Below are 121896 nucleotides of genomic sequence, written 5' to 3'. Positions count from 1 at the left end.
AACACGCTAATTCATTTTAATGCTAGAGAGGAAGAACATGTATCTACATATGTGTAGATATATGCATGAACACACATCCACAGGAGCCCCAAAGTGAGGTAACTGCAATGTTGGCTGCTTGTAGACTCTACTATTAGAAGAAGAGACTTGAACACTGAAGTCAGAGGAATCGAATTTTCACTGGAAGAATCTATCCTTCTCCAACAAAGACCTCAAACATTTGCATGTATATCTGCAGAAAGTAACTTCAGTATAGGTCAGAAAGGCATATGTAAGAACTTATACTGATGGAGTCAAAATTGAAAGGAACCAATTATGGAATCACAGATGGTTGAGGTTGGAAGGCATCTCTGGAGGTCACCTGGTCCAAGCCCCCTGCTCTAGCAGGGTCACTTAGAGATGGTTGTTCAGGACCATGTCCACGCAGTTTTAAAGTACCTCGAAGGTGGGAGATTGGTGGGTGGTGCTCACACAGGTGGGTTACACTCACAGTAAAAAAGTGTTTCCCAATGTTCAGAGAGCATCTCCTGTGTTTCAGTATGTGCCTGTTGCCTGTAGGCTTGTCACCAGGCACCACCGGAAAGAACGTGGCTCTGTCCTCTTTGCACCCTTACTTCAGATAATTGTACACATTGAGGATTCCCTTCTCTAGGCTGAACAGTTCCAGACCTGCTTTAGCTGCAAGAGGCTTGTCAGCTACATTACATGCTCCCCCAGGACCTGCAGAACTGTACCGAAATATACGCTAGTTGAAGACAGGCACAATTCTAACAGGTTTGAAAGAGCGAGGAAAGCTAAAGAGAATTATACAGACACTAAGCAGCAGGGAGGTAGTCCTTGTCTTCCATAAACGTGAAAGAGGGTTGCTGACACTGGTAAGTGGCAGGGGATGAGCTCTACCCATGGAAGACAGAGGGCAACATGTAATAATGGCTACAACCTGGAGAGGGGCAGATTTAGAGTAGACATAAGGAGGAAATTCCTCACTATGGCGTGGCGAGGCACTGGCACTGGCACTGGCACTGGCACTGGCTGCCCAGGGAAGCTGTGGATGCCCCATCCCTGGTGGTGGCTAAGGCGAGGTTGGATGGGGCGTTGGGCAGCCGCCCCACCTCCGTTACCGCCCGCTAAGCCCTGACCGACAGAGGCCCCGCCCCGCGGCGATCGCGCCTGCGCAGTGCGGGAGGCTCCCTTCCCTTCCCTCCCCTCCCCTCGACGCCGCCGCGCGCCGCTTCCCGTTCCGGCCGCGCGGAGGCTCCTGTCAACATGGCAGCGGCAGGCAGGCGGCCGCGGCCGTGGCTCCTCTGGGCGGCAGGTAGCCCCTCCGGGGTGGCAGGGCAAGGGGGAAAGCGGTGGGCTTTGGAGGTGGGGGAAAGGTTGGGGCTGTGGGATGAGCAGCGGAGGCGTGAGGGAGGAGGGCGCCCTGGCGGGGGTGAGCGCCCCCGCTTCGGTGTGGAGGTCGCTCACGGTTCGCTCTCCCTTACCTCACAGTGATCGCGCAGGTGGTGGCGTCTGGTGCGGGTTTTGTGGAGGATCTGGATGAGTCGTAAGTATTGGAGTGTCTTGCCTTGTTACGTATAGATATTGCCTGTCTCTTAGCGTGGGGGAAAGGATGACTCCGGACTGACAGCTTTGCGCAGTGTGGTTGTCAAGAAAGCTACAGTACAAAAGTTTGTCTTTTTTTTAACGGGAGTGACAGAGAGATTGTGGCCCGTATTAAGTTGGTGCAATCTTAGAGCAACCTTCCAGTACCTGAAGGGGGCTTCAAGAAAGCCGGGGAGGGGCAGTTTACAAAGGCTTGCGGTGATGGGACTAGGGGCAAGGGGTATAAAGTGGAGAGGGACAGATTTAGACTAGACATAAGGAAGAATTTCCACACTGTGAGGGTGGTGAGGCACTGGAAAAGGTTGCCCGCAGAAGTTGTGGATGCCCCATCCCTAAAAGTGTTCCAGGCCAGGTTGGATGAGGCCTTGGGCAGCCTGATCTAGTGGGATGTGTCCCTGACCATGGCAGGGGGTCTGGAACTGTGTGATCTTTATGGTCCCTTCCAACCCAAACTATTTTATGACTATGAGTCAATTAATGACGCTGAGGAACACTTCAGCAATTTTGTTTTAAACCTGTCATCACAGGTGCTGTTACCAAAAGTGTTCTTAGGCTTTCTTGCCCTTTCCTTCTTTTTGGTGCAGTAAGTATATTGGTGTGTTGATGCTTCCTTCAAGTAAAAGCTGTTTGCTTTTAACCTGGTGCTGTGTTAGAGCTTGCTGCATAGCTACCACAAGGAGTTGGGAGAACAAGAAAAGGGCATTCATGCATGGCCAGAAACGCAAGAGAGAAGGCCTGTAGAACTAGTTGATGGCTGTTTGAAGTGCCAGTTATATTCCAGCTTAAAAATGTGCTTTTAACAACAGATTTAGCCCTGAAACCGTGAAGGTGTTGAAATGGGTAGTCCTGCCTTTAACTTGGTTGTGTATTGTCATTGTTGGTGTACTGCCTGGCTTTAGCAGTTTGTTGGTTACATACTTGCTTGGTTACATACTTTCCAAAAATTAAATTAAGTTTTTTGGTCATATCGGCAGGTTGATCTAAAGCACTACAAAGCAGCAGAATTATTGACAGTATAGAAAATCCTAGCTGACAGAGGAGGAGAAGGTGGCATTAGATGGCTGATTTATGACAAATTTAAGACTATCAGAGGTGGTGTTTTCATGAGAGATCAGTCCATGATAAATTGCATCATAGAGCTAAACAGTCAGAAAATATTCTTTTTTTTTTTTTTTTTTTTAACTGTGTTGCTTATTCAGCTAGAACAGTTAATCGCAGGATCAAATGAAGAACAGTGGAATTGTGGGGGCAGGAACAGGATCATACAGGAGGCCTACTGAAGAGAGATACATCAGCATCTCTGACTGCTGTTTAAAGTGTTAAGAAGTATCTGAAGGCCAAGAACTTCTTGGACTTGATTTTCAAAACTTGTTTTTGAAACATGTTTCGTCTTTTCAAAGACTGAAGATAAAGAGGTTAAGTGAATAAAATGATGTATATCTGTGCTTCTGCATCACTTTCCCATATCATGTTTCCACAGGTGTAAATTTAAATGTAATTGCTGTTTTGAAGTGAAGAAACATAATTCTGTAGCCACATAACTTTTTATAAATAGCAGATAAAAGAAAATCCTATTTTAGAACACTTGGATTTTTCAACTACAAAACTATACAGATGCCTGTATTTGCAATTGGGGTTAAGAATTAAGTGAGTTGTTCAGGGCAGATCTCAGCCTTACAGGATACAGAAAAATAAGTGGCAGAGATGAGCTAACGGAACTGGGCTGGGAAAGGGGTGCAAAGCGCTGTGGTTCCTATCAGCTTATGCTGATCTAACTGCTGTGTGCCTCAGATCAGTCAGTACTTATACTGTTATATTTTCAGAGTTGTTCCGTTGTGATAGTGAAGCAGATAAGTAACCTACCTAAAAAAGGAAGTTTTTATGTCTGTGAGGATGCATTGGTGACTGCTCAGGATCAGAAGCATCAGAAATGGTGCAAGGAGAGAGGCGGGGAGGAAGAGAAGCGCCAGTTGGGTCGGTTTAAAGCCCTTAGGATTGTGGCCTTAGTCTTCAATTTTGCTTCAGGCAGGTGCTGTTGGTGATTAAGTGGGGTGCATAGATTAAATGGAGGCTGAGGGAACATTTTTGATCACGTTGTGCCAAATGTTGGGAAGTTGTATGTATAATTTGAGAAAAATAATTTTGATTTAAGGATACACAACACTTACGTCAGCTTTCCACTAGTATGATTGTCAGCTGACAGTTTCAATTATTACCCAAACTAGAATGAGTTTAGGTAGTTGATTTTTTTGTCACATTTCAGATTTTAACTTCTATGGAAGCCGATCTTTTAATTAAATAGATGCTTGTGAATGAACAGTACAACTTGAAATTTCCTTTTTAAAAACCGTGGCCTAAGATACTATAAAAAATACCAAAGTTATTAAATTCCATTGGAATATTCTGCTTCTAGACATTTCCTTTGTTTCCCTCATTTTCTTGCTGTCTGCTGGTTTACTAAGATTTCAGTCTACCTTTTCTGGTGCTTTAATGCTTTCTGCAGTCTCCCAAAACAGTCGTACTGTGGCAGGTGGAGGAGAACATTTCCTTGTAAATTCTTTTACAAACCAGGCGTGATATTCTAAAGCATGGCCTAAGATCTGATGATTCAGTGGATGCTTTCTGCCTCTTGCATCATAACCAATTATGTATGACTTTATAATTGGAAGTTAGCTGGAGCTTCATTAGATTTCTCCAGAGGTGCTAGGCTCTAATTAGTGCTTTCATTAACTCTGTGGCACTTAGGGTAGTGAAGTGAACTTTTAGTGAGGTGGTTGACTAAGCAATTTTGTGATTTAAAAATGCTGCTTTCCTATAGCATTTTTATGTTAGTCACTGCAAATACCTTTTCTGCTTTACAAGTATTGCAACCTTGGTATGCCACCAAGAACACAAAAAAGGCTTCAATTTACCAGGGAAATGCTGCAGTTCTAAGTTTCAGACACTCGGCACTGTAGTTAGAGGAATGATTTCTGATCTATTTCTTTTGAAGCAGCAGGCCAGCTTCAGAATTAGTATTTCTTTAAGACTATTGCAGGCAGTTAGAAATCTGTTCAACTCTAAATAAAATATTATAACTGTTCTCTGATTCTGCATGCTGCCAATGAGCCATTGATAGGCATGCTGCATATTGGGAATTGATGAGTTGGGCTATAACATCTATTAATTAGATCTTAACTTAGAGTGTGGATCATGCACTTATTGGGTAATTATATACACACAGTTGTCTCCTTTCACAATAAGAGTGTGACAGTCAGAATGTTGTATAATGTATTTTATAGCATGTGACATTACTCCCAGTTGTAGTCATTTTTACAAAACCCAACTTTTGCGAAAAAAAACCCTTACCTTAAAATTCTGGGTTATTTAATTCTTAAGGTAGAAATAGTTAAGTAATGCAATGATTTCTGTGACCTTGTAGTAGTGACAACAGTTTAGTGAAAGGTGTAAGCAGTGCTTCAAGAGGTACTAAGGAACTTGCATTTATGATGTTCTATTTCTGTTTTAGAGGTTTTAATATTTATTGACAGATTTACATATAATAAAACTAGACATTAAGGTATTACTGCTGTAGCATTAAGAGTATTCAGTAGTAACCGTGTATCTGTTTTTTCTCAATAACTTGAACATTTTTACTCCAATTAGTTGGTTTCTTTTGTGCACCTTTGATGAAAACATAAACTGACACAGCTATAGTAGAATGTTGAAGGACGTTGAACTAAAATTGCTGTGCATGTTAACGTTGAGGATAATTTAGTTAATCTTAGCTCTACTGAATGTAGACTAACAGTATAAACCAGTGCTCTGAGAATGTGTTAGTTGATCTATAAAAATGCAATATTTTCTTAACAGTCAACACCAGTATTCAATATAACTAGGAGCTCTGAAAAATACTTCTTCTCCTGAAAAGACATGCCCTAATCAAAATGTTCTGGTGTGTTTTCTGATTTCTTACTATTTTTCTGTTTGTTTGTTTGTTTTTTCTCTTGGCAAATGGCTACAGAAACAAAATTGGTACAACTGTATGTAGTATTGTGTACGAGGACAATCTTAATACTGAAAGATAACTGTTTCCTCCCTTCCTGCTCCACCAAAAGAAAGAAATAAAACAGAGTTCTTGTATATATAGTTTTATACAACTTAATTATAGACTTTGTTTCACACATACACTTTACTTTTTTTTTTCCAAGTAGTTTATATATTGATATCATTTCTTTCCCTTCCTAGGTTTAAAGAAAACCGCAAAGATGATATTTGGCTTATAGATGTGAGTATATGAGGAAAATGGGAAGACCTGCTAGGAGAAGTCAAAACACAGAATGTACAATGCTAGACTCTGTAGTAAAGCTGTTTCATCATTTGGAAAATCATTTGTACACGGTGCAGAAAAATTGCATGTCAGTAATTATTCTGAGAGGGTGGATAAGCAATCTGTCTGTATTGTTCAGAATGAATCAGGAATAAAGCTAAATACTGGATGCAGACAGGCCCCATCCTATATTAAGCAGTCCTTAAAAAAGGAAGCAGATTACCTAACACTTATAGTCAGAAGGTGATAAACTCTTTTTAGAATTTTTACAATTCTGTTCTTTAATTATACCTGCTAATTTGTGTTCTAGACATTTAGGAGTACACCATTAAATATATGAGAGGCTGCTTTTACTTTCTAACATTCAGAAAGATTCGGTGCTCCTTATTTCAGAGGAAAGGAATTATTAAAAAGGTTGCGCTTTTTTGGGGAATGAGATAAAATTCTTTTCAGCTCACCCAAATATGAACAGTAATTCCCAAATCTTATAAATCAGATTTATGATTTTTGAATGGGAAAACTATATATGCTGATTCTGAATTGATCAGTAGTGTATAGAAAACCAAAATCCAGCCTTATCAAGTTGTAACCAGATCATGTTAAACCAAAACATTGATGTCTTCCCTATTTCACTGGATTGTTGCAGCAAGACATAGGTAGAAAGATGAAGTGATATCTCTCAGTGCTGCTTGGCCCTGAGGAAACAGGAACAGTTTTACAGTGTGCTTGTATAAGAGCAGTTGCTGAAGAACTGAAATCCGGAGGGCAGGTTTGGGAAGTATACATAGATATATATTGCCCTTCCTTTCAAAGAATAATGTTCCCCTGTGGGCAGGGAAATTCATATGCATGGATAGACTTATTATGTGATCTTTTAACCTTAAAAAAAAAAAGGAAAATATTCAAAAATATTTTGTTTGGTTTTTAAAATGTTACCACACAGTCTATTTTTAAATAAGAAATTTGATAATAGTACAACAATTTAATTTATTTTTTCCAAACTTGTGTGTTCATATTAAAAGTAGCACCAAATCAGAAAAGCTCTGTTTGTAACTCCAGTTTTCTAATCAACTTCCAGTTTTATTAAGACTTAAAGAGCACCAGGACTGGAAAATGAGCCTTGGATTAATGGAATTAGTTTCTGTTAATTATTTCTCTTCACTAACGTCTCTTTTTTTTGTCATTTTGTTTGTTTTGTTTTCTTTTCTTTTGGTTTGGAATTGATTTTTTTTTGTTTTTAAATAAAATGTATTTATTTCTCAGTTTTATGCACCTTGGTGTGGCCACTGCAAGAAACTGGAGCCTGTGTGGAATGAAGTGGGTATAGAAATGAAAAACATGGGCTCTCCAGTGAAAGTTGGGAAGATGGATGCAACTTCCTTTTCTAGTAAGTATCGTTTGGTTAGGGGTAATTTCATGATAGCCTCTGTTTCGAAACTGTTCTTAATTTTTTTCATTAGTCATTCTTCTGTTCTGTATGATAGCAAATAATAGGTAAAAGCTTTGCAAAGATATGCCTTTGATATGCCTGTGTAAGGAATTCTTTCTGACCAAAGGAATGTAAAAGCATTTCAAACATACGATTTTGATCTGCTGCTTAGAGTAACATTATAGACATATCTTTGTGGTGCATCTCTTGACAGCATCCAATTTTCTTTTTTCTCATATTACCATTGGACAAGTGTTTGTGTTCTTGCCGTTACTTTTTTGGGTTAATCAGTCCTTAAGATGTTACACCAAAAGCCTGCTAAAATCACTGAGATCATTGCATTGGTGTTGAGCGATTTTTTCCACGTTTCTCTGTAAATGTCTTCTCGAACAATCAATTTCAGGTATTTTTACACTTTCATTTTTGATGGTGTGTTTCATACCTAGCGACCTTCTCGGAGAAAACTGAGAACCTTAGGTATCCAGAGAAATGGTTGGGTAGACATGAGACTATTATTGCACACTTAACGCTATTTTCTTAGTTTTAGTGTGCTTTTTTATTGTCATTTCACTTAAATCTGGAGGATATTTAAGAGGGAAGACATAGGGAGCAGCGGAGCCCAAATGACATCCATATGTGATGAAACTGTTAATGTATATATAATGATTTTAGTTGATAGCTGTTAAACCTGATTATTCAGGATCGTTACGTTGACATAAAATATTATGCAGAATGCTTTTTTTTGTGATGTTCCAGTTTTTCTGTGCCTACACATAGCAGAGTTTGGTCTCCAGAGATTAGAATGATCTTGTCTTAAACACCAATTTCTTTTATGCAGCTTTTTGGTTAATCTCGAACATTCTAGTCATGTATATCAAATTCTAAGTCATATAAGTTGCATAATCTTGCTCTGAAATAATTGCATCTGTCATCCTGATACTAAATTTTTGTATTTGATACCTGGAACAGAACTGATACTTCTTTTTGTAAAATTCAGATTTGCATATTTAAAAATTACTCCAAACTACAGGAATACCTTTCTGCCCTGAAAATGTTTCTCTTCTCAGATTCGTTACCAGCTTTATGAAGAATAGAGTCCGATAAATCTTTTGAAATTGTTTCATGCTTTTATTTTGAAAATGGAAATCTTACAACCTCTGGATATGAAAAGCTCAGTCAACTCTGCTTAATGTCTTCAATCTGAAGATACTCTGAAATCAAAGGAACTGGACCTTCAGTATATCAGAAGGAAATGCAGCTGGGAATACGTGTGGCTAGGAAATTACATGAATGGTTGGCTCTGCGTGATTTGTGTTCTTAATAGGAATGTGAAGTAGTGTTGAAAAATCTGAACTCTGGGTAGTTTGTCATAGAGAGTTCAGATCATAGCTGAACACATAAAACATCCAATAAGGGTTGCCTCAGGTGGCTGTGTGAAATAAGGGTACAACAGAATAATCATCCAATGTGGTATCAGTTGAATTTTTGTGGGGATTAGATCAGAATCAAACTGATCCTAATACGCATATTTCTAGATGTTTCTTTCGATCTTCTTTGACTAAGATGCTGGTAGGCGAAGTTTTAGTTGTAGTTGTGTGTGATCAGGGTTTTGATCCAGGCAAACAATGTTAGGGTCACAATTTTTCACTGTTATTCAGAGCCCTGCACACAGGTCCACCTACATCTGCTGCACTGGCATGTGTTTGGTAGCTTCAGAATATTTATGTTAAAAGTATTGAATCTTGGTGCATTTTGAGTGCAAGGGTTGTTTCTCAGTAGGGAATTGCACAGGCATTGTCAGAATTTTAAACTCGTTTTTCCCGTTTTCTGAAGACTACTTAGTTTAACTTCTGGAAAACATTGAGTTGACTTGGATGTAGTTTAATGTGGCAGTTGCTCTGTTTACAACTGGAAGGGCGGTTGCAAATTGTACTCCTCTAGCTGATGAAAACAAGATACAAGGTTTTGAACAACCATGAGGCAGGGGGAAAAAGTTCTGCGATTGTCTTACCTGCTGCTTACTAAAGCAGTAAAACGTAAGTAACTGATTGCTTAGAAGTTGTCTATTTCTGATTACCTTTCTGACCATAGATGTCTACCTCTACAGAATATGCTTTAAAAACTTTTTTGTAACTACCACAGTGTATAGCGCACTTCAGTAATATCCATTACTGTAGTACATGAGTATTTAATTGTCTAGAAGATTAACGTAGGAGAGTAAAAAAGTCGTGGTTCACTGTGGCATTAACACCATTTCTTTCAGGTATTGCATCTGAATTTGGAGTGCGAGGCTACCCAACAATTAAGCTGTAAGTTGAAGCTTCCCATTGAGTTTTCAATGGTTATCTAACAAAAAAAAAATAGTGCTCTCTGCTTAGAAATCCCAAACAAAGAAATAACAAAGAAGTCACAAGTGCAAAACAAAAACAAGCAAATATTCCACTGTTTCATTTTGACATTATAGTTTCCTAAACCTATGTGGATTCAAGGAAAGCTTGTCAGAATCAATAACACTTGGTTGGGTATTGCTATAGTGCAAGTATCCTGTCAGCAGAGTACAGTAAACTGACTGGTGTTTATGGAAGCTTAGTTTAGTGCATAAGTTTAGAAGCTTTTGCAGGTCATTTGATGCTTTTCAATTATAAAAAGCATTAAAGAAGTTTAATTGTTTCTTTTAGAAAGACTAATGCCTAAGCAGGAAAAACTGTGAATGTTTGGAAGTGACTGCTGTGCACTAGAAAAAAATAATCGTTAAAGAACATTAACTATCTTTAAACGTCAATACATCAGATATTGTATAAGTGTTTAGTACATAATTGTGTTGCATTGCATTATTGATTTTTTTTGTTTTCCTGACTACTACTTAAATCTAGCTATTTGAAAAATTATCATGCTTATCACTTGCCAAAAGATGACTGTAATAAACATGTGAAGCTTGAGTAATTTTACATGTGCAGATATAATTTAATTGATTTCATTTCTCTTTTATTTCCCCCCCCTACTTATCTAGCTTAAAAGGTGACTTGGCGTACAACTATAGAGGACCTAGAACTAAAGATGATATAATTGAATTTGCAAATAGAGTAGCAGGGTAAGTATATTCTTCTGTGAGACTGATTTTAGTGACTTCAAAGTTCTGTAGGATTTTTAGGTGAGCCAAAAATTAAACCTAGTTAAATGAAGAGCAAGACATTGACATGAAGTTAAAAACTATGGGTACTGTACATATGTTCGCATGTAAAACTGGTGATGAGAAAGTCTGTAGAGACTGGCTAGTTATAATCCTTTCTTTACAGTGCAAGAAGTAGGAACTTTCAAGGTAGTGGGAACTCTGAACAATTGAAACTTTTCGAAGCCAGAAACAAGAATACTTACCTAAATGTTGACTGATAGATCGACATCATTACTAAGGCAGAATCTGTTTAATTCTCAAAAGTTTTCTGAAAAATATTACTTTGATGTATGCATCTGAATATATGCAACTGAAATATTATGGCCATTGCCAACATAAGGAAATTGCTTTTACAGAATTGTTTACAAGTATATCTGTTGGATTTTTCTTTCTTACCTGCAGTGGCCTGTGGCCTTCCAATGTTATAGACAGTAATCTTTGAACAGAGCAAAGGATCATATTGCTGTCCTTCATTTGTAGATATAACTAAGAAGCATTAATATGGGTACATAATATTATTGTTCAGAGTTCTGTAGTTAAGGAATATCAGTCATCTCTAATATTTACCAGAATTTCTTAAGATTATTTATTTCTGAGACCACATTTTCGAGCTGCTGTGCTTAAATTCAGAATTTGTCTTTCAAGTGACTGAGACCTTATTTTGGTCTTTCATTTTATAAAGAGGGCTTATAGGAAAGATGGACAGAGACTTTTAATCTGAGCCTGTACTGACAGAATAAGGTGCTGCGATTTTAAACTGAAAGAGGGTAGATTCAGATTGGACATAAGGAAGAATTTTTTTACTGCGAGAGTGGTGAGACGCTGTAACAGGTTGCCCAGAGAAGCTGTGGATGCCCCATACCTGGAAATGTCCGAGGTCAGGTTGGATGGAATTTTGAGCAACCTGATCTAGGGAAAGGTGTCCCTGGCCATGGCAGGAGGGTTGGACTAGAAGACAGTCTTTAAGGTCCCTTCCAACCCAACCCAGCCGTGATCCTGTGGCCAGTAAATGGTGTGCATGTTTATATCATAACAGCATTTTGTTTCTAAGATACTAATTTCAAATTTCAGTGCGCTATTTTAGCTACGTAACAGGTTTATTTCAGGAGAATTTTTAGGTTTTTTTGCTGAAACAGAAATAAATTGAAAAATTAAATTAACTTGCACTGGTGAATTTAGTTTAAAAAACCCCACCCAAACCAGACCAAAAACCTCAAAACCAAAAAAGCCAAACAACAACAAAAAAACACCTGAAAACCTTTGTAGCTTTTTCTTGGAGACTTTTATTTGTTTGAGTTTTGCAGCCTGCAGAAACTGAGATTTTTCTTTCTCTTTTTTTCTCTCCTTTCAGACCTCTTATCAGGCCGCTTCCTAGCCAACATATGTTCGATCATGTGCGAAAGAGGCATCCTGTACTTTTTGTGTATGTTGGTGGTGAATCCCCTTTAAAGGTTTGAGGCTTGATTAAATAAAGTTACTTCTTTTAAACTATATCTGCTATACGGAGGTATAGTTTAAAATGTCTTCTATAAAGTTCAATGACTGAATTGCACGATTGCAATAAAATCTTGTCTTTTTTTTGTTTATGGAAGTGTTTTTACTGTCTTGTGTCAGAACAATGTTTTCTAATTACTGTTTGAAGATAACCTATGTCATAAAACTTTTATTTGAAGCATACTAAAATTTCAGAAATCGAAAAACATTGTTTGTGTTTTTGCAGGAAAAATACATTGAAGTTGCTTCAGAACTAATAGTTTATACATACTTTTTTTCTGCCTCAGAAGATGTGCTGCCTGAGGTAAGCTGTTTTAGTTCCAGCTGTTTCCTGAGAAGTCGTGTAGTTCTACTTATAGATGCAACTTTACTGTTTTGATAGTACAGAAATGACTTTTTCTGGGTGTATTTGGCTTCAATAAAATTCACACTAATTACGCTGAAACATTTAGTTTTTTAATCTATGTAGTTAAAGAATACAAAGCAATTTTCAGTTTGTCATTGCTTTGCATTGACCAAATTACTTGTTCAGTCACATTGATAAAGTTAAAGAGAAGATATGCAGAGTGTAGCGTGAATGTATGACCTGGTCAAGAAGGCAGATGCTTTAATTTTTAGCCAATGCAAAGCTCTGATTGCTCCTGACAGCCCTTTCACCAACCACTTTTATAACTAGTTTGTGGATCTGTGTCTCGGAGTACCACTGGTACCTTAGTAATTGGAGAAGTGAAAAGGTAAGTTATTTTCACCTTGTGCAGCAGAGCTGATCAAAACATTAGACTGCCCAGGGATCAACTGATCCAGTCTACTGGCTGCAGAACTCTCATGTGGCTCTTTGGAGGATTCTGTAGTGAGGAAATAACTTAGTCACAAGGGTGGAAAAAATGCTACTGCTGTTGTTAGTCTAATCATTGTTGCTTATGTGTTGAAGGAAAATCAAAAGACATTTTCATTTTTTGTTATCTCCGGTGGTACCCAAGTATGACTCAAGCCTGATAACACATGACTTTGAAATCAGTTTGGGATTAGTAAAGTGAGAACTAGCAGAACTTATTTTTTCTAGGCACCTGAATTTTACAACATTATCAGTAGAACTGACTTCATTATAAATAGTGTATTGTTAAATTTCACAAGCTTTGTATCAAAAACTACCTCAATTTGCATATTGCTATTTGCACTTCCACTTCCACTTCATGTGAGCAAGAAAAGTACTGTTCACTCGTGCAGTGGAAAAGAGTGTAAAAAGCTGGAAATCTGGGATTGTGCCATCACAGTGATTGAAGCAGTGACTTGTTTTTTCCACCAATTGTAATTTCCCATGAATGTCATTTAAACTGAAATAGTGATGGTATGCATTATTCTATGGAGAGAAGCAAAAATGTTATGAAATCGCTGTTTACTGATTATAACGAGGCTTTGCATGACAGTATTTGCTGTTAGGCTTTGTTTTATCACCTTGGTTAATCTTATTCCAAGCTTCAAGCATCTTTTGCAAGCCATAAATTGTACATGCACTAGCATTGCCTTGTGTTGCTCCTTCATTGGGGGCTGTTAAGTTATAAACCTCTTGCTTTTACGTTTATTTCCAAGGAAGGTGATGCAGAACGATTACAGAAAGCATGTCATTTGGAAAAGCACTCATGATACTGTTCTTATGTTTCCTGAATATATCAGTAAATAAGACAATTCAGCAAACTTCATAATCAAAATTAAGCTCATAATACAGTTCTTTCTTAATCACAAATGCTGTTAGAATTTTAACTTATAATGGTAGCAAGCAGTTAAGGAGTAGATACAGTATTTCTTCTGTGACTGTTTACTGAAAGCATGAGCTGAATAATATTCTTTAAAGTTCAAAGGGAAAGGTTTCTACACCTTGTATTTTCTTTAAGTATGTTGCTGACTGTCCTAAATATCATATTTAGGAGAGTAATGCAGGCATCTATTGTTTTATTTGCCTAAATTAGGGCTATTTGCAGCCCTGTCTGCTTGAACCACAGGAAATAGCCCAGATTTAATAGTATATGTTTTCAATGTTACTGTTGTACTCTGCAATACTGACTGTCCATTTAGTAGAAGTAGTGGTATGACAGGTATAGTTACAACAGCACAAATTTGGAACAGAAAGAATGATTGATAAAACTCTAAAGTTATGATCTTCTATCTAAAGGTCATGTCCAACCAATAAAACATTCTTCATACTATTGCAAATACTAGTAAAAATCTGCTTTTATGATTTGAGACCTATATCTCAAGTATGTGTTTATGTTACTTTTTCATATACAGAAGCTGATAAATTTTTAGTAAATGTAGACAGGCAACATTTAAATGTACTCAGATGGACTATACCTTTACATTTCAAGATTTTGTTTGTTTAAAAATGTTTAGTTCTTCCCTGGATTCATTGAAAACCATCTCTCTTTCAGTATGTGACATTACCTGAATTGCCTGCTGTTGTGGTCTTTAAAGATGGAACTTACTTCGTTTATGATGGTAAGTAAAAGTGGAAATTACCATAAGACAAGATATTTGAAGTATATATGGAGAAAGTGGGACAGTTAGGATTTTTTTGAACGTTCTCTTGAGGTGCTGGGAAATTCCTCAGTTTTATGATAAACAATAACTCCTTCATGAAGAAGAGAAAAAAATACTTTGTTCTTGTGGAACAAATTGCATTTGAGGAGGAACTGGTTTTAGCAATAGTGAAGTAGAAGTAACGATGTTTGCTTTGTGTCATCAATAGGATGTAGCTTCTAACATTACTGATCTGCTAGCATTAATTCACTTAAGTTATCCCATCACCCTTCACTTAGTGTGTAAATTCATCATATGTAAAACAGAAGAAGGCTTTTGCTGGAGAGAGGTCACACATAAGATGAATTTACAGTTCCAAAAAGTTAATCAGATTTTCTCTGAGTGCTCTTCCTGACAGTCAGTTCTCTTTCTCTTGAAGATAACTTGATTTTTTTTCAGAAGTCAGCTCAAAGATTGCATAAAGGGGTCCAGTTTGAGCTTTTTGTGCCTTGGCAACACTGGCTCTGTGTTTTCTTAGTACAGCAAGTCTTCCTTCAAAAACTGTCAAGGACGAAGAAACTGATTCTGCCTTTATTCCTAGTATTAAAATTTGGAGGGCCTTAACTGATAGCTTTGGCTATATGTGACTTTAACATTTGTATCACTTGGATAATGGTAGCGGGGAAAGGTGAGGCAGCATAACCTCTCCCTATGTAACTGACAGAGTGTACCATTCTGTCTGTTTTTCTCTTCCTGAACGCATCTCTCTCAAAAAGAGGTTAAGGAGATGTGGATGGTCGTCTCTGGACCAATTGATATGCAGTTTTAGGCTGGAAAAACTACTTTGGCTTGTTTAGCGTGTAGATTGTAGAATGGCCTGAGACTAGTAATGTTTCATAATGCCACTGACAGCAGTACCCCTGCAAAGTATATATCCATATGTATGGATATTGATATGTAAGTGCTAGATTAGACTCAGACTGTACTCTAAAAAGCCCATGTTTTCTCGTCTTCAGATGTCCGCAGACATAACGAATTTGCATCACGTTGGCTAATAGATACACTGCATATTTACAAATGCATCTACTATTGATTTTTATTGGTTTAGTTGCAGGGTTTTTTTTAAGTTGAAAACATATCACAGAGAAGATTGTTCTGCTGTTTTAATTTTTGGGTATCAGTATTACCTCAGCAAATTATTCCAGATGGGCCATCAAGAACATTCTTTGTGATTTCATAGAATGGCTGTACTTAACTTTCTCTTCAGTCTGTTGCCTTACCAATAATCCTCCAGGTAAAAATTCATGCTACAGCCTCCTTGACTGGCATTCAATTTTATTTTATTTATTTTTTTTTAAATAAGCCTGGAGGAAGAAAAGTTGTCAAAGAGGAACACTTCTGCATTGCTTTTTGCTGCATGAGACACCTGCTTTTTTCACACCTTTCAATATAACACAAGCTTATAATTAAAGTCTAGGTTCTAAGTAATTTTGTAAAAATTCTACTTTTTTGTAATCTATTGGAAACATTATAGATCAAGTAAGTTATGAAGACAGGATATAAGAGACTGGATAAGGTTATGTGCGACTGCTATGATTAGGCAGAATGGTGAAGAGCTCACTATGAGAAAAAGGTTGAACAAAATCCATTTCAATGCTGTGGCCTTCTGTTATGTTCTGTTTTTTTTTTTATTACTTCCCCACATTAAGGGAGTGTGATGCAGATCTATGCAAAGCTTTATGCTTGTAATTCCTTGCTACAGTCTCACACATCATATATGTTTATTTCTATTTTTCTTTTTTTTTTTTTTACTTGTGGTTAAAAGCTAATCATAATGATGTTGCTGGTATGTTTTAGACTTTGGTTGTTGAAACATCTAGCATCTGAAACTAGCTTTCAGTATAACTGATTCTAAGTCATATGTAAATATTGTTAATTTACAGTCACAATGCTGTTAATACTACTTTTTATTGATTTCTTTCTGCTTCATTTCAGGACTCACAAATACTGCTTTGCTTATTTTTTTCTCTCTTCACTTTCTTTGAAACTTTAATACCCCCCGTTAAAAGCAGGGATTGAAACTTTTCATTTCTTCACTTGGTTATAGTTATCTTCTAGAATGGTATTGTTTATAGTTGATTTAGGAAAAAATAATCAAATCAGCTTTTCATACTTTGCTGTAATATATTCACTTCTTGTTCAGTAATTGAAATAGCTTTATGAATTTTAAAACTGAAATGTCCAGAAATGCATGAGATCTTGTCTAATAATAAAAGAAAGAACGAGGGAAAAGTGTTTGCTGAAACAAATGAAGTACTGAAACAAATAAATTGCCCAAAAGGAAAAAAAAAAGCATGATGTTTGTTTAACCTTCAGCATTCTTTTGTTGTTTGTTTGTTTCTTTTTAAAAGAGTATGAAGATGGTGGTTTGTCATCCTGGATAAACAGAGAAAGATTTCAAGGTTATCTTAATGTAGATGGCTTTACGCTGTATGAACTTGGAGATACAGGTGAGATGCTACTACCACTGAACTCTTTGGCCTCTCTTGTTCTTAACAATAAAAAAAAATAAAAAGCACTAAAAATGTGATTTTTAAACCTAAGAAATAAATTAATCTCAGAGTCAGAGTTGACAGTGCCATATTTGTTTTGATGTTGGTGAGTCCTGTTCTATTGACTAGAGGCTTCATCCAAAGCCTGCACTAATCCTTTTCTCACAACATAAAAATCAGTGTCTAATTATATAGTATTCTCAAAAAATTAGTACGACTTTTAATTTATGAGCAGCTTAGATGTTTTGCATATATTGCATCTTAACTCTAAGAACATTTAAAAGAAATTTTATGACTGGATTTAGGAGTATCAAATATAGTTGTGTTTAGGCATGTCTTGCGTAAACTGCATTAAGATATCTTTAAAGTAGATATAGTAAGGAAGAAAGAAGAGCATGTACCAAAGTGGAGTTGTTTTGGAATACTTTAGTTTTTCTGCAGTAAAATATTGTGCAAACCAGCTGAAAACTTTGCAGCCAACTGACTGCTGAAATGGGCAAATCACTTGTACTGCTCTTAAAGTATGCATACACTGAAGAAGCAGAAAAAAATACTTTAAGAGTTGATGTTTCCGGACCAGGATACCTTATAATCTACATTCCATTTTGAAAGAAAGAGGTTTATATTCAGTGTAAAATTGAGTTATTTCAAGTTTTAAAGATTATAAAGCATCTGGGATCTTAGATGTTTTTAATATTAGTTTCACAAGGTAATTTGCAGAACTGCTGTTAGAAATTGGTTACATGTAGCATATTTCTTCCTGCTGCATTTTGTAATTCTTCAAATTACAAAAAAGAAATAATGATTTCATTAATACAATGGAGAAGCCATCATTCAATTTTTAAGAGTTTTATGTATAAATACACAGTACCTGGAATTTATCTGCATCTTTTCCAGTCTAAAAAGGACTTGTCTCCTAGTGTGTTTACTAGGATAGTGTCTTAGGGTGTGGAAAGAAATGGGAAAACTGAACAGTGAGCTATGGAAGAAGCAGGAGGGGAGAAGCTATTACTGTTTCACGAGAGAGCCTGGGAATGAATCATTGTTCTTGGCCTCAAGGCTCTGCAGTATTACTTGAAGAACGAGTTTCTTTTTCTAAGGAGAATGCTTCCTGTAGGATGGTGATAGGTATGAATTGAGCAATTCATTGCCTTGGTGGGCAGATACTGGGTGAATCATGGTGTCTTGAGAATATTAAACTGTTCCTATGCACTCTAGAGGCTTTAGTTAATCCAACTCCTGACTACTCTCTTAACAAACCGATTTTCCTAACATGAAGTTGCTTGATCTGGTGAAAGTTTGGCCAGCTTTCTAAACATATTTTGATCTGGTTCACCTTAAGAGGCTTCATTGGTTTTATTAATTTTTTTTTTTTAATCATGAGAAACTTCACAAAGTAAATCCTGATAAGATCAGTATGTTCTAGTGTTTAGTCTTTAACGGTCCTTTGACTAAGGCCTGTGAACTAAGTTGTTTTTCTGCTCTAATGACTTCTAGGCTCTATCAGTAAATTTTCCAGGTTTTTTTCTTCAAAGTTACTGCTCCAAATTGTTAATAGTGTGAAAAATAGTCCATACTGAATCCATGCAATAGTGATTAAGTCACTAATAATGGCAATTACAAGCTCATTCTGTAATAATGTTTTTCATAGCCTCACTTTTAGGTATATGCTAACATGCAGCTTGAGTAGGGAATGAATTTAATCTGTGCTTTTTCCCCTTTTAACTTCTTTCTATAGATAGGGTTTTTGTAGAACACTAGTGGTGTAGTATCTTAATTTATTTTCAGTAACTTTAAGAAAACTACAGTTTGGTCAGATAAAAGAGGCTATTAGGCATCGAGGTTGGTTTATACTTAAAACTGTCCTTGTAAAGTTTCTGATCTTCTAGGTTGGAGTATTTTCCATCTGAGAATGTATGTATCTTTTTTACATGGTTTCAAGTATTTTATTCCTTATTTTAGGAAAACTTGTGGCTATTGCAGTCATTGATGATAAAAACTCTTCAGTGGAACATACCAGGTACAGAAATGAGCATTGGTGACACTATGAAAGAAATGTGCTGGTATGACATAGAGAACTTTGGAAGTTTAAGTATTTAGAAATGTTAGGTTAAATGAATGGTTTTAACCTGTGGTTGTTCTTATATAATATATGATTTCAGCCTACTGAATTTACCTAATTTATGGCTCTGTTGAAGCATGTGTGAGTTCAGTGAGGTGATGGGAATTCCTGTATCACTCTTCTACCATTTTTTAATGAGATCCCATGACCAAAAGTGATTGTATAGCTTTTTAAAGCTGTTGTGTCACCTTTTAAACATAGATGAGAGTACTTGAGTTCAGGTTGCTTTGAGATGAACTTAGTAAGTGACTGTTCTTCAGCTCGGTTGCATTAAAAATAATTTAGTGATGCTTATATATTAGTTGTCTGTGGAACTTAAATTAAGAATGGACGTTTTCAGTTGTGTTGGAGTTTGCTGAAGAGACTGAGAGGAACAAGACCTTCCCCTGTTCTGTTCTGGTTGCATAAATTAATTAGATTAAGAAAATGTTCAAGTACTGTGTATGCTGTTTTCCCAGACTTCTTTGGATTTTCTTCAGAGTCACAGTGTTGCATATTGAGAAGGCAGTAGATGGAGTGAAGCAGTGTTACTGTGTTTTTTGGTTTTTTTGGAGATGATGTGGTAGATAGCTTTTTAGCCCTTAGAAATGAAGCAAGATGAATGAGATGTGTTTTGTTAATGGAACAGGGAACCCGTATTGATGCTTGCTGGAGAAATCTCAGTGTCTGTTGTTTGTATTTCAATAGAATATATTCTGGATTATCAATGTAACTTCTTTTTTCTCCCCAGACTAAAATCTATTATTCAGGAAGTTTCTAGAGATTATCGAGATCACTTTCACAGGTAAGCCCTTGTGGTACTATGTCTTAAGTGAACTTCTGCCTCAAACTTTCTCAGACAGCAGTCATTTTTTTCTACGTGAAAAATGTTATGGTGCCTGCTTTTATGCTCATACACTGATGTTTTATAAAACCATTCCATTTGTAGAGTGTGTGTTGGGATGCTGATTGTCCTGTGGATCATCAAATTTTTGAATTATATTGCTGAGCGTGTGCTCTCATATTCAGTTATAGGTAAAATATTTAAGGAAGAACTTTTGCTGAAACCTATTCCTCTGTTTACTTTTCAATCATTTCTCTTTTCACTGCTTCTCTTACAGGGACTTCCAGTTTGGCCATATGGATGGAAACGATTACATTAATAGTTTGCTAATGGAGTAAGTTAATTCTTCTTTGACTATTCTTTTCTTTCTTGTATTTATTGCTACGCATGTTTAATTGAAAACAATCTTCTGAAGAATTCCTCCCTTGCATGGGTTAAAAAACATTTCTGTCCTCAGAATTCGGCATGTAACACAGTATCAGTTGTTTAAGTTAAACTGCATAATTTAATGTTGAAAGTTTAGCTTACTGATAATTCTGACTGACAAAGTTTTATCTTTTAGGTCTACTTTGTTTAATTATTGTATTAGAATTGTGGGGTTTTTTTTCCTTTGATAAATTAACAAAGTGCTAGACAAAAGTTATGTCACTTTGTAGCAGGAAATGTAAATAATAGTTACGCGTTATCTGTGTCTTTTATTTCTGGAGAGGCACATTTCATTCTCTATGCAATTTTAAGACTGTTGCATGGGAATATGCTTCTGCAGAGAAAGAACATAAAGTGCTTGGAAGGTGCTGTCTGTACTTGATATGTACATGGTAGATTTTGAAATGTGTGAGTCGTTTAACAAGATGCTTGACATTTGCTCATTCTATGTTACTTGTCTAAAAATGCATAATTAGGGAGTTAAGTTGCTTGACGTTTACAGGTGACTACTTGTACTCTCTGGCCTTTTTTGTGAAAGAAGGGAGAAACATGAGTCAGTATGTCACCTCTAAGTTTTCCAAACCCCTTTCTTGGGCATCGGAGCGTAAGCAAACCTTGTGTTCATGCTCCTAAATGTTCTGGGAACTTCATATTAGACATAAGGTGTGTATTTCTGTGGATGCCTGTAGATTAAGACCTGGATACAATTAATTTAAAAACATCTGTTCCTCAATTCAAGTTAGGTGGTGATTGATCTGATGCTTTATAGCTGCCAAAAGTGAGATCTTCCTCACTTCATTATTGCTTCTCCTGTCCAGGCTCTTATGTCTGACAGTCTGCTGAGCTTTTTCAGACTGTTTATCTGCCAAAAAGTGTTTCCTTTTTTGGCTACATAAGTAGGGAAGTTATTTTGCTGATCCAGCAAAACCCTTAAATATCTTAAAGAAACGGGAGAGGGAGATGAAGTCTCTGGGAGGAAGAAAATGAAGGGACAAAAGACAGAACTGGCACTTAGAGCTGTAGTGATGTGGTAGTTATGGCAATATTTGTTTGACTGTGTTATTTAACTTAAATTCGGGCTTTTTGCAAATTATAATCTTCAGTAAATGGGAAGTTGCTGTTAAAGTACTCACAGGCTTTTAATTGTTTTCTAAACACATTGCAGTGCTTTAGGTTTTCACTAGATGGCAGCAAGTGGAAGTAGAAATAGCCTCGTGAATAGTGAGAAACGTATTGCAAAATATTTTTTTAGTGTGCTAGACGTACACAGGAAAAAATTTTGTTTCTTCAAAGGACAAAATACTATATGATTCCTGGGGATAGGAATAGTACTAGTAGTCCCTCACAGAAGTACACTTACATACTTGGCTGTAACTCCATTAGTAGACGTTATAACTTATCTCTCTTCAGCAGTGGATAAACATGTTTTTGTTGGATTAAGAATTATGAAGTTAAAACTATGCACAGAAGAAGAAAAAGATATTATGTATTTTATTGAAAGCAAAAATACATCTTTGTGTAATCTAAGATATTCTCACTGGAATGTCAACTATAGGTGTATGTAAAGTATTAATTCCGTGCCTCTTGGGAGAAAAATATGAAATGTGTTTTTATGAATTTCAGTGTAGCTTATGAAGCTTGTCTTTCAGCTGCACTACAGGCAACTCCAAGAATCTCAGTTACCAGGCTCTGAGGTTCAGTGCATCCAAGTAATAAAACTCATTCTGTTTTAGCTGGGATGGGATGTTTTGGTAGAGATTGTTAACTTGTTACCAGGTGCTTGCAATAGAATCATAGAATCACCAGGTTGGAAAGGAGCCACTGGATCATTGAGTCCAACCATTCCTAACACTCCCTTAAACCATGTCCCTAAGCACTTCATCCACCCGTTCCTTAAACACCTCCAGGGAAGGCAACTCGACCACCTCCCTGGGCAGCCTGTTCCAGTGCCCGAATTTTTTTTTTTGATATCCAGCCTGAACCTCCCCTGGCAGAGCTTCAGGCCATTCCCCCTTGTCCCGTCCTGTCCTCTGTCACTCGGGAGAAGAGGCCAGCTCCCTCCTCTCCACAACCTCCTTTCAGGTAGTTGTAGAGAGTAATAAGGTCACCCCTCAGCCTCCTCGTCTCCAGGCTAAACAACGCCAGCTCTCTCAGCTGCTCCTCGTAAGACTTGTTCTCCAACAAAAGCACTTGACTTCATTTAATTGTTTCTGACCTATATTTCTTGTTTGTTCCTATTAAATTGAAAATAAAAATGTCAAGGAAAAAATTACATTTAGAGAATTTTATGTTGTGGGTTGTCACTGTGGAGAAAGTTTTATTGTCTGGTTGGTTTTTTTGAAGTTACTTTGAAAAGACAAAGCTATTTTGCTATCATTGTAGTTGGCCTTACATTTTCTGAGGTGCCACCATGATTTCAACTTGAGTACTGGGAAGGTGTTCTGCATGTTAGGTTTTAAACTCCTAAAAGGCTGAATACTTTAGAAGATTTTCATGTATAAGAATTAAACTTGTTCTTTTCTAGGCTTAGAATTGAATTTAAATTAAAAAAACCAAACAAAACATCTAAAATGTTTGAGAAAATTTAGAATAATTTCTATGATTTCAAAGTAAAGTGGGAATCTTGAGTAAAAGCTAGACTATTCTCATTAAATAGCTGATTATGGACTGATAGCTACAGTTAAGCCTGAAGTCATCATTGATATTTGAGGTGTTCAGGGTCCTGGTTTAGTGGTTGATAGGAATGGCTGCACTCAATGATCCAAGAGGTCTTTTCCAACCTAGTGATTCTATGATTCTATGATATTACACATATTACAAATATACATGGGTGGGGCAGTATTAGATGAGAGCCAAAATGTAGGAAAAAAAAAAGTTTTCATTGCTTCTGTTGTGAACCAAAGCTACCTAGTATTTAAATTCATTATTAACAGAACTGTAGAAAATTGGCAAAGAATACAGGAGATTTTTCACTTTATTTAATATATTTAAAATCTTGATTGTTGAACAGTGTACTCGTGCAATATTGAATTTTCCTAAGCCTAATATAATTTTGATTTTAGGGCTGCTTTGAACAGTTGATTATTCTGGTTTATTTCCAGTGATAATTTCTAACTTTTTTTTTCCTTTTTTCTTCTGATTCTGTGGTACTAAACAGTGCTTCTGTGTGTGAAGATCAACTACCCAGTAATAATTGTTTACTAACTCTGTAGCTCATCTGCTGTGTCTAAAATATGTAGTAGAACTTTGGTTAGTATAGTTTATTCTTTTGACTCGACAGCTAGATGTTGTTTGATACAACTGATCAGTTGAACCATGGCTATATGGAACTGGATTTTTGGATTATACTTTTGGCTTTATGCACTAAAACACTTAATGTGTTGTAGTACTTGTACATTTCAGATTCAAGGCTACTGTGTGTGTGATCTCTTACTAGTTGGAACTCACAAGGCACTTTATATGCAGTCACTATGGGTATGCAAAATGCAGTAAGCTTTAATAGTGTAGCTGATACAGATGTGAAGGAAAGAATATTAATGAGAAACATGCTTTTCTATTCAAGTGATTCTCTTCCCCCTTCCCTCTTGCCTTTAAGGAACTGCTATAAGGCACACACACAGAGGATAAATAGATAACCTTTTAAATGATGTGTTTGAAGTTGTGTTTTGCACAGTAGTTCTTTAAATGTTTAAACTATCTGTTTTATGTTTCCAGTGACTTGACAATCCCGACTATTGTTGTATTGAATACCTCAAATCAGCAGTATTTTTTGCCGGATAGGCACATTGAGAACACAGAAGACATGGTTCAGTTCATTAACAGTATCTTGGATGGTACAGCTGAAGTAAGTCTTCATTCTGACGCGGGATATGTTAGTTGGTGTTTATTTCCTCAGATGCTAAAGTAGGGAAAAAAATGGTTACTCTCATTGTTACGCTATGCATTTTATCTTCCTGATCTGTCTGTCTTCCTGTCTTGGGTGCTGTCAGTGAATATGTGATTCTGAATTCTTGAGGTATGCTGTTGCTCACTGTTTTGACTGCAGAACTTCTTGTAGAAAGTAAGCGTTTCTTTTTGTTTCTCTTGATATTCATTTTAGTGGTGTCACTGGTAAGTGGGGAGCTTTTTATTACTCTTCTGGTTTGTTTTAAATGCACTTGTTTAAAATTTCTCTTCTTTATGCATGAAGAGCATAATTAGAGCATAGTTTGGCTGTACCCTTTCTTTTGAGTCGTAAATCACTAAATCCAATAGCTGAATGAATGATAGGTTCAGATTCAAAAAACAGTGCTGAACTTGCTTTGCATATTTTAGACACAAGCTTACCCATCTCTCTCTGCTCTAAAACTGAAAATCTCCTGTCTTTTGTTATTAAAAAATTGTCCAAGCCATCAATTCCAGATGGATTTTTTTTTTTAAATGTTGGCAAAACAAACTCAGGTTTACTTATTCCCTCAATATCCTCTAGGCTGTGCAAAAGGCTATACTGTGTGAATGAGGAAAGAGAGAATGGGTCAGGGCTTTCATACAGTCGTAGAATCATAGCATAGTTTGGGTTGGAAAGGACCTTAAAGATCACTTCATTTGCACTTAAGGGACAAGGAGGCTTTGCAATGAAAGGGGCCAGTGCTAACAAATCATTTGGCTGCCACCTGGGAAAAGCCTGTGTTGCTTTAAGCTCCAATTCACTGTATATTGTATTGGTGTAGCACTTTATGGTAAACCAGCAGTTTTAGGTCATCGAGTGGTGGTGGCAGGTAATACTGTAGATCATTTCAGTTACATGGGGTACTTTGGTTTATTTAATCTGGCAAATTGATATAGCAATATAACATAGGTGGATTTGCACATCTGTTTGTTAGAATGCCAATACAAGACAGACAATACAGGATGTGGTTTCATTTCAGCTATATGGTGTCTACAAACATAAAACGGCACTATTTTGGCTATTTTCAGGCCCAAGAAATCGTGCAACTGTTGAAGAATGACAGTCTTTAAAGTATGCTTGTAAAAAAGTAACAGCATGCAGACTTTCTGAAACACAGTGAAATTTCTAAGGATTATAACATTCTCACCCTCCCTTCTTTGGGAAATACTGGATTATTTCCTTGACTTTCTTGTTATTTTTGTAAGGCCCTGTAGGTAGCCTTCTGTGAGTTTGTTTGAGGGGGTTGTAATTTGAGGGCTTTTGGTTAGGGTCAAGTGCTGATCAGTTAACTTCCAAAATGTGGATTTTCTTCCTATTTGTTTCTCTGGCAGCACAAGACAGGTTAAAACCGTTCCTGTTCAACAGACAAGTTGTATTTGGGTTCTTGTAGTTATTTTGAAGGTTGCAAAATTAAGTAGTAATGTAGGTATAGTCTGTCATTGCTTAACACAGGTTTTCTTGGTTACACATTCATATCTTCTTCTTACATAGTTCTTAAATTTTTATAACTGCTTCTCTCATAACCATAAATAGATATCAAACAGCTGCATGAAAGTTCAGATGATCTCTGCAATTGTATAATTGTTACATCAGGAAAGTTGGTAGTTCCTGTTAGTATTCCTCTATTGTAATAAAGTGGAGTGCCAGTTCAGTGTTAGTTTGCACTGATTATTTAAAACAACTGTGAGATAATTTTTTTCAGTAGACTGTTGAAATATTTATCCATGCTTGGATTATGAAACGTTGGAGTATCTGGGCATTATGAGGTGCAAGAATAATTACTTTTCATTTCCTTCTAAAGGGACTTAAGAGGTCTGAAGAATGAACTTTTGGAATCATAAGTGAAAAGTGTCAGCAGTTTTGACATGGTTCCATTTGAAATTTCAGGCACAAGGTGGTGATGGACTTCTGCAACGAGTCAAGAGAATAATCTATGATGCCAAGTCTACTGTAGTGGTAAGTTTTACATTTAGTTAAACTAGATGGTGCCTTTGTCAATTACCATGATAACATTTTTAGAAAGCTCAAAAATATTTTCATGTGAGTTTGTTTGTGTTATATATATTGTATATATATCATAGGTAAATAAATAAATGTTAGATTTAAGCCAAATTAATTTCTTGATTCAAGTTTTTAATATAAAATCACAAAGTTTGGGTTGGAAGGGACCTTAAAGATCACCGAGTTCCAACCCCCTTGCCATGGGGTGGGACATGTCCCACTAGATCAGGCTGCCCAAAGCCCCATCCTACCTGGCCTTGAACACCAGCAGGGATGGGGCAGCCACAACTTCTCTGGGCAGCCTGTTCCATTGCCTCACCACCCTCATTGTGAAGAAATTCTTATGTCTAGTGTAAATCTGCCCATCTCTGTTTATAGTCATTGCACGTAGTCCTGTCACTACAAGATGTTGTAAACAGTCCCTCTCCAGCTTTCTTGTAGGCCCCCTTCAGGTATTGAAAGGTTGCTGTAAGATCTCCTCGAAGCCTTTTCTTCTCCAGGCTGAATAACACCAAATCTCTCAGCCTGTCTTCGTGTGGGAGATGCCTCAGCCCTCTGATCATCTTTGTAGCCCTCCTCTGAACCTGTTCCAACAGCTCCCTATCCTTCTTATGTTGAGGATTCCAGAACTGGACGCAATACTGTTGAGGTCTCACAAGAGAGGAATAGAGGTGCAGAATCACCTCCCTTGACCTGCTGGCCACGCTTCTTTTGATGCAGCCCTGCATACAGTTGGCTGCCTGGGCTGCGAGCACACATTGACGGCTCATATCGAGCTTGTCATCAGTCAGCTCCCCCAAGCCCTTCTCCACAGGGCTGCTCTCAATCACATCATACCCCATCCTGTGCCGAGGTTGCGGATTGCCCCAACCCAGGTGTAGGACCTTGCACTTAGCCTTGTTGAACTTCATGAGGTTCTCAGAGGCCCACTTCTCCAGCCTGTCCAGGTCCCTCTGGGTGACATCCCATTCTTCTGGTTTAGCAACTACACCACTCAGGTTGGTGTCATCTGCAAACTTGCTGACGGTGCGCTCATTCTTGCTGTCTATATCATTGATGAAGATATTAAATAGCCGTGGTCCCAGTACGGACCCCTGAGGGACACCACTTGTCATGGATCTCCATTAATAATAATTTTGAGTGTGCTAAATATTCAATATACATTAGTTTCTTCATTTTTCACTCCTTTTTCTGTATTAATCTGACATGTATTTTAACAGGGAGAATTTGAAGTCTTTTCCTTGACTCTTTTGATGTTCTTTCACTGAAATTGACGGCACATTCCCTTTCTTAAAATTGTTATGGTTTCAGTCAAATTATTTAGAACATGAGAGGGTTAAATACTACACTTGCTGTAGTTTTAAAACAAATATTTTAATCATCTTTTTTGTAGGATAATTATGTTTAATAGAATTTTGTTGGGAAGGTGTATGCAAACCCATTTCTTCACTTGTCCTTCACAAGCAAACAAAACCTGTGCTGTGAATTTAAATTGGTACACACATTTCTCTATGAGTGCCTTCCAGATATCTGTGAGTGTGCAAAATGTAGTCATCAGTTTCAGAAACTAAAAGTCCTTCCTCCTGTGCCATTAAAGTATTTTTCAGTAGAAAACTGTCTAATAACAGAATGTCTCTGCAGACTCCTTATTACTAAAACTAATTTTTGAAAATGAGACATGTATAAGATATGAATCTGGTTGCTTCAAAGTGTTATTTAATACCGATAGAACAGTTGTTTCTTAAGCTTTAAACGATTAATAGGATATACATTTGGCATGTTAAAATTATCACAATGCAACACTGTAATATTTGAAGTTCTAATACTTCTTTAATGCACCTTCAGTATGAATTGTTAAAATAAGAACAGCTCCTCCTTTCTGACAAATAAGCCCCTGACTGTCATTCTGGATGTTTTTGAATACACAGGGTATTTTATTAGCAGTGTTATGGTTACGTTTGGACTTGATCTTAAAGGTCTTTTCCAACCTAAATTATTCTGTGATTCTGTAATAAGTAATGTAGCAATTTTGTATAATCACTAAAAGTGTTTTTTACTTCAAATTTGTGTTTCAACAGTCTGTGTTCAAGAGTTCACCACTTCTGGGATGCTTTGTCTTTGGGTTGCCCCTGGGTGTCATCAGCATTATGTGTTACGGAATCTGCACAGCTGATACAGATGGAGGGGTAGATGAACATGAGGGAGCTAAAAAGGAAAATGGTGATCGGGAGTTCACGGATGAAGGTAGTGAGGAAGAACAAGAGGAGGAAAAGAATCGAAAATATACAGAACTTTCAGATGGAGAGCTTACACAGAAAGACATAATGGAAAAGAAAAAAGACTAACTTTTTAGCAAAAAAAAAAAAAATCTCTAGAATTTCCAAATAGACTCCAAATAGAATTATTTATTGCAGGAAGTCATTTAGTGGTGATATTCATGAAAGAGGACCTTTTTGTTTGCTCTATGGTAGTTTTGACTTGCATGTATTCAAATTTTCTCAGAAATTGACAGAAAATAAAAATATGAATGTTCTTTTAATTGTCTTGAATAAATAAACAAAGAGCAATTTAAACTAAAGGAGTTTGCAGGTACAATTTTACACTATTTTTTTGAAAGGTTTTGAATTGTTCATTTCCAGAACAGTGAGATAAAGATATTACTTGACTTTAGTGTATGTGATCAACTACTACCTTTGTAGCCCAGCTAAAAAATCATTCATGTAAAATGAATGCTAAGGGCGATTAAGATCTGTAAAGTCTTTCAGAGCCTGATAGCTAAAGACAACTTAGAGTTTTCCAAGAAGTCATATGTTCTACCTGTTGCACAATATTTTGGAAAAAAAAGAAACCCAAACTTTTCTTAATGTTCTTAGGCATTTCTCAAGTTAAATTTGTTATGAATTAGAGCACCATTTTACCATGTAATAATGCATCTATTGGCATTCAAGAATGTTTGCTTGATATAGGATGTGGCAGTTGTATGCTAAGTTAAGTCTTTATTAGCACTTTAGCAGATAAAAAAATTGGAAAACTACATTAAACCTTTCGGAACGTGATTGCCTGTTAAATTGTTTTGTATGGATGCTTACACAAACTTATAGTGCAAATGATCTTTAAGTTATCTGAATCCACAGCACAACTTGATAAGGACATAAATATAAACACACTCTTGACTGTTTTGCATAACTGTCTATTGACAGGGGAGTCGAACAGTGTAGGTTTAGTTTACAGTGTTTAATGCGGATTGCTATATATCTTTGAATTATTTGGTGTTGATACTTATGTTTGAGACTGTTACATACGCTGAAGGAGGGAGTTAATAGAGCATAATATTAACATTCATAGGATTGTTCAGGATAACGATTTTTTTATGACCTGTTTAGTGATAAAAATCACTTTTAATACAACCCTGTGACTGAAAAGGACTAATTTGTGTCCAGGGTTAAAATCCCCAAGGATAAGCTGTAAAGCAGCCTTTGGCATCGATGTTATAGAGAGTACCACAGAAACAAAAGTTTAATTGCTCTTCCTCTTAGTATTCATGATGGGGTTTTGTTTTGTTTTGTATTTAAAGCTATATTACTGTGTAATACAGATTTTAATATCCTCCTTGTAAGGCAGCTTGATCACAAAAGAAGTTACTATGCTATAGCACTAATTTAAAGAATTTTTTTTAAAATGGGTAAGCTTAAATAGACAAGGTCCATGCTTGAGTAAACCTGATGATGATATAAATCATAACCAGGGAAAATGTGTTACATCCTTTTTCCTTGTAGGAAAGAAACTTGTTTCTTCTGTTTAAGTAGCTTGCTAACAACTGGCTTCATGTTGCAGTGCAGAGTACAGTAAGGAAATTAGGAAGTTTTTTTCAGAAAAATTCCATGTTTGGAGTCCAAGCTTTTTACTTTTGGGAGGAAAGAAAAAAAATTAGTTCATAGAATTCAGAGTAGCAGGTGTCTGGTATGGGGTTTTTCCCTTTTTGTTTTCTCTTTTTCCATTTTGCCAAATTGCCTTTTTTTCATTTTTTGTCATTATAACTAGTTGTACAGTTGCCTTTGGGGGCGGGGAGACAGAATCTTTGAGGTGTAGTTTTAGCATATATATAAAGATTGAGAAGCTTAAAAATGTGTTTAGAAATCTTTTTAGCACAGTGGAGAGTTTTTTAATTGCTTAAAAAAAAATCAGTTAATGACATACTTGTAAGTTTCTTTAGACTTTGGCACATCTCAGTGCTGACAGTTAAAAAGTAGGACTATTAAAGTAGTAATATGTTTTCCTGATTTGTCTGTTTTCTTAAGATTTAAAGTACAGATCGATTACCTATTTAATTTTTACTCAGGCTGGAAACCTGCAGCTTTTGACATAGAAACCTAAAGTGGTCTCTGGAACACTGCTGTTCCTTCTATGTTATGTAATTAAAAAAAAGAATTCTGAATGCTGCTGCACTGCTAAGAACTGTTCAACTATTAGTCTTCATTTTGGTGGTTACTTTTGTTTGTGTTTATAAACAGTAGTAGCCAAATAACTTAGTGAGAAATCTTCTGAGGTATGGGCCTGAATATGATAAATACTGTGTAATAAAGAGAACACACTGGCATCTGTTAAAACTAACGTTTAATTGCTGGTTTTAGAAAGGAAGTATGTGTGTCAATCACTTCTGAAATGTAATATCAATTAGATGTTTACTGAACTGTTCAAAGTTCAACTTGAAATGTACTGCCATTTTCACCAACTCTTCCCAGTGATATTCAACAAAACTCAAAAAGAAGAAAAGCATGTGAGTCATATGCTGGGTGTCAGAAGGGATGTGTGGTAAAGTGTTTTGCTGTGGTTGTGGAAGCAATCAAGAATGCTGTCTGAGGAGGCATTTGGCATTTTACTTTTTTCTTCAGTCTCTAAAGGTTTTTTAAAGCAACTTCACTGTAATAACTGAATTCATGAAACAATGCTGCTTTTTTAAGTCGAGTGTAAGCCTTTGTTTTTCTGTAATAAAAAATTCGAAAGAGCTTGCTTTCTCTGTTTAATTACACTGTGTTAAGCTTAGATATTACACGTTTTAATAGGAGGCTATTTTTGCTGGGACACTCACTGTAGGCGTTGAGTACCTCAACACAGCGATGCAGCTGGTAGCTTTTAAAGAGTAAAATTAGTTCATCATGTCTGGTAACGTCTCTTCAATATTTTGAAAATACTCTCTAGAAGTGGGTGTTAATATTGACTTGTCTTTTATTCAGTGACTGTTGTGGCAGTATAAAACGAATGAATTTCAGAAAAAGAAATCTTAAAACGCTGGTTTGTTCCATTACCATAGTCTGGAATTCTTACAAGAGTTTCAGTAGCAAAGGGAACATGAGGCAGACTTCTAGTTTACATCTTCTGGAAGAACTTAGTTTTGAGTAGGCTTGACACTTGGACTTTATATTATAGTCTCTCACTGCTTCGTTATTTACTTAGGCTGTTTTAACAGATACTGTCCACACTGTGGTGCTCACTGCTTAAAAGATGGAATGATTACACTAGTCGATCTGATATATTGGAAGACTGCACAGAAGTGTTTAATTTTCATGAAGTGCTTGGGTAAAAGGTATAGCTTGCTCTTTTCTTGCCCAGAACTAATTTACCTGTTACTTTTTTGTCAGTATGTTTGAAGAAGTGGTTGTACTTGGAGAGGTGGGAGGGTGGAAAGTAGGTCTGATGACATCCAAAAGCTCAAATTGGTGTAAAGGGTGCAAAACCATGCAGCCCTTAAGCTGTTAAAATCTCATGAAACTGCAGGTGTCTCGGGTTGTATTATACTGTGACAGAGTGGTTCTGACTCTCAGATCATCTCATGGAGCAAAGCAGCTTTCTACTGTTTTGTTCTCATCACTGAGTATTTTGCTAACAGGTTGAACCATATGTTGCTGTAACCAACAAAGACAATTTTGACAGTATTGTGTTGAATGCTTTGTTGAACTCAACTCACACGGATTTTGTAGTCTGCCTAAGCAGTGTAGGCATTCCTGGAACTATTCTCTTTCTGATTTCTGAAACCTTAACCATTTTAAACTGCTACTAACCTATATATCAAGGTATTGATGTAAAACCCTATTTATCAGCTGATGTGAACTCTCCTGTTGGTAGCATATTTCGTTTAGCTTATACACCAAGGAATATAGAAATGTTTGCAAGGATAAATAGTCTCCAAGCATTTTACATAGAGCGTTTTATAGTGGAGCATTGTGACTTAATAGTGAAACTTGAAGGTTCTAGAAGGTCCTTTGAAAAGAAGCAAGGAAGCTTTCAGGGTGATTAATAATGAGAGGAATGGTATTACTTTGTAGATAAGTTTCTCTACAAGTTTAGATTGGAGAAGAGAGAAAACATCATGGAATGAGTGCGATAACTTGACAGCTTATTTATACTTTTATTGCTTTTCTTGTGTGCTTCTGTCACTTCACTTGCTTTGTGTCGCTTCCAGTAGTCAGTAGCCCCTCTGGCTAGGTTGGCATAGTCTTCAACTGGGTTAATGGCTGTCCTGACCTAAAATGATGGGTGTTTTTAAGATGTCTTGAGATAAGAGCTTGAAACTTTGGTAAGTACTAAGGCTGGCACGTGAAGAGGATGAAAATGCATAGATAGGAGAAATGGGAATGGAAGGAAAGAATGGACCAGGGCCATAATTATCATATCTCTGTCTGGAGGTTTATATGGATGAGCTACATTTAGTGTACATGCATGGCTAGTGGGGTCTTTCCAAAAACCCTATTGTGTCTCTGCTTACTTTACAAAGAGCCTTTGTCTGGATAAGTTTGCCTGACATATAGTGAGTAGCATTACTACCAAATCAAGATTACTTATGGATTTTTTTGCTGTTTCTCAGCAGAAACATACACTTCAAGTCACTCACAATAACACTCTTTAATGTTCGTCATTTGTTTGAATCAAAAATGAAAAAACAACTCTCATCTTAGGTTGCTATACTGCTAGTTCAAAGGTAAGTATATTTAAATATTTGTAAACCTGTCAACTTGTAGTCTTAATGCTTGCAGGAATTAGAGATATAATCAAAACTGTAGGGTTTGTATTTTCATTTTAAAGAAGTGGATTTACAAAAAAAAGTATTAAAAAGTTGCAACAGTCCTTGCAATTTCATTCTTGTTACCTAAATAATTTTGACTCTTCACCCAAACCAGACAGTGTACTTCTCTGTGGTATTCAGTGATAGGATGCGTGGGAATGGGTCAAAGCTGCACTGGAGGAGGACTAGACAATAGGAGGCATTTCTTTACTGACAAGGTGGTCAAACACTGGTACAGGCTTTCTAGAGAGGTAGTCAATGCCCTAAGCCTGTTAGTGTTTAAGAAACATTGGACAATGTCCTTAGTATGCAGGGTATTTTTTTTATCAGCGCTGAAGTGGTCAGGCAGTTGGACTAGGTGATCGTCTAAGGTCCTTTCCAACTGAAAGTATTCTGTTTAATTTGATTTTGCTGTTTATAGATTGTACAAGCTTTAAGTGACTCAATAATAAAATAAAAGAAAAGTACTTTGGGACTTCAGTACCTAAGTTTTTAATCCCCTCTCAAAGTATTTTTTGTTTCCTTTTATGGTAGAGTCATTTTGACTGAGAACTAACTGTAATTTTTTTCAATCTTTTTTCTTAGTATGTTTCTCTAAAAGAATTTTTCCAAATATCCTGGCAGTGTGCTGTACATTAAAAACTGAAATGTAGACCGGTATTTTGGATGACCACTGGCTAATCTTGTTTATTTCCTCTTTGCTTTTGTAAATATGTCTTTTTGATCTTACTTGTGCATATCAAGACAATTGAACTGCTTCTGCTTAGCACTTCTTGCAAGACCACAGAGCTCACCCAACATAGAGTGTTGTCCTCAGGTGCATGTTAAAATTTATTAGATATCATTTTCTACAAGCAGACTCTGGAAAGTGGAGGGGGAAATAAATGGTACCTCATAGAAACTATCAAAATAGCAGTGTTTTTGTGAAACATTTCTGAAGATGCTTTCTGTCAACAAATATTTAAATCTTAGTATCAGAATAACTTGCCTGTCCCTAAACAGAACAGGTGGAATTATAATAAAGAAAAAAAAAAAAAGAAGTCGTTAATGGTAGACTGCATCTGAAGTAGGAGAAGACATGTACACAGTCTATATAGAAACTTAGTTTCTAGGAATACAATTCTCTCTTGAAGTAACAGATGTCCTATTATGTAGAGTAGAAAAGAACTAAGGCTTCATTCTCTTCAATCACTATGAAAATTAAATCGGAAGGTGCTTCCTGGTATACAGAAAATGGGAGAAATACTTGTTGGCCCAGACAAGTGCTTTACAATACATTAGTTGCTCTGCCGCTGGAGAAAGAGATTAATGGCTTTCAGCAGATTTATCATTTAATAGTTGCGTCCGAGTCTTAGTGCAGAAAATAATTATAAATTATGCTGTGCCTTCATGCAAAGTTATGCTGTATGCAGATAAAAAACACTTGGAAATTGAGTTAAACCTTGAGATGGCAATAATATGATGCGTATCTTCCCCCTTTTCTTCACCATCTTAAATGCAGAAGGAATGCACATTTTTATTCCTCATAGCTCATTTATGAAATCCCAGAATGCTTCAATCACATGTGAAATGCCATGGTTTGCAAGAGATGATGTGATATATTGTGGTGTTAACTTAAAAAAAAATATATCCATCGGATCCTACTGTGCATTAGGAAGTATTAAAAGGCTTTCAAAGTGGGTTGAAGGAAAACGGGAAGTATTTTCTGAAAGCTAGATGAAAGTGTTGTTCTGTGCTGAGTACCTTTGGCAGACAGATGTACTGCAATATGGAAAACAGTCTTTGGAAGGGATTTTTAAGTAGCTGGGAACTTTTTGTATCCCATTGTCATGATTTAAAATAGAAAGATTTCTAGCAGATTGAGGGTAAGTAATATTTGATTTTTTAGAACAGGATTTAAATGCAGATATGAATCTTCGTCTGAATTATATTTTTACACTTTGTTTTAATTTAAGTGGTGTGTCTTGGGGTGAAGAGCTAGCAGGGCATTTATGTGAATCTGTGTTGGGTTTCAGTTTCCAGAGAACACCTGGAACTCAAGACTAACGCAGCAGAAGCACAGGGTTCTTCCAGTGGGCTATAACTCCACGTCAGCTTCAGTTTTCAAAAATCGGAAAGCTGCTATGACATGCTAGACCTTGAGTTGCTCACTTAGCTTTCCAAAAGACTCAAGCCACGTATGTAAAATTAATCAAACACGGGGGTTGTGTGTTAGCTAATGGAGTATGATTATCTATGACTTAAACAATCCCAGGAAAGAAGTTGCAAGCATTATTTTAGTTTTGTAAATAATCGTTATGAGGTGGGAGTCTGCAGACCCTTGGTGTGAAATAGCAAAGATGATCTCAAACACCAATTTCTTTTCCTACATCATTTCCCTGAAGCAGAAGCTTGAGTGCACAGAATCGTGTCTCTGGTGAGCGGTGGCTCTGTTAGCCTTTGTTGCACATCTCTGCATTAGCCCCAGTGGCTTTCAGAAAAAGTTAGAAGTTGGCCACAATGAGCACGAGCCTGAAAAACAGCAGCAGCGGAGACTTCAGGAGTCTCGACTTTGACATACAGGCTGTGTGCTGCTGTGAGTAGGTTTAATGGCTGAATACACAGGGAAAAGGACTAAACACTTCAAAAAGTCATCATTGCATTTGCTGCAATGACGTATTATAAGGTAAGGAAGGATACGTGAGGTGTGGAGGTGAGCAGACAAAAAGCCTGTGGAGTATTTCCTCTGCTCAGACCTGTACAGGCTTGTTTGAAGCCAGGACAGGGCAAGTCTGTTTAGGGACAGAGAGTTCATGATCATAGATGTAGGTTGGCTTGTGCCTGTTGGTTCTTGGGCGCTGAACCTGCCCTGTCATGATTAAATTAGAGTGTAGACATGCCATGGAGCCTTAAGTTCAGTTTCTGGCAATCTTCCTTTGACGTGGAGTGCAGTTTTAGGCCATAGTTTAATTATACTGCAAGTTTAATGACTATGCCAGCTTAAGGAGTTTCTATCCTCATGCCTTTCTACGCTGCCCTTCAAATTATGGCCACACAAGTTTTTGGAAAAGCAGTACAGCAAATGGATGAATTAACTGATCCAGGTGAATGCCACTCTTTGGACAGAAGCCATGCAAGGGTGTGAGACAGTAACAAGGGTCTGCAGCAGTGCAGTGGGGAACTTTGTAAGCAGATTTAGTGATAAGCTGGGGATGCCGACTTCAGTGTTTATTTTATCCTTTGTTTGTTTCATTCAGAAAAGAAAGGTGAATTGACTCAGTCCTTACAGTAAAGAAACTGTAGGTTACCGTCCCATGATCTCACTTTCAGTAATGCTGTAATATTATTTGTAATGTACCTTGACCTCTCCTTGATAGGAGACAGTTAATGTGGAAGAGGAAAAATCTTGAGTCCTGTCATGTTATGCAAAATGCCTCTTGCACAAGATATAACTAGGTAAGAGTGGGAAGGTTGCACTTCTCAGTGTAACTGTGGGCAGTCACTGTCATAGTATGACTCACTAGGTTATACATTTGTAGATAAATTCTGCTTTACAGTTCTGCATGCACAGTGAAAACCACAGAATGCTTGAACTCTTCAGTCCAGACTCAGCAATCCTTTTCATTTGTGCATTAGTATCTATGCAAATAACCAAGAGAAATAGGAGCTACATTATAGAAAGGTAGAGAGTTTTCAGACTTGCACTTTAGAAGAGAAATTTATTTCATGTATAAAGATAACTATGTGAATTTATTGGTATTTAGCAATTGGAATTTTTTTGTGCAGTTTCCTATATCACAGTCTAAGAGCTTTGTGAGGTGGGTAGATTTGAGAGCTGTTGCAAGGGAAGGTCAAACAGAAATCTTAAATGTCTGCAATACTTTCTTTTGGAAGCACTTTTCCCAATTAGATGGGAACATTGTGGTTGTAACCTTGGGGAAACAGAGGTGACAGTACAAAATTTATTACTTTCCTAGTAACTTGACAGAACAGCAAAGGCACTTTTAACCAGCAGTGGCCAGAGATGTATGCTAATAACTTAGTGACAGCCTTGACCACTCCTCTTGGCTGAAAAGTCTGCTTTCTTCAACCAGTTGGTCACTTACCTGTTATATCTGTTAATCCATTTTGGTTTGTTTCCCCTCTTTTCTGTTTTCCTCTAACTTCTGTTTTTTCTCTTCCTTTTGTATTGTGCCATCTAACTCTTTTACTATCTCGATTTCCCCTGCTTTTTTTCCATTTTTTTTTAATTCTCTTTTCTTTTCTTCCCTGTATATTAGCAGTTAGAAATATTCAGAAAATATCAGAAAAACCTTTGTTCAGGCCACTGCTTGACCTCTCAGGCTGTTTCATAATGGCTTGTTTCCTTAGCTGCCTGACATGCTCAATGTTCGGATATCTTGCATAGGTTTGTTCATTAATTTTGATTAGCTGAGTTCAAAATTAGTAGGAGAGTTCATTGTTTAAATAAAGTGAAAATTTATTACAGATGACTTACATATTTGAGATTTAAAATATTTATATGCAGTACATAAAACAGCTTGTCTTTCAGCCTTCCTCTTGGAAGTTGTTATATTTTACTTCTGTATTTAGAAAACAGAAGAATTTTAGAATTTTCTTCCTTTAAATAATTATTACAGTTAACGAAGAATTTAAGGCTTCCTTTCAAGGAATACCGTATAGACAAGCATTTACTGATTAATTTTGTCTTGATTTAAACAATAAATATAGTCTTTAAATTTACTACTTTTTCTCTAGTCAGTTATTAATTTCTGTGATTAAAATACTGTAGATACATACCTGTCTGCTACTCCTGTTGTTCATACAGTTAGTTGTTGGGTCAGCAATTGATATTAGGTTGATTAGAACATGGATGCAGAGCATATATTTTTCATAGGGCTTTTCTTTTCTCCCAATCTGCTGGTTTTTTAGTTGAGTGAAATCAGATAATAATATGATCTAGAAGTGACTGATTTTAATGCAATGGCACAACGTATGTGGAAAACACGATGGTTACTGTCAAAGAGCAATTGATATTTTTGTTCTCTTGGCACAACTATTTTAACTGAGCATAACTAATGCCCCTTGTTTTTCCAGAATGCCATGACAGCACTTTGATTCTCATCCAGCCCAAAGTGTGTTCATGGAGACAACTTTCTTTTTGCGCTTCTTTGTTAGTGTAAATATCAACATAGAGACAAACTACTTGAACGTGTGCAACTGATGCGCTGTGTGGTAGTTCTTATAATGAAAATATCTACTTTTGCTTGCTTTAGACATGACCAATGCTTCTGCAATATTTGCAAGAATAATTCCCAATTAGTTTATGCTTGAACACAACCAGAAGATCTCTATGGATTCTTCAAAGCTTTCTACCACTGTAGCTAATTACCTTTTTGCAAGGTAATTTTTTTTGTGAATTGCTTGTTTGTCAATGGTGTTACAATAGCAAACTTCTTGTTGTGCAAGTTCTAAATTTCTGTATGGCCTACAGAACTGGAACAGGAAAAGCGATGATTCAGCAAACTCTCTCTCTTGTACGATGCAGCCACCAAGCATTACAAATTACATGTTAATTTGTCTGTGATCATTAAAGCCTAGGCCTTAAGACTACTAGTTAATGTAATGTCTAGTACCTGTGTCTACTACAATGAGCTGAAATGTTTGATTTTTATATGATGGTGTTTGGGCTATGCCACAACTCAAGTCTCCCAGAAAAAAAAAAAAAATTATTAATCTGCTCTTGAAGCACCATTGAGGTCCGGTAAACTGTAGTTCACTGGAATATTTGAACTATGGTTTCTGGAGATGAAACACTAATGTAATACTTAGCTTTAATCGAAGCCAGTCTATAGCTGTGAGCTCAGAAACATAGCTGTAAGAACTAGAATTTTAAGGTAATTTACCTCTGTCTGAGCTTTGGCGTTCCATTGACTAACAGGTTGTTCTACACCTTAATGCTGTTCTACAGTAACTTTCTGCACAATGGTAAATAATCTGAATTTATAGTTTCATGGACTCCACCTGTCTACATAGTTACTACGAAACATCTTTAAATGTGGACAGTGTGAGTATAGAAACAATTGAACTGCCTCTAAAACTAAGAATCTCAATGGAAAATTATATAAAACTTAAAAATAAACTTATCATTAATAAAATTTTCATACCTAAACCACACTGGTGTTACTAGATCATGCAGTTAACAGTGATAATATGTTTCTGTAAATTAATATTCACTTCTTTTCCGTTTCATATATTCACATGAGGGTAATATTAAAAGATTGTTTAATTATCCATTCTTTAAATCTTCTGAGATTCAGGAAAAAAATCACACTGATGAATAAAAAGGGAAAAAAAGATTATAACTGTTGATCATTTGTATAACTTAATTTTTTGACAACATGTAACTGAATTACTGGGGAGGTTAATAGAGAAAATGCAATTGTCCTCCCTGAAAAACAGACTTGGAATACCATAGATGATCTGTTACACAGAAAATTAAAAGAACATCCCTGTAGTTTTTACTATGCATTATTCAACAAAGACTAAGACAGTTCTGGACAGTTGCTTGTGAAAACAGACCATGGAATTTAGTTGGGATTTCAAGTCTTAATCTTCCAGCATCTCCTCTCTGTTGATATTGGTAATATTAGTAAATGCCAAGTCTCTGAATCTAACTTTGTGCATTAATGTGGGATCTTAATTATTGACAGACTAATCCAGTCCTCCTAGTTCAAGGCGGCTGGAAGTCTCTGAAATATAATTACATGTTTAGAAAGAATTCAGTGGAAAAAAGGATCAAGTTTTTCAAAAGAATTTTCAAAAAATATGTTTTCAAGTCTGTTCTTTTAATGCTTTCAATTTTGCAAGTGTACTAACATGTTCCCCTTGTGATCCCCACCACTCAGAAAACACTTTGTGACTCATCAGTTTCAACTGACTAACAGTACCCAGAAGTGGATTTTAATGCTTTAAATTGAAAATAATTAGTCCACACAGTTTAAAATTCTGACATATATATCTGAGGAAAAGACAAATGTAAATTAAAAAACCCTACTGAGACTACATTACTACAATGAATCACTGTTTCAGTTCAATTCTAAAATAGTTTGGTACATTCTGTGTTTTAAGGCTTTTAAGGAATTTTAAGGTTTAAGTTAAAATTGTAATATTAGGTGTAGAGCTAAGTTATCTTCTACAAATGATTTGTTTGATTTTTATTAGAAAGTTTTATAAATTGCTCTGATATTGAGTTGGTTTTTGAGTAATCCAAGAGAATACTTTGCTGTAGACAGCCAATGAGTGCATGCACCTATAATCGTGAATTTGCTTGAAAATGACTCTGCTGCGCTGTTCCAAGTGGGCTTACAGAATGTTGAGGATGATGCCATTTCTAAACTAAAAACAAGGAGCACCAAACCAACTCTATTTTTTTTTTTTTTTCTGGAGCATTTGACTACTGTAAATCAATTCATTTGGTTTTGCTCTTGTGGCCCATTCATCAATATGTTATTTTTCTCCATGCTGGGATACTCTTCAGTTGCCCATCTTTAGGGAAGAGGCAGCAAACCAAAGTGAATTATATTTAGATGTCTATTAGTTTCAGTATCTTTCTTCTCATACTGTTCTACTCATCTGTAGGTTATGAATGTATGCGTTTCTAGGATGAAGATACTCTGTCCTGTTTTAGAAATATTTCTAATGTGATCCATTATGAAGTCGTCACATAACTGAATTGATGGGCACCTTGCATCATATTTCCTGCTAAAATGAAACTTTTAGAGCTGTCTTCTATTTTTTTGTATATAAGCAATTCTTATTTATATCAATAAATGCTGAATCATAGGAAAGCATTATCTGATTTTCAGCAGATTTTAGATAATTCCAAAATAAATAAGTCTGGTTCATAACTTCATCATAACTATCATGATTTCTCTCAGATCACAGATATTAATTGATAGTGTATGAGGAGAATCATGGAAACAATTTATTTTGTTCAGGGATATAGGCAGTTTAAGGATGTGCTTGATATAATCAGTTAAGAGATCTAATAAACCTCTGGTTTTCAATATGGAAAATCTTTTGAGACTATTTTACACAAAAGGGAAAACACAGGATGGGGCTGGTAGGTATACATTCAGTTTAAAATAGTTATAAAAAAGTACTATCACAATGACAAATCAGTTCTCAAACCCAGATCTGCCCTGATATTTTCCTAGATTGGAAGCTCTTTGATGTCACGATGAAGACCGTGAAATTTCCGTACAAATGTGTAACCTCCTCTGCAGGATGGTTCGTTGATCATGGTAAATGACAAATATTAGATAGACATGCTCTTTGAGGTGCTGCTAGGCCAGTTCTTTCTGTGTGTGAGGCTTTTATAAAGGGTTCGCTATTATTTACACACAGCTAAATGGGAATATCCCTGTAATTAGTTTTGTATGTCAAACATCAAACACTTAAAAAAACATATATGTCTGGTTATTGTGTTGGGATTAAACCATGAGCTGTGTTATTAGCTTGTTGTAGTGTTATATGCAGGTTGTAACTAATGTGTTTGTAAACCTTGCATAATGCCCTAACTTTATTGTTTTAATATTGTGTCCTATCTTTTATAATAATTTACTGTTTTTTTGTCAAAATTATATTGCCGTGGAGCGTTATCAGTTTTAAAACTTTTTATATCCTGAGCATGAGTAGCAGCCATCACACCTTTGGATTTTCTTCAAAGTAAGCAATAATGCTTCAGGAAAATGTAAGAACCTGCTTCATCACAGGTTGATGAAATATAATGTGTTGTTTTGTATCTTAACATGCCTGTGGTTTGTATGTAATGTGTTGGTTAACAAATGCAAAACCTTAAACGTATTATTGCTTGGAGGAAGAAAGCCAAACACTTGAAAGGTGAATAATTTCAAATAGGTTTGCCAACATTCACTTGTTTTAAACAGGTTTGTCAAAGTATTTGAAAAAGAAGGGAGCATTTTTTTGATAAATAGTAGTCTCTCAATCCAGTCTCCTTCTTAACAATTTTTATCAAGCTTTTTTTGCTGCTGGCATATCCTGTGTTCCAAAATGTATTTTTCTGAACAAGTTCAAAATTACAGTAGATGGAAAAAAAAATTTTCTTTAGAATGTGCTCATTCATTAAGGGGAAAAATCACAGAAATTTGCTGTCCTTTAGATAAAAAGGACAAAAAAAAAAGGAGGGGGGGGAAAGGAAAACAAAAAGAAAAAAATAGGCACTTATTTAATTAACATTACGATTTTCACCTAAGTGGGGGAGAGGAGAAAACTTTGCCGTAAGGGCTTTGGGGTGAGATCACATATGATTTGGGAGATAAGAGTTAAAGTAATACCTACGCTCTTTGGTTTCCTGTCTTTCTGGAAACTGGTTCTCTGAAGTCCCAAGAAAATGTTACTGTTATTGTTGTTTTGGTCATATAACACACTGATGTGTATTGGTTGTATCAGTAATCCTCGTACAGTTAATTGAACAATAATAAAAATATAAATAAATAAATAAATAGCATGAAGAGATGGTAGTTATTACTCTGTTTAAATGTTTATCTGACATTTAGACATCAAAGGAAAGAGCTTCAGATACTTGTTTATTAGATACTTGTTACCCATGCTCACAACAGGAATGATTCCTGTTGCCAGTACAGTGGAGCAGTGATACAACCCAAGAGATCTTTTTCATTCCTCTTGTCAATCAATTCACACGAGTATGTGAGTATTAACACCTGGTCTGATCAGAACAAGGAAAGCTGGTGATGATTCTAAGATTTCAGACAGAGAGATACTCACATGCCTGAGCTCTTAGGTGTTAATCTAAATTATTATATCATAGATACATGGCTACATTTTGTTTGAGGTGGTCATTGACTCTTTGCCCCACAAAATAAGGATAATCAAATATAAAGATGTTTTCCCAGATCAATATAAAAGACAGAAACATGGGATATTTGTCTTTAAGTATTACCAATAATGAATAGCAAGATGAATTACCTGTACTTGTTTTCTTATCCAAAGAAGCACAAAGAATTTTTAACATTTGCATCATCATGCTTTCTCTTCCAATGGGAGGAGACAGAGTTTGGAGCTGGTGCACAAGGCTGATGACAGCCACTATCCACACCCTTTGCATTTTCCTTTTAATGATTTACTATTTGAATGATCATTAGCTGGAAAGAAAAAATATTTCCATAAACATACAAAACATCTAGGCTCATATCCCTAATTACTATTCTTTGGAAAGATGACAGCACATTTCACTGTAATTATTGCTCAGCTGTGTGCATGCTTATGAAAAAAGAACTCATTTCAGATTATTGTATGGGATGGTAGGATGGCACTCAGTAATGTGTGGTGTTCAAAACCAGGAAAGAATAGACTTGATATTCGTATTGATTTCTAAGCATAGCAAAGTTATTTGGAGTAGATCTTATGAATATTCAGGGTTTTTTTTTTTTTGCACAGAAAATGAAAAATTATATTAAAATAATTTTAAAACATATTTGAAAGCAGGATTAGACAAAGACACTATTGAAGACCACTACATTAGTTAAAAAGGCAGGAAACCATGGCTATGGTTACTGTAACCTCAGCATGCAGGGGAATCCATGTTTGTATGTAGTAAACTAGTCCAAAGCATTTTAATATGTCCTTAAAATATAGTCCTGCTTAAAAGCCAACCAGAAAAACTGGAAAGTGCTGCTCGAAATATGTGATACCTGGGTGTGTAGATGTCTCCCTGCTTATTTTCATGATGCAACCAAGTTGTCATTCAATTTTTTTAACTGAGTTAATGAAGTATTTTTCACTGTTCTGATAGTCAAGTGCCAAGAGAAAAAGTGTGAGCTGGATTTTCTTTCTGTGTATCAGCTGAAATTTGGAAGGTTTGTGCACTTAAAAATATATCAAAAGAACTATAAAAGTAGCTGAAAGCAGAATCTTACTCTGATTTATCTGTTGAAAATAATTCCATACAGAAAAAATTCAGCGTAACGAATTTTTGCTCAGAGGTATTTGGTGAAAAAGTTGCGTATGTATAATGGGGAACAGTACTTAGCCAATCATATCTGAATTACTGGTCATCTTGATATAAAAGGGTGCATATTCAGTCATATGCTATTTTTTTCTGTAACGTGTGAGGAATTTAATTAAGAGTTGTGAAAACAAGTTGTCCATGCCAATTTTCAGGACAAAACAAAGCATGGCTAGGTGAGACTAGCATCTTACACTTGTCTTAACTTAATTCAATAACTTATGTTAAATTCAATCCAGTGATAATAGTAACATTATATACTGCATCTGCTAAAAACACCAAACAACCAAGATAACAATCTTCTTTAAAAGACCCTAGTATCCTTTGATAGTATAAATTGGTGCTAAATCAAGAATAACTACACAATTTTTTGCCATGATGTATTGCCAAAACATTTGTACTGTGTATTACAGCTTTCATATGTGTAATGCTTACTGAATAAAAGCTGTATATTGCAGGTAAGTTACGCTAAAGTAGTTCCCTTTGTTACAATACATTTTCATTTTGAATATGGTGGCACCTTTTATAGAGCATTTTAACAGGCATTTTGCTTAGTAAAACAATAAATACAAGTGGTAGTGTTTTACTATTGTAAAAAAGATAAAATACTATGAAACGGTCTTGTTAAAAATCTGATTGTGGCCACTATATACTAAGGTGCTAAATGACACCTTTCCAAAAGGCAGAGATCTCAAAGCAAGCCAAGAATGTTTAATGAAGTAAGGAAAATCTGACTCAGGAGCTTTGAGACAAGGGCCTTCAAAGAAAGGTGTTGGCATTTGTACTTGTGTGTGTACAACTGTGTTTGTAAAGGAGTCTGAAGTATTTGCTGCATCATTTCAAGATTGTTTGTACACCATGCTTGTACAGAAGCTGGAAATATTTACTGATTCATATTGAGAGACATCAGCTGTCTCCATGCTAGTCCTGGCCTTTGTTCTGACCTTCTTTCATATGTTGCCATTAGCATTTGAGCTGAGCAGACAGTCAGTAAAGGACTAGAGATAAAAATCTGTTGAAGAAACAGAGTTGGAGTTTCTGATGAGCAGTCAGAAGTGTAATGGAGCCTATTACACATGTAAAACTAAGTCATGAAGATACTTATAACAGTATATGTTGTTTTGGCTTGCACTATCTGCCTCCGTCTAAACCAGCACATCCAGCTCCCTATCCCTCTTTAACACCTTTCATTCCGTGTCTTGTTCTGTATTTATACTGCTGAAAACAGAGCTCCATGTTTCACTAAAATCAATTGCTAATCCTCTACTATTGGAAAGGCTCTGAAAGCTGAGGCAACTACCGCTAGAACACTGTCATTGCTTGACGTTCCGGTAAATTTGTTTGTCTGCCCAGCCTGCTGTCTAATCATTCCAGAATAAGCAGAGAAATCACTAGCTATAGGTTTCGGTAATCAAAAGGAAAAAAAAAAAAAAAAAAAACCTATTGCAAATTAGTTGAAATATTTTTGGTTATTTCCCCCTGCAAAAATCTTTGTGACATTGGTGCCTACAACTAAGTTACTATGCTATTTCTTGTTGAAGAAAGAGTGTGTCTGTATATGTATTTATAAAGAATAAAAATAAAGGTTTGCATCTGCTACATGAGGTTGTCTTTACTCTTCCTAAACAATGCTAACTTCTACGTGTACCATTGTGCATATCTGTAAGATATCTACTATACAGATTGGAAACAGCCAAGAATTTTAAGAATCTGCCCCTGTTAATTTTAACCTATGATTCTTCTTCCCACAGCTGCTTAAAATCAAAACAGAACCACTTATTTTTAAAAATTCAAAATAAACAATGCACAGGAAATTTTAGAAATCATGAAAAAAGTGACATCAGGCAGGTATTGAAATCAGTTTGTCAGAACCAAATATTTCCTTGTCCCTTTTTTTAACATTATATAGTTCACAAGTAAAAGCAAGAAGTCTTTTTGTTGTAAATAGCAGTATTCAAGACACTTATTCTTTTTCTTGGTATTGTGAGTGGTATTTTAGATCTGTGCCTAAAGATGCTGAACTCTACTCTTATGTAAATAAATTTTAAGTTAGCATCAACAAAAAAGCATTAGTGGAGAAAATGAAGGTTTTTCTAAAAAAACCGAAAAGCAGGGTTCATTAAAAATTGAAGCTTTAAATTAAGGAACAGAATAGGAGCCAACTTGCACTCTTCCAGAGACCCTCAAAGCTACTGTGGTCCAACCCAGTAAATGTCACTCCTTATTTTATTGTTTCAGCTCACACAACCCACACTGAATCTTTTCCAATTAGCATTGCCTGTCCAGGTAAAAGATGCATGGTATCTACTCCGTTGCTTGTGCAGTTAGACTGGTGGGTTATAATCACAGGCCTGGCGATTTATAGATTTCTCTGTGTGGGAAAGTCACTGCTCAATGAGCTGAGGTTGGAATTTACAGTACTGCTAGCTTACTCAACTTATATTTTTAAGTACAGTTGTGAACAAGCCCATTTGAAAGTGAACTTGCAGTGCTCGTGGTAGGTTACTGGCAAATTATTCCCCTATAAATTCTAGCTTCAGTTGGAAGAAGCAGTTGTGGTTTTAATTGGGGTTTTTTTGGTACACAAATCAAATTTTTCTTTTTATTAAATCTTATTGATTGCAATTTATGCAAAGTTTGTGGTTTTATTCTATTAAGTTAACCCATTCACCATTGCTACTGTTATTAAGGTACATGAAAAAAAGGGCTAGTTTAAAAAAAAAAAAGCAACAACTATGGAGTTGCTATAAGACAAAGGTGAAGTACAGAAGTAAGGCTTGCAGTATGACTCAGGTTAGCATTTGCTGTGGTTTAACCGCAGCTAGCAGCTAAGTACCACACAGCCACTTACTCACTCCCCTTTGGTGGGATAAGGGAGAGAATCAGAAGGCTAAAATAAGAAAGCTTACAGACTGACATAAAGACAATTTAATAGGTGAAGCAAAAGCTTCTAAAACAAGGAATTCATTCCCTGCTTCCCATTGGTAGGTGGATATTCAGCCATCTCCGGGAAAGCAGGGCTCCATCAGATGTGGTGGTTACTTGTGAAGGCAAATACCATCACTTTGAACACTTCCTTCCTTCCTTCCTTCCTTCCTTCCTTCCTTCCTTCCTTCCTTCCTTCCTTCCTTCCTTCCTTCCTTCCTTCCTTCCTTCCTTCCTTCCTTCCTCCCTTCCTCCCTTCCTTCCTTTCCTTCCTTTCCTTCCTTTCCTTCCCTTCCCTTCCCCAGACCACTCGCTGATGGGGTAGTGTGAGAAACAGATAAGTCCTTAACTCTGTGTAGCTCAGCAGTAACTAAAACATCCCTGTATTATCAACAGTGTTTTCAGCACCAATCTGAAACGTAGCCCTATACTAGCTACTACGATGAAAATTAATTCCACCCCAGCCAAAACCAGCACAGTGTTTTGTCTGGATTCTGTTCTAAATATGATGACAATATGTCATAAGCACAAATAATACTGTTGCTTGCTCTTATTAGTACACATCCTATAATTGTTTGACCTTTCTCCATTTTGCATATACTGCAACATTTTATATATATATATATATATATATATATATATACGTCTCTCATCAGCACTATGGATATTGAGAAAAAAAATCCTGTTAAATGGAAAAAAAAAGTGGCTTATGCAGTTAATGCAATTGCAGTAAAAGGCTAAAATACAAGAGAGGAAGTATCTCCATCAGAATGCAAAGCGAGTCTTATGGACCAGCTTGGATAGGAGTTCCCTTTAAGTAGTTTTTGGTTTCTTTGTATGAAGACTCGTGGTTTTGTTGTGTCAGAAACCACCGCTGATTATTTAATGTTACTAATTTCCTCCAGCTTCTAGAAAGACAAAGCTGCCATGTACTTCTTAAAACAGACAGACTTCTTGTTTAAGATTTAATTTGAAGCATTTCTTTGGCCTAATTCATCTGTAAATAGGATGTTGTAATTCCTGCTTACACTCAACAGTGTAACTGCCTATGCTTTAAGGTTCTCTAATGAAAGACAACTTCATTGCAAATTGATTATGAATTTTAAGAAACTTCTGGGTGTGTATTGTGACAGAGTTCATGTTAATTCCAGCCTATTGCCCTTGTAATATGAAGCTTCTAAATATCGGATGTGGATACCTGACAAACTTGTGCTTATTTTAGAACTAACCCATGACATGCCTTTTTTTTTTCCTTCTCCCTTCCCTTTCCTCACTAGACATGAATATATTTGAATTCTTGGGATCAAACAGTGATGTCAGTTAATGACTTCAAATAACCTGACTTCACAGGAAACTTTTTACTCCATCACTCATTGCTCTTTCTACAAAACTGTAAGTTTGTTAACAAGGTGAACTCCAGGTCCAGTCATCAAAGGAGCACAATTAAGTGACCAAGTATAAAAAGTGAACTTTAGGGCTGCTTGTTGACACATGCTTGAGTTGAGTAGCTAAAATGTTTTTTAAGCATTGCAGTTACCCTAGGTTTGCACTCAATGACATTTTCACCAAATGACTTAAATTACCATTCACATATTTTCTGATTTATTTTCATTTATCTATTTTTGAGCTGTTATTTTGTGTTCCTTTTTCTTGGATGGATTCTTTAGATGCTTGATTACTGCTACTTCTCTATTGTTTGAAAATATTTGTATGTTAGTGATGCTGTCAACTGCATCAGTGCCATTCACAGGTATCCTTTCTGTGGTCGAGGTGCCTTTTTCTTCAGTCTTTTTCCTTTCCTCTTCGCAAAATGAACAATTGAAAGCTATGAAGATTTCAAGGCCTTAGCAAGCACACCACTTGACTTTGCCAATGCTCATTCGTATGTCAGTCTATTGTAATGCATGTAATGTTTCGAGCTTTTTAAAAAACAAACTGTAGTAGAAGGTGAATGTAGTCTGTGTTATTCCAGGTACCAATTACTCCAGAAATTAAAAAATCTTTCCAAAACTATTATTATATACATACTTATATAGTAAGGGCCAAAGTCAAGGTCTTCAATGAAACTTAATAACCTAAATGGCTTAAATTCTGGAATCGTGGAATCATAGGATCATTGAATAGTTTGGGTTGGAAGGGACCTTAAAGATCATCTAGTTCCAACCCCCCTGCAATGGGCAAGGACACTTCCCGCTAGATCACGCTGCCCAAGACCCCATCCAACCTGGTCTTGGAAGTACCTAAATAGTCATAAATGTGCTATCTTGGAAATTTTTCAGGCATAGATCAGGCATATCAGCTTCTTTGTAAGTTTCAGGGCTTGTTAGATGTGTAAATAAGATACTCTTGTAATTGTGGAGAAAACGGCTTGAGTGAAAAATGAGTAAAGTCTTCAGGAAAAACAGAGGCAGAGGTGAATAGTACCACGAGCTGGGACTAACAGACTATCAGCCTTAGATTGGTGTACCTTACTGTCAGGCAAGGAGGGGGATTTTTTTTCTATCCAGGAGGAGATTCCTTGGATAGAGGGCAGCAACCTGCCTTAGAGGTCAGCAATTGGGACACATCAGTTGTTTAGACAGGCCATAAGCTGAGAGGCAAAACCTTTCTTTGAACCATATCTCTATTTCCTGTTTGAGCTGAGACTCCTACGCCCATTTCTTTGTGGTGGTGGCTGTGTTGTATGGACTATCTGAGCCCAATTCATCTGATGTAGGGCTTGGAAAGCAAGAAGAGTAAGAATAGATTGATTATACCTAGAGAGTTAGCATCCTATGACTTTCTGCCTTATTAAAGATTCTTAATTTAGGTGCTTGGACTTAGGCTTGAGTGGACCAACCAGTCTGATAACTGTGAGCTGGTAACAGCATGTTGGCTTTGCAAATACTGATAGGCAGGAACTTGAGTATCTTAGAAGTTTTGCTTGGGGGCAGGGTACTTATATAGTGATCCTGGAGAGACAGATAGGCACCAAAGCAGCTTCAAGGATCTAAGCAAGCATACTTACTAAAGCCAGTGACTCATATTCAGGCAGAAAATGTTCTTCTCCTGATTCAGGACTTTATTATTTCAAACTCTTAATTAAGTGTCTTTGAACCCACAGGTGCAGCCACTCACTGACGCTTATTTGTTTTCTTTTATTTGTCACAGGCTTTCATTTACCAAAATATTTCAGGCAGGTGATTGAACCAGAGGTATTTGAGGGGATTTTAACCCATTCTTTGAAGCTGGCACCAACTTTGGTACTCTTCTGTTCTCTGCTAACTAGTATGGTTATACACTTCTAAGCAGGTCTCCGATGGGTGACTGCCAGTCTAATTTTAGAGGATAATGTAAAGTTGATTATGTGTTAGGGCTGTATTATTTTCTGGTTTTACTAAATTATTTCTTATAGAATAGCATTGGTTTTATTTTTTTAATTTTTAATTTTTTCAATGAGTTTAGGTTTTTAGTAGTCAACTGACAAATATTAACAAAATGAAAATTTTCAGATATATGAGAAAAGAATGAAATGCTTAGGTTTTGCATATATTGCCATGACTGCTTACTCACTAATCAAACATTTACAAGTTTCAAATATGAACACATTGAATATTATGTTCAATGCCATATGCATTAGGCACACAACCATTTTAACCACTTTCTTCCAAAACCACTGTTGATGTGCTGATATTTTCCTTTGCTATAATTTTTGTGAAGTTATTTCACAATACCTGAGTTGTTAAGTTATGCTTACTAAGTTATTTTGCTGTTAGTTAACCTGTTTCATTTTATGATTTCTTAAAGTACTGGAAAGTGACCAATGCAGTTATCCAAATCACTGAACTTCAGTCCTTCTGTTCTTTCTATATCAATGGATGAATTTTTTTGGTTTTGTTTGGGTTTTGATTCTGGGTTGTATTTTAGTTGTGGGATTTTTGGTTTTGGATTGTTTGGGGTTTTTTTTATCTGAAGTAGAATAAGTTTGAGGTATTCAAAGGATGTCTTACAGAGTAAAGCTTGCTGGTTTTCAGTGTAAGTATCATAGAGGCATAAGAAGGATAGGAGACAACTGTAGCAAATGTTAGTTCTGGTTCTGGTAAAGGACATTGCAATATCTCTCTCCTATTTGCAGGCTGATGTCCTCATCAGTGAGTCTGCAGAGAGAATACTTTTGTAGTTGTATTGGTTTATTTTATTGAATACACTTCAAACCAGAATAAAATAGTACTTTTTTGTGTCAAAATATTTAGATATATTCTGTTAACAGTAATTAGTTGAAAAGTCTCAAATGTTTTTCATAACTTTTGGGGAACTGAGAAGGAATAAGTTAAGAAGCTTTATAACCGGTTGTGTACTAGAACATAAATGCAGACAAATATAAATAAATTCTGTCATTTTTAGATTAAATTTTAATGTTAACTTCAAAAGCATTTAATACATCTCATTTGTTTCTGTTACAGTTTAGCTAGGAAAGTTTTTAACTGACCTCCACTTAAAGGAAGTGCTATGGAGACTTGCTGTAAGCTGGAATTTCTGCTTTTATTATAATAAAAGTGTCTACTGGTGATCATATTCAGAGAGTCTAAGTTCAGCTTAAGTCTAGTGTTCTTTATTGTTTTCCCATAGGTGAGTGAAGATGTCTAACCAGAAAGGAATATTAGATGCTGGGATCTATGAGAACTTTAAAATTGCTAAAAATAATGGCACGTGTTGAAATATGTTTAGATTCATCCTGGTCTTAAAGTATTTTTGGGACATGGTAAGCTGTGGGACACTACGAGTACTATAGGCAAGGTACAAAGACATCTCCCTTCCTTCAGCCACGGGGCTCTCCCTAATAATGCTAGGAGTTAAAATGAATCATTTATGAGCATCAGTAGACAATGGGTGGGGCCTTTTTGTAAACTGGTATTTTGTTGATGCAACAAGTGTGACAGCCTTTTAGTTCTGAATATAAATGTTACTGAGAGGAAATTAGGTTGTTTCACAGAGGAGATCAGCCAGACCTTGCAGTGCACCTTGCTGAGGAGCAGGTACCTCCACCAGTACTGTGCTTCAGATACTAGTACATGTTGAAGAAAAATGGAAGGTGAGTCTCCTGAAACTTTACTATCACTTGACTCAATATTGAAAGCAGAGATAATTAAACGTTCAGGTCAGAGGACAAAAAGAAAATAGTACATGTTGCTGTGTGAAATCAAGCTTAAGGATTACTTCTATGGTTTAGATTTTATTATTTGCTGACTTACTGAGAAAGAAAAAAAACTTTTGAAAAAAAGCCCTTTCTTTTTACAAAAGAAAGAGAACAACAGAGAAGAATGGGTGACACAACAGCCATTTCAGAGTACAAGAAAGACCGTGAAAAAGAACATATTTTATTTCCAGCATAAACTATGAAGTTCTGGTTTTCAGCATTCTCATGCTGGAAGAAATTATTTCACGGTTGATACCTGAAGTATTCTCTCTGAAATGATGACAGATTGTGAATTTATAGAGAAAACATAGTGACCAGTAATGGAGATTGGGTTTCTACCAGAGAGGGAAAAGCAGTAAGAGGTGTGAAATTTGTTAGGCTTTCATATTTTCTCTGAGCTGCCTTGCTTAAGAAGGTAATTGTTAACTTCTTTGTGATCCAGTTGTGATAATTAACTCTGATATACAAACTGTGGGCTGACTCTAGAGAACATCCCTGGGAAACCTGTAATATCTCGACTCCCTGATGTTCCAGTTCAGCTGGATTAATGAGTGGATGAAGTGTAGTTGTCTTGGTTTATAAACACCTCCAGAAGACGGGCGAGGATCTATCAGATTCTTTCAGTGTTCTTGACCACAGGAATTCATTATGTGTTCTATAAGCACTTCTAATCCTTTCTGTTCAACCAGAATATTTTGCATTATTATTGACAACTCTCATTACGATATGAGATTTTCAGTTCGATTTGGTTACTGTTTCTTGTCAACAGACATGATGCATTCATGAGTAATAAGGATGTAATACACTGCTGTATGTTTTCATTATTGATAGTGTGCATGTTTTTAACATGGGTAACGCCCAGGTCTACATTTATCTATTGATCTTTGCTGAAAAGCTGAATGACCTATTCATTACCAAGTTGAAAGTTGAGATGAAAGATGAAATTATTTTGATTCAAGGAAGCAAAACAGAAAAAGCTAGGGTTTTGAGAGGCTTGTGTTTCTTTTTTCCTATTTAATCTCTCTTTCCAATTTATTTCAGTTATGATTTACTTCAGGATGTGATACTGGGAAAGTCCACTGTTTTGTGTTAAGAGTGTCTCAGTCCCATGAGTTTAGCTATGAGTCCCCTTTTATGTGGATACACCCCTGGTTCTGGATGGGAAAAATTAATTTCCTCTAAATGGGAATGCTGTATTCAACTTAGTGCCCATATAGTTAGAGAAGTTGCATTGTTTGGTTGTTCTGCAGGCTTAGCAGGACCAAATTTAATCGTTTGGAATTTAAATAATATAGAAGTCTTTGTAGTTCAATAAACCAAATTTCCAAAACTCCTGAGAATCTGTGGCTCCTGTTGTCTTCAATTAGAGTGAAGCACTTTTGAAAATAAAAAGTTGTATGCAAATAAGTAAAAATGAATGTTGCCACCCATCCTTCTGGCACTGAGATCGTAATTACCCCTATGAAATGGCTGATCATCAGGCGGGATGCCTAAGGGGGAGATCAGCCCAGATTTTTGTCAAGCTAATCATAGCACTTGGGATAGATTGTCAGCATTTTTTTAAATGTCACAATTAGTGACTATTTCCTTCTCCATTAATGTCTGCAAACCTTATGACTTTGGGAAAGGCAGACTAAGACATTTGCATGCATATTTAACAATATTTTCCATTTTGGGAGAATATTCATTCATATCTGTTTTTTCCAGAACTCATTTGGAGAGCCACTTAAATTTTCAAACACATACATTTGTTATCAAATCTTTCATTTATTCAATTTATTATTTTGCTTCTTGTGTAAAAAAACAGCTCTCAACTGACAGCATATGCAAAACTTTTGCTGTCTAGCTGTGGTTGAAAAGTAACTGTAAACAACATGTTGTAATGTGGAGAGAGTAATTTTGACCTCTAGTCAATGAAGGAGACTCGATTATCTGTTTCTACCTTTGTGTTCCTTTCTCCATCCTGCAGTCATTGAGCTGGGAGAAATCGACTTGAACTGTCCTTCCAACTGTCAAATTCATAATACCCACTTCTTTGGCACTGACAGACAGATAATAAGGAGAGGACAAGCCTTCAGCTTTTATGCTTGTTTCCAAAATCGGGAATGGGATGACTCCGTGGACCAGGCCATTTTCACCGTGGAGACAGGTAGTCACTCCCAGACTCTGTGTAATCTTTCCCAATCCTTTTCTGGTAAGCAATTTTTCCCATAGTCTTAGGTTACAAATAGTATCTACGCATTCATCTTCTGTGCAAAGAAGCTACCTTCCCTGAACTCAGGCAGTTCTGCTAATATGTAAAGTTTTCTCACTCTGCTACAGAAGTGACAAGTGTAAAGGAAATCCACCCTTGGGACCTTTGCATTGCAGATGATGGCTAAGCAAATTACTTGCATTTTACATCTACCTCGTTTATTCTGATTGAAGTTGTATTTATTTTCCTGAAAAGGTCTCAGACCCTGTGAATCAAATGAGACAAAGTGTACCTTCCCAATGGGCAGATGTCTAGATCAAACCTGCTGGAGTGCTTCCTACAAAATTCATCAGCCAAAATGCATCAACATCAGCGTGTTTCTTCCCTCCAATGCCTGTATTGGCCGTTATATTCTCAATATGCAAATCACGTCTTGTGGTCATACATATCAGCGATGTCTTGGAGATTTTTATGTGCTTTTTAACCCTTGGTGTGCAGGTAAGAACTTCAGTGATGTTCATATTTTTTTAAGAAAATTGCTAACAGTGAGTAAAAATGTCGAACATATTTATTAGCTAGCAAGTAAGGGATGGAGTCTCAGAACCAAAGACAAACAGAGAGGGATTTTGTTTTCTTATGTTTCATTTTTTCCTGGAGGTTTAAGACTGATTCAAGCCAATGCTTTGATTTGGTTTCTTAATGGTAGTAGGGATGCAGTGTAATTTTTTCCCCTACTTTCAGAATAGCTTGACAGTGGGCACAAATTGAAACACAGGTGCTTTTGTCTGAAAATCAGGAAATGCTTTTTTAATGTGAGGGTAACTGAGCACCAACGCAGGTTGTATAAAGAGGTTATGGAGTCTCCATCCCTGGAGATATTCAGAAGCCATCTGGATATGGTCCTGAGCAACAGGTTCCTGGTATCCTTGCTTGAGCAGGATGAATTGTACCCGACTACCTCCAGAAGCCCTTTCCAATCTCGACCATCCTATGATTCTGTGAATTCTGTGTTATCACCATGAAATAATACAAGACAAATGAAAATGAAATTCTGTAAATCTGATTCTGATAGCAAGCAGTTCCAGAGGCCGTAAGACCCTGCCATATCATTACATGGCAAATATTCACACGATCTGTGGTTTTGATTTCATCAAAGTCACATACTCAACTCTAAGTGCACAGATTCTTCTAGAACAGCTTAGAGTAAATTGCAAGTTCTGTAATTCAGGTACACTACAGCAAGGAGAGACTAAATAAAGCTGTAAGTAGAAATTAATTGTCTGCGAATGTTTAAAGAGCCCACACCCTTGAACATATTGAAAAGCATAAATCAAAAATAAGTAGGGAAAGAAAGAGCATCTAGTGAAGAACATACAAAAGTGCTAGAAATGTGCATAATATCTGACCAATAGCTCTGCATCTTTTCCAGATGACCCTGTATATATGGACAATCAATCCCACAGAGAAGAATATGTTCTGAATGAACATGGCTTACTCTATGAAGGAGTTCACAAGCATATTACATCTCGACCATGGCACTTTGGACAGGTACTTTTTGAAGATGTGTTCAGAAGTGAATGTCAAGCATATACGGACAAATCCATTTTTTTTTTCAGAAATCCATGCTATGTTATGGCCTGTGAAAAGTCTTAAAGGCCAGTCCAAACAATACATTCACAAAACAAAATGCTTGAGAATCTCACTGTACCCCAAACAGTGAGAAAGTGACAGGAAGTTTTCTGTAGTAAAATTAAGGAAATTGCAGAATGTTTTTGGAAAAGGTGAAACTAAATATTGTGCTTCTGGAGGAAAATTATTCCATTGCCAAACGTTAACAATAACATGGTTTTCCCTTTTGTTTTCCTTCAGTCGGGAAGGTGAAAACCATGCAGACCTCAGAAGCTGTGCTTGATTAAAAAAAAAAAGGTGGGGGCAGGGAGGAGAGAGGGTAACACACACATGAAAAAGACTGAACTATTGACAAGAAAGGAGATTTATCAGTGTCAGAATACCATGATGCCTGTGTCAACTTCTCTTTTCTCAGTTTGAAGATGGAATTCTTGATATCTGCTTGAAGATACTAGACATGGGTGCAAGTTACCATCATGGCTCTGATCGTGACCATTGTTGGCGCAATGATCCTGTGCATGTCAGCATGGTGGTAAATCACATGGTAAGACTTCTAGTGTGACCTCTGAATAGATTGAGTCACGCTTCATTGTATTATAAAAGGATAAAATTGTGCTGTGACACAGTGTGAGTAGTGAGCAAAATCCTTTCTGTGCTCAGACTCATAAGAGAATTGAACTTGTAACAGTAATCTCTGATGATTTTGTGATATGCTTAGGATGTGACGACATGGCTAGCTCTGTGAAAAGGTTGTTTTTAATTTCTCTTTCTAGATAAGCAGCCATACCACTAACAGTATCATGAAGATTCCAGAAAACAATGATTACCTGAAAGGAACAAAACCATTTTCCTGGAATGGAAGTGTCCCTATTCTTCAGCAGTGGTACAGTGGCAGGTGCAGGCCAGTCAGATATGGGTACTGTGGGTCTCTTGCTTCAGTAATGTGCACAGGTATGATATTTCAGTCCGCCCTTATCTAGTTATCCAAAAAGGAAGAGAGAAAACCAGGATAAAAACACTTCAGACTAAAAGCTACTTAAAGTTCTTACTCATAATCATTTTACTAGAAAAGAAATTGAATGTTTTTCTTTTTATGATATGGCATGATTCCTAACATACTATTTATTATCAGTCTATTGCTTTCCTATGCATCATGAAGAGCAAGAAGTGAAGCAGTACTGTCTTTTCTGTGGCCTTTATACCATGCAGATATAGATACTGGAGCTTTTATTAAAATACAAGGCAAGTGCAACACTGTGGAGCCAAAATTTATCATTTGGCTGAGGTTTGAAGGGTGAGAAAAAATACTACCTTATGAAAAGGAGGAAGACCTTTAGCAATGTCTCATGCAAAACATGAAGGCAGCAGGCTACTATCTTCTTTCACTGCAAAGGATGAGATAATAGTGAACTAAACTCTACTGATAAAATCTGAGTTCCGGTTTTATACCATTTACTTACTGAACCTATTTCTACCTTGAAGAAAATTAAATTGGTATGTCATATATGAATCTATACGTACTTTGGTTAAAAAAAATAAAAGAAAACAAATTCCAAAACACAACAGTATTTTATTTTCTCAGAATCAGGATCATTATTTCTTAACTTACAACAGAACTGATTTTTTTTTGTTTTGGTTTGGTTTTTTTTTTCAAGCTGGAAGGCTAACAACCATATCTTTCTGCTAAGCTCTTCTCAGACTGTTTTAATATTAAAAAGAAGTTTTTAAGACAGAAACACTGCATGCTGGATATTGCCTTCTATCCTTTGTGTTTATGTAATTGCAAAGTAGAATCTAGGAGGATTCTTTATAAAATAATTGATTTGCTCGATAAATTAGCATTTGTAATGATTCATGAATATTTTTCCTTACAGTGATGAGGTGTTTGGGAATTCCAAGCCGTGTTGTCACGAGCTTCTGTTTTCCATGCTCAATTGAGAATCCTCTTGGTGTCAATGAGATTTTTGACTGTACTGGAAAAAGCCTATGTGGGAAAGACAAGATATGGTAAATAAGATATTAAAAAGCTCTTCTGTTTTGTCAAAAATTAAATGATAGAAAGACTATTGTAAAGCTAGCAGATCAGTGAACCTCTTCCTTCGATGGGACAAGGCTGTTCAGGTTCCTAATAATGTGTTTCAGAACCACAAAACTACTGAAGACAATGTGTGATTTTCCTCTGAAGAACCAGGAGGAAAATATTAGGATAATAAACTAGCTAAACAAAAGAACTGTTGGTACATTATCGATTTAAAAAAAGGGCTATAAGAAGAAAGTTTTGCAATCAGGTCTTCAGGGTCCTGCAACAAATGTACATTCTGAGCGATATAAAGCAAACCAAACAACTTCTGTCCCCAAACATCCTTAACAGTGTTAAGACATAGAGAGTCTTACATTGATTAAAAGGTTATCTCTGGAGTGGTTTTCCTCCATTGTAAGGCATTGTACTTAATGATATGACAGATGTCTTTAATTCTATATGCCTTCATCCTACAGGAGATATCACTGCTGGAATGAATCTTGGATGGCTCGTAGAGACCTAAATCAGTGCTGTGGTGATTGGCAGTGTCTGGATCCAACTCCTCTGGAAACAGGCAGAGGTAATTGTACTAAAACTGTAATTGTTTTGCTCAACTTATGTCGCTGAATTTCTCTACAACTTAGGTTACAACGTATTATAACATGTTTGTTATTTGGCTTAGGTTCATCTTGCAGTGGTCCTACATGGGTTCGAAGCATCAGAGAAGGTGAACTGGACTTGGACTATGATGGTCATCACATGTTTTCTCGAGTAAATTCAAACTATGTTGGCTGGCTTTCTCAAAACAACGCCAAAAAAATAAAATTCTTCTGCGATGCTTGGCCATGTGGAAAACATATAATCACGAAGAGTGTTGGCAGTGAGCAATTTGAAGATATCACTGGGTCTTACAAGTATGAACTAGGTACGATGAAAACACATTAAATGGGTTAGAGGAAATTTTAAATGTTAATCATATAAAATTATCAATGTAATCTGTTCTATGTTAAAATGAGTAGAACAATATGAAGTTGTCTTTTTTTTTGAGAAAAAGAATGATGACTTTCTGTTTAAAGATCTTGATTCTTAAATGTCTAAACACATCTAGAGGATTCAAACAAACTGCACAGTAATGACATCAGTTATAGGATAGGATAGGATAGGATAGGATAGGATAGGATAGGATATTTCAGTTGCAAAAATTATCTGCTCCAACTGACTACTTCAGGGCTGACAAAAAGTTAAACATATTATTGGAGCATTGTCCAAGTGCCTCTTTTCAAGTCACTGGCAAGTGGAGCATAGGCCACCTCTCTAGGAAGCCTGTTCCAGTATTTGACCACCCTCTTGATAAAACAATGTTTCCTAATGTCCAGTCTAAACTTCCCCTGACACAGCTTTGAGCCACTCCCATGTGTCCTGTCACTGGATTCCAAGGAGAAGAGATCAACACCTCCCCCTCCACTTCTCCTCCTTAGAAACCTGTAGAGAGCAATGGCATCACCTCTCAGCCTCCTTTTCTCCAAACTAGACAAACCTAGAGTCCCTAGCTGCTCCTTATAGGATATGCCTTTCAGCCCTTTTGATGCCACTATTCATAGGTACATGTTTTGGTCTCACTTGTAAAGTAGTTTAAAATATTAGCAGACTTTAGATATGGTAAAAAACTCTAAATTCTTTAAAATCCAAAGTTAACTACTTGTTTCTTCTTGTACCAGGTCTTTTAGAAAATGCTTGCTTACTAAATTCATGTATTAGAATATTCTGCTGTTTTGGGCAACTGATTACTGATTTTCATCATCAGGCAGTAAGAAGGAGTTCCACCAACAAAAACACCTAAAGAAATGGAGGGTAGATCAAAGTTGATTGTAAAATTGCAAGCTCTGGTGGTATTTGAACAAAAAAGAAAATCAATGATAGTTTCTTTCTTTGAATGGCACATTTTGCCTTTTCAGAAACATGGTAGCATTTCATGTTCACCCTAATTCTTATAAAGAGTTATATTTTAAGTTTTGCAGTAACTATACATTTTGAGATATTCATGGTCACTTTTATATTTAACTGATAAAACACTTCTTAATGTTTTCCTGAGATATTTATTTTCTTCTAGGTATTCAGACTACTATGTCTTGCATTTCATTATCTGATGGATTTATTCTACACCAAGTTGCTACAACAGGTTTAAGGAAGGAGGAAGAAGAAATTTAATTATCTTCATTATTTAAGCAGATGTAACATGTCATGCCTGCAGCATATTCATCATCACCTATCTTCTTCAACAGGTTCTGTGAAAAACAAAGAAGCCTATTTCCGTGCTTATAGAAGAATTCACCCAGGGTACTGCAATGCTTCCAACTGCCACATTGAAAGAGAGTTATCGTCTCTGAAAAACCCATTTTTGTGTGACTCTGGTGTTAACATGCGGTTAAAGATGGCTAACTGCCCAATGTATGGTGAAGATGTCCAGCTGCAGTGGCTGCTTGAAAATTTGCGTAGTGAAAACAAAACCCTTAAGTTTAATTTGTGTGCACAAATAATAACCTACAGTGGTTGCCCAATGGATCAGTTTTGGAAAGACAGTGTGAATGTCACATTGGGTCCAAGGGAAGGTAAGAAAGTAAATTTGTCTAATACCCTTTTGTCCACTGTTCTTTTCAGGAGATAGTCTGTTTTTCAAGATTAATGGAGACTTCCTAATAGTGGTAGGAAGTGAAATGAATATTGACAGCTGAATTCACTTGAGGATAATCACTCAAAATATCAACATGATGTCAGTACTACATGTATAGTCACTGGTCAATCATAGTCTTTGCTTAGTTTCTCAAGAGTTAGAGATTCTTATGTTCAATTTATCTGCCTAAGCTGGGAAATCCCATGTCTGTTTTCAAATATGCTGTGATAACTTAATATTTAATTAAGACACTGTAAGTGCCAGTTAAACTTTGTGAGGAAGGAAAGTGGAAATATTAGCCAAAAATCAGAAAAAAATAACGAAAATAATTTTGTTTTACAGTGAAAAAAATCCCACTATGTATATCATATAGTCAGTATGGACCTTATCTCTGTGATCACAATATTATGAAATTAGTTGCTGTCTCAGATCCAGAGTGTGGAGAAGTTCTTATGGTGAGCAGGGATATTGTGATCAACAGGCCACCTGTTATTGTAAAGGTAAAAAACTTTAATTATGGGTTTTATAGTCTAAGGAACAGACTTTGGGACTCTTACAGGGTGCTTCCTAGGTACAACGCCAATAAACTTGAAATTCTTTCTTGTTTTCTTTTCTTTTACTATATTTTTTTTTATTTTAGGGAGATTAGTGTAATTTTAAATGCGTAACAGTTGACTTAGCAGTTATGCCTAGAGATCATAGAAATAAATGAGAAAGAAACATATGAATAGTGTTTTTTTCCTCTCACATATTTTTACTTCATTTTAATTTTGTGAGGTTGTAAAATGTGTTTATTTATTTTCTGACTAGCTACTGAGCCAGCCCAGGCTGAAGGTACCATGTACTGCAGAGATTTCCTTCTGCAATCCTCTCCAGGAAGATATGAAGAACTGTGTGATGACATTAGAAGGCTGTGGTTTATTCAAAGAGCCAATGACCATTGAGTAAGCTTATAAATTATTTAAATGGGGATAATATTGCAGGTTGGCTAAGGTGTGCTAGATTGGAGCAGGCTTTCAGGAAGACGATAGTTGTGATATTTTTAGTGTTTAGGACATGAACAGGACTTTTTGCCCCTTATCATTCTCACACTCCTTTAAAAGCCTCACTTGTCTTGAAACTGATGGATTATTTAGAGCTGGCAAGATATGCTGCTGCTTCATCTTTCTCAAGATTTAATTTAAGGATGCATTTTAAATTTCTGTCTGAAAGTGAATGCACTCTTCTTTACAAGAAATTCTAGCTGAGTCCCACATCCCTTCTAATCCTATTGAGTTTATAATAGAATTCCTCTAAATATTCATGAACAGGCACCACATACACGAACAATTAGAAAATGACAGTGAGAAATAGCACTATGCATTTTAAGCTCATAACACATTAATCACTGGAAGCTAGAAACTTCTAGTGTGCTATAACATCCTAGGAATAGTAGCTGTTCATTAATATGTATTGCTGTTCTTCATGACAAGGAGAACTGACAGAAGTATGACTAAATTTGAGGGGAAGCAATTAGGAATTGTTCTTGCTGAATAATAATGAACTGGATTCTACAAAGCCACCTGATCCACTTAGACTACCAGAAATGGGAAGCAGTAAATACATCTTTGAAACAGCAGGGTTTTACTTTTTTTGAAGAATTCAAGAAAGTGTCATGAATGAGTTTCCAGTTTCAATTACAGAATTGACTATGGGAGTTTTCAAAATTTTCTTTCAGGACAAGTTATCACTGTGTTTTTCACAACACAGAATGTGGTTATTTCTGGAGGAAAGCAATAATTAAAAAGTTTTCATAAGGGTTTGTCTCTAGAAACGTGTTGTAGCAGAACAATTTAATCATGTGCACTCATCTCGTAGTGCTTTAGGTTGCTGAGCTACCTAGGGTCCTAATTAGTTTTCTTCTCTTGGTCCAGTTTAGGAACACTGGCGTCCAACCAACAGGCACGGACCATAGTGGAGTTCACACCTTACAGGCTTGGCAGCCACCGGCTTCTGGCCAACTTCGGATGCCACAAGTTTGCCTACTGCAAGGGATGCGCCAAGGCTGAAGTGTGTAGTCCCGTGGGCCAGAATGGTACTTTGCCCGTCAGCCAGAATGGGTCACTCCCAGTGTGTGAGAACGGCTCCATGCCCATCAACACCTCCGGGCCTATCCCTGTGACAGATCCTGCATTCAACTCCATGTGTGAATATATATGTATTCCAGTGTGCAACCCAAACTGCGGTGCAGGGGGCCAGGCTGTGTACGACTTTGTGTACCTCCCTGCAGGCCACCCCTTATGCAACACCATCTGCAACCAAGGCTTCAATCCAAGCATGACTCCTGGCTTCGACCTGGGATGTGATCCTGGCCTCCGTGTCATATGTGAGACTGTGCCTCCCGCAATGTGCACCCAGATGCCTCCATCCGTGTATGCCTCCATGCCTGCCCCAACATCCAACCCCATGTGCACCCCTACACCTCATGTGGTGTTTGAGGCTGGACCTGCTCCTGCACAGCAGCCTGGAGGCGGAGGGGGGCCAATGTCCTACTCTGTCTCTGTCCCCGCAAATAATGCGGTGAGTGCCCTGCTGACCCACTTCATGGCTGGCTCCAGTCCCACTGTGGCAACCCAGGCAGTTCCTACCCATATGTCTGCTCCACCCTCCCACTCTGTGTGCTCTCCAGTAGTCCACACCACTGGCAGTCCCATGCCACAACCTGTGCCCCTTTCGGTGCCTGCTGCCTCCATCTCACACGTTGTCTGTGGTTCTGCACCCTCTCCCACCTCCCAGCCTCCATGTGGCCCAATGGCCACCCTGCCCTCCCAACCTCTGAGCGCCCCAGTAGCCCACGCTGTGTGCTCTCCAGGCCCTTGCCCGGCACCTTCCCCGGTGCCCGTCTCTGCTGCCCGTAGTGGTACCCCCGCAGGGCTGCAGATGGGGAGCACCCCAGCGGTCCACAGCCCGTGCTCCCCAGCCCCCCGCCCCGTGGGACCTCCAGCATCCCACTCGCTGTGCTCTCCTGCCCCTCGCCCGGTGGGGCCCCCGGCAGCCCATTCCCTGTGCTCCCCTGCTGTTGTGTCACTGGGGTCTGTGGCAGCCCGCACCTCAAGCTCACCTGCAGCTCGCCCTGAGGACTCGTCCGCAGCCTGCCTCCCGTGCTGCCCATCTCCACAATCCCTGGCAGCTACCACGGCGCGCTCCGTCTGTGTCCCCACCTCTCGCTCCATTTCACGAGTTGTGGGCACCCCGGGGTCTCGCTCGGTGTGTGGCCCTCAGTGGGGCCCCTCCAGTGACACCACTGCTCGCTCAGGCTCCCACTCCACCTGGGCGCCTGCCTCCCACTCATCCTGGAGTCCTGTGGGGTGCTCGAGCTACTCTCCCTTGTCCCGCACTGCCTACAGCACGCTTACACGCCCTCTGTACAGCTCCTTGTCCCGCTCCTCTTACAACACCTTGTCCCGCTCTGCCTACACTACTCTACCCCGTTCCACCTCTCCCTCTGCCTATGCCACTCTGCCCCGCTCCGGGCTGCGCCCCTCTGGCAGCGCCCTGTCCCAGTCTGGGTCCCGCAGGCCCTGGAGCCCCAGCAGGAGCAGTATCACTTACTTCAAACGCAAATACCTGTAATGGGAAGTAACTTGGGGGAAAAGGCAAAGCCGGTGAATTAAAGCTGGTGCACAGATGATTTGAAAGAGGTTAGGAATAGGATGACAGAGAGCAGTGTGCGTAGTCCTAAGAATTTATCCACATATTTGAGATGTGCCAGAAAGCAAGCTGCTAACAGTCTGCTGAGGAATGCATTTGATGTGACGCTCGCATGTCTTGAGATACTGTACAGTGGAAGTGACAAATGAACGTGCTCTCCATGGAGTCTTAGTGACAATAGTTTCACAGTGCAGGTAATCGGTCTTACTTGCCTGGTCAAATTGTTTCATATATGGTGTGCTTTCACTCTCTCTTCTCTTGTTTTCTTTTAATGCATATTTCTCAGATCTCCCTGGGCTACAGCACTAATAGCAAATCTCTCTCTGTGCATGAAATGTGCTGTCCTTGGGACACTGAAAATAGGTGGCAGCAGACCTGCCTTACATCTCACCTAGCAGACATTGGGCCCTTGAGCCTCAGTATTGTTGTGGCTCAGGTCGGTTCTCCATGCACTCATATTTCCTTAGTTATGAGGTAATGAAAACTGTGGAGGTCATGGAGTAACTAAATCATTACAAATCAACTGATTTTTTTTTTTTAAAGGCATTATAATAAATTTAGTATTTTTATTCTTGATGTATTGTTGTTCCAGAGTCCGGAATCCAAAGGTCAGATTAGAAAGACTGCAAAACTCAATGAACAATTAATACCTATACCAATGTATTGGCTTTCACAGATTAATTTTTCTCATGTAGAATATTTCACAAATTTCCTCATATTTGTTGCATGCATTTAGGTTAATGGAAAAAGCTGTGATTCCAGAAGCTATGCCATTTTGATTCACTATAACTAAGAAACTTTTGTCACAAGAGAAGGAAGGATGATGATATCCCTTCTTTCCAGTACCCAGCCTCCCAACTGAAAGGTCAAGGAAGTGAAAGGAACTGCATTTTCTTCTTCAGATAATTGGTACCGTTTCATTGCTAACTTTCTCATGGTGTTTTAAGAGTCAAAATCATACACTGTCATAATGGAACTGTCCCCGAGTTTTGGATTTTATGACGCTTCCCATTTCTCCATTATTTTTCTCTAGTGCTTCATCATTTTTAGTAGTAAATGTTAGTGGGGTTTTGTGGTAAGAGAGATAATTTTACTTATGCTGCAGAAGCTTCAGTCATGTAGCAATAGTATTTCAGTAGTATCACAGTAGTTCACCCCCCTTTGTATTGTGATGAGACTGAGTAACCTTCCAGGGATTTTGAAAAGGTGTGGTGTCAGATGTTAGCTATGAACGTACCAACTGTGTCAGATATATGTTAGTTCTGAGTACATTAGAAGAAATCTTTACCTGGATATTGTAGTAGAGTGGTCACTATTCAGTGACTTTTTTTTTTTTTTTTACACAGTTTCAATAATCTCTATCGGATATTTGCTGAGAATTTCTTTGCCTGAATGACAATAAAAATAAAAATTTAGAAAAACCCTGTAATTCTGATTTATCTTCCTTTTTTCACTAATGCCTCTTCAAAAGTGGGGGAAAATATCTCTCCAGATATGCTGTAATGTGAAATATTCCTTCTACTCTTTTTCCATCCACAGCTTCTCTGGGCAACTTGTTCCAGTGCCTCACCACTCTCATAGTGTGGAATTCCTTCCTTTGATCTAAATCTGCTCCCCATATAACAACCAGCAGAACTAAGAAAAGGCAATGAATGACAGTAGTAGGCCTTCTGAGAGGCTTGGAGGCACCTCTTTGCTGACCTGACACACTCTCTAGAGAGGTGTGCTGCTTACCAGAAGCTTGTATTAGGGGTGTCACCGAAAGACTATTAAGCCTTGTATAATCCTCTGTCTCTTATCCACTGCTGTTGTTTCACGGGGGCACGAGTAATAGCTAGGAGCAGTTTTAGGGCTACCACAAGAAGGACTACAGAGCCCAATGAGCAGCGGTAAGGGACTCTGGAGCATGGGAAGTTTTTTTCATCAGTACTCCCAGTCACAGGGTAGAGATTTGAAAGGGCAGTCAAATGTGATGAATCAACAAATGATTACAGACTGGTGTCACTGGCACTGGCCACTGACTTGCTTTGGGAAACTTGGTGTGCTGGGGGGCTGATGAGGTCCATTTTTCAGAGAAGGAGGAGAACATCTTTTGTCACAGGCTTGCCAAGCTGGTGAAGAGGGCTTTGAAGTAAAGTTGCTGGGAGAGGGGAACCTTGATTCATCCCACTCATACCAGTTAGATGTGGTTGCCAGCAATGTGGTTGCCCAGAGCCTGGAGAAGAATCAAGGTCAGTAGGAGAGCACCTGAAGAGCAGCACAAAGGAATTCCAGCACTCCAGCCAGAAAGACAACTACATCAGGGGCCCAACTTAAACGTCGCTAGGCAAATGCACATAGCATAGGGAATAAACAAGTGGAGTTAGAGATGTGTATAAGCCTGCAGGGCCAGGATTTGTTGGCATCACTGAGACATGGTGGGATGACTGCTCTTATAATTGAGTGTCAGAATAGAAGGCTACAACTGTGGAGAGGAGAGAGGTCCAACAAAGCTGGTTAATATTCAAGAATCACCTCCACCAAATTCAGGATCAATGCATACAAACAAAGAGGAAGTCAGGCAAAAACACCAGGAGGCCTACATGGATGAACAAGGAGTTCCTGGACCAACTCAAACACGGAAAGGAAGCCTGCTGGGGGTGGAAGCAAGGGCAGGTAACCTGGGAGGAATACAGAGAAATTGTGTGAGCATCCGGAGACCAGATGAGGAAAGATAAAGCCTTGGTAGAATTAAATCTAGCCAAGGATGTCAAGGATGAGAAAAGCTTCTATAGTATGTGGGTGATAAAAGGAAGAGTAGGGAGAATGTGAGTCCTCTCTGGAAGGAAATAGGAGACTTAGTTACCCAGGATATGGAGAAGGATGAGGTACTCAATTACTTCTTTTGCCTCAGTTTTCACCCTCAAGTACTCAATCCACACTGTTCAAGTCACAGAAGGCAAAGGCAGGGACTGGGAGATCAAAGAACTGCCCACGGTAGGAAAAGATCATGTTTGAGACCACGTCAGGAACTTGAAGATGTACAAGTCCATGGGACCTGATGACATCTATCCATAAGGCCTGAGGAAATTGGTAGCTGAAATCATTAAGGTACTATTTATCATATTGAGAAGTCATGGCAGACCAGTGAAGTTGCTACTGACTGGAAAAGAGGAAAGATAAAACCTCTTTTTTAAAAACAACAAAAAAGGAAGACCTGTGAAGCAACAGGCCAGTCAGTCTCACCTCTGTGCCTAGTAAGATCATGGAGCAGAACCTCCTGGAAACTCTACTGAGGCACATGGAAAATAAGGATTTGATTAGTCACATTCAGCATGGCCTCATTAAGGGTAAATCGCGCCTTGCAGATGTGGTGACTTTCTACAATGGAGCTACAGTGTTTGTGGATAAACGAAGAACAACTGACACCATCTACCTGGATTTGTGCAAAGCATTTGACTTCCTTACCTCTAAATCTGATTAATGGATTTGATGGATAGACCACTTAATGGATAAGGAATTGGTTGGGTCGTTGTGCTCAACAATAGCTCACTGTCCAAGTGGAGACCAGTGATGATTTGTATTCCTTAGGTATTGGTATTGGCACTGGTGCTGTCTAATATCTTTTTTGGTGACATGAACAGTGGGATTGAGGGCATCCTCAGCAAGTTTGCTGACAATCTCGAGCCATCCAGAGAGAACTTGACAGGCTGGAGAGATGGGGCCATGCAAACCTCATAAATTTAAACAAAGCCAAGTGCAAGGTCCTGCACGTGGGTTGAGGCAATCCAAGCACAAATACAAGCTGGGCAGGGAATGGTTTGAGAACAGCTCTGATGAGAAGGATTTAAGGGTGTTGGTTGATGAGAAGGTCAACATGAGCCAACAATGTGTGCTTGCAGCCTAGAAAGCCAACTATATCCTGGGCTGCATCAGAAGTGTGACCAGCAGGTCAAAGGAGGTGATTTCCCGCTTCTACTTTGCTCTCGTGAGAGCCCACCTGGAGTACTGTGTTTAGCTCTGAATCTCCCAGCATAAGAAGGTCATAGACTTGATGGAGAGGATCCAGAGGAGAGTCACAAAGACAATCAGAGAGCTGGAGTGGTTCTCCTATGAAGACAAGCTGAGAGAGATGGGATTGTTCAGCCTGCAGAAGACAAGGCTCCAGGGAGACCTTATTGAGGCCTTACAGTACATAAATGGGACCTACAAGACTGTTGTTTCATACTCGACTTGCAGTTTTTATCAGGGAAGGTCTTTATTGGTAGAAAGAAATCCTATTCAAATATTTTAATGGCATCCTAACTCATTCTTTATTTTGATGTCTCAGATGGGAGGAATTTATTCTATACTTTTGCATGTTCTTCCTGGATGATCTTGTTTAAGCTTGAAAATTCTTTGTCTTTGGATTGCAATGTATAATATGTAATATGCTTGCATGCTCATTTGTACTGCTTAATTTTGTGACTCTCTAGCACCAGAATAAAATTTTTGTGCAGGACACTAATGCAGGACTGAAAACAGAAAGTGTTCCCAGCCTAAGGATCAAATAAAGTAAATATGCACAGATGAGCCTTTGTTAATATTCTGTTGCTTGTTTGTACTAATAATTAAGTGTGCTACCACATTAATTTGAATTTTAATTTTTTAAATTTAAAATATACTAATTAGCCACACCCGTCCAAGTTTTTAACCAACTATATTTTTTTTCCCTGTTCTTCTCTCCTGAGAAAATTTGCCATTGATGGTGCTCAGTAGACTGTATTACCTATTGGAGAAACCTATTCTTTGTCATATGTTCATTTCCAGCCACCATACATGTGAGATGCATGTGCATTTTATTCATAATGTATATTTAAGGCAGACTATCTATCAGTGCTAAAGAGTTGGAATAAAAACATTAATTGATAAATATGAATTGTTTATAGATGTTAATAAAACAAAATGATGTCTAGAAAGCCAAGTGTTGTGTCTAAAGGAAGGAAATTCTTTATGACATAAAGATATGTCACCACTATATACCATTTCCTTTTAGAAGACCTCCTTCGTGATTCTGGTGTTCTCTGATTCCTCTTTCTGAATATGAAGCTTCAGATTTTATTAAAGCTATGACATGTTTGATGTTTGAGATACATATCTCCAGGAATCCTTGCTGCTCTAATGTATTGAAATATAGCACTAAACTTAATCCATTATGTGCAGCAGTTTCTGGGTCTAGATCTCAGTCACTGGATATTAACCCTGAGCTAAAAATACTGTATAATTCTGTCTCAGCCAGATGTAGCAAGTTCAACTTCTAATTTTTGCTTATCTTTTAATTTCCTTTTGACCTATTTAGGCCATGATCTTTTTTTTTTTTTTCCATACAGGTAGAACAATTAGAATAGCTAGAGGCTGTTCAAATTCAAATACCATAAAAATGCTACAATAGTCTTCAACAGCCATTTCAGAGCCTCTAATAGGGAGTTCAATCTTTGGAGGACAACCATTATGAGACAGAGAGAATACTGAGGTTTTTGTAATGATTTTGTTTCTTTCTTTTAGGTGATCTCAGTCAATTATACAACAGCATGAGTCATTAGGGGTCCCAACTGCACATTAGCTGAATACTAACATGCACACATTTCTGCATCACTGACTGAGGCCATTCGCCAAGGAAAATATCATTGCAGAAGGAATGACAAACAGTATTCTTTGAGTTCTGGTCTATAGCAACTTCACAGTGGAAATTCATATGCTGCTATAAAACAAGGTATGAAATTTATTTAATGACTATGAACAAAATAGAAACATGATGTTGGCACTCACCGCCCACAATTAAAACTCCCCAAAATTTTGTGAGAGATACTCCATAATGCTAGTAAAGTCCAAACCCTGCAGAAGCCTTACTGTTTCTGTTTAAAATCTTGAGGTGACTAGATTAGTGTCCCAAGATGTATAGAATGTTCTGCCAGTCAGTGCTGGATTGATCCTGGTGTGCTCCTTGCTATTTTAAACCCAATCAAGGTCCAGAAACTAGATATTTCCAGCCTAAATTCCTTTATTGGTGTAATCCTTAAGGTGATCTGAATATACAGGACATAAGCATATCCATAAAAGTTAGAGACGGCCTTAATTATTTGTATTTTGTGTACTGTTTAATGTTCACCTGTATTCCAATGTAAAATGAAAGCACAGTTCTAAGCTAGACCCAAAATCTAGGGCTTATACAGGAAGGTAAGTGCCTAATCAACATGCCAAAGGACTGACTTTCTGAGTTTTTTTTCCCACTGTGTTAGCTTGCTGTTTTTCTCCTCCCAGTTATAAAATAGATAGTCAGGCTAACAGTGAATTTCTCTATCTGTATTGGGAGGGCATTTCTGCATACAAGGGATACATTTAGTTCCAGTAAGCAAGGAATCGAATAGGAGACTATTTAATGTAAATGTTCCAGGCACTTGATGTTCATTGTACCGTAAGGGAAAAGCTTAGCCTTGTTCCATTGATTCCCAGAGGGATGGATGAGGCTATTGCTCTGAGTGAGGTACATAATCTCCATACTATAAAGTTTTTCCACATACTTGTTTGCTAAATCTTTTCTTCTCGGCTTTTTCCTGAGAGGTGAAGGAAAAATATTCTGTCTACCTGATGATGTTCACTGGCTTCTTGCCTGGGCCACTAATGCTCTTGCTATCCACATAGCATCATATTCTTGATTTATTTTAGAGGGAAATTAGTAAAAGAGGGTGAAAATTGCTGAACATTATTTGCTATGGTGATTATGTAGAAAATGCATTGCTTGAGAAGCAGAAGTTTCCTGTTCAGTTCTTCCCACACTTACTGAATTGAAATCTGCTTCCTTAATGACAAAAGGGCAAAAAGTAAGTTTGTGTGACTTTTTATTGTGGGAAAAAGAAAGAGGTAAGTTTTTTGTTGATATAAGCCTTGTAGTATGAGATAACACAGCTATTCACACTCTAGCAAATTAAGTTCACAGTGGAACGTTGTCCCAATTTGTAATTGTGGATTTGCATAACTACTGGAAGATTTGCTTATAAGCTATGACTACACTGAAATAATGAAGCTATCGCCTAACCTTTTATAAGCATGGTAACCACTTTGATGTCTCAAATGGATTTTACGTCAATGAAGTAAGGAAATAGAAGTGATCATGCAAATACAAATAATAAGTTTAAATAAATGTAAATACTCTTCTGTCGCAAACACACTTGTCTTAGATGCTTTCTTTCAAAGTTTGGCTTGTATGCTGATTTTCAACAACAGTCTACTAGAAGATTTAGTTTGCAAAGATGTAAATTCATTGAGTTGCTTTTAGATGTAAGATGTAATGCTTACTTTCTCTAGCTTGGCTGATAGAGCTCCAGAAAGCTGTCAGAGCAAAATCATTGAGAAATATTTCTGCTAGGTACTGTCTTTCAGAATGGAATATCTTTTCAAGGTAAATATATATGCATATTTCCATCTGTGTAAGATGTAAAATTCAGTAGAAAAATAAATAATTTTGTATAAAATATCCTCAAAGCGGCAGTCTCCAGTCATTTAGTCAGTGCAACAGAGAGTGTCAGTCAGGTACAGAAGATTCACAAATGCCTTCAGCTCCAGAGATCCTGCGATTGCCATTGCTAAGGGATGAACATGCACGGATATTATGGACAGAGAGGTGCCATATCTGGGGAACGGGCTGATTTGGGGATAATTGTTTAAAACTGTTTGGGAATCTGTATTCAAGGTCAAGTAGGGGAAGTATTAAACGGTTTACAATCATATTACTTTGGTTATATAAAGGAACTAAGTATTTAATATGTTACTAATACTTTAACATATTTCTCCCATTTTTTTGTTTGTGTAGAACAACTACTAGTATTAAGAGTACTAATAAATACTAATACTACTCATGAAAGTAAAGGAAACAACTGCTGAACATGTGGATGATTATTTTCTGTTAATTTAAGACCAAATTTTTATTAATGTTTAGTTCTACTAAATTTGATCTTGAGTTTGAAAATAAACTATAGTAGGGCTAAGGCACTGATCTCCTTTTCACAAGTACAGACACTTATGAGAGCTAAAATTGCTTGCATATATGTATTTTTAAAGGTTAAAAGATGATTATCTCTGTGGTAGTGTAAGGAATTATTTAACAGGTCTTCAGTGGAGTATTGACTCAACAGTTAATCTCTTCTTAAAATTGTAAAGGGTATTCACAATTGCCAAATTACCTGGTATTTTTGTGAATCAGCACACATTTCAAAACAAGAATGAAAAAAATCAAATATTTTAATAGTAATATAAAAGCAGATAGTGGAAAGGAAGGTGTACTTTTTTGTTAATATCAGTTCATTTTAAAGCACTTCATAGATAAAAACGTGGAACTTTTCAGCAATACAGATTGTATACAGTGCAAATTATTTGTGATCTTATGACTCAAGTAGAAATAAGACAAAAATTAACAACCTATACTTAACACAGCTGGACTTTCCTGCATTAATTGAAAAACTGGAGAGGCAAAAATAATTTGGACTGCAATTTTTTAAGGCGCTTTTGCCCAGCTTTTATGTAAGCACAATAGTTTTGTCAGAAATTACTAAAGTGTATTTTCTAGCTGATGGATACTTAATATTATTCTGAAAAATAAGGAAATCTCCTTTAATGAAAGACCTGAGCACTGCCTCATTATTCAGCACAATGTTAAGTTTGATTAAAAGATAATTACATTTAGCAAATAATTATTTGGAGCTGAGCTGCTATTACAAATCAGAATACCTGTCTTATAAATCTATGTTAACTACACTTAGGTAAGATAATGTTTAAGTAAGATAGTAAGTATTCATCTGTCTTGCTGGGACTGAAAGGGGTATTTAAAATACTGTAACTGCTTAATTATTTAACTGAGTCATCTGTGGTGCAATGCTACTATTCGGCACATGGCTTAATAAATACCTAGTAAATAATGTGTGAATACTATATCTGAAAAATAACAGAGAGAGTGAAATAAAAGCATTTTAATTCTAAAGCGTATTTCTCAAGTATTAAAAAAAAGAAAATTAGTGTTTTGTGATATTGTATTGCTTTTGTTCAAAACCAATAGAGTATGTTTAAAAAAATGCCCTGTATTGAGATTTTTTTATGGCACAAAGACTGACTGAAATAACTACTAAAGAGAAAAAAAGGTAACATAAGCACTTGTCCGTTTTTATTGTGATCTGATTAGAAAATATCTTTTATGTTGATTCACAATCCCAAGGGACTAAAGAGGTAGGACCAAAATTTGTATTTTCTTTCTTAAAAACGTTTTGAGGGATAGCACTACAATATTAAAGTATTTAGAGCTCAAATGTGAAAGACCTAAAAATTAAGCCTCAACAAAACAGTGAACTAAGCTATTAGGAAGTAATGCTGTCATGAACATACTTAGTTTCCAAGATCAGAATACAATAATGTTCAAATAGCCTCTTTCAATGAAATGTTGCAGCCTACATTTCAATGGCTGATAGATTGTAGGTACTTTCTAAGTAGTAGAGGTATGGGTTGAAAATACTTTATTTACCATTAAGAAAGCCTACTAGAGTGTTTTTGCAACTGCAGAACTCCAGCCTCAATTTTTGACTTTAGCTAACAGCTGTTCATGTTAAAATCCATGGTTTTAAACTTGCTGGATTAAGGATTTTATATTGAAAGTGAATCTTAACTTCATTTCATGTTATTTATTTCCAAGATTATTGAACTGAGCATCAAACTCTTCCTTTGACGTGAGTTCACTGGGAATATTTCTTCTTTTTAAGATTTTAGGAAATTTCTGTTTGTGTAATATGTAAGTAATGATGTTAATTGTCTGGCCTTTTGTAATTGCTTTAGTATCTAGTCTCTCACTCTGAGAAGGTTATCTTATATTTTATAACCATATGACTGAAAAACCAAGATGAAATTGCATAACATTTCAAAGCCATCCTGCATGCCGATGTCCTCCTACTCACCCACCCACGTATAGGGGTTTGGCCTGGGCTGCGGTCCAGCTTTGCTGCAGCTGCATAGCTGTGAAGCAAAGTTGTGTGCAAATTATTGAGAGAAATGAGGTCCTCACTGTCTTCTCTTGAGACTTGCATAAAGCTGCAGCTTATGTATGTGGTCTCATCTGAAGCACCCCTGAGCTTTCCAGCTCCCCATTCCTGACCCTGACTGCCATCCATGGACTGATGTCCCAGCCTGGCATTAGCCCACCCCTGTTCCCACATCCCTGCCCAGCCATCCCCGGGTTGTGTCTGTCCCCTGCTCTGGCACTGCTCTGCCCACTTTGCTTGAGAGCTGCAGCACCAGGTCCCGTGTTGGCGAGGTCCTTATCCTGTTGGCAGTATCATCACATTCGGCTCTTGGCTCACCTCTCATGCTGTTCCCTGACAAACACACTAATCTACATACAGTGTTTTACTTCTTCCCATTTTCTCCTAGAAAAAATTTTGTCAAATATTCATTTGACAATCTGTTTTTATTTTGGATCTGGCATCATGTGGAACAACCTGCTGACCTGTAAAATCAAGTTAGATGTCTTTCCCCTACTAATTCACAGCTCGATGTGGGTCCTACAGATGGTAGTGTCCTAAATGCCACTGGATTCAGTGCAACATGAAGGAAACCTGTGGAATTGTAGAGGATTATCTTGGTTTATATGAAAGAGGTATGGAATCTAATAATAGTCTTCGAGCACCTGAAAAAATGTATTCTAAGTGCAATACTCATTATCTATACTTCAGCAAGGTTTTCACTATGCATCTTTCTTTTTTTCTTCATTAGAAATATATCATCTTCATTAGCAATATATCATGTACTGAAAAAGTATTTATTACAGTCTCTCTTTGGGCCGCTATTACCTTTTAGAAAGAAAATACAAATGATTTATTGACACAGAAATATACTAAATACTAACAAAATCCCTTGAAAATTAGGATAACACAGAGCTTTGGTAATGAGATGTTAGCATCCTTTCCTTCAATAAATTTTCAGCCATGAAATGTGCCTGTGAAGAATAATTATCACTCGCAGCCTTATTCATAAGAAATACTGAGAAAGCGAACATGGCTCAAAGTAAAAATACATGTAGTTGAACCTTTTAAAGAACGAATTCGAGATATGATAATAAGCTGATTTTATACTTGAACTGATCTGTGCTGGTACAACAAATACTTTCTCTTGAAAAAAATATAGTTATCTGCTTGAAAGGAAGAAATCCTTAAAGAAATATTTTCTTCTCTCTCCAGAATTTCATCCTATAAAATAGTTTAGGCTTTCAAATTATGAATAACTTACTGCTTTTACTATTATTACTATAATAATGCTAATTATTATTACATACTTGTTACTTAAATTAGTATGATTTGGCAGTTTAGGCCCCACAATTCCTGTGATGGAAGATACCTGACTCTATTTCCATACTTACCCAGGAAACAGAAGCTGGATTGCAAAATCACACAGCTAATTTCCTTTTTCTTATACGAAATCTTTATAGATTTCCAGCTGCTTTTTTTTCAAACCATAGATACAAATGCTGGCATTGTATTTCACTACTTATATATAGCAAACAGTCCATGTGACACTTTTTTTCTTTTTTTTTATTTCAGATTTTTATTGGTTTATTTTAAGCCAGGTTATTTTCTCTTTCTTTTGAGTAGCATCATATGAATTTTCATTAATAGCTCTTTGGAGTACAAAGAATAGGCTGAATGATAATATTATCTCATGTTATTTCAAATATGCATAAGGTGGCACTATTACCTGAAATTCTTGGCAGTGTTTTTTCTTGCCCAAAATGTTTTCCCATCTGCTGTCAAAAATAAAAAATATAAAAAAAAAACCCAGAGAGCCAAACAGAGTTCCTTGAAATAACATGCAGCTGGGAGAGGAAAGGTTAAATCTCTATTTTGTTGTTGATTTTTTCTCCATGTTAATTACCTCAGATGACTTCCCTGAAGTAGTCCATTGCATGGCTGTATGAGTGCATGTGCCTGCAGTTAGGGCGGAGAAATAAGAACCCAGAAATGAGGGGGTGGTGGGATGACTGAGCTGGTTTATGTCATATTACACTGGTTATGAAACTGGTGTTTAAAGCTACTCCATTTAAACATGACAGGCAGGGTCTGTTTCTATAATTTATAGAATTCTATAAATTCTATAAATTCTATAATTCACACAACAGCAAAGAGCAAAGCCAGGAATAGTAGGGATATGCAGTATAGATAAACAAAGGTGCCACTAAAATAATCCCACTATTATTCACTTTTTAATGGATTTTTGTCAATAGACTCATATACCTAAGAAGACGTACAAAGTGAAGCTTAGCAAACAAATAATTGTACTCTTGCTTTTTTTCAGAATACCCATGGCTTTAACAGAACTTCTCCTTCAAACTCAGAGCTTTATTTTTTTTTAAGCAGGAAACCTATGGAGTTAGTAACTGTCCCTCTTCATGAAGATTATTTGGTTGGTGGTGCCTGCTCTGTGCTTTGGAGAGTTTGAATGTGTTTACTACTGTAACATCTATTTCAACACTATTCCTAGTCTGACTCATTGTAGGAGATTTTATTACAAAAAATAAGAAAGACAAAACTACTGCCCCTTAAACAGGTATAAGCCAGAGTTTTCATTGCAAATATGAGTACATAATTGTAAACTTATATGCCTGTTTTACTGTGTAGAACATATAAAAACATCAAAGAATATTCCTCAGAAATGCTTACTTTATCTCTGTGCAGGCAAGTAATCAGAGTAATCTGAGTGCATTGTCTAATAAAATGTGAAGGGCAAGCAAGAGCAGGAAGTATTTGCAAATATTTATTTGAATAAGTGAATCTAAGTCACATGGATAGTATTCACAACCATTTTTATTAAACAAATATAGAAAAAAAACAACAGTAGAAGCAAATTTTAATCCTCAGAATATTTCAGAAAAAATCTGTTTGTGAATCTCCATGTCATCAAGAATTTAGCCCAAATATCTATATGTCCATCTTTGAACCTTTCCAGGTTCTCTTGCTTAGAAAAATTGAAGACATCCAGTACAGGAAAAATGAAGTCTAATTAAGACAAACGAAGAGTAAACACAACAGTAAGTTAAAAATGACTCTTTAAGTGAGCCATTCTGCTGAAACATGTTAGTGAAATTCTGGATTTAAAAGAAAAAAATAATTACTAAGCGAAAGATACTTTGCATTCTTTTTATTCCAGGTAGACATGTACTGGGGTACCAGGAAATAGGAGCTGTCTTCTAAGGAATACACTAACCTCCCTGAGTACTGAAGAACTTCACTGAGTACAGTCTATATAGATCATTTTTTCTGCCCATTACCTTTCCCCTTGGCTCTAAAACCTAGTTCTACATAGCAATGCTAATGCTCTACAATGCTGAGTATCCAATATTCCAAGAATATGTGCTTGAAAAATGGGTGGAGCCAACCTTCCGGGTAATTTCACCCAAAAGAAATGTTGTTCATATGTCTCAAGGGGACTTCAATAAATAAACGAAATCTCATAAATGAAATTTGAGAGATTATCCTTAAAATAACATCTCTGACTGATAATTATTAAGTAAATGTACTCAAAACACCATAAACATATCTGTAAATATCATACAATGATATCGCACTACTGGGCTTTGTACTTACTGCTGTGCAATGCACCCCTTGAGGCCTCTGCCTATAGTCAGCTGTGTACTTCTTTGTTCATGCCTATTTTCGTTGCTACCTTCATATCATGTTGAAAATTAGATTAATCAAGTATATCTTCCAATAAATACTTTCTAGGTTCTTCCTCTGACTGTGATTGCAGAAGTGATTGTTTGTGGCTGCTTATAAATAATTCACATAGCAGACTGTGTCATTGTGCATCCTGCTAGCATATCATTACAAACATACTCTTTCATCAGCTAGAAACACTGCATATGCTCCGCATTGAACTAACACTTCATTAGAAGAAGATGATTTCAGTCAAATTAAGGACCTACCAGTCACAATCATTCTCGAGTCCCACAAACCTGTATGATTTTTTTTCAGGGTTAATTCCCTACTCTAACAGCTTTTTAAGAGAAAGAACCTGAAATAACTTACCTTCATAGGTACACCATTTTACTGCAAATCTGCTTATATTTTTGAACTGTTTAAACAATTAGGTCAAGGAACTGTTAAGTGTGGCTATCTAAGCCACTGGGAACTCCCTGCCAAATTATAGAAAAAAAAACCATGCCAAAATACCTTCTGCACTCCACCAGCAAGGTTGAATTCCAGGAAAGTTTATAATCACCAGGAAGTAAAGGGCGTAGCATTGTCCTAAATATTTTCACTTTATGGATGTGACATACCTTAAGAGTCTTCTATTTTGGAATGTAAATACCACTGAGAAGAGACTGGTACCTAAGTTGAGTCATCCAGTAGGTTAGCGACAGCTGCAGAGAAACAGAACCTGCTGCATGTCCTGTTTTGAGTGTGATGTACTGCCAAGAGAAGGTGAAGATGGAAAGAAAAAAGTGGTAAACAAACTATTGCAGGGCTCAGTGGTAGAAGAACAAAGCTGTTTGACACATCACTAACTTAAAGGAAAGAACATGTCCTTGGGCTGACCTTCTAGAGAGGAAAACAATATGATAAGCAGGTGTAACACAGGTAAGTTGCAGCTAAGCCAGCAAGAAGAAGAAAACAAGAATTTAGAAAAACAGGGCATGTGGTCACATAGTGCAAAATTAGCATTAGCCAATAATATCATAACACATATGGTAAACAACAGTTTTATACCAATACAGTTTTGATGTTCTTAGCATAATAGCTCTAGCAAGACTATAAAATAACGTGTATCCTGTTAATAAAGGTCTCCATTTTGCCACCTTACTGAAGTCCATCTTGTCTTTCATTTCTGCAAACTATTGGCTCATTTTTTGCCTCTCTGTGTATACAGGCAAATTGTATGTCTGATCCTTTCAAAGTGGTCTGCACATTTATTATGTTCATCTGTGATTTTCTATATATTTCAGCCTCGGAACAATGTAGCTTTTAAGGCACATTTGCACAGGGCATTTTGCACAGATGTGAAATTTTATGAAAATATATTCTGCAGGTAGTGGAGTAAAATTGATTTGATATACACAAAAATATATACATTACTGTAGTTTTTATTTTCTAGTAAATAATATTTTTTTCTCCATGAAATCAGTGATAGAATAAAAACAACCAGGTATGACAAATAGCTATTAATTCCAATGCACCCAGTGAAACTGAACAGGGATTGGCATAATGGTTATTAAGCTACAAAAAAAGGAGAAAGTATCTCCTTAAGCTAGTTGCAGCCAAAGTGCTTAGCAGAGCGTGGGGAGAGGGTGAAAGGAAAGCAATGAAACATAAAGCACCAGGGAAGAATGAAGACAGGATGACATGACACCAGGTAATGACTGGGAAGGAGAAGGAAAGCAAGGAAACAAACAATGTGTCTAAAGCATAAAATGAAGACAAGCAACGTTTCACATTCCCTGCTGATGGACAATTGGTGTTTTGTTAGGATACCTGATACTTATCAGAGAGAGAGGGACTAGGGAGCATGAGGTGAGGGACTGAGTCAGCACAGAGGCTGCTAACAAGGTCACCTGAGTGACTGGGGACCCAGCTGGGAGAGCAGGAATTGGCTTCTCTCTTGTTTTACATGAGAAAGAGCGTTTATGTACTACACAGTGCATTAGCCAAATACAATCTCTGCGTGTACATTTTGAGGTCCTATAAGTTGGTTTCATTTTAAGCACATAAGATAATATTGAAAAGCAACTTTACCTAGTAAACAGACAGAATTTAATATTTCTACTTACCCAATAACAAAAAAGTGTAAATCTGAATGTAGTATAAGGTTAGCTAAGTCTGTTAGCTGAAATCAAAAAGACTTACTGAGTTCTCTAGCTGACAGACCCCTGCAAAGTCGGAGTATAAACATATAGCTTTTAACTACAGAAACTTCAGTTCTTCTTCCTATAACTTTGCTCCTTAAAATTTCCTTTTTTTCTGAGGGAAGAAGGAATCAAATTTGCTTCTGCATCTCTTTTCCTCCTTATGTACACTCTACCTTGGCATGCTGACAAAGCCTGCTATGTGCGCAGAAAGGAAAAGAGATGTTGGGCTGGAATAAGGAGTAGGTAAGGACATCAGGAGTGATGTTTGCCTACCATCTACATCATCTTATGTATCTAGCTGTTCAACAGGTTGGCAGGACGCAGTCATCTCGACACTAGGCAGGGACTTTTTACTCAATATTGCTTATATTAACTTAAACATCTAGCTTAGGTTCCTTAATACGACCTCACCCTTCCCTCTATAACATCCACCTACTTTCTATCCTGCGGGATTAGTAGTGGAGATTTTTTCAATTTTAAGGAACAGCTACTAAGATTCTCTTGGCAAAAAATTGCACGATTGGCCAAACGTAAGACAAATTGATTTTGTCAAATTGCTGCAAATGAGAAAAATAAAAAAAGGATTCTGAAAAATACTGGAAGTTTTATTTTTGTATTCTGAAAACATTTAATTAAGACAAAAAACAAGCTATGTGAAGATCTTCAGGGAATCCATTGTTGTTGACCAATTCGGACAGTAGATCTGCAGCGTTGTTTATGACAGTTCAGGTTCTTATTGCTACAGCTCATGCCAGCTGGCAGTTTCTGCAAGAGATCATTCACTAGCTAGAGAAATCTGAATTCTGCGCTTGCCGTCTCTGATAATCTTGCAGTATCACCCATGAGTCCTTGAAATGAGGAGGTCAGATGGGTTATTCTGCATCTGTTAAGATTCCCACTCTTGCTTGGGGCACTCACAGCTGCCTTAATCAACTGTTTTCTAGCCCCATGCAGCTTTAGTCCAGTAAAATACTTTGGAAAAAAAACAAGAACATCTGCTCAGTTTTTTTATTCAATGTTTAGTTAAGTGTTTCAAAGAAAGATAGGCACAGTGTTCACACTGTATTGCCATTTCTGCACGGTTGATGTGAGTGGGATGTTTTGGCAGAACACTATAGCTACAAATGGAATTGAAACGGCTGGTTTAGCATATAAGACACATGGTAGCTTTATAATACTGTGGTTTGTGGAAGTCTTAATAGATCTTTCTAGTTAGAATTTGTGACTCATGACTATATAACATAGTATGGTAAGCAAGAGTTTTAGTTTTGTACTGAATAATACTATTATTTAAGCTACTGTTGTATTTAGTCCAGAATCCTGAAGATGGAATATTTGACCCTTTGCTATTCTGTCTTTTCTGTGTAATTTGGTAACCAACTTAATTTGGATGGGGAAGCTAAATCACAGCTAAAAGAATAGCTGAAACCGAAAGTTAACTGGATTTTTAAACCTTGTAAGATGGCTTTTTTCCTCTTCCTCATCAGGGTCTTCTCAGGCAAAATTTCAATAGTAACTTTAGCTCGCACATGCACTCTGTGTGAAAACACAGTGTCATGAAAATCTGTCAAATACCAGTTGTTAGGAGTCCAGACTTTCACACCAGCATTACAAATGCATTAGGAATTTAATTACAGCCAACATTATAATAATATGTCGAGTATTATAGAAATATTATTTTAAGTGTAACAGGTATCTAATGATGTAAAGACTTTAGAGCCTCATAGACTTACAGAAATGTCTGCAGCCAGTCACAATGCCCTCACGACCTATTGTGGTTTCTCTCTTATATGTAATGACAACTCTCAAATGTATTCAACTTTTCAGGACCCAGAATTCATCTATGAACAGAAAAGTTACAATTTTGAAGGCAATCAAAGTGTGTACTGCAAACATATCGAACAAACACTATATTTTGACACTGGCCTTGGCAAATGGCCACATTGTATTTGTATATCTGACCAAGTAATTCAGACCGCACTTCTCAAGTGCTTGGGCTCATGCCGGTGACTTCCTGAGTCAATGTGAATCAACGTATATTTGACAACTCTGGTAGTGAGCCCAAGTCATATCATTATCATGCTTATAAGTCCTCTGGAGGTCTGGAAATCTTGCTCATTTGTTGTCCCCACTTGTGTACCAAATCCTCTCCTGAATTTTACTTTATCTTCTCACATAACTTCCTTCTCAGTGTTGCCCTTGCTATAATAACTCACTATCTTCTTTCAAGTCTTGTGGCTTTAAGAAATGATAAGAATTACCTACTCATATCACCTGATCCATCATTGATTGCAGAGCCTTTGAATTTATTTTTTCTTACATTCCTGTTTCAGATCACCTTTTACTCATATGTATAACTAACTACCTGTATAAGTAACTCATCCTTTCTATATATACAGGTATGGTTTTGCTGAAAGACTGAAAAGTAGACGGGATGTACCACTGAAGGCTTGTGGTAAGCCAAGGCAAATAAAACTGAAATTTGTACAACAATACAATTAGATGCAGGTTTCTACCTGGCAGGAAGTAGAAAACATTGCCCTTTCATACAGTTTTGGAAGATCTCTGGCATTTCTTTTTTCACTGCCACACTGATTCTAAAGGTTTTGTTATTTTTTTTCCTTTTTATTTAGAGAATAGAGGTGAAATTTAAATAGAAAGTTTACAAAAGCCGTCTGTAATTCATGATATTCTCTGCATCTTTTCAAAAGTGGGAAGAAAAATTTCCCAGCACTAACACAAGTAGGTGGCAGTAGAGACACATATAATGACACAGATGGTAAAGTACATAATAACGCTAGTTAAGCAGTAAGGTTTCACATGTAGGCATCATGAAATGACTTTTGATGAATCAATATAGATCAGAAAATGCTACACCACTTTTTAAATGCAAGCCACTTTTAGTTTTTGGCTAGTATTAAAGACGTTTGCAGACCTCAGTGTTCAGCTATTTAGTTTGGATACTGAGGCAGACTTGGTGTCATTCAAACTATATATAGACTTGTTCCATCACTGGAGTCTGTCTTAGCTGTTCCCTCCTTGGAACAGGTAGAACTTGATTATGAAGCTTTAGATTTGAAATCCAGACCCACTATTTTCCTGTTTTCATAGTGTGTGGCAAGACCTGAGCATTCTGCTCAGGAATATGAGCAGCAGAAGTATCAGGTATGTAGCACTTTCATAATAAAATGCTGGATAAAATCAAACTCATTGGTTTAGAGTTGTTCGTCATAGCTATAAATGTGTTCATTCTTAAAAATGAAGATAGTAGATTTTTATTTATGTGCATGAAATAGCAGAAGTTTATAAACTTTACTCATTTTAGAACTTGCCTTGTGCTTCTCAGATATGAACTTATATATAAGGTGAAGAGTGAACTGTGTGTAAGAAGACACACGCACATCACAGAATAACAGAATCATTTAAGATCATTGAGTCCAACCCTTAATCAAACACTACCACATCCACCACTAAACTATGTCCCTAAGCACCTCATCTACACATCTTTTAAAAACTTCCAGGGACAGTGACTCAACCATTTCTCTATGCAGCCTCTTCCAATCCTTGTCAACCCTTTTGGCGAAGCAATTTTTCGCAGTATCAGGTCTAAATTTTCCCCGCCACGCTTCTACTTAAAAAGTCCAAACTAAATGTCTACACCTAAGTAAGTGTATATTGTATGAGATTACTATAATTGCAGTGCAGTTGCAGAAATAGCACTTTTTTTAAAAATTATTTCATTCTACTCTTCATTTATTTTTAGTATTTATTTAAAAGTAATGAAATATCCATATAGAACAGAACAGTTACACGACTAGGGGTAGTTTTCTAGAATGAAGTTGCATCAAGAAAAAAAAAAGAGAATATGACAGTTAATGGCAGGAGAAGCAAATGTAAAAATATTCTGCCAGCTGAGTTTACCAAAGTGTCAGATGCTGCCTCTAGTAGACTACACTTTGGCATCTGGATGGCCCTTCAAAATGGGGCAAAACTTTGACAGTTACTGAATTTTGTGAATGCATGTGTGCTTGGTTTAACTCTGATGTTTTTAGCAGAAATCAAGCTTCAGCAGAACCCACAACATGCAAACTAGGTAGGCAAAAGCCTTAAAAAAAAAAAATACCAATAAATAGCAGAAGTATTATGCATACATTATTTGTAATTCACTAAAGGAGGTTTAAGTAATTTTTGTCTCCTTATGGTAGGTCTCTGTGGAAGTTGTATGTAAACTGCTATTATTTAAAGAACAGTGTTAAGGTAAATAAAATGCTGCATACCTTTAAGCAGGCATGCAGAGAACAAAATTAAAGACAATTTCTTACTCTATTTATGTGATTTATAGAACAAATCATAAGTACAATTCAGGAAGCAAAATATTCTGCCTAGGTTGAATAAAATAAAGCCTAAGAAAAATAAGCCATATAAAAATACATAAATAGTCTCACCCTTAGAGATTTTTAAAAGCTGCCCAGCAAATGGTATACTAAACAGATCTTTTTTTTTACTATGACAACAAATAGCGTTTCATCATTTTGAAATATAAAGGTGTGTTATAGCAGAAAAAATAATGCTGAAGTGTAATATCATGTGCAATATCATAAAAAATTTTGGATCTTAGTTTTTCACAAACTTATCTGGAGCTCCAAATAGTTGACTACTTATCTTTAAACAACTTCAAGGAATTGTTTTTAAACCAGAAATGTGAAAATATATTTCCTGATTCTCAAGTTGATAATCCTAAATCAGAGGCATTAGCTGCTTAAAAATTTAGATTTCAGTGTTTATCACAAATGTGAATGCACCAAGTTGTCCTACCTTTACATGTGCTTGTGCTGAAAACCTAAGCTGAAAAAAATATTTAAAGAAGTTCTTCAGTAGTCTTTGAAAGTAATACTTTAAAATACTTCAAAATTTGTCAGAATTAGGCATAGGGGACTGAAGGAATGCAGTAGACAGATCTAGAACACAATAATCCTTTGTATGATGTTAGCTTTTTTGTAACTATTGAAATTTCAAAAACATATGACACTTTGTGAAAGCCAGACAGGCAGATGCTAAAGAAGCCTGACAAGAAAGATATGAGTTTCCCTACTGCCACATGGATGAGGAATCAGAGACTAGGTGGTGGTTGTGTCTGAAAACACTTAAAAAGGTTCTCTGCAAACAGCACTGCAGACTCTGAAATGCTCTTTCCAATTTCATTTTGCAAGACCTTCTATGCTAAATAAAAAGAAGCTTTATTATTTCTTCCTCAGAATGATTTACAATAGGCAGTCAAAAAAAAAGCCAAAGGAGTCAGCTGTTATTAAAACTGGGTGTGATTCTGTCTGTATGTGCATGTGCATGTTTAACATTTCGTATCTGTTTTCAGTTTTGCTGTTCATCATTTTTTGTGTAATAACCAGCTCATACAGAATGTATCTCCCCGCTAAAAAAAAAATAAACTGTTTTCCTTTTTGTTCCACGTATAAACACTGAAGAGTATATATTTAGCTTTGTTAATCATTCTCTAAGTAGAAAGGGAAGGCTTTGATTCATGCAGAAGTGGACATGTTATTATAAATAAGTTGTTACATATGAATATGCAGAATGTGGTTTCATTTTAAGGTTGCTAAACTGACTCTTAGTAGAGAATTAGAGGACCAGAGCAAACTGTAAGAATGAGGAAATCAATGTGAGCTGTGAGGAATTTCACTTCTGGGTGGCTGCAGATGTTCAAACAAGGTAATGTTAACTTTCATATCTCTCAAGAGATCATAGACTGGGTTGGGTTGGAAGTGACCTTAAAGATCTTCTAATTCCAAACCCCTGTCATGGGCAGGGACACCTCTCACTAGACCAGTCCGCCCAAGGCCCCATCCAACCTGGCCTTGAACACCTCCAGGGATGGGGCATCCACAGCTTCCCTGGGCAACCTGTGCAAGTGCCTTACCACCCTCATCCTGAAGAATTTCTTCCTAATGTCTAATTTAACTATCCCTCTTCCAATTTAAAGCCCTTCGCCCTCATTCTAACAGTACATATCCTTGTAAAAAGTCCCTCCCTGGTTTTCTTGTAGATCCCCTTTAGATACTGGGAGGTTTCTATAAGGTCTCCCTGGAGCTTTCTCTTCTCCAGGGTGAACAACCCCAACTCTCTCAGCCTGTCCTCATAACAGAGGTGCTCCAGCCCTCTGATCATCTTCATGGCCCCCCTCTGGGCCCATTCTAATAGCTTCATATGCCTCTTATGTTGAGGATTCCAGAACTCGACACAGTACTCCAGGTGGGGTCTCAAAAGAGAAGAGTAGAGGGGGTCAATCACATCTCTCAACCTGCTGGCCACTCTTCTTTTGATACAGTTGGCCTTCTGGGTTGTGAGTGCACATTGCCAGCTGGTGTTGAGCTTCTCATCAATAAGCACCCCCAACTCCTTCTCCGGAGGGCTACTCTCAATCACGTCATTCCCCAGCCTGTACTGAAACTGTAGACTGTCCCAACCCAGGTCTGGGCCCTTGCACTTGGCCTTTTTGAATCTCATGATGTTCACACGGGCCCACCACTCCAGCTTATCCAGGTCCCTCTCGAGGACATCCCATTCCTCTGGTATGACAACTGCATCACTCAGATTGGTGTCTTCTGCAAACTTGCTGAGAGTGCACTCGATGTCACTGTCTATATCACCTATGAAAATATTAAACAACACTGGTCCCAGTATGGACCCCTGAGGATCACCACTTGCCATGGGCCTCAATCTGGACAACAAATTGTTGACCACTACTCCATGAATACAACCATTCAACCACTTATCTATCCACTGAACAGTCCACCCATCAAATACCTGTCTCTCCAATTTAGAGAGTGAGATGTGGTGGGGGATTGTATTAAAGGATTTACAGAAGTCAAATAGATAACATCCATTGCTTTTCCCATGTCCATTGATGCTATCACCCCATCGTAGAAGGCCACTAGGTTGTTCAGGCACGACTTGCTCCTGGTGAAGCCATGCTGGCTGTCTCTAATCACCTCCCTGTCCTTCATGTGCTTCAGCATAACTTCTAGAAGGATCTGTTCCATGATCTTCCCAGACACAGAGGTGAGGCTGACAGGTCGGTAGTTCCCAGGGTCCTCCTTTTTACTCTATTTAAAACTGGATACAATATTACTCTTCTTCCAGTCATCAGGGCCTCCTCCTGACTGCCATGACTTTTCAACATCATGGAGAGTGGCTTGGTTTGATTACCCTGGTGTCTATCTTGTTGTTGGGAAGTACTGCTCTCAAGAAATTTGTAATTAAAATGTGCGTTATTTGTATCAAGACAATTAAAGGGCAACAGTGGCACGTCAGGTTTTAAAGCAAAATTATAACCAATTGCATTTCTTAGTCATTCAGCAAATAATCTGGTCATTTAGTGAGTAATGATGACTTGTATCCTGTCTCAGCAGCACATCATGAACCTTTTAAAGCTTTATTCTAAAAACCCTCTATGTTGTGACTGCAGATAAATGTACCTTTTCAAAATAGTGCATCAAGAAATAACTCTGGTACTGAAAAGATGACGAATATTAGAAGCTATGTACCAAAAGACAATACTGATATGGTTTTATAGCCAAAGTTATGTTTTATGCTGGTTACATCTGGATAATGCCTGGCTGCATTCTTGACGCCATATGTAATTCAGCCAGTTCTTTCACATTCAGCCTGTAATGTTGAGAAGAAACTGGTTAAACTGTAATAATTTGGCAAATAGGAGTTTAAGTGCCTATATGTTCCGTTTTAGCTTCACAACATACTTTGTCCCTTTAAGGCTCAAATGTTAGTACAAATGTTTCTCTCCTAAGTAGCTCAAATTAAATTCATTAAGGGGTAACTTGCTGCAGACAACCAAAGGATAAGACACAGCCCCGAAGTTACACTCTGGTGCAATATTCCTTCTCTTCACCTCCTTTGCTCTGGTGTCTGTAGCATTCCTTATTTCTCAGGCCATATTTTTTTTTCCAAGGAAGCTTATCAACATTTTTTGCAAAGATATTTATTTTTTCCAAACACTAGTAATGCTCTATTGCAGCAAGGTGAAGTTTTGTTTCTTGTTTCTTTGTTTGCTTTTCTACTTTTGCCCTCCTGGATACAAAAATAAGTGTGTACATTACACCAAACTGTACCGCATAGCATAAATGGTTAGGTTTTAAAATGTATTCTGAGAAATAACTTTTGCAGAGCACACTTCTCCCTTTCACTCCTACTTCCTCTTGTTGTATGTGAAACTCAATAGAAATAAACTCAGAAGGTAAAGACAGAGAAGTTAAACAAAGTCAGTGAAATGCAACATTTTTTGTTAAATTTGGGGAGCATAGCGCCTGGACTTCTACTTACATTAGCTGTCCTGCAGTCCTGTGGTACAGGCTTGTTTGAAGTCAGTGTGTCACCTGCTTAGGCAACATTTTGCTCCTTTAAAGGCTTTTATGCTTCTACATCCTAGTAAAACCATCTCTTTATTTTGTCTCAGGGGAAATGATTTCATGGACATTGTATTAACTTCTACTCTTCACTTACTTAGTTAATGTATTAATTTAAGTCAATAGTTTGGACATTTTTTTTCTGAAGTATGTCTTAGACAAACCTCTACTTTATCATTACATCAAATAACAGATCCTAAGACTCTGAGAATTAAATGCTGAGGTGAGAGATTTAACTATCCTTGCAACTGTTTGTGCCAAGTGAGCTTTATTTATTGTGTCTTAATCCCCTAAAGCAACACTTCCGATACTGACTTATGTGGGCAAAACTATAGCATTATATTTAAAAAAATGGCAGAGGGAATATCATTCTTCGCTGTCAAGATACATACAAGACAGATGTAAGCAAATGGGATAATATTTTCAAGCATACTGGGAAGGTTATTCACTAAGGAGCACAGAGTTGAAGGATTAATTGTAGTTGTAGAGGAAAGGTAGGTGCCAAAATCAATCATAATTACTGTAGTTAATTGGCAGGTTAAACATTGGACAGAGGTAGGCTAAGACTGCAGCAACACGTATTTATTATTGATGCAGCAAAACCTGCAATTTAGTCTTTTTTGTTGAAATGAATTAGTCTTTTCATTGATAACAATTTTAGGTCCATAATTAATAGCAAACTCTGTAGGAATATAAAAGGTTTCTCGATTTCAGACTTCAGTGTGAATAGTAGGTATTTTTTGTAATGACTGCTGGGCTTGGGAGGCTCAGTTAATCTTCTCCTTTGATTTTATTCCTCATGAACTTGGACTCTTACAAACATCTTTGGAGATCAGTGGAGTTAAATGTGTATGTCTCTTAATGCTAGGAAAGGTCTGTTGTTGACTGAATATCCTTGTTTTCCTGTGGACTGCCCTGTGCCAGTCCTGTGCTTGATACAACTGTCAGTGACTGGGCACGTGGCTGCAAGTGTCCTCTGTGGGAGGCCATGATCTGCATGTATCACTTTTGGATGGCCCCATCTGGCTTCAACACCAGCAGGAATAGCCCTGCAGGGCAGAGGGTGTTCACCGGTGTCCTGACTCAACATATTTAGGAAAGAGCTGCAGTCACTGTGGGAAGGGGCCATAAGAAGAAGCAGGTGAGGAGAGATGGATGGGCCACTTCTGGGGTTATGGATGGGGACAAGGCTGTAAACATAATCTGCGAACAATGTACTCCCTGCTAGAGGATGGGTTGCTGAGGGCCCACAGCTATGGGGACCCACATCAAGGAGGGGACACTCCTGAGGGACTACAGCTGCGGCAAACAACAGTAGGGGGGTGGGGAACAAAGAAGATGCTGGGAGCAGTGAAGGAAAATGAAGCAATGAGTGGCTGAAAGAAACCACGTTGCACATTGTCCCAACCTGCTGCTTTGGCCCTTGCCTTACCGAAGAGATTGAGAGGGACTGAGTGTCACAAGTGGCAAAACACAAGGAGGTGAGAAAAGGGAGAGGGGAGGAGAGGTGTTGGACTGAAGTTAACTTGGGGAAGGTGGTTAGAGGGCGTTTCCTGAAGTTTTTGTTTAAGCTTCTGTGTTTTGTTGTCTTTTATTTCTCAGTATACAAATCAGTCATCAAAAGTTTATTTAAACTGTCGGTAAATTAAATTAAGTAAAATTCCCTGAGTCGGTACTCTTTTGGCCAGGACACTAACCTCCTAAAAAAAGGAGAAGATAGGGCCCAAAAGGAGAAGCCTTCAAAAGATGTCAAGTTTCTCCATAAAAACAACATACTTAGCTTCTCTTCTCTGTTATATCTGTTCCAATGCAATAGAGTGAGACTCAGTGTGCTTTCTGTAAGTTCTGCACTTTGACCTTCACCAGCTTCTTTTCTGTCACCACAGACCTCATGGACCTTGCCCTACATGTCTAACACAGAAAGGGTATGCGGCCAGAGACTGTTGTGATTAACTCAACAAATGTTTCCCTCTCCAGTAAAGTCTTCTCATTCCATAATCCTCCCATTTCGCTATTCCTTTTTCATCTTTAACCAGTTATCTTATTTCATCTGGTACTTCTTACTTTGCATGGATTCTATCCTCAATTCTCTTCTGTACCTGCAGATTTCTTCTCCTTGATCTACACCAGCTATGACCTTTCCACTCCCTCCTTTCTCAGCTCTACCACCAGTTCCTCTCTCTCTTCTCTCTTCTCTCTTTTATCTGCAGAAACGATGCTAATTTTTGGTGATGTTGTTAAATTACTTTCATACTCCTTTCATCTTCTCAGGTGCCTCAAACACTCATTAACTGAAAACAGGACAAGTACACCTCACCATGAGCTATTCGAAAAGGATACAATAATTACCGAACCTGCTCTTAGTAATTTGTGATGTTTCTTACCCCCTCTTTGACTCCTTCCTTTTCTTTGTCCAGAGGATGCCCTGGGATTTCTAAAGAAATAAAGGCAGAAATCACATTCTTTCACCTTTATTACCTATTTGAGGCTTGACTAGAAGAGTCTTAATGTGTGAAATACTAGTCAATCAATGACATCAGATGGAAAAATGACATGTAATACAAGTCTAGAGGAGGTTCCACCGTCTGCCTAATGAAAATAAACATTTTGCCCTTGATTAGCTGCTTGGCCTGAATGCCTGTCTTCTTGGCTGAACTTTTGTTGCTCCAACCATTCCTGGAACTCGTTGAATGGCCTCAGGCAGGGGCACTGCATGAAGCTTAATGCTCCCCAACTAGTAGAGCTTGTTTCCTGTCTGCCCGCTAATTACCTAGCTGCATCTACAGAGTTTCGTTTTGTATTTCCTCAATGGTCAGATTTCAACTTCCTTGTCTTCCCTTCTTTTAAGAAGGAGTAATAGCCGTGCAAGTACTTTTAAAATGGAATTATGTGGTTTTCACCTTTCCTTACTGTGTTTCTTTTTTCTGATTGGACATATTCAACAATAAGATCTTGGATTTTCCCAGCCTGAATTATCCATTTTTCCCTAGGGGGAAAAGAATTCCCACAGAAATATGGCACTGCTGCCACTGCAAGTAATTGTTTTGACAGTCAGTAAAAACCATAAAAGCCCCAGTGCACTGTGTGTAAGTAAAGCAAAGCAAACCAGAGGAGCATGCTTTCACACAGAAAACAGCAGTGTCAGGGTGAGGAAACAGGTGTCTTCTGTGAGGCTGCTTTCATGAAGAAGCTACCAAAAATCCTAATTAAGCACTGGGATATAAGCCTTGTTTTCCACCAAGTTAGTAGGAGCTTTTTGGTGTGAAAGTCCTGAGCTGTCACCTGAGATTGATTTAAAGAGACAAGTGATTACCCACAAAAAGGAAAATAATGTGGCATTATTCCCTGAAGTATAAACTCCAATAGCAATCAGAAAAGAGAAACAGAAAATAGGAGGCTACTGTATAGCGGAAGAAACACAATGCTGACAGTGGTGGACATGAAGTGAAGTTGATAGGAGTTGGCATTTTAGAGTTGGCTGCACTGATGAGGGTTGAGTAGTCCCCAGTCTCCATCTAAGTTGTCAGTATCACCAGCTGGTCCTGAGCTTGCCTTTCTCCTCCACCCTCTTCTTCTTCAAGCCTCAATTTAAAAATAATGTTTAAAACTACCCTGCTAATTCTTACTATGTCTTATTTTAAAATGTCAACAAATGGACTACAAGTACCCTCATTATTTCATCACCATGTTTTTCCCACTAGTTTAAGAAGAAAATCTGTTTTATTGTAGGCTACTCTTCATTCTACTGTGATTCTCTTCTCTTACCCTTCTCTTTCTTCTCACATCTTTCAGTGTCAATACTTTATAAATTATGAACAACATTCCTGTTGCAAGAAAGCTACTCATCCCTTATCTTCTGGGCTAACATTGGGAAAACTTATATAAGGAAATGGATGTTAAGGAAAGAAAAGCTGAGAATGAAATACTGTTGAAGAATGAGGAGGATGGAAAAAATACACACCCTGAAAATATTTCTGTCTCTGCTCCCTTTACATCCAAATATTTCTGTCTCTGCTCTCATCTTTACTTCCAAATTTTTTTGTAACATGGTCTGGACATAACAGGAATTGTTGGAATGAATATTCATTACAGTTCTATTCAACTATGAACCTTTGTGTCTATAATTTAATTACTAATACTAAGAATTCCATGAGATTCTGTTGGCTGCCGTATCCTCATATCTTGTCATTACTAAAGTAATTAACATAGATACCTATCAGTCTTTCCTTTTGCCAGCAAAAAAAATGACCACTTTTTTATACATCACAGGAAATTTAAGTAGACAAAGATTATTCTTACCTTTAATTCAGAACCTTTGTGCATCACCGTGGTTGCAGCTTTTTGCACAGATCCATATAAAGTGGAGATCCCTCAGATTAATATTGTAGATTTGTGCTCTCCAGCATTTCCAGAAGGAATTATATTCCACTTATTTTGTGTGTCATTCTTACGGATATGAACTGCAGCGCTAAAAAGAAGTAGTTTTCCTATCATTTTATTGGCAAACATACATTTTATTGTAATTGTATTACATGAGATGCATATTGTACTTTGACCCGGTCAAGAGAAGTATAAAGTAAATTCTGGCTTAAAAACGTGGGTCATAAGCGTATGTGTTTCTGATGAAGCTGGTGCTACTACCTCCCTCCACATTTCTTGTGGACAATTTGTATTTTTTCTCTTTTTATTTTGGAGTTGTTTAGCCTGCAAATTTCATCCAATTATACAGCTGAGTTAATGGTCTTGCATATTCTTTGCTGTCAGTCATAAAGGAGTGTTGCACAGAAGCCTAATAATGACTTTCTGTATTTCTTCTACAACCTCAAAAGAGTTCAGATTCTCCCCTGGCATTCTTAGTGTCTGAGTTATGTTGAGACAGTGTGAAATGAAGCTTTATTGTTATTAGCAGCTACTATTTTTGTTGCCTCGTTTTAGTGTATTTGCTAGGAAAACCTTTTTAACCAGCATTGCCAAGGAGTGAATTTGACCTGTTTCATAGTCTTTTCAGTCATTAGAGACAGAATTCTCATTTAGTACTTGATATTTTTATTCCTGAAGCATCTTAGTGTTGCTGGAAGTGTATCAATTGATAACAGAACACCTTAAAATAAATTAGGTATTAAATAAACATCTGTTCATTAAATTGGTAGTGCTCTCTATGCAGTTTGGTAGCAGATGCTAGTGCTGATAATAATACAGACTGACAGGCAAGTTAGATACTAATGGACTGTACTGCTGATGAAACTGCGTGCTCTGTAAGATTACATGTCAAAATAAACTCTGTATTTCTCTCTGAAACAAAACAAACTCTAAAAAGAGTTTTAAAGATATTAAATATTTTCTAACAGGGAGCCACTGGCAGCTAAGAATCTAAGCTTCTTGGAATAAAAGAGAAGGTCATTACCTGGATAAGCCTGTAAAAAATAGCCTGTATCTAGTTTTCAATAGTAATTTGCAGAGAACTTGTGATTTTTAGAGTATTCAGTTATGATTTGGGAAAAGATATGGGAAGTAAGGTGAAAACGTGTCCTAAAAATGTAAAGTGGGAAACTGCAAAAGGGATTCTTACATCAGATGGAGACGAAATGGCAGAAGAAAGTCAATGTAGATGAATGTGAAATGATGTACTGAGAGCTCCCTCCCCACAACTTAACTTTACCTATGCAGCAATGTACATTAACCAGTGATTCAGGAATAAAATCTCAAAGTTTTAACAAACAGTGTGAGAAAAAAAATATATGAACTCCATGCCCAGTAGCAGTTGGCAGCAGATGGGATATTAGAAATTATTAGGAAGAGAAATGTGATTTGGATATCCTTACGTCTTTATTTAAAGTCATGTTATCTGTTGTGTTCTGTTGTACTCTGCAGTATTCTTGCTTTTTTCTCCTCAAAAATATTACACCTACAAAGTGTCCAGGGAGGGGGTGTAAGAACGATCAAAGGTATGAAATAGCTTCCAGTGAGGGAAGAACTAGCATTCATCTGTCTTGTACTCCTCCCAAGGTATTTACTATGGGCTTCTGTTTTGGGACAGGATGTTGGGCAGGGCAAACCACCAAAATTAAATTCCACTGAAACACAGCATCTACCACTGTTTTCCTTTGAAGAAGTGCTGTTCTCCTTCTGTGAGGAAAGTGTGAGAATGTAAAAGGCTGTAAAGGAATTCAGATGAAGCACTGCCTTATCCTGAGAATTTCAAACACACACCTTCCATCTCTAAGGGAATTTCCTCCCTAACAGGCTGGAATTAAACGTATTCTCCAAATAAATATTTAATCTGACTTTTGAGTTTCTTTTGGATATGTCTTCATTGAGCAAGCAGCACAGCAGAATAGGAGCAGATCTGTAGGATGAATTAAAAGGAACACAGTTCATGTGTCAGAGATGGCTTCTGGACATGAACCACAATGTAGTAAGATAGTAGAGGATTTCACTTCACAGCCACAACCCTGATAAAACACTACATGCTAATATGGACTTGCTCTACCAGAATCTAGTTTTCACCCTTGTGAGTGAGCAGACTTATGGTTCTTTTTTCCGTATAAGAACTCACATGTTTGGTGTTTTCTTACAGTCTAACAAAATTTGAGTGGAAAAAGAGGTGCACAATTGTCTGTAACTGAGTGTCTAGGACAGTTACCAGAGGATGGCGATATGGGTTTGAATGCCTTCAGATGGAAAATAGTGATGATCAGCAGAGTGCTTGTAAGGTATTGCACTACTACCATCAACCTCTCCTCTCAACCTCTTTTAGAATAAAAGTATAACCTTTAAAAAAGATTTTTGGGCAAAAAACACATTTTTGGGCAACAATGACAAGGTGTTTATGAATCTGGAATGGGTGCATGAAATTCTCAGTTTTTTCCTAAAAACATGTAGACTTGCAAGACACTTCAGTTTCTTCACTGTTTTTTAATATCTAGTTCTAATGTCTGTTAAATCCTTCTCTGAGATCCGTGACTTTTCCTACAATTGGGTATGGAATCAATCCCTACAGTCAGCATGAGAAACAGTTTAGATTTTCGCCTTACAGTTGTAGAATAGAGTTTTTATTTGTCTGTAAAAAATGGGAAATAATAATAAAATAGAAAATAAAGTAGTGACTATATCTTTCTGTTGTGTTTGACATCTTGAGTTCTTCCAAAACCTTGCATCACGCTTTATATTTCTGTTTTATTAAACTATTAAATAAATTGCTGGAAAGTACTTTTCCTAAAGGACATGTAAGCAGTAACTTGTTGTCTTCACCTGTATCTGACCTAACTCACCTCAGAGATCAATGTTGACAGAAGTTACATCTATGAGATCAAGAGCCATTCCAGCTCGCAGCAGCTGAAATGTTAATCTTTTATGCTTTCTTCACTTACCTGAATTTTGTGGCAAGATGCTCTCACTAAAACCCATTTGCACCTTAGTGAACAGTTTAATTCCCTCTTCTGTTATTATTTTTGCTATGCTTACTGCTTACAATGCAGTTTTAACTCATTTGGGGTTAAGCCGTCATAAACACGATTGCATTTAGATACTGGACAAAGACCCCTGCCACGTTTACATACATATGTGTTATCTAAATTAGTAGACATTTCCTGCAAAGGATAGTGAAAGTAAAACCTTTACCCAAGAACACTTCTCAGCTGCTTGAGGGTTGTTTTTTTTTTTATTGTTTTTGTTTTTATCTTTTGCTCACAGGAATTAGGATGGTTAAGTGCAGTCAGAGCATGCTCCAAGTTCCTAACCAATCCACAGGAGCAATGAGGGCTTGGTGCATGACGCAATGCTCATTGCATTATGTGAGGAACGCCCCTAAACTTTTCTGAAGGCTTCCCATGGTAAGCAGACATCTATTCTGTGTTATTTCCTACTTTTTTACCTGCTACTAATTTTGCCTAGTAATCCAGGTGTCTGGATGACAAAACACTTCAGTCCTCTTGGTTTTGATTTCAGTGGAGAAAAAAATGTTCTCCCATTAACACATGCTTGAAATAACTCAACTTTTACTTGCTCCCTAATAATAGATTTCTATGACCTGTAGGTGTAAACGACAGATTGTCTTTCAGGTTTCTTCTTAATTATTTTTCATCATAGTGTAATCAAGGACAAATGATGGATTCTGCATCTGGGACAGTGTTATTCTGGATGCCTGATGTAAATATAGTCTGGGGGACAAGAGACTGGAATGCAGCCAAGCAGAAAGGCATCTGGGGGTTTTCATTGATGGCAAATTCAAAATGAACAAACAATATGCCCTGGCAGCCAAAAGGGCCAACTGTATCCCAGTGTGTAAAGTGCAACATAGCTAATGGATCTAAAGAATTGATTGTCCCACTGAACTCAACATTGATGCAGCCTCAACTGGAGTACTCTGTACAGTTTTGGGCTCCACAATACAAGCAGGATGTAAAAATACAATGTACCCAAAGGTGGGCAAAAAAGATGGTTAAAGAAGTAGAGGGCATGACTTATGAAAAGTGGGTGAGGATATTGGGTTTCTTCAGCTTAGAGGAGACTGACAGGTGATTTTCTTGCTGTCTACAGTTTCCTCAGGATGGGGAGCAGAGATGGAGGTGCTGATCTCTTCTCTGGTGATGATAGGACATGAAGAAAAGGGTTAAGGCTGCATTGGGGAAGTTTAGATTGGATATTAGAAAAAGTTCTTTCACTGAGATCATGGTCAAGCACTGGAACACACTCCTCAGGGAAGTGGCCATGAGTCCAAGCCTCTCAGTCTTGAAGAAGTGTTTGGATAATGCCCTTAGATATATGTTTTAACTTTTAGGTTGCCCTATGTGGAGTCAGGAGTTGGATTCCATGATCCTTGTGGGCCTATTCCATCTCAGGATATTCTGTGGTCCTGTGATTCTAATGCAATGATAAACCTGTTCTTTAAACTCTTTCAAAAGGGAATTCACCCTATTCTGAGTAATTTTCTCACACTTTTGCTTCGTTATGTAATTTAAAAAGATATTGTTATTTAATTAAACCTTTATTAGTTACAATTTTTTAGTCTTTCTAAGAGTAAAAACAATGCTTAGGAAACTCTTGAATCCTAAATATATTTTAGCTCATCTTAAACCGAAGATATATTTCACCTTTCAAGGTACATAAATTCACAGCAAAATACAGCCATAGTCTGATGATAGCTTCACTAATATTCACAGCCTTTTGTGTTTATATGCATTTTTCTCTAAATAGCATGGTTTTCTGGCAACTGTTGTCTACAGTCTCAGAGAATATAGAAGTCTTTCTTCAAGAGTATGATATCCTATGGAAAGTTATGGCAACCGCATGGAGAAGTAGAAACAAATCATTTATACTGATTGCTACATTACCCTTGACTTACAGAATTCTGGAAACTGATAAGTAAAAGCATACAGCAAAACTTCTGAAAATGAAAAAGAGAATAAACAATTCATAATGTATTTTTTCAAGTTTAATTTGTGTTTACTGACAAGAAATATTTTTGTACTTATTACTGCTTACAGCATTTCCACATAAACTTAATTTCAGTAACGTTTGTTCCAGTAATTAACATAAACCTTAAACACTCTGAAGAACAAACTAATGCAATTAAATTTTGGGATATAAAAACCTATATAAATTTTAAATAAATATATTTTAATTCATAAATTATTTTGCAAAATAAATCTTATCTACCTATCCTAATAAGAATTTTTAACAGCCTGTTTTAAAAAGATTTATTAAGTATCTAACTCTATCTTAGTAATAAATAAATAAATGATATACATATAGCTGCAGCCGTAGGTCTTTAAAATTTCCATATTTCCACTAAAATCTTTGAAACATTAAGCAGCTGAGAAACTGGGCCTTTGAAGTTGCTTAAAATTATTCTATTAATAACAAAAGTGCCACCAGTTAGATAAATTTAAAGCAGCTCCTGTTCTATTTCAGAAACAGCTACACGTATAAAAAAAGATAAGGAAGTGTAAATTCTAAAAGTTCAGTGGAAGGTAGATGCTGAGATATATTAACCGCTTAGGGATAAAACTAGCATTTACATTGCACGTCAGAATGTGAAGTCCTTTGAAGTCAACAAAATACAGTTGTCAAAGTCAAATCGTGTTCACAAAGAGAAGATACTTATGTGAAAGATTTTAAATTAATTATGAAAAGACAAAGAGAGGGAAGGGTGACAACTCAATTCTATTTCAAACCTGCTTTAATTTAGGCAGTTGTTCATGTACCTTTAGCCATGTCCAGGTTCTCTTTCAACTGAGCTTCAAAAGACAAGAGGAAAAGTGACTTTACTGTCTGTAATTCATGCTTGCTTGGGTAAGGCTGGGTATAGTTTGTCTGCTGAAGATATTCTTTTTAATTCTACAGACACTATTTCCTTTGTTGTCAGTTTTCCTCTCCACACTTGCTTGACTGGATTTGGATTGGAGAAGACAAAAATCCTGCTGCCTTAGTGTGTCACGTCTTTCTTATTTCTCACTGTGGCTAATACTTTATTTTGCTTCTGAAGCTAACATTGCTGTTATTGTATTTTTACCGTGCTAGACAGTTTGTTTACTTCCACTGGGTGTTTTTAACTTATGTCTTTAAAGACAGGTCTTTCTTTTCACTAATGTCAGGCAGAAGTAAAAAACAGTAAAAAACAAATCATAACACTTAATGCTCAAGCCCTTGGTTTCATCTAAGTGTCCCAGGAAAGACAGAATTTTATCTGTTAATTTTAACTCGATTTACCTTCATTGTTTTTCTAATTATTTAGCTACCATATTCACATGTAAGGTAATTATGTTTTTCTTAAGAAGTGTGGTTTTCTTGCCACAACAGGATTTTGATACTTCAGCACTTCCACACTACAAAAGAGTTTCTTTCAAGTGCAGAGTTTACATACAACAGAGAATTCTGAACATAACAAATAGCTTAAAACAACTTTATTGCACTCACCCTCAGTGATATTACTATGAAATCCAGGTCTGCATTTTTTTGTTTCTCTTCTCATATTATTCTTTCCTTATTATTTGGATTTATATTAAGCATACATTTTATACTGAGATTGTGAAGTATAACCTATGACTTGCCTATAGCCTGTAATTGTCATCACAGAAACATGGTGGGATGATTGCATAACTGGAGTGCTGCCGTGGCTGGCTATAAACCCTTCAGGCAGGACAGACGAGAAACGAGAGGTGGTTGGGTAGCCTTCTGTGTTACAGAGTGTTTTGATACCCTAGAGCTCAATGACTGTTATGATAGGGTTGAGTTGTCTTGAGTAAAAAACTGAGCAGGATGCCCAATAAGGCAGATGTCGCAGTGAGAGTCTGCTATAGACTGCTCATCCACAAAGAAGAGACTGATGACATATTTTACAAGCAACCAGGAGAAGTCCCATGATTGCTAGCCCTTGCTCTTGTGGGACACTTCAACTTAATAAATATCTGCTGGAAGTATAATACAGCGGAAAGTAAACAGCCTGGGTGTGTGGAAGACAACTTCCTGACACAACCAGTAAGTGAATTGACTAGGGAAGGCAACTCGCTGGACTTGTTGTTTGTGAGCAGAGAAGGCCTTGTGGGAGATGTGACGGTTGGAGGACACCTAGGACACAGCAATCAAGAGGTGATAAAATTCTCAGTTCTTGGAGAAGTAAAGAGGGAGATCAGCAGAACTGACACCTTGGACTTCCAGAGGGCAGATTTTGGACTGTTTGGAAGGCTGGTTGATAAAGTTTCTTGAGGGGCAGTCCTAAAGGGCAAAGGAGCCAAAGAAGGCTGAACACTCTTCAAGAAGGAAATCCTTAGTAGCAAAAGAACAGGCCATCCCCATGTGCCAAAAAATGAGCCAGCAGGAAGGAAAACCAGCTTGGCTGAGCAGAGTGCTTTGGGTGGATCTCAGAAAAAAAAGAAATTTATGAGCTTTGGAAGAAGCAGCAAGCATCCCAGGAGGACTATAAAGATGAATTGAGAGAGAGAATCAGAAGGGCTAAAGCCCAACTAGAACTTAATTGGCCAGTTGTGTGAAGGATAACAATTAGACGTCGGGAAAATTTCCTTCACCAAAAGAGTTATCAAACACTGGAACAGTCTGTCCAGGGAAGTGGTTCAATCACCATCTGTGGAGGTATTTAAGGGACAGTTAGATGAAGTGCTCAGCAATATAGTTTAATAGTGGACAGGTACATTTGGACCTGATGATCTCAAAGATCTTTTCCAACCAAATGATTCTATGATTCCATAAATTTTCTAGCACTACCTTTTTAAAAAATCACTTCCAAGTATGTCATTCTAATTCAGAGGAAGACGGTTTATAGAAAACCTAAAAATGCACTTTACCTTTGCATTATTTGTACATGTTAGATGAATATGAGAGTATGAAAATAAAAACCTGAGTATGGAATAAAGAGTATTGAACTTATGGGAGGCTTTTAACTTTATTTCATTAGTATGAAGGACTTAATATAAAAGTACTGCATTAGATGCTTGAGAACTGAACTGTAATTTGGAAGAAAATTGTATTCTACTACTTCTTGTTATGAAGTTATCAAAATAATTTAACAGTGGATTTCTCTCCTGTTGCTTGCAGTTGGCTTGATCATTCAGAATACAAAAGTATTCATTAATTAGTGGGATAAATTATATTGAAAATATTGGATCATTTGACTTTCAGTACACGATGGGGGATGATGTGATTGAGAGCAGCCCTGCAGAGAAGGACTTGGGAGTGCTGGTCGATGAGAAGCTCGACATGAGCCAGCAATGCGCACTCGCAGCCCAGAAGGCCAACCGTATCCTGGGCTGCATCAAAAGAAGCGTGGCCAGCAGGTCGAGGGAGGTGATTCTGCCCCTCTATTCCTCTCTTGTGAGACCTCATCTGGAATACTGTGTCCAGTTCTGGAATCGTCAACATAAGAAGGATATGGAGCTGTTGGAACAGGTTCAGAGGAGGGCCACGAAGATGATCGGAGGGCTGCAGCACCTTCCGTAAGAGGACAGGCTGAGAGAGTTGGGGTTGTTCAGCCTGGAGAAGAGAAGACTCAGAGGAGATCTTATAGTGATCTTCTAGTACCTGAAGGGGCCTACAGGAAAGATGGAGAGGGGACTATTCGCAAAGGCTTGCGGTGATAGGACGAGAGGGAACAGGTACAAACTGGAGAGGGGCAGATTTAGACTAGACATTAGGAAGAATTTCTTCACCATGAGAGTGTTGAGAAACTGCCACAGGTTGCCCAGGGAAGTTGTGAAAGCCCCATCCCTGGAGGTGGTGAAGTCCAGGTTGGATGGGGCCTTGGGCAGCCTGATCAAGTGAGATGTCCCTGAATATGGTAGAGGGGTTGGAACTAGATGATCTTTAAAGTCCCTTCCAACCTTAACTATTCTGTGATTCTATGATTCTATGGTTCTATGATTTTATGATCCTATGATTCTATGACTTATCCCTCTCACAATAAGGTCATGGACTCCCATAGTTAAACTGTTGGAGCTACTGAAACAAAATTAAAATTTCAGTCAAATTCTGTTTTCCTGAAGGAAAAAAATGTGAAGATTGTTTTTAACCTGCTTCTCATCTGGAGACTCTGTCATCTTAAGAGTTTTTACTCCTTTTTCATTCTGAATTCCTGAGCCAATCCAAAAGATTTTTTAAAAAGTATTTAAAGTAACTGTTGATAAAGGTGCTCTAATTAACTTTGATTTCAGAGAAAGTTGCCAATGAAAATAAAGTTACTTCATACACTTTTTAGAAAAAGTTAACTCTGTTGTACTGACTCTGCTACAGAAAGCCAAATGATTTCTTATCTTCAATGACACTATTCTCCAGTTCTGCCTTTTCAGGGAAAATAGACCAAATCCACATAGCTGACCCTATTCAGCTCCACATCAGTTGTTACAATCACTTATAATTGCTTTAAGGAGTAGAGCTCCTCAGAGGATGTTATTCAAGTGCTGCCTCTATCTGCATTGCATTAATGTATAGATATTACTATTACATGGTAAGGAGGGTAACACACAAGACTTTGGTATTTCTCTAGAGGGTTTTAGAGTTTTACTTGAATAGACTATGAACAGAAAACTCCAAAGAAAAATCAATGTTCTCAGCCTACAACGAAATCCCTGTTCTGGTGTCTCAACTATTTAATTTGGGATTCTGTAGGTAAATGTAATTTCTCAGGATATCAGTTTTCAAAGACCATTTTAGTTATTGATAGCTAGATAGCTATACATTTAGAAAAACTGAATATATTTAACATGAATTTTAATCTTAGTCTTTTTTATACCTCTCTATATGGGAAAACCAAAATAAAAAGCTTTCATCTGAATTTCGTTATTTGTCATAACATTTCGGTGTCTCCCATATACTTCTTTTAATGTTATCATGAAACCTGGATGCTCTATAAGAATATTAACAGCTGTTTTAGAATGTTTGTGTTTGACATATAATTAAGAAATTACATTTTTTTAAATCTTCGTATTGGATTAAAATTCCATATATGACTCGGATCTCTGGAAAGGCTAGTAAATAAAATTAAATTCTCCCCCTTTCAGTGGTTCATCACTCATCAGACTGACTTCAAATTATTTGCTTCTGATTATGAGCAACATATATAATACTTATTATGCACAGCTCTGGAAGATTCCATTTTATTCCTAATTAAAACCCTTTGAGACTGAACAATTGTTATGATCCTGTTAGAAATTATATTTCTATTTTTTTTTTCATTTGTTTTGTTTTTTCTTTTGGATTGATGCTAGTATTATTAGCTACAGCAGTAAGTTATTTACAGAACTGCAGTACAACAGGACTGATAATATAGATTTTTTTCCTCTTTTTCTTTGACCAGACATCTGGTGGTCATTAACAATCAAGAACTCTGATATGTTATTCATCTGTGATGATATTGCACAGAAGATTTTGCCACCTGTACAATTTTTATTCTCTTTTTAAAATATATATTTAGAAGGGGAGCTTTTGATACTTTTGAGTTAGGTATGTAGAACATCGTATCAGAGTGTGTATTTCAGCAGACAGAGCTCATAAAACATACTAAATCCCTCAATTTTCAATCTTGTGAAGATTCTTTCTTCAGTTAAGGTTTGCTTGCAGTTGTTTGGGACCGCATATTTGTTTACAGACGTCGAATACTGTGCTGAGGAAGTCTCTGTCTCAGAAAGTATAGCTGAAAATTTTCCCTCTGATATTTGGAAGTTTGTATTTTTAGAATCAGAGGGCGTCCCAGTTTTGATGAGCTACAATTTGCCACTGATTAGTCCTCATTAATTTGAGATCACGATTACAGACACTATGAAGAAAATGAAGGGATAAACCTGCTACCAAGCTTTAAGGAATGCCGTTAGAAAGTTAATCTCTCTGTATCGCCTGTACCCCAAATGGAATAAGAGGAGGTGTTTTAAAATACAATACAGGAATTATAATAGAAATCTAATCTACGTAGCTCAGATAAAGAAATGTCAGCATAAATTTCAAGGATCCAGTGAAATTTGATATTACATCTAAAACAATGGTGAAATTTCGCAAGTAGTTAATACAGGAATGCCTTCGAAAGCTTTCAGAGGGAGAACATGCTGAATTCAGATTAGGTTTCTAAATTAAGGGGCTAATCACGTAGAAGATAATGCTCCTTTCTGATCAGTGTTAATCAAGAAAAGCTCTAAGTGATTTAAAATGCACGAAAATCTAATGATTTTAAATCTACAAGCTCTAAAGGAGGTGAGGCACTTCATATCTTGTGCACAATAACAGGTATTGTCTGTTTAAAGTTGCAGTCATTTTGATGTGCTCAGCATCAGGAAGACAAGGCTAAGGAGAGGGTAGGTCATGTCATCTTTTGGTAAGAGGGAACAATATTTTGCGTGCTGTGAATAACATGAAGTGTAAGATTGTTTTTATTAACTAAATAAATATTACCTACCAGTGATTATCCCACAGTTGTAAGTATATTTGATTATGTGCAGAATCCTGAGACAGATGAAAGCATTTCCTATATATTTAAAACATAACAAACCTCCCTCACCTCCCCAAAATCTGGAATAACTGTAATTTTAGAAGCCTAGAAATTTTACATTAATCTCTCAATTAAATACATATATTAATAAATTTAACTTTAGCTTGGTGGGTTTTTGCAATAACATAAGGGCAATGAAAATATCAATTAGATGCATAATTTCACTTGGGTTTTGGGGGTATGTCTTCCTTGCATGCTTACAGAAATTCCTTACAGAGAAACATTTTTTTCTGTTGAGAAATGACTGAAAACCTTAGAGCTTAGGGCACTTTGGATGTCTACTATCCATTTTAGAAATTCTAATTTGCCTTTAAATATATAGACATATATATAAAATAATACTACTAAACATTTTATGCCATCTGAAAAAAATAACCTCACCCTATTAAGTATGGAGTATGCAATGTAAGTGACGGCTGAAGACTGGAATGAATTCAGATGTTGTAAATTTAAGTGTTTTCTTTCCTCTCTGTTTAAATTATCAACTCCTTACATTCCTAGGAAAAAAAATAGATCAAAAAAGAAAAACAGGCATTGTTGATCATCTAGTCCAAAATCATGTAACTTCAAAGTTAAATTAAGATGCTCAAGGCCACAGCTACACAATAATGATTTGAAGGTTACATTTCTTTGATGTTCCTGTGTTCTAAACAAAAAGCTTAAAAATTATTATGAACTTCGCAAAAACCTGTTTGCTGCCTTAAAAGTATGAAGAATTCTCGTTGTCTTTTTTTTTCTCGAGTTGATCTCACAATTGCACTAAATAAACAAAAGAATTATTGATTTATGAAGACAGAACCATACTGTTATGACAAAAAAATCAGTGCAATCTCTTGATATCTGCATTCTAAAATAAATGATAGATCATGTAACAAAGCCAGTAAGAAGTATAGTTCATCAAGCTAGATGAAATTTCATTAACTTAGTCTGAAGTATAGCAAGAATGTGTAATTTCTTTTGTCACAGATAAAAAGCCATCATTTGAAGTTGATTAAGATTAGAAGACAGCTGTGTCAGTACAGATCTAAAGATAGTTGAATATTCTTTAACCAAAGAATGGAATAGAGAAGACACTACAAGGAATGTAGGTCCAAAGTTATTCCCTCTACCAAAAGGCATTTTATTTCTCTGAAGTGTTTATTACACGGTTATTTATGTGTAGAATTACCTGTGGATTATTAATTTTTGCCTCAAATGCAATCTCTTGATCAGCTTCTACCACAGAACAGACTTCTTCTCATGTACATCCACCAAAAATGTGTTTTCATGCTGTCAAATTGTTCTTCAAACAGTTCTGCTGGTAAACTAGTAACATTCTCTTAGATGCTTTATCCCACTTCCTGGAACTTGCATTAAATCAGATATGGTATACATTTCTTTAATCTTATTTAGCCTTTGAAATTTTAAATACTACTTCAAAATCATATGATTACTTCTTGGTAAAAGGATCAGTAGAATTTTAAATAGTTGCCTTGCAAATACTGTAGAATGTGACTGAATGGCTATAACACTCCTGTTTTCATTTTCTTACACACAATTAACTGGAAGGAGTGCGACAGCATCATTCACATCACAGAACTACATGAGACAAAGTATTTTAGATCAGTAGACAGTCATCTACATTTCAAAGTATTTTGAAATCTAAATCTGGTTTTATATTTAGTTTTCTCTTCTCAGTAACCTATAGAAAGAACCGTCTATCTATTTAGCCTAGAATGCAGAGATCTTACAAGATATTAAAAGTTGGATCACTGCATAAGCAATACAAAATTTTTCTCTTTCTGGAACAAAAAAATATTTTTACTTGAAATAATGTTTAATTAAGTTGCAAGTGAAATGGAACATGAAGGAACAAACTAAGACATCAAATGAAAACTTTTCTTTGACTTAATTAATACTAGGTTATAACAGTTTTTGATATTAAATAAAAGATGGTGTTCTTCAGGAAAGATGGAACAAGATCTTTCGTTTAAAAAGTCACTTTATGCCTATGAGAACAATAGATATGATTTTTAATGCAAGGACTTATCTAGGAGGTATGATTCAGTGCATAAATCCTGAACGTGTTTTCTCAGAAGCTGGATTTATACCACTATATGTACAGTAACATAAATGTGTTCATTCTGGAGACAGTGTCCAGAATGTGCCCTCAGTAGCAGCTACTTCAATGGATAACTCTGGCACTGATGGGAACTTATATGAAGTCATAGATTGGCCCATGATTTTCAAATCCAATCTACTGATTTTGTGCTTATTTGTATTTGCCTTTGATTGCAATTGTATCTTAATTCGCTTTAGCAGTCATACTGAATTAATTATGCTCTCTGTGAACAAACCCATTTTATGTGGGTTTTTTTTTTCTGTATTGGTTTACGTTTATTATTATTGTCAATTTATAATTAATATTAAACTTTCCAACCTGTCCTCAACTCAAAAGGCTGAGTATGATGGCTTAGCTCATATATCCTTGGCAAGCATTTTAGCTACGAACAAAGAAAAGAATCAGCGTGGACTTCACTTGGAAAAACATGAACATCAGGAATGGAACTCCACAAGAGTTCAGTAGTTTCAACCTGGTTTCCATCCAAGATCTTTTGAGTTCCCATGTGGTGAGTGTGGATGATAAAAGTCTGCATGAGACTGTGCTTCTTATTACTCTGCCACACTGATTCATGTCCATAAGAGTTTAGAAATAACTGAATTCTACCTAGGTGGCAGGATAACTTAATGAAAAGTTATTTCAATATATATTTTCAATTATAAATATATTTTTGTAATAGGCAAATTTCAATTCTTCTGCATGTGCAGAACCCAATTAACTTATCATATATAAATGCACATTATCCAAGCCATGAAGGACATTAACATCTCATTTTAAAGAGAATCTGACAAGTTATAAGAAATTAAATCTTATTGAAGCCCTTATTATCTAGACACTACCATATCTTTTTGTGATAGTACTCTAGCAATTTTTCTTTGGTTTTGTTTTGGATTTTTGGCACTCTTCAATATCTTGTTAAAAGAACACTATCAAAAGAAGTAATAAAATATTTTGGGTATTACAGGCATAACAGATAATTTTAAGCCTGTTTGAGACATTTGACTTATCGAGTAAATACAAGATGCATCAAGCACTATTCCACATTTCAGGGAAACTGGAAAAGATGCAAGAGCATTTATTCCCTCGCAGTAGAGGGCAGGTGCATTCGTTGTCCATTTGTTAATAAAGCCTGTGCAAATAAAGTAATTATTAGCCACAGTTTTAAGGACACATATTTGGTAGAATTATTTTGACTTTTGTTCAGAAATTCAGTTTTTGTATCTGCTTAATAATGTGTTTAGCTGAAGTGTGAAAGTAGTACTTTTTCTGACACTAAAATTTTATTCTTAAATATGTAGCAGAAATAATGAAAATACTGAAAGACTATACTCACTTGAGTGTTCCTCAAGATATTAGAGGAATAATATCATGAGTAATGTTACTCATAAGTGCCTGAAGCACTGGACTTTGTTGCTTGTATCTCTGACGTTCCCAAATAAGAGAGAATATGCTTAGAAAAATACAGAAATGTGATGGTAAAATTATCCTTAGAAGTATGTTGGTACACTCAAGGACACTTAAGTTCTCAGAGATTAACTTTACTGCATTGAAGTAAATATCAAAACCAGATATTATCTTACTGATGCCCCTTACATTTTTTGTATAATTCCTTGTACAGTAATCTTCTGACAATTGAAAAGGATAATTTTTCAAAAATTAATTTTTCAAAAACACAACCAACGACATGTCAGTGTGAGGCTGATTAAATTCTGTTTTCAGCATAGGTACTTAGCTGAAATACTTAAAAATTACAATGCATACTGAATAACTTTATCAGGAAGATGATTTAGTTTGGTTTTAAGATTCCTCAGAGAGACACAACAATTTTGTGAGATGTACAGCACTGTTTGCATTTTGTAATTGCATTGGTATTTATTTTCCCAAAGGACTACAGCAGAATCTTTCTTCGGGTATACAATAGTTTCTGTAGTACTTACCCGGCATACATAGTACTGACAGATGTGTAAAATGCATGGTAGATAACCAGAAGGATTATATTTAGGCAGTAGTGATTGGATTTAGTGATTGGATTATATTTTCCAGAAATCCTGGATGAAAAATATCAAATGCTGGTCTCAGATTCATCTGACTTTCTCAGTTCTGGGAATTCTAAAAGGCACTGTACACTGCTTTTAAAGCTAATGGGAAGTCTCAAATTCTTTCACTGCAGAAATCAAACACCTAGGCTAATGTATACTATTAACCCCAATCCTATGTTTCAGATCGTTCTGCATTCGGTATCTACCATGTAATTGATACAATATCCAGCAATTCAAATGACATATGAAAGCACGACCTGTTCTTCATCACTGATCTTTTTACAAAATTAATTATAACTCTACAGGTGAGGAGTGTTCATTAAAACATTCTTTGGGTACAGGTACCCATCTGCCCCTTCAGTTTCTGGGATGAGAGTGTGTAAAACATAAATTCATGCTCTCCCTTTCAGAAATCTGCTTGTATCTTCCTTTAAAGGCTGTTGAGACCTGTTGGTGACAGATACAAATAAACATTGCATAATGGCACATGTCAGAGTAACTTTCAGTGCGGAAGTCTCGAGTTATAATTTTATCCATAGGAAGATTCAAACCATCTAAAATAAGTTTCACTTCCAAACTGCTTTCCCCTTGACCCACTTTCTCCACTGGCTATCTGAAAGTCTCCTTTGTTCTATATTAGTTTGTTAATACAGCTCCTCACTTCAGAACTGTTAAATCTGGTAAACATCACCTAAAAGGGTGGACAAATTTAAGAGTGGAGTTGACCTTCTGCAGAGGTTCAGGAGGAGATGGTAATTCATTCCTTATATGAAGACCTACCAACATTCTGTCATGGAATAATTTTGAAGCAAGTCTACTTTTGATTCCTGAAGAGCTTTACTTCTTCCCATGCACCCTTTCACGTGGACAGTGAACAGGTTAGAAGTCAAGAATGGAACAGGGAGTTCTGGTTACTAATCTTCCATTTCACCTGTGATCAAAGCTTTTTCTAGTTTAATGGATTTAAGAACTAGAAGGGCCACATTTTATAGCATCTGTCTTTCCTTAAATCTTTCATGACTTATAGTTCTTGTTTGCAAAAGTTGCTTATCACTGCAAGTTTTAATCTACTAAAGAAATACAATTTGTTTTGCTTTCATAACAGTACATTATCAATACCACACGATGTCTGGTATGCTATTCTGAAAATTAGTTTAGAAACACATGTTATGTTTCTTAGTTAGATTGTTGTCAATAAAGGAGTTAACAGTGATGACGTGTAGATGTTTATAAAACCTCCTGACTTTAAATAAGATGAGATTATAGTAGAAAGAAACCTCTGTCTATTAAACACAATTTGCAGGTTATGTGCTGAAATGTCCAATTATTTAATAATGTATCTTCTGTTAGTAGGTTCTGTGTTGCAAATCTATGACAAGCTGCCAAAACATTTCATTAGCTAAATGAAACCTGATAGAAAGTAGATGACTTGTGTCTACTGATAATCGTTCCTGTAGTTTGAAGGGAGGCATGTTCCTGAATCACTTCGTTGTTACGTGACTTTTCCTTCCTACTTCTGATCATTCTGAAAGCTGTTGAAAAATGCAGCACTCTTGATAATAGCCTGGTTACTTTCAGCATTTAGGGCATCAATTAGGGCTCTGATTTCTTGAGAAGGGGTGGGATGAGAGTGGGGTTCAGTGGTAACTGTGTAGAGCATTATATTTCCTGCTTTGGAGGCTGCATTTAGAAACAAATCAACTCTGAATCTGTGATGCGTAAAGACAAACCCCTCTGGACCTCAGCAGATGCAGTGATAATCAGCCTTACCAGGTCATTTAAACAACCTATTTTATTCCTCCTGTCTAGGGCTGAGCAGGACCATGGGACAAGAACCCAATACAGTCAGAGCTGCAGTAGTAAACTGAGAAGAAAAAAATCAATATGAAAATAATCAGTATTGAATAGCAAAGTTGACAGGGCATCTATGTAATTGTATACGTTGAGATATGTTGAATACTTTATTATCTTAATCTATGGCAGTTCAGATACTTTTTGGTCCTCTGTTATCATAGAATCATAGAACGGTATGTGTTGGAAGAGACCATAGAGATCATCTAATTCCAGCACTCCTGCCGTGGGCAGGGATACCTCCCACTAGATTAGGCTGCTCAAGGCCCCACCCAACCTGACCTTGAACACTTCCAGGGAGGGGGCATCCACAGCTTCCAATTTTAAGCCATTCCCCCTAATCCTGTCACTACATGTCCTTGTAAAATGTCCCTCCCCAGCTTTCTTATACGATCCCTTCAGGTACTGGAAGGACTCTATAAGATCTCCTCAGAGCCTCCTCCTGTCTCTGCTGAATAACCTCAAATCATCCCAGCCTGTCCTCATAGCAGAGGTGCTCCAGTCCTCTGATCATCTTTGAAGCTCTCCTCTGAACCTGTTCCAACAGCTCCATATCCTTCTTACGTTGAGGATTCCAGAACTGGACACAATACTCGAGGAGGGGTCTGACAAGAGTGGAGTAGAGGGGCAGAATCACCTTTCTTGACCTGCTGGATAAGCTTCTTTTGGTGCAGCCCAGGTTATGGTTAGTCTTCTGGGCTGTGAGCGTGCATTGCTGGCTCATGTCGAGCTTCTCATCAATGAGAACCCCACAGTCCTTCTCTGCTGCTTTCATTCATACTACCCCCATCATGTACTGAAACAATGGGTTGCGCCAAACCAGGTGTAAGATCTTGCACTTGGCCTTGTTGAACCTCATGAGGTTCACCCAGGCCCACTTCTCCAGCTTGTCCAGGTCCCTCTGAGGAGACATCCCATCCTTTCGGTGTGACAATGGCACCACTCAGCTTGGTGTCATCTTCAGACTTACTAAGGGTGCACTCAATGTCACTGTCCATATCGTAAATGAAAATATTAAACAACACTGGTCCCAGTATGGATCCTTGAGGGACACCATTTGTCACGGATCTCCATCTGGACATCAAGTCCTTGACCACTAGTCTCTGAATGTGACCACTCAACCAATTCCTTATCCACTGAATAGTCCACCCAACAGATCCATATGTCTCCAATTTAGAGAGAAGGATGTTGTGGGGGACCACGTCAAAGGCTTTACAGAAGTCCAGATGGATTATGTCCATTGCTTTTACTATGTCCACTGCTGCGGTTACCCTGTCATAGAAAGCCACCAGTTTGGTCAGTGGTGTTACTGCAAAAAACTGTTATAGTGTCCCCGCATGCAGTTCTGAATTTTTTTCTCTGGTTTCCTGGGTTTGAAGTCTATTTCTATAGTGTAAATTAGAAATATGTAATGTGTAACATAACATGTAGTAGCATTTGGTTTTGCAATAAAAAACATCATGAAAAATGTAAGAAGTGGTGCTATTTTGACTATGCTGAATTGGAGAACTGGAGAAAGGTACAGCTCTCTGCTAAGATCACTTCATACTTAGCCATGAGAATATTTTCTGTACAAGATATACATGAAGAAAACATATCTCCCTCCAGCCTTGTATAAATTCTTATTTATACCTTCTAGGCATGATATTGATTTCCAAATGAACACTATGTAGTCTATACACAAATCTTTACACAATCAGAAGCTCAGTTTTAAGAACTTCTCCTTCTCCTGCCTTTTTCAGGAAGAATGCAGGTTTTCCTCAAAAGTTAGCAGAACCAAAACCTGATGTCTAGCTTTGTCTCTTTAAGTAAAGATTTTGTTTCAACACTGTATAAAGAACATTTTCTGATGAACATTGAATATATCTAATCCTGTAGGTCACAATCCTAAAAGCCTTATTCGGTGACTGATAACTTTTTGAATCCAGTAAATTGCTACCCAAGGGCAAATATGTTTTCCTACTTAGCTCTCAGCGTAACTCTGGTGTCTTGTAAATAGTTTTTATTTGATGCATCAAGTTTTTGTTTTAATTTTTCCTGCTGAATCCAGAGATACCTGGTTAGAGGAGAAAATGAAAACTGAGTAGGTATTTGCCATCTCACAATTGATGTCACTGTAATAAGTATTGCTCTCTGACTGACAAAAGAGTAACTATAAGTGTGGAGAGAAATGGAAGTTACCTTCTAATCTAAGCTATCTTTTCTTATGTTGTATTCATGATGTAATACAGTCTGCATTCTGTCACCTAAACTGTATTATGGAAGCATCTCTATTTCGCACTTTTAAAAATGCTACTACAATTTTATAGTTACATATAGTTACAAATTTATAGTTACAATTTTATATCTTATCCAGGCCAGAGACTACCTATACTACTTTCATGTTTGCAGGAATTTACTTTCTCTGTTGCAAGTTACTTCTATGTCTGTGTTGGTATCTGCAAAATGCTGCTATGTTATCTCCCTTTAAAAAGAATCTGTGAGTGCTTGTTTGAGAAAACATCTTAATTCCAGTCATCCTTGTAATTTACATACCATACATCTTCTTGCATGCTGTTATTGTCTTATCCTGGCTTATTATTAGGCTTTGCCACCTTTGCCTTAGTCATAGAATAATAGGCTGCAAATGTGAATTGTCATTATACCAGCTTTTGAGAAAGAAAAATATCATTTGACACTCTTTGGTTTTACCAAATGAAAAAGACCAACAACTAAGATTTTACTAACTTTTTCTCTCTATCTGTGTTAATTTCAAAGTTATTACAAACTGAATGATGAGTTTATTTGGATGTATCAGGTTAATTATCCCCTGCTTCGTCATATTCAGTTTTCCATTGTCTTTATTGAACACTATATAGTGGTATTTAATGTGTGCTAGAGGATGTATCATAAAAGAGACATTACACATTTTAACATCTGTTGATATCTAAAAAGCTCGTTATTTTACAGCCTTCAGGGCAGTTCCATTTCACTCTTTCTAATTCTAACATAGCCTAGAAATATTGTTTCACTGAGCTTTTTAAGTGGTTGTATTCTCTTGAGTGTTCTTTACATACTTCAGATTATTATCTTTAGATGTACTGCAAACAAAGCAAACTCAGCTTACTTTAGACAGAGTTGCAACCAATTTTATAGCCTGTGTTGGGTTTATCTTATGATATCTGTGCTTTAGAGGTACCAGTTCTAGTCGTTGCACCCATGTTGCTCTAGGATAGCCATTTCTGGAATACATCAACCAACATGCATTCCACAGGGAAAACATTCAAATGATACCTATTTCATTAACATTTCAATTTTAACACATAACACATAATATTGTAATAAAGTGATTAATACATGGTCTATATGGGAAGGAACTGGTATTGGTTTATGAACCAGTCACAAGCCTTTCCAGTCTTCTTCTTGAGGAGCTCTGAAACAGCAGGCTGTGTATAAGACCACATCTGACATAATACTGGCAACTCTTAGTGCTCCTGATTTGTGTCATCTGTTCATTTTAGGAAGCCATGATATGATTTTAGCTGTGCCTCCTTCTTCAAGACTGAGTTAGATGAGACACTGCTGCATGACTAGGTCCTTATTTCTGGTAGAAATAGTAATCTAGAACTTTCGGAACAAGGAAATTGATTCCACAGATTCAAACCAATATATCTGCAGCCCATAAGGGGTTGAATTTGCAACTATGTCTATAGGGAGGCATTTTGGGTCTTGAAAAAGCAGTGGTTTAAAATAGGTTTTCATATACTCGCTGTGGCAATCAGTAGAGATAGAGATGAAGAGAGAAACATTTGACATCTTTCTGCATGCACCATCCAACACAGGTATACACTATCATTGAAGAGTGTTGCGATTCGTGTGGTCTAGTAGCTACAGTGTGCCTTGGGATAAGCAACTTCACTATAGGCATGATTGTGCTTCACTACGTATAGATTATGTCTCCTGGATTGATGATAATAGCTAAAAGTAACTGCCCTTCCCTCTCCCTGCAATGTGAATTAACTAACTCATTCCGAGTAAATGAGATTACTACCACACATCTCAAAGATATAAATTCCATTAAAGCTATAGTATGGTTAAAGGAAATGAATTAGTACTTAACCCTCTTAATTTTTATTATCTGTATGAGTGTAAATTAAATAATGTATCATATAATATATATGCTTCCATGGAAAAGAGAAAATCCAAACTGAAACAATGGATTTCCCTCATAAGGCCAGATAATATCATCAGTAGAGAGTGATTATTTGCTCTATATCCATAGTTTGAGGCAGGATAACTGTTCAAAGGTTATCTATGCATTGAGAAAATTCTACAGTAAAAAGAAACACCACAACTTCCCCATTATTCTTACCTTAATAATTAGGAAGTTGTTATAATATCTGATGAAATCTTTACTATAAAATTACTTTTTGTGAAATTCATATAGTCCTACGTGACTTATTGATGAAGACATTGAACAAAATTAGCAACTTTTTCTGTGAACATTTTTTTTTTGTGAAATCATATTTCTCTATTTCTCTTTTTTCTAGAATAACCATCAAAACAATACCAAATTATCTAGTGATTCTCCTACAACTTGTTCCCCAAATATGTTACTTTTTTGCTGCTCATTTACATTTTTCTCAACTCTTCTAAATCTTTTGTGAACTAGATGTGTGGTTCTGATGCCAGAGTTTTAAACAACAGATACAGAACAGGGGTGAATAAGAACTTTTCCTTATCTGTTATTTGTCACAGCAACAGATTCTTTCCTGCTGTGCCACTACCTCCATATTTCTGTTTTGATATTCAACTCCTAGCTAAGGTAAAATAGAGCACATTTAGTCAAAGATCATCTCATTAGTCACTGTATTATGTATCAAGACCACTTTGAATTCTAAGGCTGTCCTAGCTTGGTCCACAGATATTTTATTCTAGTAACTAAGTTGTTTGTAAGCCACTAAATGGAACTGGTCCAAGGCAGATTGTATATGAAAGTTCTTAGTCTAAGGCACTGAAAGTCAGCTGAGGTTCTTCCTCCAAGTAAGCAAAATACTTAACACTGTGAAAAAAATCACCGAAGTATCTTTGGTTTCTTTTTTTTTTTTTTTTTTTTTAATGAAGAAGCAGAACGTTATATGGGAGTCATTATTGTTCTTTTTGGTTTTATGATGAAATTAAAAATCAGATTGGAAATTTTCATTTCAGATGAGCTTAACCTTAAAGCTTATCATCAATGCAACCATGAAGTATAAATTCAAAGGCACGGCAATCCCAAAGTGATTCATTAAAATAGACATTTTACTTACCTGTGAAAAGTATTGGAACAAATACAGAAATAGAAGTTCAATCTTTGCTCAGTGTGTGCAGAAATCAGTATGTCAGGGGCTGAATATTAATGCGCTGTTTCCTCAACTGAAATTGTTACCTAGGAAGCACACTTCTGTCTCACTGGACCCAGAATATAATCTTCCAACCAAACAGCTTGGGAAAGCTCTTTACATCAATAGGATATTTATAGTGAAATGTCTGGTGCAGGATTTGTATCTGACATCATGGTCTTCTAGGACTTATTTTTCTTTCCACTTTGGTCTTAGTGGTACACACTTTAAACAGATTACTTCGATTTCATTTTGCCTTTAATGAGATTTAATGTCATCCCCTAAAGATGGGCAGCAGTAATAAAACACCAAATCAATTTATTGTTTTCTTAGGCATTTTGAACATAAAATGCCAGAGGTGTTAAAGTGTTCGGAAACTGTCTGTAGATTTCACCACTCACAAAGTGCAACAATTCCTGCTCCAGTTTTTTATTAGAAATAAAAAGGTCCCATTAACCTCATCTTCTCCAATGTCAGACTTCTTGTTAATGCTTTCAAGTGCTCTGTAGATCCTGGCGTGTAGCAGCAGATATTTACCATCTGAACAGAAATGAAGCCTTTTGTAGCATTTTAGCATCTGTACAAAAAACATTGTAACAATGGAATGAAAAATAAAATCAACGAGATTGCACAAAATTAATTTATATACTCACACAGAAAAATACTGACAGTAAAATGTGACTACTGTAGTGAGTAGTAGATGACTCTTCTTACTGACATTAAGAAAATCTGTGCTTTTCTGTTCTGTGTTACCTCTTACGAAGTCTTCTATAAAATTTAGATGCATACTTCACCTTTCTCTGTGTAGAATCACAGAATCACCAGGTTGGAAAGGACCCATTGGATCATCGAGTCCAACCATTCCTAACACTCCCTAAACCATGTCCCCAAGCACTTCATCCACCCGTTCCTTAAACACCTCCAGGGAAGGCGACTCAACCACCTCCCTGGGCAGCCTGTTCCAGTGCCCGAATTTTTTTTTTTATATCCAGCCTGAACCTCCCCTGGCGGAGCTTCAGGCCATTCCCCCTTGTCCTGTCCTGTCCTCTGTCACTCGGGAGAAGAGGCCAGCTTCCTCCTCTCCACAACCTCCTTTCAGGTAGTTGTAGAGAGTAATAAGGTCTCCCCTCAGCCTCCTCTTCTCCAGGCTAAACAACCCCAGCTCTCTCAGCCGCTCCTCGTAAGACTTGTTCTCCAGCCCCCTCACCAGCTTTGTTGCTCTTCTCTGGACACGCTCCAGAGCCTCAACATCCTTCTTGTGGTGAGGGGCCCAGAACTGAACACAATACTCGAGGTGCGGTCTCACCAGTGCCGAGTACAGAGGGAGAATAACCTCCCTGGACCTGCTGGTGACCCCATTTCTGATACAAGCCAAGATGCCATTGGCCTTCTTGGCCACCTGGGCACACTGCTGGCTCATGTTCAGTCGGCTGTCAACCAGCACCCCCAGGTCCTTCTCTTCCGTGCAGCTCTCCAGCCACTATTCCCCCATTCTGTAGCACTGCAATCTGTATTTTTCTTTTGATTCATATAATGAATTACCAAAGGATTTTAAGTGTTGAGATGAATGGTAGGTAAATACCAGGGTACTCATAAAGGTCTGGCTTTAAGCACTTCAAAGTAGCAAGGGTCTATTATACAGCAATCATCACAGATCACCTTAGCCACTACTGTCCCTTAGAATGTTAATATTGTAAAGTCACAAATCGAAATCTCAGACGAAGTGATATAAATACAGGTTTTTTCTGTCAGTAACCAGGTGGTGGAGATGCAAATAAAATTTTGGTGGGTACTTTTGTTAGGATTGTGCCGCCTTCTTAACAAAAGAAAACAGAAGGTTTTGTCAATAGCACAAGTAGGTACTTCAGAATGAAGTTATTGCTGTCAGATGATAATGCTGAGGCATCCGCTTGTCTGTTCAAGGATGTAAAAGCTTCAGTGTGATAAGCACAAGGGCATCAAGTATGGAGATGATGGGTCTAAGATTGGACATCTTAGATGCAGAATATAGGGATATATTGAATTATACTGTTATCCTTCATGGACTAGTGACTTTATTTTCAGTTTCCAAGTATTTGGTATTACATCACCATTCTTATAAACATCAAAAAAAAAGTGACTAAAATAAAAAGTATCCACTAACTTAGGATAATTTAGATAATCTGAAATCTGTTTTTCGAAATTAACAATTTAGGTCATTTTTCTTCTCAATGTACAAACATTTTAAGGGCTCAGGTTCAGAATTCTCATAATACAGAAGCATACACTTACCAGGCACCCAGGAAATGTTTCATTTTAGGTGAGGTTTTTTTGCAATAACACACTGAAACTCAGTGAGAGGTTTAGAGAAAAATTTCCCTGCAGTTTTCTGGAGCAAAACTTAACTTATTAATGTCTAAGACTATGGCTTTTTCTCTTGTAAACCCTACATCATTCTATATGTTCTTGCCACCTTTGGTGACAAATTATTCCACCCTAAAGCACAATCCAATCTGTGTGTTGAGTGAAGCAGTGATCATGGCTTCCAGAAAATAAATATGTGAGCAGGTAAATGGTGGATGAGTATCGAATAATTTACACTTAATTACGATTGCATAGAAAAAGCATTGAGCATACGTTTCTACTTCTCAATCTTCCTAAATAAATGCTTTTTAAAAATTTCCTCTGGTACACTGTGGTTGGAATGAACATACCCATCCTTTGTCTTTGGTTACGTATAAGAGTTCTCAAATTCAAGTTTACATTTTTTCATGGCACACACGTAGGCAAACACAGTTTCTTTTATGAAAGCATTTAAATAGAAAAAAGTTTCTAGCCACTTTTTCCCTCATGTTTCCTTATAGGGTAATTCTGCTGCTAGGCAATATTAAAATCATTTTGATTAGCAGAGCAATAGATTTTTACACACCATTTCAAATTAATTGCATAGTAACAAAAGAATGAGTCACACCAAACCAAAGGTCTAAGAGGGCTGCTGATGAACTTACCATAAACCTATGTAATTTTCATTGGTTTTGAGGAGCACATCTAAAATGACAACAGTGGCACAGAAGGTGCTGTTGAGCGCCATCAGTGATGCAATTAAATAGAACAAATCACATGAATTGATTTAACAGTAATTTTTACTCTACCTAGTATCTCAAGATAATGTTAGACTAGCTCAATGTGACACTGTTAACTATCTATATAAAAGATATAAGCAATTTCTTTTTTTCCTCTCATTTTTTGGGTGGATCAATGCTTCAGTATACAATAACTAAATTTGATTTCAAGGAATATTGATTAATCCATAATTTCTTAATAGAAACAAAGGAATTTGAATGTCCAATTTAATAATCCTTTTTTTGATCTCATGACTTGCTTGAAGAAAATTTTATCTAAACATCACTTCTGTTTTGGAAATCAGAAGTTTAGAAATGTAATAAGAATTTATTTCCATGTGGAGTGTATTTATACATGTATTGACTGATCTGCGGAAGATTCTCTGTTAAAATTTTGTCTGAATATTTTAACTCAAATGAAAATTCAGTTTCCTTCCATCTGATGAGTGTCACTATGTGGCATGAAATTAACTGTATTAGGTTTGTGTGGCAATATTTTTGTAGGGGGGGGATCTGCAGGAGTAGCTTCTGTGTGAAGACATCAGCACCTGCCTTCATATCAGATGGAGCCTGTTCTAGATGGTTCCAGCTCCAAGACAGACCTGCTGCTGGCCAAAGCCGAGCCCATCAGTGACATGGGTAGTGTCTTTAAGATAAATAAACTAAGAAAAGTTAAAAACTGCTGTGCAACTGCAACTGAGAGAGAGGAGTGAGAATATGTGAAAGAAACAGCCCTGCAGACACCAAGGTAAGAGAAGAAGCAGGGGAGGAGGTACTTCGGACACTGCAGCAGAAATTCCACTGCCGCTTGTGGTGAATGCTGTGGTTGAGGCAAGCTGCCCACCTGCAGTGGGCACAGGAGGAAGTCTGTGGTGGAGCAGATACACACCCTGCAGCCTGTGGAGGACCGTATGCTGGAGCAGGAGGATGTGTCCTAAGCTTCAGACTGATGGAGAACCCATGCTGAAGCAGGCTTCTGGCAGGAACCACAGCCCAAGGAGAGGGGACCATGGACCATGTATGGGAGCCACGCTGGAGTAGTCTGTTCCTGAAGGACCATGCTCCATGAAGTGGACCCACACTGAAGCAGGGAAAGAAGGACGGGTAGGATCCCACACTGGAGCCGAGGAAGAGTTTGAGGAAAAAGGAGTGTTATGAACTGACAGAGAAAGTGTTACGAACTGACCACAACCCCTACTTCCAATCTTCTGGTGCCATTCAGGGGGAGAAGGTAGAAAAGCTGGGAGTGAAGTTGAGACTGTAAGGAAGGGAAGAGTGGAGAGAGGTGGTTTTAGATTTGTTTTTAGTTCTCACTATCATAATCACTATCATAATTAGTTGGAAATGAACTAAATTAATCTTATTATAGAATCATAGAATAGTTTGGGTTTGAAAGGACCTTTAAAAATCTTGTCTAGTCCAACCTCCCCTGCAATGAGTAGGAACATCTTCAACTAGGTCAGGTTGCTTAGAGCCCCATCCGACTTCACCTTGATTGTTTCCAGGGAGGAGGCAACTACCACCTTCCTAGGTCATTATTCCCATGTTTCATCAAGTATTGCCCAGGTCTGTTTTGCCATGACAGTAATTGATAAGCAACCTCCCTATTCTTATCTCAACCCACAAGCTTTTCATAGTAATTTCTTCCCCTACCCTGTAGAGGAGAAGGAGTGACAGAGTGGCTTGGTGGGTTCCTGGCAGCCAGCAAATGTCAATCCATTATGAAACAAATTTTTCATTTGAAGTACTTTTATTTCTGCAATACAGGAAATGAGAAGCAGAGAGAAGAAATGAGGAACTGTGACTTAAAGTGCAGAAGACTGGAGTTTTCTTCTGTCTGGTGAAATTTACCAAATATACTGATTGTTCTATATTTTACATTTTTTGACATTTCTTAAATATCCTTTCAGCATAATTATCATGAGAAAACAAATAATTGTTTTGCAGATGCACACATTGCAAAGCATCAACAACATGTTGAGATTAACAGAGACAACTCCACTAAAATTTGCCTTAAGAAGAGACAATCCCATTCTTCCATTGGACTTCACATTGGATTGTGAACTGGACCATAATGACTCGCTCCTGCAGTTTGCATTCCAGAATCTTTACTGAAATTTTCAGTACTACAGGTACCATTTGCAAGTGAGTTTCCAAGCCCTTGATATTATCCAATACATTCAGGACAAGCTTTTCCACTTTCACTTCATTCATATTTAACAGCCTTAACTTTAAGAAAGAAAGTCTTCCTTGGTTTCAGCAAATGGATTTTACTCACTAAGGTAATAGAAGGGGATATTAGCATACTCAACACATAAAATGATAATGGCTAGCACTTATTGTTAGCCTTTTATCTTAAATTT

The 121896-nt window shown here is 37.1% G+C and overlaps 2 protein-coding genes across 2 annotated transcripts; both read left to right on the top strand.

Moving 5' to 3' along the window:
* The first annotated feature begins 1194 nt into the window (after window positions 1-1194).
* Window positions 1195-42592, top strand: TMX3 (thioredoxin related transmembrane protein 3). Its single transcript, XM_054058634.1, has 16 exons — window positions 1195-1315; window positions 1492-1546; window positions 5833-5872; window positions 7178-7301; window positions 9607-9652; window positions 10354-10434; window positions 11867-11966; window positions 12236-12313; window positions 14436-14502; window positions 16935-17033; window positions 19038-19095; window positions 19928-19981; window positions 20298-20354; window positions 24161-24290; window positions 26262-26330; window positions 41634-42592. Exons 1-16 carry the CDS (start codon window positions 1267-1269, stop codon window positions 41658-41660), a joined length of 1134 nt encoding a protein of 377 aa, XP_053914609.1. The 5' UTR covers window positions 1195-1266; the 3' UTR covers window positions 41661-42592.
* Window positions 42593-51999: 9407 nt separating this feature from the next.
* LOC104061393 (protein-glutamine gamma-glutamyltransferase 5) lies at window positions 52000-66084 on the top strand. The gene is made up of 13 exons (XM_054060474.1): window positions 52000-52460; window positions 54535-54714; window positions 55015-55257; window positions 56189-56307; window positions 56804-56932; window positions 57162-57339; window positions 58263-58395; window positions 58885-58988; window positions 59091-59333; window positions 60691-61017; window positions 61422-61579; window positions 61890-62023; window positions 62993-66084. The coding sequence occupies exons 1-13, from the start codon at window positions 52454-52456 to the stop codon at window positions 64689-64691; spliced, it is 3654 nt and encodes a 1217-aa protein (XP_053916449.1). The 5' UTR covers window positions 52000-52453; the 3' UTR covers window positions 64692-66084.
* The last annotated feature ends 55812 nt before the right edge of the window (window positions 66085-121896 follow it).

Source organism: Cuculus canorus, chromosome 2 (genome assembly GCF_017976375.1).
Source record: "Cuculus canorus isolate bCucCan1 chromosome 2, bCucCan1.pri, whole genome shotgun sequence".
Taxonomy (NCBI): Eukaryota; Metazoa; Chordata; class Aves; order Cuculiformes; family Cuculidae; genus Cuculus; species Cuculus canorus.
Note: the sequence above shows the minus strand (reverse complement) of the source record. Positions and strands in the feature narration are given on the sequence as shown.

Bases quoted from the DNA above. Each gene is read 5' to 3' on its own strand.
- LOC104061393 (XM_054060474.1), top strand. The intron at 58,396-58,884 runs GTAAATAAGATA...TTCATCCTACAG, and splicing joins TGTGGGAAAGACAAGATATG to GAGATATCACTGCTGGAATG. The intron at 61,018-61,421 runs GTAAGAAAGTAA...TTTGTTTTACAG, and splicing joins CACATTGGGTCCAAGGGAAG to TGAAAAAAATCCCACTATGT.
- TMX3 (XM_054058634.1), top strand. From the start codon at position 1,267: ATGGCAGCGGCAGGCAGGCGGCCGCGGCCGTGGCTCCTCTGGGCGGCA. The intron at 20,355-24,160 runs GTAAGTTAATTC...TTATGTTTCCAG, and splicing joins ATTAATAGTTTGCTAATGGA to TGACTTGACAATCCCGACTA. The intron at 26,331-41,633 runs GTAAGTTTTACA...ATATTTTCCTAG, and splicing joins ATGCCAAGTCTACTGTAGTG to ATTGGAAGCTCTTTGATGTC.